The following is a 144,179-nucleotide window of genomic DNA, read 5'->3' as shown; positions in this document are numbered from 1 at the left end:
ACAGATGTCTGGAACTTTCTCTCACTCCCTACAGACTATATATATATGGGTAGTCACCTAGTAAATAGGATCAAAAGCTCCCCCTGGTGGCCTGGAGTGTGAATGTGTTGCATGCTTGTGGTACCTGGATGCAGTTATCCTTCCTTGCCTCTAAACGTAACATCACTCTCCCTGTGAGGAAAGCAACATTACTGTGACGACCAGGACCCTGGGGCGCCACAAAAACAAAGAGCAGAGCCGGAGGGCATTGAATTACATGGACTTTGCCCATATTTACCTGTGGCACAGCAGCACCTTGGAGTCACCATGAAAGACCCCAGTAGGCACGGCTCAAGCTGCCTGCCATACAGGTACTTGTCCCAGGACAGGAGAACGAATAAGGACCTTGTTTGAGACACTTAGTAGCAGCAGGGACCTCAGAGACAGTGAGCGCAGAGTGGAAGGCCCCTACCTGACCTACCCAAGGGACCCTGCTTGTCTCTGGACTGCCCGGACTCCTAACCAACCTGTTGCTGGTAGCCTGGACTGTGGCCTCTCACCCACAAGTAAACCAGGTAAAGACTTATCACTTGTCTCCTCCATTTATTCACCAGCTACACCATCTACACCACACACCATAGGACCCCTGGGGACCCCGCTTCACCTGTGGGAAGTGTAACATCTGGGCTGCCGCAACATCCCCCAGGGGACCCCTTTAATGCAGCGTCGGTCCCCTTATTGACCGAGCCCCACAGGTGGCGTCACGACAAACTTTGAACATTAACCCCTTTAACGTTGATGCGCAGGGTCACGGACCGGGTCGCAGCCACCATGACATCCCCCTCTTGCGACCGGAACAGGTACCGAGTACCCCACTGAACTGTGGGCGCGTCAGTGCCGTGCACATGTCAGATTATTGAAAACACACAAAAAAAGCACAGTAAAACCAAAAAATACTCTGCTGCAAAAAATATCAGTAAACAGCAAGTGCTAATAAAAGGATGGAAAAACACAGGGTATTTGGTGGATACGTATCAACCAAATACCCTGTGTTTTTCCATCCTTTTATTAGCGCTTGCTGTTTACTGATATTTTTTTGTTTTCCTGTGCTTTTTTGTGTGTTTTCAGTCTCTTGGTGATGTGAACATGTCCCTACAGGCTTGGTCACTGTGTGCACGGCTCATGTGTTTCTGTTTTATCACATGTCAGATTATTGTAGTGTTCCCCAGATTCATCCGATGATAGGATCCCACTCAGCCATGGATGTCTATGAGTCTGTGGAAACCATCAGACTGATCTCGGATGACTTCTGAGTGAAGTCCGATTTTCATGGTATGACACAATGGAGAAATTTTATTTTTTTACATCTTCTCATTAGAGAAAATTGGTTCCCACTGTTATCAAACTCTGATCAGAGGGTGATAAGCATAATTGGCCCGATTCCCTTGGAGGAGGTTTAGGCTGTAACCACACAGACTTCCGTGTGACCCTAAACTAATTATCAGAAGTTTTTATTATTGGTGAATTTATGATAAATTTAAGGGAACCTGTCAGGTTGGATAATGCTATAAACCTGCAGATATGGGGTAAATCTGCAGGTTAATATTGTGACGCTAAGTCACTTCTCATGGACACGGTGTGAGTCAGGGGAAGTCAAGGAGTCCGAGGTCAAGAGCCAGGGGGGTACGTTATAAAGAGTAGGAAGAGACAAAGGAGTAGTCAGGACATGGTCTGGGGTCAGAATACCAGGAAGACAGCAGATCAGACTAAAAGGGGCATTACAAACAGGTTGTCAATAGGAAAGTCTAGGGTCCGGCAACAAATTATCAGAAAGTCAGAATGCTGAGAATAAGGCAGAAAGGAACAAGCCACACACAGCTGAAAGCTACAAGTGGCAGCTATCTGGGCCAGACAGCTCAGATAAATAGCTATGGAAGCACTGGAACAGGGAACACCTGAAGGGAGCTCAGCACCTCCCTGACGCAGATTGGATGACACTCAAAATACCAACAGTTCATCACACCCCTGGCCCTGGTTGGATGACTAAGCTGTCAATGCATGAAAGGTACACTGAGTGGTGGAATCGTGACAGATTTAGTTATGAAGGTGCCCGGCCGCCGTACTTAAAGTGTGGCACCTGGCAGAAAATTAAGTTTATATCTCCTGAGAGCTGCTGGCTTTCAGTCATAGAGGTGTGCTGACACAGCTATGGTCACTGCTCACAGCACTGAGAGAGCGACACCTGTAACCATGCCCTGGCACTTTGACTGCAGTGCCTAAGTACAGGGCCGGCTGTCATTCAGTGCCGGGACATGTTTACAGCTGTCGCTCACAGTATAGAGAGTGATGTCTGTAGCTGCACCGACATACTTGTATGACTGAAAGCCGGTGGCTCCTGTGAGAAATAAAGTTCATTGTCTCTTGGGTGCTGCACTTTTATTACCACAGTTCAGCACCTTCATAATGATATCTATCAGATTAACAGTGGCACCGAACATGACAAATTCACTTTAGGCCAGGGTTACACTAATGTATAAAGTGCTATCTGATGGTTTATCAGACCAGTGTTATTCAATAGGTCAGAGCTGATGACTGATTTTTTTTACTGACAGAATCTGTCTGTGAAGAAAATCACAGCATGCTGAGAAGGTACTCACCCATTCAAGTATAAGAGTGCATGGAAAACACCAGACTGCACTCAGATGACATCTGAGTGAGGTCTGATTTACATAGACTCACACAATAGAGAATTGTGTTCTTCATCTTCCCCTTAAAGTGTGCTCTGATTCTCTCACACTAAGCTGATCAGAATGTGATTAGCCTAGTAGACCCAAATTCCCTTGGATTAAAGGAAATACAATGGTGTGACCCCGGCCTTAGAGGGATTTTCACGTAATGTAATTGTGGTTTTTCCATTCCTAGAATCTTCACATTTTCAGCCCCATGGACAGACTTTGGAGAGGTTGATGATCATTTTTTTTATGACTTTACATGAAAATCATTCACAGTTGTGAGCATTAATTACTCTACACCACGCGTCTCCATATTAGGCCCCTTCACCCCTCTGTGTTTCCAGTCCGTGCGGTATCCATTCTTTCAGGGATCACACACGTACCCAATATAACCTATGGTGCTGTTCACATGTCCGTGTTTTTACACTGACCAGAGACATGTCCGTTTTTTTACGGCAGCATGGATGAGAAGGGCCAATACAAGTCTATAGGTCTGTGAAAAAAACGAGTAGCGCACGGATGCCGTCTGTGCGTAATCCGTGTGCTGTCCATGTTTAACATTGCATAGTATAGGAGAAGATTTGTAATTAATTTCTTTCTTTATCCATACGGTAAAAACGCTGATGAGTTGACACATGGATGGAAAACACTGATGACACCGGTACCAGTTTTTGACGTACATATTTTATACTGACGTGTGAAGGAGGCCTTATACTGATTGTAATTCATAGCAGTCACCAGGAACTTCCACCAGATGGCAGCAGAGCACATTAGAACTTACATGATGGTCAACAACAAGAACTTTGTAAGCAAATTTTGGAGTACATCATGCTCCCGTGCAGAGCGAGTGTATTACACCCACCAGTGGGAGTACTCATGTTAATTTACTTGTCCAGAACATTCCTTATAAAAGTGCAGGCTGCAAAGTACTAGTGATTGATGTCATGTTAGATCTCGGGATGAATGGGCCACATTGTGCCGCCCAGAATATCAGTGGCAGATTATTCACAGAACGACACCGATGAAGAATTCAGATGGGTCGCCCTTAATAGTGGGACCAGATGCTGACAAGTTAAGATTAGAATAAAAAAAAATAATTTTGCAGCCTGGACCCTTTCCCAGACTGCACCCTTCTATACAGGACGAGGCCGGGGCGTCTGATAAAGGCGCCATTCATGATGAATTACAAAACAGGACATCAAATTAAGTTATAGACAATAGTTTATAAAAAAAACACATTATGTCTGCACTGTATGGACAGTTAGTAATCGCCAGTAGATGCATGTAAATAGATATATACCATACTGGGGAACAGAAAAGGGCCTTCACCAGACTGACCCCACAAAGCTGGAAGCCACAACTGTCCACAATGTCTTGTGCTGACGGATTAAGATTTCCCTTCACTGCAACCAAGGGGTCGAGACCGACACCTGATAACAGCCCATCGATTATCCTCCTCCACCATCTGTACAGCGGGCACAGTGCAGCAAGGAGGGTAACATCTTCCTCGCAGTCACCAAACCCAGACTCATCCATCAGATGCCAGATAAAAGTTTAAGTTCCAGTGGTGACGGCTTTACTCCACTCCATCCGATGCTCAGCATTGTGCTTGGTGATATAAGGCCTCATGCAGCTGCTCGGCCATGAAGCTCACTCGGTGACCCCACTCTATAACGTTACGGGGTCTCCACTTCGTGGCTGAATTGCTGCGGTTCCTTCCATTTCTCAGTAATATCACTCACAGATGATGGGGGAAGATTTGGGAAGGAAGAAATGTCATGAACAGACTTGTGATACCGGTGGCTCCTATTACAGGACCGCGCTGGTGTCAGTGAGCTCTGCACCACCGTCCGTTCTGTCACATGTTAGTAAAGGCAGATTTCATGGTGGGGGCTTGGGGTTATATACCGGGGACAGGGGGGCGGATGTTATACATCGATTGGCGAGGGTCTGGATGATAAACATTGAGGGCAGAGGGGAAAGATGTTATACACCAGGGTGTGAGGGGCCGAATATTATACGCCAGAGGGTGAGGGTCTGGATGTTATACCCCAAAAGGCTGGATGTTATACACTGGGGCATTGGGGTCAGATGCTATACCCCGGGGCGTGAGGGGCCCGGATGCTATACCCTGGAGGGCAAAGGACTGGATGTTATACCATGGGGTGAGGCATCTGATGTTATACACCGGAGTAAGGCCAGATGTTATACCCCGGAGGGCAAAGGGATGAATGTTATACCCCAGGGGGCAAGGCACCTGATGTTATACGCCGGAGGGTGAGGGGCCAGATATTATACCCCAAGGGGCAGGATGTAATATACCGGGTCTGGATGTTATACCCCAGTGATCCAGATGTTATACACCAGGGGTCTGGATGTTATACACAGAGTGAAAGAACCAGATGTTATACATCAGAGGTGTGGGAGCTGAATGTTACCCAATGGGGGCTGATGTTTTACACCAGGAAGTGACGGGCATAATGTTATACACCAGGGGTGACAGGCATAATGTTATACACCAGGGGTGATGGACATTTAGTTATACACCAGGAGTGACAGACATAATGTAATACACCAGGGGTGATGGACATATAGTTATACACCAGGGGTGACAGGCATAATGTTATACACCAGGGGTGACAGACATAATGTAATACACCAGGGGTGACAATATAATGCTATACACCAGGGGTGACAGGCATAATGTTATACACCAGGGGTGACAGGCATAATGTTATACACCAGGGGTGATGGACATATAGTTATACACCAGGGGTGACAGGCATAATGTTATACACCAGGGGTGATGGACATATAGTTATACACCAGGGGTGACAGGCATAATGTTATACACCAGGGGTGACAGACATAATGTAATACACCAGGGGTGACAATATAATGCTATACACCAGGGGTGACAGGCATAATGTTATACACCAGGGGTCACAGGCATAATGTTATTCACCAGGGATGACAGACATAATGTTATACACCAGGGGTGACAGGCATAATGTTATACACCAGGGGTGACAGGCATAATGTTATACACCACGGGTGACAGGCATAATGTTATACACCAGGGGTGATGGACATATAGTTATACACCAGGGGTGACAGAAATATTGTTATACACCAGGGGTGACAGGCATAATATTATACACCAGGGGTGACAGACATAATGTTATACACCATGGGTGACAGACATAATGTTATACACCATGGGTGACAGACATAATGTTATACACCAGGGGTGACAGGCATAATGTTATACACCAGGGGTGACAGGTATAATGTTATACACCAGGGGTGACAGACATAATGTTATACCCCATGAGTGATGGACATATAGTTATACACCAGGGGTGACAGACATAATGTTTTACCCCAGGGGTGATGGACATATAGTTATACACCAGGGGTGACAGACATAATGTTATACACCACGGGTGACAGACCTAATGTTATACACCAGGGGTGACAGACATAATGTTATACACCAGGGGTGACAGACATAATGTTATACACCAGGGGTGACAGGCATAATGTTATACACCAGGGGTGACAGACATAATGATATACACCAGGGGTGACAGGCATAATGTTATACACCAGGGGTGACAGGCATAATGTTATACATCAGGGGTGACAGACATAATGTTATACACCAGGGGTGACAGGCATAATGTTATACACCAGGGGTGACAGGCATACTGTTATACACCAGGGGTTACATACATAATGTTATACACCAGGGGTGACAACATAATGTTATACACCAGGGGTGACAGGCATACTGTTATACACCGAGGGTGAGGTTCCGTAAAAACCTAAATTCAATTATTAAGATGTGTGACCCAGTACTTCTGTCCCTGTAGTGTATCAGAAGCCGCTTCCTCCTTTGCCAGTAGATATGAGGACATTTTCCAGATGAACCATTTTGCATATTCCCAACTCCATAGAATACAAGGAAATAATTAATTGGCCTATAATATCCCTAAATTCACCGGAACGCCCTTCCCAATCGGAATACAGCTGGTTCACTGTCCACTTGCTAATGGCTGGTAGATCGCGATCTCAAATAGGAATTGGCAAAATCAGAGGAAAATATCTGTGCATCAATATTTGCCAGAGTTCTCTTTTTCTTTCAGTTTTTCGGTTGTGTGCCCCTTTTAAGGTCCTTTTTTGGATTTGCGGAGCAGCTGCATTACAAACTACATTACATTACATTTTTTGCAATACTATTCAAATCAGTCATGAGACGTCAGACATTATCTCGCTGATGCATTTCTAGTCCACTCCTGCAGGAATCTTCATCTGCCTGCATACATTCACATGGTTACAAACATTAAAACAGATTCATATTTCATGTTAGACGCGGCAGATTACACTACATATATCAGAGCTTGTCATAGGATTGTCACTGCTTACAGCTCTCAGAGCCATATTGTATCCGTGTGTGAATTATTAATGAGACGCTTCTACAATCCACAGAGATCTGTCACATCATCACCACATTGGATGGTGACGGCAGCTGATATATTGCTTGCTAATATGCGGAGTATTAGGATTACACAGCAGTTTATCTCCAGTTGCAGATGAAAAGTGTAATAATTAATCGTCCATGCTCTGCATGCATCATTGTACAAGACTGACAAAAGAGAAATTGTCCCCAGGGTCAATATATCTTGGCTGAAGATTTAATTCCAATACTAAAAGTTATCACCTATCTCAGGGACAGGTGAAAACTTGAGGATAAGGGAAGGTCCAACAGCTGGCACCCCTAGCGATCCCGAGAATGGGGCTCTCAAATGCAAATATTGTGCCTCTGTCCTGAATCCATGCACTTTTTCCCTCACTCCAGTCCACTAGACTCTGTTGTGCTCCACATCGGGATTTGCAGATGGCCCGGTGTGATCCCACGTGAGCATCTGCCTGGGCTTATATAAAGCTCACCCACACACACAAACACCTGTGTCTTGGTATTAAGACTTCAGTGCCCATAAGACTATGAGTTGCTCTAAGCCCCTTGACCTGCTCTACTGCCAGCATACAGTCTGCTGGAAGTCTCTGTCCTGCCTGCAGTTTCCAGCATACTGGCTGCCTGTTTGTGGTCTCCTGGATGTCTCCAGCATGCTTGAAGCTTCCAGCATCCCAGCTGCCTATCTGTGGTCTCCTGGACGTCCCCCTCCTGCCTACGACTTCCAGCTTCCCAGCTGCCTAACTGCAGTCTCCTGCATGCCTGCACTCTCCAGCATTCCAGCTGCCTGAATGTGGTCTCCTTGACTTCTCCCACCTGTTTGTGGCTTCCAGCTTCACAGCTGCCTGCCTGCAGTTTCCTGGACATCTCCAACCTGCTGGCGATTTCCTGTATCCCAGCTGTCCGTCTGTGGCCTCCTAGATGTTTCCCACATGCTTGCAGTTTCCAGCATCCTAGCTGCCTGTTCATGGTCTCCTGGATATTTCCTGCCTGGCCTGCCTGCAGTTTCCAGCATCCCTGTTGACTGTTTGTAGTCTCCTGAATGTGTCCTGTCTGCCTGTGGTTTCCAGCATCCCCACTGTCTGTCTGTGGTCTCCTGGATGTCTCCCGCCTGCGGTTTCCAGAAATCCAGCTATCTATGTCCTGCGTATCTCACCCATTTGTTGTACTGATGCCTGTGTGGACCTTGACTTTGGAGGATCCCATCACCTGGTGAGCCTAACAGCCACATTGGAGCGGAGCAATAATGAACATGCCTGGCGGAGCATTTCAGAACCTCATTCTCTGGATCAGCGGGGTGTTGTAAGCAGGTTGCAAGATGCAGTAACGGGTCGGAGGCAGAGCAAAGGTTAACGAGGGGTTTAATTTAACAGATATACTCCTTGCAGGGAGAAAATAGAAAAAACAGCATAAATGAGCAAGGAGTTTAGAACTCAGGGTAATCAGGTGTAGGGGATAGGATAGACAGTGCAAGAATGGCAAAACTTATCAGTCCTACGACTTTGAAACGCAGTTTCCAAGCTGTGAACGTTGGCGCCAAGGCCCTGGCGCATGAGGAGTCCGGTGTAGTCCTGGAGGAGATGGTGTCCTGGATCCTGGTGGAGGCGGTGAATCCTTGTGATCTGGTCCGGCGGGTCTAGGAGCGATGAGCAGGAAAGAACATGGTACTTTGTCTTGTCAGAGTCTAGAGACAGTAACTGGTTGTAAGCCGGTGTAACGGGAAACCACTCACGGCGGGTGTCCCGACTTCCTCGAAGATAAGTGCGCGAGTCAACGCCCTGACTAGAGGGCTTGTCACTCACGGTCAAAGCTGTCAGAGAGGACCGGATATGTCCTTGTCGGCAGTGTCTGGTCACGGCTCACAGACCTGTCTGACTGTGGTCTGCTTTGTCTGGAGTTCCAACAGTAGGAGCCCAGACACTGCCCTCCAGCGCGCTGTGTGTTCCCGCTCTGACTGATTTCCCTCACGCTGCAGCTTTCAACTTAGCAGCCCTCCCTACACCTGGGTGCAAACGTCGGTCCGGGGCCTTATGCTTTCCCCGTGCTACCTGGGTGACAGCCCCGACAGTTCTGGATCCGTTGCGGAGTAGATACGCCTGATCCGGGTGTTCTCCTTACAGTGTCAAGAACACATAAGTATATCCCTTATAAGGCCATGAAGAAAAACCATATGAAAACCAACAACAAACCTTCACACAAGGCCAAATTGTAATAATAACAATATCTTTATTGAAATACATATAACCATTAAAAACAAGGCAGTTACCACAAGTACAAGAGAAAAGAGGTGGGACACCCACGGAGAAAAGCCCCTTAAGACAAGGTATACCACAAAATGTAATAATATACAAAATATTAAAATATATATACAGTAATAATATATGCATATTATTACATTTTGTGGTATACTTTGTCTTAAGGGGCTTTTCATCCGTGGGTGTCCCACCTCTTCTCTCTTGTACTTGTGGTACCTGCCTTGTTTTTAATGGTTGTTTGTATTTCAATCATTCAAAATACCAAGGATTGTCTGTCTGCTGTCTCTAACATCATGTCCTCCCTCTATCTGAAACTAAATCTCTCCAAAACTGAACTTCTTGTGTTTCTCCCTTCTACTAACCTCACTCTACCTAACATCGAAATTACCCTGGAGGGTTCAACCATAACTCCCAAGCAGCATGCCCGCTGTCTTGGGGTCATATTCGACTCCGAACTTTCCTTTACTCCCTATATCCGATCACTCACTCGCTCTTGTCACCTGCATCTTAAAAACATCTCCAGAATCCGACCTTTTCTCACCTTTGAAACTGCTAAGACTCTTAAGGTACCTTCACACTAAACAACTTTCCAACGAGAACGACAACGATCCGTGACGTTGCAGCGTCCTGGATAGCGATCTCGTTGTGTTTGACACGCAGCAGCGATCAGGATCCCGCTGTGATATCGCTGGTCGGAGCTAGAAGTCTAGAACTTTATTTGGTCGTCAGATCGGCGTGTATCGTCGTGTTTGACAGCAAAAGCAACGATGTCAGCAATGTTAAACATGGAGCTAACGACCTGTGAGAACGATAAGTGAGTCACCGCTACGTCACAGGATCGCTCCTGCATCGTTGTGGAGCTGCTGTGTTTGACATCTCTACAGCGACCTAAACAGCGACGCTGCAGCGATCAGCTCGTTGTCTATATTGCTGCAGCGTCGCTGAGTGTGACGGTACCTTTACTGTCGCTCTTATTCATTGTCGTCTGGACTACTGCAACTCTCTTCTGATCAGTCTCCCTCTTACCAAACTTTCTCCATCTTGAATGCAGCAGCCAGGGTCATATTTCTGTCCAGCCTCTTCACCGATGCCTCCATCTTGTGCCAGTCATTACACTGGCTACCCATTCGCTACAGGGTCCAGTATAAACTCATCTCTCTCACCCACAAAGCTCTCCACAGTTCTGCACCGCCTTATATCTCCTCTCTCATCTCTGTCTATCGCCCTACACGTGCCCTCCGTTCTACAAATGACCTAAGACTAAAGGCCCCGTCACACATAGCGACGCTGCAGCGATACAGACAACGATGCCGATCGCTGCAGCGTCGCTGTTTAGTCGCTGTGTGGTCGCTGGAGAGCTGTCACACAGACCGCTCTCCAGCGACCAACGATGCCGAGGTCCCCGGGTAACCAGGGTAAACATCGGGTTGCTAAGCGCAGGGCCGCGCTTAGTAACCCGATGTTTACCCTGGTTACCAGCGTAAAATGTAAAAAAAACAAACAGTACATACTTACATTCGCGTCCCCCGGCGTCCACTTCCTGCACTGACTGAGCGCCGGCCCTAACAGCAGAGCGGTGACGTCACCGCTGTGCTGTACTTTCACTTTCCGGCCGGCAGTCAGTCAGTGCGGGAAGCGGACGGCGAGGGACCTGACGGACACCGGAATGTGAGTATGTACTGTTTTTTTTTTTTTACATTTACGATGGTAACCAGGGTAAACATCAGGTTACTAAGCGCGGCCCTGCGCTTAGTAACCCAATGTTTGCCCTGGTTACCAGCGAAGACATCGCTGAATCCGTGTCACACACACAGATTCAGCGATGTCAGCGGGACCTCAACGACCAAAAAAAGGTCCAGGCCATTCCGACACGACCAGCGATCTCACAGCAGGGGCCTGGTCGCTGGTACGTGTCACACATAGCGAGATCGCTACTGAGGTCGCTGTTGCGTCACAAAACTTGTGACTCAGCAGCGATCTCGCTAGCGATCTCGCTATGTGAGACGGGGCCTTAACATCCCCTGTAATCCGGACCTCACACCTCCGTCTCCAAGACTTCTCTCGTGCTGCACCAGCTCTCTGGAATGCACTTCCCCAGATGATCAGACTGATACCTAGCCCCGACCTATTCAAGCGCGCTCTAAAAACCCATCTCTTCAAACAAGCCTACCACATCAACTACTCAGTAAACTAACTTTGTCCTGTTCCCTCCTTCCAAATATTACTCTGAATCTGCCCCCTACTATTCATCTGTCTCCACACCCTCCATGCTCATGATAACTGCACTTGATACTTGACTATTGCACTTAAACACACGGGCTGATGACCGGTTCATGCAGCTTTATATGAAAATCCCTATTTATTATAATTGCCAGACCTGAAATAACGAGCACTTTTCACCTATGGTGTCCCCCCATTTCCTTGTAGATTGTAAGCTTGCGAGCAGGGACCTCACTCCTAATGTCACTGTTTAAATTGTCTTAACTTAAATTTAGTTTGTCTGTACATGTCCCCGCTTAATTGTAAAGTGCTGCGGAATATGTTGGCGCTATATAAATAAAGATTATTATTATTATTAATAAAGATATTGTTATTATTACAATTTGGCCTTGTGTGAAGGTTTGTTGTTGGTTTTCTTACAGTGTCAAGAGTCGAATCTCTCCTGATTCTCAAGTTACCAGCTATAATAAAGGAACTGCAGGAGTTTTGAAAAATAGGGGTAGTGTCTCTGACTACCTCTACATAGTGTGCATTTGGTCGTCTTGTTCTGAAGCTGGCTGGATTGCTGGAGCGCACTGTTAGCCCCTGATATGCGGTGCCTTAGTGCCACTGCTCTCCTATCATGCAGCGGAGCCAAAGCTCTGCACAGTTCACTCCAGCAGCTCAAGATGACATTGGTCTGAACTTTCAATCCAGCATGAGCAAACTGCCGCAGCGGCGGACGGATGTTATCAGTTGCAGAGTTGCACAGCATAGTGGCCACAGCAGGGTACAGCAGGCATATTCCTTTTCTTGAATAGGGGCGGATGTGCAGCAGATGTCCATGGCCACTATAGAGTTAATAGCTGTGCAGCGCAGCTCCACAGTTATTATTATTATTTATTATTATAACACCATTTATTCCATGGCGCTTTACATGTGAGGAGGGGTATACATAATAAAAACAAGTGCAGTAATCTACAAGGGATGGGTGAGGATACAGTAGGTGAGGGCAAAGCTGGTCGTGCAGCGGTTTGGTGGTTACTGCAGGTTATATGCTTGTCGGAAGAGGTAGGTCTTCAGGTTCCAGTTGATAATTAGTGGTGGGCAAGCTTTCTCGACACTGCTCAAGGCTCAATCGAGCATCCTGCTGCTCGAAATACTCGGCACTCGATCGAAAATCCGGTTCCCCGCCCCACGTTTGGCGCCTGATTTTCGGCCATTAACAGTAATGCCTGCCAATCACAGTAATGCTGTAGGAATGTTGGCTACTGGCATTACTATGACTGGCCGGCCGCATAGCGTCATCTGGTCTATATAGGACGCGGTGCCACCATTTTCCTTGCATTGGTTGTGGAAATAGCTTAGGGAGAGCTGCAGGAGAAGTGACAGTGTGCTGGACAGCATTTTCTACCTGATTATGCAATCTTAACACTGCAGTAAAGGTACCGTCACATTAAGCGACGCTGCAGCGATAGCGACAGCGATGCCGATCGCTGCAGCGTCGCTGTTTGGTCGCTGGAGAGCTGTCACACAGACCGCTCTCCAGCGACCAACGATGCCGAGGTCCCCGGGTAACCAGGGTAAGCATCGGGTTGCTAAGCGCAGGGCCGCGCTTAGTAACCCGATGTTTACCCTGGTTACCAGCGTAAAAGTTAAAAAAACAAACAGTACATACTCACCTGCGCGCCCCCAGCGTCCGCTTCCTGACACTGACTGAGCTCCGGCCCTAACAGCACAGCGGTGACGTCACCGCTGTTCTTTCACTTTCAGTTTAGGGCCGGCGCTCAGTAAGTGTCAGGAAGCAGACGCTGGGGGACGCGCTGGTGAGTATGTGCTGTTTGTTTTTTTAACTTTTACGCTGGTAACCAGGGTAAACATCGGGTTACTAAGCGCGGCCCTGCGCTTAGTAACCCGATGTTTACCCTGGTTACCAGTGTAAAATATCGCTGGTATCCTTGCTTTTGCTGTCAAACACGGCGATACACAGCGACCTAGCGACCAAATAAAGTGCAGACCTTCTAGCAGCGACCAGCAATTTCACAGCGGGATCCAGATCGCTGCTGCGTGTCAAATACAGCGATATCGCTATCCAGGTCGCTGCAACGTCACGGATCGCTGGCGATATCGCCTAGTGTGACGGTACCTTTAGCTGCATTTTAGGGAGGATTAGCTGCTGTAGTAAGAAGTGAGTATTTGTGGAACTTAGAGCAGGCTTGGTTGCATAATATCGGTTGCATGATTCCTCTGTGCCTTATAATTATTGGGTATCCAAGCTGGACACGTGGCATGAACTGGCTCTCTACACCTTGGAGGTCCTGGCCTGCCCTGCTGCTAGCATTTTGTCAGAGCGGGATTTTAGTGCTTCCAGGGGCATAATAACTGATAGGCGCATCCGCCTGTTAACTGAAAACGCTGACAGGCTGACTCACAATCAAAATAAGCAAGGCCTGGATTGGCCAAGACTTTACAACACCACCAGATGAGAGCAGCGGAACATAAAGTCAACTAGTATGTTCCTTTTTTAAGGGTGTATTCCCAGGCACCCTTTCCCACCCAAACAAAGATATACGTTTCTGGTTTGGTAATTTTTAGTGTCCATCTCCTCCACAATATCTATAGGGTCATTATCCGACACTTTTCCCTATGTCCAGGGAGATTCTTCATGGTTCCATGCTTGGCAAACTTCTTAAGGTACCTTCACACTAAGCGACGCTGCAGCGATACAGACAACGATGCCGATCGCTGCACCGTCGCTGTTTAGTCGCTGGAGAGCTGTCACACAGACGGCTCTCCAGCGACCAACGATGCCGAAGTCCCCTGGTAACCAGGGTAAACATCGGGTTACTAAGCGCGGCCCTGTGCTTAGTAACCTGATGTTTACCCTGGTTACCAGTGAAGACATCGCTGGATCGGTGTCACACACACCGATTCAGCGATGACAGTGGGTGATCAGCGACTAAATAAAGTTCTGGACTTTCTGCTCCGACCAACGATCTCACAGCAGGATCCTGATCGCTGCTGAGTGTCCAACACAACGATATCGCTAGCCAGGACGCTGCAACGTCACGGATCGCTATCGTTATCGTTGTAAAGTCGCTTAGTGTGAAGGTACCTTTACATTGCGCACTGTTCAAACTGGAATATCAAGATGTTTGGAGATGGCCTTATACCCTCTGGAAGTGTTGTGTTTGCTTATGATAGCTGTTCTGATGTCCTCAGACAGCTCATTTGTCTTCACCATTGTGAATAGACTAAATAATCCTAATTTTGCTAATCTCTCTGGGTATTGTAGTTCACCCATCCCCTTTATTAATTTTGTTGCCCTCATTTGTACTCGCTCTAGTTCCATTATATCCTTCCTGACCACTGGTGCCCAAAACTGTACACAGTACTCCATGTATAAACATCACAAAAACGCAGTTAAATGCTCCCATAAAATGTATAAGTTTATTTAGTAACCAATAAAACATATATCAAGACAGAGGACAGATTAATGGACAACAATGAGGGGAAGAGAAGCACTATGTGGCGGTACAAGTTGCCCAAGGACTGCAAGGCCCCATCACTGCGCAACCATACCAATGATTATAATAAATAAATAAATAAACGACCCATGGCCATATCAAATAGAAAGGATCAATATCCCTATATATGGAGGCATAATAGCAATACACAAATCATGGCCACATGCATCTAAATATGCAACAATAATAATACCTGGTATGTGTGGTGAATAAAAACAATACCAACTTGTTAATAAAAGAAACTTTGTACTTGCCACATGTGTTCACCACTCTAGTGCTAAACAGGATTCAGTCACAGAAAGGGCACAAAGGATATATTTTCGTTTAGCCCATTAGGATGTATGGTCTGCAAGGTCCAGATCCATCTGGTCTCTGCTTGGGCCAAACGTTTAGTGAGGTTGCCCCCCGATATTTATATTCAGTAAGTCAATACCACGGACTTTAAGTCCACTGGAGTCACATTGATGAAACTCTTTAAAATGCCGCGGTAATGTCTTGAGGGTGGTCATGTCCGTGCAAGTAGTCGCCGCCTGTATCCCCAATACATAGATGCATGTGGCCATGATTTGTGTATTGCTATTATGTATAAGGATGCAATTGTAAAAGAAACGTAGTGTCCCTGTCCACAAGCACTTGTCCACATGTCTTTCGTTAGGTGGACATTCACAGTAACTGCAAGGAGTTTGTATGTTCTCCCCGTGTTTGCGTGGGTTTCCTCTGGGTACTACGGTTTCCTCCCACATTCCAAGACATCCTGATAGGGAATTTAGATTGAGAGCCCCAATGGGGACACTGATTTTAATGTATGTAAAAAACGGTGGAATTAATGGTGCTATATAAGCAAAGCATAATAAATAAAATCTATATATATAATTGTCTAAGGGGTACTTCTGTCTTTCTGTCCGCAACTTCCGTCACGGAAATCCCGCGTCGCTGATTGGTCAGCTGCCAGCTGCCTGTCATGGCTGCCGCAACCAATCAGCGACGGGCACAGTCCGATTAGTCCCTCCCTACTCCCCTGCAGTCAGTGCCCGGCGCCCGCTCCATACTCCCCGCAGTCAGTGCCCGGCGCCCGCATACTCCCCTCCACTCACCGCTCACACAGGGTTAATGCCAGCGGTAACATACCGCGCTATGCCGCAGGTAACGTTACCGCTGCTATTAACCCTGTGTGTTCCCAACTAATCTAATGTTAAAAATTATAAAAAAACAAAAAACCTGCTATACTCACCCTCCGTAGTCCGACGATACGCTCGCGGCTGCCGCCATCTTCCGTTACCAGAGATGCTTTGCGAAATTACTCGCAAGACCGCTAAGTCATCTGGGTAATTTCGCAATGCATCCTGGGAACGGAAGATGGCGGCAGCTGCGCGCATAGGGACAGCTTCGCTGGATCCCAATGGGTGAGTATATAACTATTTTTTGTTTTAATTCTCTTTTTTTAACACGGATATGTGCCCACACTGCTATATACTACGTGGGCAGTGTTATATAGCGCGTGGGCTGCATTATATACAGCGTGGCTGCTATATACTACGTGGCCAGTGTTATATACTACATGGGCAGTGTTATATACCGCGTGGGCAGTGTTATATACCACGTGGGCAGTGTTATATACTGCGTGGGCTGCATTATATACCGCGTGGCTTGCTATATACTACGTTGGCAGTGTTATATACTATGTGGGCAGTGTTATATACCGCGTGGCTGCTATATACTACGAGGCCAGTGTTATATACTACGTGGGCAGTGTTATATACCGCGTGGGCTGCGTTATATACCGCGTGGCTGCTATATACTACGAGGCCAGTGTTATATACTACGTGGGCAGTATTATATACCGCGTGGGCAGTGTTATATACCGCATGGGCTGCGTTATATACCGCGTGGCTGCTATATACTATTTGGCCAGTGTTAGATACTATGTGGGCTGTGTTATGTACTGTGTGGCCTGTGCTATATATTACGTGGCCACTGTTATATACTGCATGGCCTGTGTTATATAGTACTTCGCCTGTGTTATATACTGCGTGGCTGCTATATACTGTGTGGGCTGTGTTATATACTATTTGGGCTGTGTTATATACTGCGTGGCCACTGTTATATATTGCGTGGCCTGTATTAATGCATCAGGTATTCTACAATATGTATGTATATAGCAGCCACATAGTATATAGCACAGGCCACGTAGTATTTGTCTGCTATATACTACATGGCTCCTATATACTACGTGGCCTGTGCTATATACTATGTGGCTGCTATATATGGATCGCCCCCACGTAAGGGCAATGGGGTACTCGGTACCGGGTCCTTTGGTTTGGTGGATGTCACGGTGGCCCTTTGAGGGGCGTCCAGTAAAGACAGGACGAGAGTTTATAGGATTAATGTTCGTGACGCCACCTGTGGTATTCGGTCACGGTGACCGACGCTGCTTAGGGGTCCGCTGGGGTGATGTTATGGCAGCTAGATGGTATACCCTCCCACAGGTGAAGTGTATTCCCAGGGCTTCCCAGAGGTGTAGATGGTGAATGATGTGAGGCGCAGTGAATAATGAGGACACAAGGTTGCAGTCTCTTTACCTTTTACTGAAGGCTTCAGTGTCCACAGTCCCGGGCACTGGATCACAGGGCAGGCAGAGTCCGGCCGGTCTGAAGGCAAATCCAGAGTCTCCTTATCCAGGTGGAATGCAATAGCCTTCCTATGCGCACAGTAACACAGTAGGTTCCCACTTGCATAAGCTCTAATGAGGTCCTCACTGTTATTACTCCTCTCACTGTTCCCCGTAGTCGGATAGAACAAAACCCGTATGACTGATGGCCTGAGGCTTGTTTATAGGGAAACTAGAGACGCCCCAACCCCCACAAGTTGCCACCGTGTCTTCTTAGGTATTAAGGTCGGGCAGCCAACTTGGAATTGACATTCCTGCCAGTCTCTGGAGCAAGGCTTGGAGACAGTTGCTCCCTCGGTATTCCGGCCACAGGATCACGCACCAGAAGGGTGCCGCTTCTCTTCGGTCACTATCCTCTCTGGTATCCACTTGTTGCTATGCCTTCGTTTCTCACTCACTGCAATACACTTCCTTTCAATATCTCTTTCTTTGGATGCTGCCGCACGTGGGGCAGGCGCAGCTCTGTGGACCCTCGTCCTCCTCAGACCGCAGTCTGGATCTGGCTGGAACCCACTCCAGCCAGCTTCTGCCAAACTCCGTCGAGCTCTGACTGTCTGGGTGAAGCCCAGTCAGCTTCTGTCTCACTTTCTAACCAACCCACCAGTTTTACCTATCTGTGAGGAGTGGCCTAGTGGATAGAACCTTTGCTCCCCCTGGTGGACTGGAATGTGAAGTGTGTTGTGTGTGGTTGTGATACCTGGACAGAAGATCTCCTTTATTGCCTTCAGATGTAATATCGCTCCCCCTGGTAGAAGAACAACATTACTGCAACGACCAGGACTCTGGGGCTCTGCATATACATACATACATACATATTCTAGAATACCCGATGCATTAGAATCGGGCCACCATCTAGTAAATAATAACTGTGTTGGTCAGGGCACGCGTATTGTTATGAGATATGTGTTGGTGTAACGCGCAGACTGAACACAGCAAAAAATGTTGTTGTATGGAGCCCGAGTACCAAGGGACGTATTAATTTTGACTAGGGAGCGTTTAAGTAGATGTGAGGGACAGCCAAGGCCATAGTCCTGGATGAGATTCGTGGCTCTTGCACACCCTGGCCTCCCATCACATGAACACAATGTTCCTTCTGCAGCCTACCTTCTGCTTCACCTTCCGCACCATCAGGGTACCGTCGGGCAGGCCAAAGTTTCGCTGCTTCCGTGGTTGTACAAAAAGAGACAGAGTCCTTTTCAAACTTAAAATGAAGAACTTTACTCTGCTTGTCGCAGCACATTCTTGTCAGTTACAACATCAGAATTAGTTTCCATACAGTCCACGTTCTCCGCTCTCCCTACACTTTCTCCTACGTCCTTAAGTACATTACGGGGTCGTATCGCCTCTTGCGATAACACAGCGTCCTCCCTGTGCAAGCTCACTACGCCTGAGAATTCCCTCGTCCGTTTTGGCCCGGAACGGAGAGCATCAGCCCATGCGATGATCTGCCACATGGCGAGCGACCTGTGTCCCTGTACTGGTAAAGGACCACTTCTCAAGCGCCTGCCCCAAGCTGCGGTAACAATGTTGCTTCAGCTGCACTTCTGTCCATCAGGACTCTGAATGGCTGGGTTCCTTGCTTAACGTTGCGGAGCTGTCCACCCAACATGGGCACTAGGCCCCTACTGACTACAAACAGGAAGACACTTTCCTCTTAACACAGCCAGCCCCTCCTACATAACTATGTATAATATTGTGCCCCACCCAGATTTGGGGTACTACACTTACCCTATCATTACTGACATATACATCCATTAACATGAAATATGTACATATCCAACAGGTAGCAGAATACTATATACAGTACATTGCAGCATGACTTACTATACAACCTTTAAGGGGGCAGAGGCATGGCACCCCCTTACATAGACACAGAAGCGGGATGTTTACGCTGAATATGGAGACATCACTGCTCACCATCTTGGATGATTCCCCACTGATATTCTATGACCATTCATCACATGTTATGTGCGGAGGCTGATCAAAATATCGCTGGGCGTGTTGGAGCTGGTATTCAACTATTGCCCACTGCTGCTCACAAAGCCTTGCCAAGTGCATACTTAATGTTTAATTCCAGGGCATGAGCAGGCCGCAAACCAGTCAGTGAGCGGCAGATGTAGCTGACTTGCGGGAATGGGCTGCCTTCTTCCTTTGGACACCCCACTGCCCCTGATGGTCCTCTAAAAATTGAGTGAGGGCCACATGATGGATGACGTATATGATGGAGGAGAAGGAGGACGAAGAAAAAAAAGACATGAACCGTCTACCATTTTTTAGGTGGGAAGGGGTGCATGAGAATAGGAATACAGCAGCAAAAAAAGAACACAAACACTGACAGGGGAAATTACCGCGTGTGGTTGCTCTGGGGAACAGTTTTCCATCTTCTCCCTTAATCAACCCCACTGCCTCTGATGGCCCTATAAAAGTGATTAACTATGGGAAGGATGACACCACAGCTACAGAAGCGACGGTCGGACAGCACGGCTCCACTACCCATCTCCACTGAAGAACCTTTCAGCTTTTTGAGAGTTGAGTGGAGGACATGATCTCTGAAAATAGGGTCCCACAGCTGCACCTCAACAGTTTGAGCAGTACTCCTAGAAGATTCAATACCCTGAAACCACAGGGGGCACGTAGTCACTCACTTTTGTCACTGTGGATTATTTCATTCCCCAGGGATTACTCCTTAGCGGTTCTTGTGGTGGGATTCAGGTCTGGACAGCCTTCATCATCCTATTACATAAATAAGAATTAATGTACGAGTGTATATGCTTTATTAAAGATGGTGTTATGCGCACAAGCGAATCTACTCGGTAGCGACTCACACCGGACCAGCAAATCACAGAGGCACTTAGCGCAAGTCACCACTGCTAGGCAAGTCCTTAAAGGGAACCTGTCACCCCCCCAGGCATTTGTAACTAAAAGAGCCACCTTGTGCAGCAGTAATGCTGCATTCTGACAAGGTGGCTCTTTTAGTTCGGGTCCCTGGCACTGCTGAAAGAATCGTTTTTGAAATTTGTCCCTCATACCGTGAAATCGGCACGGGGCAGGTCTTTCCCCCTAATCCAGATGCCTCACAGCCGTCACTCATAGCCTCTGCGCGCCGGGCGCCGCCTCTTCTTCATTCATTAGCGTCCCCGGTGCCTGCGCTGTAAGTTCGAAGGGCAGCGCAACTGCGCATGCCAGAAAAAAAGAATAACTGCGCAGGCGCCGGGGATGCTAATGAAGGAAGAGGAGGCAGCGCCCGGCACATAGAGGCCATGATTGACGGCTGTAAGGCATCTGAATTAGGGGGAAGGACATGCCCCCATGGCGATTTCAAGGTATGAGGGACAAATTTCAAAAACGATTCTTTCAGCAGTGCCAGGGACCCGAACTAAAAGAGCCACCTTGTCAGAATGCAGCATTACTGCTGCACAAGGTGGCTCTTTTAGTTACAAACGCCTGGGGGGTGACAGGTTCCCTTTAAGTGGCGGGATATTCTTCACAGTCTCCCCATAAGGAAGGGAGTTTTACACAGAGCCCTTCCCGGACTGCTGTCATAGGGTAGCTGGTGACTGGTGACGCAGATGATGTTAGAGTCAGGATACCAGAGTAAGGGCTTGTTTCCCCTTGCGAGAAACACGTCCGTGTCTCGCATGTGAAAACCAAGCTCTGGCGCCGGGACTTGGGAGCGGAGCGTGCAGCTCCATGTGTTGCTATGCGGCCGCACGCTCCCCTCTGGAGTGCCGGCGCCAGAGCTTGGTTTTCACATATGAGACACGGACGTGTTTCTCGCAAGTGGAAACAAGCCCTTAGTCCTAAGATAGCTGCACTAAACCAAAATGAAAAGCAAAAGGGAACCAAAAAACAAAATCTAAGGAAAAAGAAGTAGAAAAGACCATGAGCAACTGCCGAGAAGCAACCTGAACTTCACCATCAAGAACTAACCACACCACTATGCAAAGGAACTTAATAAACAGTACTGGACTGGAAAGGAGCAGGCTTTAAATAGCCACCCCAATGCTAAAGATAAAAATCAGGTGATGCATTCCTCCAAGTCATGTCCATGGAGCCACTCCCTGCTCACCTGAACAGCAAGGTGCACACATTCTCACCATGTCTCCCGGCCCGCGAAACTAGTGGGAAGTGCAGTGTCCCGTCTTCCCACATCACTCACTACTTCCACACACGAGAAACCACCATGTGTAGTCGCTAGATCCAAGTGTGAAATAGCTCCTCCCCCAGCATAGATAGACCACCAGGGAAGTCTAGGACAGATGGAGTTAATGTTTCACCTAAGGGGTGCAGGAGGTTTTTACTTCTCTTTTTTATTTTGGCTTATATACAAGTTATTATACAGAAAAGAGGGTTTCCTAACATTTTTTCCTGCAAAATCCATTTTATCTTCAATTGTGGATGTTTTATTGTCACTCCATAAATGTGTAATACTCTGACAACATTGTTCCCAGCAGCGACCTGGGAGTCAGATGTGTCCAGGCACCTTCCCCTTGGTGGTCCCATTTCATTTGAGCACTTTTTCCGTCCATTTCAGCAGTTCTAATGCCCCCCAGACCTCCTGGGAAGGTCCAGTGGAATATTCTCGAGTTTCCCACTGACTTCTATTATACATGTTGCTCGAGACGGGCATCGAAGCATTATGGAAAGCTCGTTAAGAGCAACTGAGCATTTTAGTGCTCACTCATTACCACGGATAACATCCAGTCACCGGCTGCAAAAAAAGCTGTTCGGCGTCGCACCCCCACCAATCTGTCCTAAGGATAGGTCATCAATATAAAAGTAATGTACAATGCCTTTCAATATTTTAAGAAACATGTTGATAGAAATCCTGAACTGAAGAAACGGAATGTTCTACTCCTTCGGCCTATTTTTGTATATGTGTCACAGCAGGAGATGGGACCTTGGCAGCAGTTAATTAGTTTGGATATTAAAAATTGTCTGAACAGCTTGGTGTGAGAGCTCATTGATGTCTATATCTTACATTTTAGATACTTCAATTTTGGTCACATGGATGCACAATTGAAAGTAGGTCACATGAGAGACTGTGACTGTTGTGGAGGGCCGAACCAAAAGGCTGAAACTAATTCTGCTCCGTATATAGAAAATGAGCCCCCACAAAGCCCCCTATAAACAGTATGAGCCCCCACATAGCACCCCCATATACAGTATGAACCCCCACACAGCACCCCTATATATAGTATGAGAGCCCACACAGCCCCCTATACACAGTATGAGCTTTCACATAGCCTCTTATATACAGTATGAGCCCCAACATAGCTCCTATATATAGTATGACCCCCACATAGCCTCCTATATACAGTATGAGCCCCAACATAGCTCCTATATATAGTATGATCCCCACATAACCTCCTATATACAGTATGAGCCCTGTTATGATCCTTAGTGGTTGAGGATCACAAATAACTCCAGCTAAGTAACAAACATAGGACAAGCTCTAGGGAGGTGGCAAACGGGACTGACCGCAAATCTGAACCTATCCAAACACACTAGAAGTAGCCGGTGAACGTGCCTAAAAATCCTAGACGTCTCGAGCCAGCCTGAGGAACTAACTACCCCTAGAGAGAAAGAAAGACCCCTCTTGCCTCCAGAGAAATAATCCCCAAAGATATAGAAGCCCCCAACAGATAATAACGGTGAGGTAAGAGGAAGGCACATACACAGGAGTGAAAGCAGATTCAGCAAATGAGGCCCACTAATACTAGATAGCAGAAAATAGTTAAGGGGTCTGTGCGGTCAGTAAAAAACCCTTACAAAATATCCACACTGAGATTTCAAGAACCCCCGCACCAACTAATGGTGCGGGGGGAGAAACTCAGTCCCCTAGAGCAACCAGCAAGCGAGGAAATCACATTTTAGCAAGCTGGACAAGAAACATGATGAATGCTGATGATCAAAAAATAAACAAACAAAAACTTAGCTTGTCTTGGAGAGACTGGGAGCAAGGTAGTCACAAGGAATCTGAAGAGCACTGAATACATTGATAGCAGGCAAGGAACTGAGTATCCAGGTGAGCTAAATAGGAAACCAACCAAGGATAACGAACCAGCTGATGCTGCCAACCTGCAGAAAGACAACACTACACAGTACCGCTTGTGACCACTAGAGGGAGCCCAAAAATAGAGTTCACAACAGTACCCCCCCTTGAGGAGGGGTCACCGAACCCTCATCAAGACCCTCAGGGCGATCAGGATAAGCCACGTGGAAGGCACGAACCAAATCGGCCGCATGAACATCAGAGGCGACAACCCAGGAATTATCCTCCTGACCATAGCCCTTCCACTTGACCAAATACTGAATCCTCCGTCTAGAGATACGAGAATCCAAAATCTTCTCCACCACGTACTCCAATTCGCCCTCGACCAGCACCGGAGCAGGAGGCTCAACAGAAGGAACCACAGGTACCACATACCTCCGCAACAAAGACCTATGGAACACATTATGAATGGCAAACGATGCTGGGAGATCCAAACGAAAAGACACCGGGTTAAGGATTTCCAAGATCTTATAAGGACCGATGAAGCGAGGCTTGAATTTAGGAGAGGAGACCTTCATAGGAACATACCGAGAAGACAGCCACACCAAATCCCCAACACGAAGTCGGGGGCCCACACCGCGGCGGCGGTTGGCAAAGCACTGAGCCTTCTCCTGTGACAACCTCAAATTGTCCACCACATGGTTCCAAATCTGCTGCAACCTATCCACCACAGAATCCACCCCAGGACAGTCAGAAGGCTCAACCTGACCCGAGGAAAAACGAGGATGGAAACCAGAATTGCAGAAAAAAGGTGAAACCAAAGTAGCAGAACTAGCCCGATTATTAAGGGCAAACTCGGCCAATGGCAAAAAAGTCACCCAATCATCCTGATCAGCAGAAACAAAACATCTCAAATAAGTTTCCAACGTCTGATTAGTTCGCTCGGTTTGGCCATTAGTCTGAGGATGGAAGGCCGACGAAAAAGACAAATCAATGCCCATCTTAGCACAAAAAGTCCGCCAAAACCTGGACACAAACTGGGATCCTCTGTCAGACACAATATTTTCAGGAATGCCGTGCAAGCGAACCACATTCTGAAAAAATAGAGGAACCAAATCGGAGGAAGAAGGCAACTTAGGCAAGGGCACCAAATGGACCATCTTGGAAAAACGATCACACACCACCCAGATGACAGACATTTTCTGAGATACAGAAAGATCCGAAATAAGATCCATGGAAATGTGCGTCCAAGGCCTTTTCGGAATAGGCAAAGGCAAAAGCAACCCGCTGGCACGAGAACAGCAAGGCTTAGCCCGGGCACAAATCCCACAAGACTGCACAAAGGAACGCACATCCCGCGACAAGGAAGGACACCAGAAGGACCTAGCCACCAAATCTCTGGAACCAAAAATCCCAGGATGACCCGCCAACACCGAAGAATGAACTTCGGAAATAACTCTGCTGGTCCATCTATCCGGGACAAACAGTCTCTCTGGTGGACAATGGTCAGGTCTATCCGCCTGAAACTTCTGCAGCACTCGTCGCAAATCTGGGGAAATGGCAGACAAAATCACTCCCTCTCTGATAATACCAGCCGGCTCAGAAACTCCCGGAGAGTCAGGCACAAAACTCCTAGAAAGTGCATCAGCTTTCACGTTCTTCGAACCAGGCAGGTATGAGACCACGAAGTTGAAACGGGAGAAAAACAACGACCAACGAGCCTGTCTAGGATTCAGGCGCTTGGCAGATTCAAGGTAAATCAGATTTTTGTGATCCGTCAAGACCACCACACGATGTTTAGCTCCTTCGAGCCAATGTCGCCACTCCTCAAATGCCCACTTCATAGCCAACAACTCCCGATTACCAACATCATAATTCCGCTCGGCAGGCGAAAACTTTCTTGAAAAGAAAGCACATGGCTTCATCACAGAGCCATCAGAGCTTCTCTGCGACAAAACAGCCCCTGCTCCAATCTCAGAAGCATCAACCTCGACCTGGAAGGGGAGAGAAACATCTGGCTGACATAAGACTGGAGCTGAAGAAAACCGGTGCTTCAGCTCCCGAAAGGCCTCCACGGCCGCAGGAGACCAATTAGTCACATCAGAACCCTTCTTGGTCAAATCCGTGAAAGGATTTACCACGCTAGAAAAATTAGCGATGAAACGACGGTAAAAATTAGCAAAACCCAAGAACTTCTGGAGACTCTTAACAGACGTGGGCTGAGTCCAGTCATGAATAGCCTGGACCTTGACTGGGTCCATCTCCACAGTAGAAGGAGAAAAAATAAAACCCAAAAAGGAGACCTTCTGTACTCCGAAGAGGCATTTTGAGCCCTTCACAAATAAAGCATTAGCACGCAGGACCTGAAACACCATCCTGACCTGCTTCACATGGGACTCCCAATCATCAGAAAAGACCAAAATGTCATCCAGATACACAATCATAAATTTATCCAGATATTCTCGGAAGATGTCATGCATGAAGGACTGAAACACAGAAGGGGCATTAGAGAGTCCAAAAGGCATCACTAAGTACTCAAAATGGCCTTCGGGCGTATTAAATGCTGTTTTCCATTCATCTCCCTGCTTAATGCGCACAAGGTTATACGCACCACGGAGATCTATCTTGGTGAACCAACTGGCACCCTTAATCCGAGCAAACAAATCAGACAATAGTGGCAAAGGATACTGAAATTTGACTGTGATTTTATTCAGAAGACGATAATCTATACAAGGTCTCAAAGAACCGTCCTTCTTGCCCACAAAAAAAAATCCTGCACCAATAGGGGAAGAGGATGGGCGAATATGTCCCTTCTCCAAAGACTCCTTTATATAACTCCGCATCGCGGCATGCTCTGGTATAGACACATTAAAAAGTCCTCCCTTAGGGAATTTACTACCAGGAATTAAATTTATAGCACAGTCACAATCCCTATGAGGGGGCAGGGCACTGGACCTGGGCTCATCAAATACATCCTGGTAGTCAGACAAAAACTCAGGGACTACAGGAGTGGAAGAAGCAATAGACACCAATGGAGTATCGCCATGAATCCCCTGACAACCCCAACTTGACACAGACATAGCTTTCCAATCTAAAACTGGATTATGAGCTTGCAGCCATGGCAGACCCAAAACGACAACATCATGTAAATTATGCAGAACAAGGAAGCAAATCACCTCCTGATGTACGGGAGTCATGCACATGGTCATTTGCGTCCAATACTGGGGCTTATTCTCAGCCAATGGCGTAGCATCAATTCCCCTCAGAGGAATAGGAAATTCCAAAGGCTCCAGGACAAAACCACAGCGCCTGGCAAACGACAAATCCATCAGATTCAGGGCGGCACCCGAATCCACAAGAGCCATAACCGGGTAGGATGACAAAGAACAAATCAAAGTAACAGACAAAATAAATTTAGGCTGTATAGTACCAATGGTGACAGGTTTAGCGATTTTTTTTAAGCGTTTAGAGCATGCTGAGATAACATGAGTAGAATCACCACAGTAAAAGCACAACCCATTTTGACGTCTATGACTTTGTCGCTCAATTCTGGTCAGAGTTCGATCACATTGCATAGACTCAGGTCCCTGTTCAGAAAATACCGCCAAAGGATGAGCAGATTTGCGCTCCCGCAAACGCCGATCAACCTAAATGGCTAAAGCCATAGAATCACTCAGACTTGTAGGGATGGGAAACCCCACCATAACATTCTTAACGGCCTCAGAAAGACCTTCTCTGAAATTTGCAGCCAGGGCACACTCATTCCATTGAGTAAGCACCGACCATTTCCGAAATTTTTGACAATACACCTCTGCTTCATCCTGACCTTGAGAGATAGCCAGCAACGCTTTTTCTGCCTGATTCTCAAGATTAGGCTCCTCATAAAGCAGTCCAAGAGCCAGAAAAAATGCATCCACATTAAGCAATGCAGGATCTCCTGGCGCCAGAGAGAAAGCCCAATCTTGAGGGTCGCCACGCAACAAGGAGATAACAATTTTAACTTGCTGAGCAGAATCACCAGAGGAACGAGGTCTCAGAGATAGAAATAACTTACAATTATTCTTAAAATTTAGAAACCTAGATCTATCTCCAGAAAACAACTCAGGAATGAGTATCTTTGGTTCTGACATAGGGCTATGAATAACAAAATCCTGAATACTTTGCACCCGTGCAGTAAGATGATCCACATTAGAAGTCAGAGTCTGAACATTCATGTCTGCAGCTGAGCTCAAAACCACCCAGAGTTCAAGGGGATGAAAGAAGCTAAACAGACTGCAGCAAAGGAAAAGCAGGAGGAGAAAAAAAAAAATGTACTCAGGTCTTCTTTTAATCCCACTTCTGCGATGCATTAAACACTTTTTGGCCTGCTATACTGTTATGATCCTTAGTGGTTGAGGATCACAAATAACTCCAGCTAAGTAACAAACATAGGACAAGCTCTAGAGAGGTGGCAAACTGGACTGATCGCAAATCTGAACCTATCCAAACACACTAGAAGTAGCCGGTGAATGTGCCTAAAAATCCTAGACGTCTCGAGCCAGCCTGAGGAACTAACTACCCCTAGAGAGAAAGAAAGACCTCTCTTGCCTCCAGAGAAATAATCCCCAAAGATATAGAAGCCCCCAACAGATAATAATGGTGAGGTAAGAGGAAGGCACATACACAGGAGTGAAAGCAGATTCAGCAAATGAGGCCCACTAATACTAGATAGCAGAAAATAGTTAAGGGGTCTGTGCGGTCAGTAAAAAACCCTTACAAAATATCCACACTGAGATTTCAAGAACCCCCGCACCAACTAATGGTGCGGGGGGAGAAACTCAGTCCCCTAGAGCAACCAGCAAGCGAGGAAATCACATTTTAGCAAGCTGGACAAGAAACATGATGAATGCTGATGATCAAAAAATAAACAAACAAAAACTTAGCTTGTCTTGGAGAGACTGGGAGCAAGGTAGTCACAAGGAATCTGAAGAGCACTGAATACATTGATAGCAGGCAAGGAACTGAGTATCCAGGTGAGCTAAATAGGAAACCAACCAAGGATAACGAACCAGCTGATGCTGCCAACCTGCAGAAAGACAACACTACACAGTACCGCTTGTGACCACTAGAGGGAGCCCAAAAATAGAGTTCACAACAGAGCCCCACATAGCCCCTTATATACAGTGTGAACCCCCATATAGCCTCTCTATATATAGTATGAGTCCTCACATAAACCCCTATTAAACCCCTATATACAGTGTAAGCCCCCATATAGCTTCCCTATATACAGTATGAGCACTCCACATAATCCCCTATATACAAAATAAAAGGCGAAAAAATGAGGAAGGAAAGTCAGCTCACCAGGTAGTAGAAATACAAATGACGAGTCCCGCATGGATTGCCTGGAGCAAGGCAAAATCTTCAATAGAAAAAGGATTGGAAATACAGTGAGTCATATGTGGTAAAATCCAGAAAAAAATGTATTAGCAAAAATAAATAACATTCAAGAACAGGGATGGAGTCACCAGCTGCACACTGACCAACATGTTTCGGCTAAGGGGGCACATTAATGGTAGTGAATAGTAAGGAGCCTTATTCAATGCCATGAACAAGGCTCCATAGCCGAAACGCATTGGTCAGTGTGCCGCTGGTGACTTCATCCCTGTTCTTGAATGTTATTTATTTTTTATAATAAAGTTTTTTCTGGATTTTACCACATATGCCTCACTGGATTTCCAATCCTTTTTCTATATACAATATGAGCCCCTACATAGCCTCTCTATATACAGTATGCGCCCTCACATAGCCCCCTATATACAAGCACACATATCATACACATATGAAAAAAAAACGCCAAAATATTTACCTCGCTTTCATTCCCCGGATGCTCTGCTCCATTCTGCAGTGCATTGAATCTCTACGCAGCAGACGCGATGTAGTACTAGTGATGTCATTACATCTGCTGTCTGAGTCACACACGCTGATTGGTGGAAGAAGGAGCCGGCATCTCTGTCCTCCACCAATATATTTACCGCTAGACAGGGGGCTGGCGAGAGCATGGTGGGACCTTTAGGCCACTGTTTTCAGTCCTTCGGCCAGACTGGAACAGTCAGAAAGCTGGATGTGGCCTGGCCCGCGGGCCGCACTTTGCCCAGATCTGTGCTAGAGAAATCACTTGATTTTTAGAAATGCGTCTTAGCACCTATGTTCGAAATTGGGTGATAATGAGCACTGTCATATAATAATAATTGCAATAAGTGGTATTGCCATATACAGGTGTGTGAAAACGTTTTTGCCTCCTTCCTGATTTCCTATTCTTTTGCATGCTTGTCACACTTAAATGTTTCAGATCACCAAACAAATTCAAATATTAGACAAAGATAACACAAGTAACACAAGATGCAGTTTATAAATGAAGGTCTTTATTATTAAGGGAAAAAGAAATCCAAACCTACAGGGCCCTGTGTGAAAAAGTGTTTGCCCCAAAAGAAGAAAATGTCCAGCTTCACCGAATCCGTGAAAAAAGTTTTCTTTATTCACAAACTTAAACATGGAGGATACAAACTTCAGCACAAACCATATGGGTAAGAATCTCAACGCGTTTCTGGAGACTAAGCTCCCTTAAACCTAATAACTGGTTGGGCCGCCCTTATCTGCATCAACTGCAATCAAGAGTTTGCGAGTTTGCAATAACTGGCAATAAATCTTTTATAACGCTCTCAAAGAATTATGGCCCACTCATCTCCGCAGAATTATTGTATTTTAGCCACATTGGACAGGTTTCCGAGCATAAACCGCCTTTTTAAGGTCATGGCACAGAATCTCAATCGAATTAATGCACGCGAATTAATGTCAGAACTTTGACTAGGCCACTCCAAAGTCTTAATTTTATTTTTCTTAAGCCATTCAGAGGTGGACTTGCTGGTGTGTTTTGGATCAATGTCCTGCTGCATAACCCAAGTGCGCTTCAGTTTGAGGTCACGAACAGATGGCCGGATATTCTCCTTCAGGATTTTTTGGTATACAGCAGAATGTATGGTTCCATTTACCACACCAAGTCCTCCAGGTGTTGAAGCAGCAAAACTGCCCCAGACTATCACACTATCAGCAACATATTTTACTCTCAGTATGATGTTCCTTTTCTGAAATGCTGTGTTACTTCTATGCCAAATGTAATGGGACATACACCTTCCAAAAATTTCAACTTTTGTCTCATCAGTCCACAGAATATTGTCCCAAAAGTCTTGGGGATCATCAAGACTGGGCAAGCCTTTATGTTCTTATTGCTCTGAAGTGGTTTTTGTCTTGGAACTCTGCCATGCAGTCCATTTTTGCCCAGTCTCTTTCTTATTATGTAGTCATGAACACTGACCTTAACTGAGACAAGTGAGGACTTCAGTTCTTTGGGTGTTGTTGTGGAGTCTTTTGTGACCTCTTGGATGAATCGTTGCTGTGCTCTTGGGGTAATTTTGGTCGGCCAGCCCTCCTGGGAAGGTCACCACTGTTCCACGTTTTCGCCATTTGTGGATAATGGCTCTCACTGTGGTTCGCTGGAGTCCCAAAGTTTTAAAAATGGCTTTATAACCTTTTCTAGACTGATAGATCTCAATTACTTTGTTTCTCATTTGTTCCAGAATTTCTTTGGATTGCGGCATAATGTCTAGCTTTTGAGTAATCTTTTGGACTACTTCACTTTGTCAGGCAGGTCCTATTTAAGTGATTTTTTGATTGAGAACAGGTGTGGCAGTAATCAGGTCTCGGTGTGGCTAGAGAAATTGAGCTCACAAAGATGTGATAAACCACAGTTAATTTATATTTTAAGGGGGGACAATCACTTTTTCACACAGGGCCCTATAGGTTTGTATTTTTTTCCCTTAATAGTAAAAACCTTAATTTAAAAACTGCGTTTTGTGTTTACTTGTGTTATCTTTGTTTAATATTTAAATTTGTTTGGTGATCTAAAACATTTAAGTGTGACAAACGTGCATATTTCACACAACTGTACACTGACGAGCAAAAGGGTAATAATGCTTTGAAATTTTAACTTTCAAGTTCAATATCTCACCATCCACTATTGCTTCGAACGTGAGGCTGCCATCATTTTGTAGACAATCATCTTGGCTATCTATTATTTAGCATATGATTCGTTATGCAGATTCTTATCATATCACTGTATTGTTACTGTTTTGCTATTTTTATTATTTTATCAGTATTTTGTAAATCCATCTTTGACTTTCTACACTGCCTGAATCCTTCTGAGCATGCTCTCGATCAGATTCAATCATGTCTCAAATGATAACTGAACCCAGGTCTCATCTACAAGTTCCCACAGTTGCTGCATACTGGTTGACTCACTTGGGCATGTATACAGCTTTTCCTTCAACTTCTTCAACTTTTCCCAACAAGTGTTCAATTGAGTTGAGGTCTGGGGACTGTGGGAGCCAATCCAGCAACTCTACTTCATTATCATTGAACCATTTCTTCGCCAATCTTGACATCTGCTTCGGGTCGTTGTCCTGCTGAAACACTATGTCATCCTTTTCAAACCCATAGTTCTCGAGTGTACAGAGTAACCCGTCTTGTAAGATACTCACATATAGCTCAGCATTGAGACCACCATCGATCCAGGTCAAGTATCCAACACCTTTGGCTGTCAAACAACCTCATATCATCAGGGTTCCTCCACCGAACCTGAAAGTTCCTTCAATTTCTCAATTCATTAGCCCTTTTTTCTCTTGTTTCTTCCCGACCCATTTGCACCCATAAGAGCCTAGTCTATTGACTTTCGTGTCATTGCTCCAAATCACCTGTTTCCAATCTTCTACTGTCCACGTTTCGTACTTTTTTGCAAACTCGAGCAAATAACGATATTAAAGTTGAGGCTTTTTCACCTTTTTTTAGCCCCCTTTCCAGACTTGTGTACTGTGTGTTGCACGGTGCTTGCATGGACGTCTGTGATCTCACTATTATGAAGCATACGAGCCACCACCACTGCCGGGTTTTTGATGACAGAACTGATAGACCTTGTGATGAGCCGATTTCTTGATATTTTGCTTGGACATCCACCTCTTGGCTTTTCAACAGATGGACGGACTTCATTTCGTATTCTCCCAACTGTCATGGCACATGAAGCAGTTTGGAAAATTTCTTGGCTGATAGACCACTATCGATGAGCTGGATGATGCTGTTTCTCTTCTTGGCTGCTCCTCGATTCGAACAAGAGACCTCTCACTTGGAAATCAACCTAATAACACACTGAGCTATTAGGGAAGGTGAGAACAGGTTGTAATTCATAGTACACAGAAATAATAAGATTTTTCCAGCAAAACAGTAACAATGCAGTGACATGGCAAGAATCTGCATAACTAATCATATGCTAAATAGTTGCAAGTCAAATTTATGTATGAAATAGCCAAGATGATTGTCTATAAAATGATGGTAGTCTCACATTTGAAGAAGTAGTGAATGGTGAGATGTGGAGCCTGAAAGTCAAAAGTTCCAAACAATGTTACCCGTTTGCTTGTAGATAGAGACGGCAACAAATAAAAGCATACAGCAGTATTCTGTATGTCCCAAGATGTAAAAATTAAACTGCATTACTGCTGTATACTTATAATATAAGGCACTTAGTACATAAATTGACCAGTTCATGAGAGCCCACCAGCCGTGACAAGGCGACCTTTCTTTGATGGGAGCCTAGACCTAATATTTATCAGACATGCCTCTTTTCAGCTGAAAGCCAACAAATGTAAAGGGCAGGTAGGATCAGCCATAGACTGATGGGGGGAGCGCAGCCAAATATGGAGGCACCTCCTAACAGAATAAAGCAAGTGTGAACAGGTGTAAGCTGCCATGACTGCATAATATACAACCCAGAGTGCAGCAGACACTTTATGAACTAAGATGTATCTTTTATTTGTATAATATGCAGTCACGGCAGCTTGCACCTCTTCACATTTGCTTCATTCTGTTTGGAGGTGCTGATCAGTCATTGATAGATAATAGATTAGATTGGTTACACATGTGGGATTTGTGTATATTTCAGTCCTCTTCCAGGCTGCGCCTCTCTCCCCTCTTGCTTTGTGTGGGTAGTGCCCCCCTATTGGCTCTTATCTTCCTTTTTACAATCTCCGCTCTTTGTTTCCATAGCGATCTGTGTAACTTGCTACAAAGCATCTTCTCCTGTAGAACTGTTTCTATTTGCAGAATACGTGGCCTTGGCGCCTGATGTCTGGCGGGCGCACTGTCATGTGTGGCACGTATGTAGCCGACTCCAGTGATTGTCCTTGGTACTGATTTGCTGCATTTACCCTCCTGATCTGTTATAATCCCACGTCAGGTCAGGTGAGACCAAAAATCAATAGGTTTTGGGATTAGCTGAGGATTTGGCAGTATAATAATGCTTCAATTTCTAAATCCGCATATGGCACAGTTTCTGGACCCTCGCCTTTTTCAATGCAGACGTTGGCACAGAATTACTAATCCTGCCCGGCACTCAATGCATTATTCTACTGAATGAAAAATTTACCACTCTCACATTGGTTTTCTTACTTTTACATCAATTTTTTTGCATCAAAATATTGACACGTTTGAAGCTACATCCCCATCAAAACAAAACCACAGCACCAAAATGTTGCAGTCTGCTAATTCTGGAAATGTTGATTTTTTTTTATTATTTTTTTACATTTTTAACATTTTGGAAATGCAAAATCAATAAACTTTAAGTAAAAAAAAAAATAGTTTTTTCATTTGCAAAAGTAGTAAAACATGAAAATCCCTATATAAACGTGGAATCACCGTGATTGTATTGACCTGAAGAATAACGTTTCCTTACCACTTTTATGCTGTGAATGACATATAAAAATAATATGGTGTTAGTACACTCTGCCACGCAAAAATAAAAAAGCACTAAAAAATGTCATGTAGTCCCAATAAAAACTTCAACTCCTTCAATAAAAAAGAAGCCTCCGCCCGCCAACCCCACCAAAACATATATGATTAGGCAGAAAAATTAAAAAGGTATTGCTCTCGAAATACGGTGATGCAAAAGCAAATACAATTTTGTGAAAAAAAACACAAAACTCTGTAAAACTATTTTGTAATTTGCTTCCATGCGGAATTACAGGGGGCCGCTGTTCGGCATTTTTCTGAACCGTAATGGGTTGTCAATAGGATAAAAAAAATTTTTTAAAAGTCCTTATACTCACCTCAAGGCTCACCTCCCCGGACCCTCCACTACTCACTGCCACCCTTCCGGTCCTTGCTGCACCTTCTGATCCCCGCTGCTCGCGATGGAATCTTCGCACCTCGCGCTGCACTGGACTTATGGACGTCATGGCAGATGGCGAGTTCTGCTCATGCCCATGGAAGGTCATGGCGCACATCATGACATCATTGACCTTCCACGCGCCTCTGGCAAGGGCCACACAGGTGTTGCCAAGTAGCCGAAAGAGCTGGAGAGGTGAGTGAATTTTATTTTTTACATAGTACCTTTATTAAGCTCTGGGTTCTGGAGAGATCACAGAGTGTAATAAGGGACATTACATTTGCAGAGAAGAATGTGAATTCAAATCTAATTAAGATTATACAGTTGGATTTTCAAAGTAAGTATACCAGCCTCATCAGGCACGAGAGACCTATTCGATTATGTATGCAGTTTGCATCGTGAAATCTGGTGACAGATGCGCTTGAAGGTGACCCCCTTGTTTTAGCAGCCTGCTTTAGTGGGGGGTCACTTTAAATTAATCTATTTTAGAGTCACACCTGCGCTCTGTATGACAGCAGAGCATGTGCGGAGCGGTGACGTGATGATTACGGGTGTGTCATCCCCCCGGCCGTGTTGTTGTGTTTTGCTTCGGCAGCACTGACACGTTTGGCTCTATTCCCTCATGTAGCGGAAAAGTCCTTCCTGACATCTGTTCACTATTTTTCTATTCAGGGAAGACAACAATTATGAGTGACATAAATCTTCCTGAATGCTGGATGATGAAGGCAAGAAATAGAGAAACCCAAGCCCCGAGAATATAAACCTTCACTGTCTGTAGTATGGACACAGCGTGTGAAAGGCTTCATGCAATAACGGTATATTCCCAGATTTGGATAGAAGTCATATCATCTACATGTACAATGGTTGAACTTGCTGGACCTAGGTCTTTTTTTCAACCAATGTAACTATGTAACTTTTGCACAGAATATTTATTATTCATTTGCTTTTCTAAATGCAAAGTTTACCAACTTCCCAAATAGTCTGCATTAAAAATGTCCTACCATTGTGTGACTGCAGAGAGTCTGCAAGTCCTACTATATATCTAGCTTAGTCCCGAGTAATCAACAAAAGTGTTACAAATCCATCAGAGCTTCTGCTCCTGGTTCCCACAAGTCTCTCTCCTCGCCCCTTTCCTTCTCTCAGAGTTTCAGATAGCAGCAGGGAGAGGGCTGTGCACAGATCTCCACAGTTCACAGAGGGGAGAACCATCTACTGTCTCGGTGTTACTTGTCCCACTTCCAGGGACAGGCTCTCAGTCCTCCTCCTGCTGATGACTCCTCGGTGACTCTATATTTCAGATCTCACTCCTTGGGGCATTTTAAGGACAGTTCAGGCAGCGAAAAGCTGCCTGAGTTTTCAGGTAGGTTACTACTTCCTTGCTGGGCTCAACCATCTGCCACAGAAGGGACCAATGACTTTCTCTGCTCTGCTACAACTGCTGGCCTCTACTACATTCATTAATGGAGTCTTCTCACAAATCAAGCCCTACTACAAACATTGGACTATGCAACATTCATTAACGCTCCTGACAAACCTAGCTCTGTTACCATCGCTGTACTCTGCTACATTCACCAAGTGAGCCTCCTGACATACCCAGCTCTGCCGTGCTGCTAAACTTTGCTATCTCCATCACATACAGATCTGTTGCTCCAGTGGGTTCGGGAAGGGCACCCTACTCTTCGTTATGTCTTTTGTGTGTAGCTTCACCTTCTCAGTCTACAAAGCTACTTATCTGTGCCTTTCGTCCAACTCGGGTTCATCTGTCTTCCCACACTGAGTCTCCAGCCTCTACAGCCTCCATTACTCCAGCTGCCGCCCTACCTCTGCAGTCACTGTTCCTCCAAATACCATCCAGCTTTAACAATCTTCACTGCTTTTACCAGTTTATCTTGCTGCATCATTGTCATCCGTTTGTGCTCTTCCCCATCACCTCTTCAGGACCAAAAGTTTTGAGCATCCACCTCACCAGCTGAGACATTAGACTAAGGGAGGGCAGACAGAACACGTAGTGAATGAGGAGGAAAACACATGAAGAGGAAACAAGTCTAGGGTAGACATTGTGCTGATATATGAGCTAAACAAGGCAGCAACACTCTGTATACACACAGAGATCCCATCCAGCCTATATTACTGGGAAATACACACAGAGATCACATCCAGCCTGTATTACTGGGAAATACACACAGAGATCACATCCAGCCTGTATTACTGGGAAATACACACAGAGCTCATATCCAGCCTATATTACTGGGAAATACACACAGAGCTCATATCCAGCCTATATTACTGGGAAATACACACAGACCTCACATCCAGCCTATATTACTGGGGAATACACACAGAGATCACATCCAGCCTATATTACTGGGAAATACTCACAGAGATCACATCCAGCCTATATTACTGGGAAATACTCCCAGACCTCATATCCAGCCTATATTACTGGGAAATACACACAGAGATCCCATCCAGCCTATATTACTGGGAAATGCTCCCAGACCTCATATCCAGCCTATATTACTGGGAGAGACACACAGAGATCCCATGCGCTAAGAACCTTCAATTTTATTCATTTTGTAAGTACATTTTTTTGAGTAGTAAAATCTGGATTCAATGTTTTTTTTAATGTTTTTCAGTGTTTTCACATGGCCTAAACTTATGCATAGTGCTGCGGTGTTTTTCTTTTTTCTATATAATGCAGTCTCGCAGCTTGCACATGTTCACACTTAGGAGGTGCTGGTCAGGGTTTTTTTTGTATAGATAGATAGATAGATAGATAGATAGATAGATAGATAGATAGATAGATAGATAGATAGATGATAGATAATAGATAGATAATAGATAGATAGATAATAGACAGATAGATTATATTTAATAGATAGATAATAGATAGATAATAGATAGATACATAGATAGATAATATATATATATACACTCACCGGCCACTTTATTAGGTACACCATGCTAGTAACGGGTTGGACCCCCTTTTGCCTTCAGAACTGCCTCAATTCTTCGTGGCATAGATTCAACAAGGTGCTGGAAGCATTCCTCAGAGATTTTGGTCCATATTGACATGATGGCATCACACAGTTGCCGCAGATTTGTCGGCTGCACATCCCAAAGATGCTCCATACAAGGCAGGATGGATCCATGCTTTCATGTTGTTTACGCCAAATTCTGACCCTACCATCCGAATGTCGCAGCAGAAATCGAGACTCATCAGACCAAGCAACGTTTTTCCAATCTTCTACTGTCCAATTTCGATGAGCTTGTACAAATTGTAGCCTCAGTTTCCTGTTCTTAGCTGAAAGGAGTGGTACCCGGTGTGGTCTTCTCCTGCTGTAGCCCATCTGCCTCAAAGTTCGACGCACTGTGCGTTCAGAGATGCTCTTAGGCCTACCTTGGTTGTAACGGGTGGCGATTTGAGTCACTGTTGCCTTTCTATCAGCTCGAACCAGTCTGCCCATTCTCCTCTGACCTCTGGCATCAACAAGGCATTTCCGCCCACAGAACTGCCGCTCACTGGATTTTTTTTTCTTTTTCGGACCATTCTCTGTAAACCCTAGAGATGGTTGTGCGTGAAAATCCCAGTAGATCAGCAGTTTCTGAAATACTCAGACCAGCCCTTCTGGCACCAACAACCATGCCACGTTCAAAGGCACTCAAATCACCTTTCTTCCCCATAGTGATGCTCGGTTTGAACTGCAGGAGATTGTCTTGACCATGTCTACATGCCTAAATGCACTGAGTTGCCGCCATGTGATTGGCTGATTAGAAATTAAGTGTTAACAAGAAGTTGGACAGGTGTACCTAATAAAGTGGCCAGTGAGTGTATATGATATAGATTGATAGATAGATAGATAGATAGATAGATAGATAGATATGATATAGATAGATAGTAGATAGATAATAAATAGACAGATAGATAATAGATAGATAGATAATAATAGATAGATAGATAATAGATAGATATGATATAGATAGATAGTAGATAGATAATAAATAGACAGATAGATAATAGATAGATAGATAGATAGATAGATAGATAGATAGATAGATAGATAGATATGATGTAGATAGATGGATAGATTGATATAGATATATAGATACTAGATAGATAGATAGATAGATAGATAGATAGATAATAAATAGATAGATAGATAATAGATAGATAGATAATAGATAGATATGATATAGATAGATAGATAATAGATAGATAGATACTAGATACATAATAGATAGATAAATAGATAGATATTATATATAAATATGATATAGATAGATTGAGATAGATAGACAGATAGATATGATATGATATAGATAGATACTAGATAGATAGGTAGATAGCATTAAATGTAGCAGGCACAGATCGCAGTCTAGACCATGTTGGAGTCAGTCACATTGATCTGTGTTGATATGCAGATGTAAGTCGCCTACAATTGTCAGCGCTGCATCTCATTTATCCCAGGTCAGCCAAGCTACAGAGCTCAGCCAAATCCGGCTGTGCCCCATAGTTTGATGCCATCAGCAGATTCACCCAGCACATTTCACAGCTGAAGTCCTATTCCAGCTCATCGGTCTCTAATCAGGCCAATGTTATATTGCTTGTCCATCTGCAAGTGGCGAACTGAGAATGATCAGACTCTCGGGTGGAATTAAACCTCATATGCCGTTTAAAAATTACTACAGCCGTGATCAATGAGTGGAACAGGCTGCCACGAGAAGTGGTGAGTTCTCCTTCAATGGAAGTCTTTGAACAGAGACTGGACAGACATCTCTGTGGGATGACTTAGTGAATCCTGATTTGAGCTGGGGGTTGGACCAGATGACCCAGGAGGTCCCTTCCAATTCTAACATTCTATGATTCTAAGATCTATTACGTTTGGGTGAATAACTTGCATTGAAAGTGGTATTTCCATCTTGTACGTACTATTATGATGTTTAATGTATATTGAGACATGCACCATTGGTGTTGGTGTTATGTTCTGCCCGACAGTAGAGATAATTTGGGACTACCCCAAAATGGGAGGGACTAAAGTGAAAGGACAGAGAGAATTTCCAGCCAGGACGTTAGCTAGGGCCCAGCGTGCCACAGAAGGAGACCTAACATCTGACTAGTCAACAGATTTGGGTGTCCATGATGTGAGTGGAGACAGGAGATAGCGAGATCTGATGTAAAGAAAGGAAAAGTGACAGAAGAACAGAAGTGATGTGCCGGACATGGGCCCCTGGACAGGGCACCTAGCAGTTCGGCCCCGTGTTTACAGCTCAGAGAGGTAACAGGCCAGAACAGAGTAAAAAACAGGGAACCTGAGATGAAGAGACTGCCCCAAGTGGAAGTTCCAAGGCTTCAGCAAGTAGAGAAGCTAAGTATCGGCCATATTGGCAAACTAGTTCCTCTTAGAGGGAAAGAGGATGCGGAACCGCAGGTTGAAAATACGACTCTCATTCACTGTTAGTTATACATATTTTTGTCTAGCGGCATTGGATCAATGTATGATTTTTTGCAGGTGTGATCCATGCTCTTTCTTTAGCGTATTACATGTTTCTGTTATACTTTTCCTCTGATTTTTCCACTCCTGGTTTTGGCTTACAAATGGTGATATAAAATACTGACCAAATGCTGAACATGTGAATGTGGCCTTAGAGTGAGACAATTCTCCACTTCTCACATCTATTCTCCTCCCCTAATAATAATACATGTTATTTCTATAGCGCCAACATATTCAGCAGCACTGAATATTTTGGCTTGATATTATTAATAAATATATTATAGTGTCAATGTCCTTCTTTTGTCCGATGATTTTTTTAAATACAGTTACAGTTCATGTAATGTGGTTTATATATTTTGATGATCTGTTTCATAATTTCATTCAATTGTATTAAGTTCTATGACCAATAAAATTTAATGATAATAAATATATTTGACCCATTATTGCATTATTCTTCAATCTTCATAAATAAACTACATACATATTCTAGAATACTACGCTATATACTACGTGGTCAGCCGCGAACAATTAGCGACAGGCAACAGGGATATGGTGCCCACACTACTAAATACTGCGTGGGCTGTGTGATCTACTGCAGGGGCTGTGCTATATACTACGTGGCCAGTGTTATATACTGCGTGGGCTGTGTGTCATACTGCGGGGGCTGTGCTATATACTACATGGGCAGTGTTATATACTACGTGGGCTGTGTTATATACTGCGGGGGCTGTGTGATATACTGCGGGGGCTGTGCTATACTACATGGGCAGTGTTATATACTACGTGGGCTGTGTTATATACTACGTGGGCTGTGTGACATACTGCGGGGGCTGTGCTATACTACATGGGCAGTGTTATATACTACGTGGGCTGTGTTATATACTACGTGGGCTGTGTGACATACTGCGGGGGCTGTGCTATATACTACATGGGCAGTGTTATATACTACGTGGGCTGTGGTATATACTACGTGGGCTGTGTGATATACTGCGGGGGCTGTGCTATACTACATGGGCAGTGTTATATACTACGTGAGGTGTGTGATATACTGCAGGGCTGTGCTATATACTACATGGGCAGTGTTATATACTACGTGAGGTGTGTGATATACTGCAGGGCTGTGCTATATACTACATGGGCAGTGTTATATACTACGTGAGGTGTGTGATATACTGCAGGGCTGTGCTATATACTACATGGGCAGTGTTATATACTACGTGGGCTGTGTTATATACTACGTGGGCTGTGTTATATACTACGTGGGCTGTGTGATATACTGCGGGGGCTGTGCTATACTACATGGGCAGTGTTATATACTACATGAGGTGTGTGATATACTGCAGGGCTGTGCTATATACTACATGGGCAGTGTTATATACTACGTGGGCTGTGTGATATACTGCGGGGGCTGTGCTATACTACATGGGCAGTGTTATATACTACGTGAGGTGTGTGATATACTGCAGGGCTGTGCTATATACTACATGGGCAGTGTTATATACTACGTGGGCTGTGTGATATACTGCGGGGGCTGTGCTATACTACATGGGCAGTGTTATATACTACGTGAGGTGTGTGATATACTGCAGGGCTGTGCTATATACTACATGGGCAGTGTTATATACTACGTGTGCTGTGTGATATACTGCGGGGGCTGTGCTATATACTACATGGGCAGTGTTATATACTTAGTATATTGGAGGCATGTAGTATATAGCAGACAAATAGTACGTGGCCTGTGCTATATACTATGTGGCTGCTATATACATACATACGGTACATATTGTAGAATACCAGATGCGTTAATACAGGCCACACACTATATATAACACAGCCCACTTACTATATAACACAGCCCACGTAGTATATAGCAGCCACGCAGTATATAACACAGGCCACGCAGTATATAACACAAGGCACATAGTATATAGCACAGCCCACGCAGTATATAACTGCGCCGCCCTCTGCCTGAACAGTCAGTGCGGAGAGACGGGACGCTGAGGAGCAGCGACGAGAGGTGAGTATGTGATATTTCATTTTTATTGCCTCAGCAGCAGCATTACATGTGGCACAATGCTGTATGGAGCGTCTATGGGGCCATAAAGAACTGCATGGAGCATTACATGGGGCATCTATGGGGCCATAACTGCATGGAGCATTATATGGGCCATCTATGGGGCCATAACTGCATGGAGCAATATATCGGGCATTATATGGGGCATCTATGGGGCCATAAAGAACTGCATGGAGCATTATATGGGGCATCTATGGGGCCATAACTGCATGGAGCATTATACTACGTGACTGGGCAAAATACTACGTGACTGGGCAATATACTACGTGGACATGCAATGTACTGCGTGGGCTGCGCAATGTACTGCGTGGGCTGCGCAATGTACTGCGTGGGCTGTGCAATGTACTACGTGGGCTGCGCAATGTACTACGTGGGCTGTGCAATATACTACGCATACATATTCTAGAATACCCGATGCGTTAGAATCGGGCAACCATCTAGTAGATAATAAACACCTTACAGAGTAACACTTTACTCAACAGATACCAGGAGGAGTGATTGTCCTGCTGCTCACAAGCTACAATCTATGTGGAAATAGGGGAGACACTAAAGGCAAAAGGTAAAAAGTGGTAAAAAGCCATCAATATAATAAATAGGGTATTCACATAACTCTGCATGAACCAGTCACCAACCAGTATGTGTAGACAGAGGGCTATTAAGTGCATGGAGGGTGTGTGAACAGATGCTACAATGCTCCTGATTTTGAGGAAAATTTTGTACGGACAAAACAGAGATAGCTAGATAAGTGACGTGAGGCGATAGGCCAGTCTAAAGAAATGAGTGTTTAGAGCACGCTTAAAACTGTGGGTATTGGGAATTTATTGTGAGTCGCCCCGCGGGCAAGGGGTACTCGTACCGGGTCCTGCTGTTTCACAGGGGGATGTCACGGTGGCTGTGACCCGGTCCGTGGCCCTGGGCGCCCATGTAAAAGGGAAAGGTCTTTAAAGGGATAAAGTTTATGTTCGTGACGCCACCTGTGGTATTCGGTCAGGGTGACCGACGCTGCTTTAAGGGGTCCGCAAGGGTGATGTTATGGCAGCTAGATGGTATACCTTCCCACAGGTGAAGTATGTCCCCAGGGCTTCCCAGTGTGTAGACGGTGGATGTTGAGAGGCGCAGAGAAGAACGAGGACACAGGGTTGCAGTCTCTTTACCTTTACTGAAGACTTCAGCATCCACAGTCCAGAGCACCAGGCCACAGGGTAGGCTGAGTCCGGCGGTTTGGAGGCAAGTCCAGAGTCCCCTTGTCCAGGTGGAAATCAGTAGCCTTCCTTTGCGCTGCGGTGGTGTAATCCCTTACTGCCTATGGCTTCACATAAGGGTCTCACATAAGGGTCTCTCTCTGTCCCCCATATAGGATAGGAGAAAACCCGTATGACTGGTGACTTGAGCCTGTTTATAGGGTCTCTTAGATAACCCGGCTCTGTGGGTGTCACCGTGCCTCCTGGGTGTAGGTGCGGACAGGTAACCTGCAATTAGCTGTCCTGCCGGTCTCTGAAATAAGGTGTAGAGATCCTTACTCCCTCGGTGTTCCGGCTACCTGGATTTTGCGCCTCAGGAGGTGCCTGGGCAAAACCCAGTCAGCTTCTCTCTAACTTCCTATCCAGCCCCCAGTTTTACCAGATTGTGAGGAGTGGCCTAATACATAGAACCCTTTGCTCCCCCTGGTGGCCAGAGTGTGAAGTGTAAAGTGTGACTGTGATACCTGGTCAGGTGAACTCCTTCCATCAGACATCAGACGTACCATCACTCCCCTTAGTGGCGGAGCAACAGTACTGCAATGACCAGGATTCTGGGGCGCTGCACTCCCCCCCGGTTAAATCCAGTACTCCAATACATGTTAGTAAAAGACATACAAAATTTTGAAATGCAATGAACAAGTAAATTTAACAGTGCTTCCCTTTATGAGAGGTGAGGACACTTGAACGTTACAAACAGAAACATATTTAAAGTTTTTAAATAACAATTATTAAATGACTGACTATAAATAACCATCTTTACCCAGCCGGGTATTCTATCTACTAAGTGCAAATTCTGGAACAATAATTTAACTTTTCCTTTAAGGGCGTATAGGCTGAACCCACTAAAGGCTTACTATAAAACTCGAAAATATAAATTAACTTGGTCTTTATTTTTCTTTTCTCTTTACTCTCTGATTTTGGAACATGCAGGACCGCCTGGCTACTCGTCCGGGCCTACTGCCTCTTTTCTTTTGCAAGCTTAATCTTTATTCACAGAATAAGATCAATCAACCATCTCTCTATGGTTTCCAGGAGGACTCACTAACCCCTACGGGTTCACTTTCATTGAAATTCGGTTTTCAATTCTTTCCTGTCCTCAATCTCTAATAACATCATTGAACATTTTCTATTTTAAATAACTACACACTATCTATTATCATTCAACATTCTCAAAGTAACATTATACTTAAGTGCAACATATGAACATTCCCTTTAAGAGGGACTCAAGTCTCTTTAAGGTAGTGCAGACTCTCTATCTACAAGTCCGTTTAAGGCAAGAACTTCTGCGCTGTATTCAAGAACAGTCTCTTCAAAAAGTTCTCCTTCTTGTAAAACCAGTAGGGGGCACCTTTAAGAAGGTGCGAACTATTTACAACACAGTTTGTGAACCATTTACCGTCCATGATTCGGCAGTCTTTAAAACAGTGATGAACAAAAGCAAAAACAAAAAAACAAAAACAATAGGGATCCCGGGTAAACAAAGGGACCCCTTTAAGAACTAACCCTGGTCGGGTTTAAAGCAGCAAAACATCAGGAAGACAAACCGTTAACTATTTACAGTTGCAGAGTATCGGAGCTTACTCTGGTTCTGGCGGCCTCCACCGGGGCTTTACCTGACAGGTGGCCCTCTGTGACCCAGGCAGGCTTGACTCCAAGGCTACTCCCGGTGCCAGGTACCCTCCATGAGTTTGGGCCTCCTGCATGACCAGGTCGTGCGCCGCGATGAGTGTCTGCGTGGGCCGGTGGATAATGCTGGCGGCAGCAGAGGCTGCTGCAGCTGCTTCAGCAGCAAGCTCCTCCCCCTCGGTTCTAGATACTGCCAGGACGGCTGTACAGCGCTGCATATTCCGGGCCCACCAGCTTCTTCCCTTTAGATGCCGGCGGTACGTCACCACATCTCCCGGCCTCAGGAGGGACTTGGCGCCGTCTCCACACAGGCAGGGTTCCACCTCGTCCCGGGTGATGCGGACTCTCAGGGCCGCTCCGATTTCCTGGACAAAGCCTTTCCCTTCCTGAGGCTGGTAAACAATCACAACGCCCCATTTCGGCAAGGAGCCGTCCAACAGCTCACCTCGCGCTTCCTGTTCCACTTCTCGCTGGAACTCTGCGATTAGGTGGTTCCGATATTCTCCCCAAGGGAAGGGCCCGAGGTCGTGCCCCCCCGGTAATTTGGGGACAGGCAGCGGGGCCACCGGGGCGCCAGTGGTCGCAGTGGTAACTGGGACAGGTGCGGAGGTGAGGCGTCCTCCCCGGGAGTCGCGGCACTGAGTACCTTCGCTTGAGGTAACTCCTCCGGCGCCACTCCACTCTCCTGAGGGAGGCGTACGGACTGGGGACCGTTCAGGCATGGGATGCCCCATCAGCAGCTCCCATGGGTCGAAATCCTCCAACGAGGGCATGTCGGAGTAATCCTCCGGTGACGGGGGTCGGTGCGGGGCCATTCTTTTCCACCGGCCTTCTCTGGTCTCCAGTCCCCCTCATCTGAGTCATAGTTTCGTTTCTTCGGTCTCCGCCCACCACAGAAGATCAGGAGGCGGGTCTCAGCTGCTGACGGACACGTCCTCAGGACACAGAAATATTTAGACAGGGTGGCCATCGTTCTTCGCGCTCTTCAGCTTGTTCACGCCCACAAATCTACGCCCTTCTTCTTCTCCTGCGCTCCTCTTAGCGCTGTAATGGTGGCGGTTTTGGCGGGAATCGGCAATACACAGTCTTTGCAATCAGTCACCATTCAAGCACAATTCAGACACAGTTCCAAGGCACACATGACCTGATTCTTCAGGCTTAAGTAGATCCTGTTCGTGACGCCAAGTTGGAGCGCCCCCAGACGCAGGGCCGCGGGGTACTCGGTACCGGGCCTCTCTGTCTCGGTCCTGGGGTTGTCACGGTGGCTAGGCCCGGTCCGTGACCCTGCTAAGGGGCGTCCAATGAAAAATGTGATGATGGTGCGTGGTGCAAGGTGCGATGAATAACGAGGACACAGGGTTGCAGTCTCTTTACCTCTTTACTGAAGGCTTCAGGATCCGCAATCCAGAGCACTGCTAACAGGGCTGGCTGAGACCGGCCGGTCCGAAGGCACATCCAGAGTTTCCTTTGCAGGTGGAAATCAGTGCCTACCTTCTAGCGCCTGTGGGTTGTAGTACCTCTCTGCTGAGCACCACGGGATAGTCCTCACAACTGTTGTGTCTGTTTCTGATGTTCTTCCTCACAACTATCGTTTCTCTTCTGATGTTCTTCTCCATCCCCCAGATGATTTGGCTAGGACGCACCCGTATGACGGGTAGGCCTGGAGTTCTTCCGGGACCCTAGAGTCACCCCTCTCCCACAATTGCCTCCTATGTCTGCTTAGGTGATTTAGGTGAGACAGCCAACCTAAAGTCAACTGCCCTGCCGCTGTTTGAAGTAATGCTTGGAGCCCAATACTTCCTCGGCGTTCCGGCCACCGGCTACGCGCCTCAGTAGGATGTTGCCTCAATCTTACGGCACGACTCCTACTGGCTTTATCTCCTTTTTGCTGCGATCTCGTTTCTCACTTCTCCACAATAAACCTCGCTTCTTATCCATTCTTAAGATACCGCTGCAACGTAGTGCAGGCGCGGTTCTGTAACGATCTGCCCTTTTCGCTAGGCCTCTGTCAGGATCCCACCCCTGACAGGGACCCCCCTGAATCTTCCCAAGCAACCCCTTCTCTCACTAGGTGTTGCCTGGGCAAAACCCAGTCAGCTTCTCTCTAACTTCCTATCCAGCCCCCAGTTTTACCAGATTGTGAGGAGTGGCCTAATACATAGAACCCTTTGCTCCCCCTGGTGGCCAGAGTGTGAAGTGTAATGTGTGACTGTGATACCTGGTCAGGTGAACTCCTTAAGTGCCATCAGACATACCATCACTCCCCTTAGCGGCGGAGCAACAGTACTGCAACGACCAGGACTCTGGGGCGCTGCACTTGTATACTGGCATATTTAAATGATGAAAAGATACCAGATGAGAGAGATTTAGTATGTTATTAAGGTGAGCAGTGACAGACGGGGAAAGGGAATGAAGGAAATGTGAGGAAATAGGATTACTGGTGCAGGTATTAGGGAGAGAAGATGCAAGGAGCCTGTTATCTTGAAAGCCAGGGAAAGGGACCAAAGGAGATGTGAAGGAATAGGGTCAGGGTGCAGGTGGTAGGGCAAGAAGATGCAAGGAGTCTGTTAACTTATTTTCCGTACCCGGATCAAAGACCGAATGTGAGCTAGATGAAGTGCAGGAGGGTAGAAAATGCATGATATTAGGGGATTTTTTATTTTAAATAAATTGCAAGATTGTCAGTGCTGAGTTCGGTGGTGAGGGCCTGAACTCTTGGACTTAGAAGAGAATGAAAAGTTTCTAAGAGTCGTTTAGGATTGTTGGATAGTGCGGTGATGTGGGTGTTGAAGTAGGTTTGTTTGGAGATGTGAAGGGCAGAGTTGTATGTCTTAAGCATAACCTTAGGGTACCGTCACACAGTGCCATTTTCATCGCTACGACGGCACGATTCGTGACGTTGCAGCGTCGTATGATTATCGCTCCAGCGTCGTAGACTGCGGTCACACGTTGCAATACACGGTGCTGGAGCGATAATTTCATGACGTATTTGCGATGTAGAAGCCGTTGGTTACTGTGCGCACATCGTATACAACCTGTGTCACACGATGCAATCATGCCGCCACAGCGGGACACTAGACGACGAAAGAAAGTTTCAAACGATCTGCTACGACGTACGATTCTCAGCGGGGATCCGGATCGCAGTAGCGTGTCAGACACAGCGATATCGTAACGATATCGCTAGAACGTCACGAATCGTGCCGTCGTAGCGATGAAAATGGCACTGTGTGACGGTACCCTTAGAATGGATGAAATCTTCGGCTAGATTGGATTTTCTCCATAGACCTTCGGCGCACCTGGAGAACCGCTAGAGAAACGTGTTTGCAGCAGGTGCCAGGGTTGTTGCTGTCTGTGCTAAGTTGTTCTGAATGTATGGAGTGCAGCTTCATCCAAGGCACTTTGCAATGTTTCATTATAATGTTTCAGTGCAGAGTCAGGACATGAAAGGGAGGAGATTGGGGCAAAAGATGACTGCAAATTTTTCATAAGTTTCTGGGTATTAATGGCAAGCATATTCCTATAAGTGTTGGGGACAAAGATGATAATATGTGCAAAACTGTAAAGTTTGGCGGAATATGTTAGCGCTGTATAAAAATAAAGATTATTATTTATTATTAAGTGTAGTAAGTGGGGGATGTCCTGAGCGGGGTGACAGTTCTTGACAGAGAATGAAAGAAGGTTGTGGTCAGAAAGTAGTTAGTGAAATCATTCACTGTACAGAGCCGGAAGAGGATCAAGTCCAGCATGTTTCCATCTTGGTGCGTAGGAGAGTTCATAAGCTGTGAAAGCGTGAGAGAGGAAGTTAGAGATAAAAAGGTGAGTAGCAGTGTCACACCTACTCTCCTCCCATTCTTTATTTTGGGGCCTGGATTCTTGAGACTAGAATTGCTGATTTCCAGAAGTTTTAAGCAGGGCTCATAAGTAAAGATGAGTGATTTTACCAAACTTCAAATTCAGCCAGGAAATGTGATTTTTGGTGAATACATTCAGTGGGGGTCGAATCACCAGGGAAGGCATTAAAAAATCCTTGGCATAATCCTCAGCAATCCTCCTTATACCTTATATAGGATGATTTCTGAATCATCCAGAAGATCTCCCACTTTTTCTGGAATCCTCTCAGACATTCCAGGAAAGTTGGCGAGTATGGCCTTGGGACGAGATATAGGTACGATTAAGGTCAATTTTGACTTTGTCATATAGACCCCTCTCTGCAATGTGGGACACTTTGTATTACAGTATGTAATTGTTATGAAGTTGCTCCTAACTCGATTCCCGAAGATCTTTTCCAACCGTGGAGATGACCTCTCTCTTTCACTGAATTGTCAGGACTTATTGCATCTTCTATGGCCTTGACTTTCATTTTTGCAGTCCTGGCTGCATTGTTCTATTTTCCTTTGCTGAAATCATTCAGGATGCCCTTGTACTGACCTTGGTCACCAAGAGATGCTGTTTGTTTCACTCACTAGGACGGATAACATCCGATCTTTAAAATCTGCCATCTAATTCCCTTGAGCACATGCTGGCCCACATTGATCTCTGACTTGTCACAATAAATACACGCAACACTAGCCATTTGCTTTTGGCTGTAAACGATTCAGAACCAGCGCTATGGTAGAAAACCTCAGATATGTAATCTGTTTTGTGATCAAAACCACCTGAAGCTGCAGCGCAACTATAGGAGGTGCACAGTTTGCAGTTGTACCCCAACCCTGGAGTCCGAGAGGGATCAAAAAGTCCTATAGGAAAAGACTAGAGATGAGCAAATCCATTTATAACAAATCAAATTCATTCTGAAAACTTTACATTCTAGAACATCAGAATATTTTGGGGATTCAATAGACCCGAATTCAGCAAATTATCTAACATTTGAAAGTGAAAAAACCCACAAAATCCTCACCTGTCCTAGGCCTCCACCTCAATCCTTCAGCTCCCTGGTCCTCTGTTCGGGTCTTTGGTTCTTCCAATTTTGAGGTCCATATGGTCACATGGGGGCATCATGTGTCACACCTGGACTGAGACAAGTGAGTATAATTTTTTTATTTTTTTTACCCTTTACCTCCTTATTATACTTAGGGGTCTGCACAATCGGGGGAATTTTAATTTGGAAGTTCAAGTCAATTCGAGTGAGTCTGCCCAAGATGACTTTTGGGAACATCGCTATACAAAACACCAGTACGACAGCTGAAGGCTAGTTGAGAGCTCTATTATAGGTTTTTCATTGGGGTCGATGAGGTTCATGTTACACCTCTGGTCTCAAAAGAACCAAAATCTGAATATCATGAATATTTCAGTACTTGTGCTAATCTGACTGATGAAAAAACAACAGACAGCAAGTGGGTAGAAAGCAATGAAAGGGAGGAGATAGCAGAATAGTATTCCGCGTTCGTACTGGAATAAGCAGATTCATAGGCATGGTGACAGGCACTGATATATAAAATAGACTGGCCTATAAGAAGAACGCATACCTTAAAGGGGTCCACTACGTACCTTACACATCTATCCTTGAACACCACAAACAGTCCACTGTGCTGATAAGCAAATAACCTGGCTTTGGGCCTCCGCCAATCAATCGATGGTGGCCTATCTATAGCCATTTGTGTTAAGTTGTCCAGTATCTGAAATCAAGGTTTTTTGGGGGTTTTTTTTTTCCTGAAATAGTGCCACATCTGTCCACAGACATTGTCTGATATATCCTTACGATAGTGTCCAAGCACTAGATGCCACCCCTTAGTTTGTACTTTGACAGTAGGGGTTCTCTAACATGCCTCCCAACTTCCAGGAACATATCACTCCAAATGTAAACACAGTATACTAATATCAAAATATTATTTTATTATTGAAATCAGAACATATCGAGATTCAATATTCATCAGTGTATACAAGTCCCAGTATCGGTACGGTCCCCTATGGGCTGTTATATTCCACATGGTTGGGTCATGCATGGAGGTCGATTAAGCAGAAGCGGATACAGACAAAAATGTGTCTAAAACAGTGGCATTTTGCAGTCTAATATCTCATCATAATGTACAATTCCACCTGCTTTGGAGCTTGATGTGGCCCCCTTACCTTTTGGGCCTCTAGGCAGCTGCACACGTTGCATCAAAGGTAAGTCCATATCTGAGATTAAGTCTATTTGTACACCATACAATGTTTCGGGTTTGTCCCCCTTTCCCTGGAAGCCAGAAGTAAACACTGTATGGAGTGCGTTTTTTTTTATTATTATAACAAATCGCCTGTGCCCAGAATTTTCGGAAAGAGGACCACACCTTTAATGGGTCTGGGTGGTCAGAAGATATTGATAACCTATCCGTAGAACAAGTCACTATCAAATCGGTGGAGGTGTGACAGCTAGTACCAGCTCTAGCATCTGCACAGCTCCATTCCACGTGTAGCAGCCGCTGCCCAGTCCTGCAGAACAGCTCCGCTGCGAAGCACCAGACTTCAGTACACAGCAGTGGCTGCTACACAGTAGAGCTGGGCAGTGTGTGCTTATATACATGTCATCAATAACATAGCTGTTTTCTACTGCACTTTTCCTGCAGGTGTCCACACCAATGTATGAAATTCCATTCTGTTTTTTGCTTTTTTATGCATTTTGCTTCTTTTTATGCATGTTTCGTGTGAAATTGATGCAACATTATTTTTTAATTAATTTTTTTAAATGCAGAAACACAGGTTACAGTGATTTTACATGGGTAACAAATGTCCCCAGAAGAATGCACAGATCCAGCAGCGTCTCTAAATGCACGTTAGGCATGAGATTTCATGATATCACATCCACTTTGCTTGAACTATTAAACGCGGCAGATTTTCCGGGACAATCCCTCTTCATAGTAGATAAAAACTGGGCTTTTATGTTGCGTGGGAACTAGGCTTAATATTGAAGAGTGTTGTGATTGGCTCACCAGTGCTCTTAAGCCTGCACTGTCCCTTTAAATAAAGAATGTTAAGGATTGCTGCGCTGCTGTGGACTGAGAGTTTTATTGCTGTCAAAATGTTTATGCCAAGTGTAAGGTGAGCCCCCCCGCTGTGCCCCCATCCCCATCACATAGTGAACAGCGCATAAGCCCAGCGGGTGTCAGGCATTGTTCATAACTTCATTCTGTGGGGGGTCAGAGTCATCTCTACATGTCCAATCGGCTGGTAAAAAACATTGGAAACTCATTCACCCCAGTATTTAGCTAAAGGGGTGTCCGTGTCTATTTAAAGCTTATGTTCTGCACCGTTCTAATATATTTTGTGTTTCAGTTACTCATAATTTTTCCAGAGCTTTGATTTTCTGCCAGGAAATGGGAACTTTTTAAACCTGCTTTTCTTAATCGGGTTGTAGAGATATGACAACAACGTCTGCAGTTAAGGTACCTTCACACGAAACGACTTTGTAACGATATCGCTAGCGATCCGTGACGTTGCAGCGTCCTGGCTAGCGATATCGTTTAGTTTGACACGCAGCAGCGATCAGGATCCTGCTGTGATGTCGCTGGTCGCTGAATAAAGTCCAGAACTTTATTTGGTCGTCCGATCGCCGTGTATCGTTGTGTTTGAAAGCAAAAGCAACGATACCAGCGATATTTTACACTGGTAACCAGGGTAAACATCGGGTTACCAAGCGCAGGGCCGCGCTTAGTAACCCGATGTTTACCCTGGTTACCAGCGTAAAAGTAAAAAAAACAAACAGTACATACTCACCTGCGCGTCCCCCAGCGTCTGCTTCCTGACACTTACTGAGCCCGGCCCTAAAGTGAAAGTGAAAGCACAGCGGTGACGTCACCGCTCTGCTGTTAGGGCCGGAGCTCAGTCAGTGTCAGGAAGCGGACGCTGGGGGACGCGCAGGTGAGCATGTACTGTTTGGTTTTTTTACTTTTACGCTGGTAACCAGGGTAAACATCGGGTTACTAAGCGCGGCCCTGCGCTTAGCAACCCGATGTTTACCCTGGTTACCCGGGGACCTCGGCATCGTTGGTCGCTGGAGAGCGGTCTGTGTGACAGCTCCCCAGCGATCAAATAGCGACGCTGCAGCGATCGGCATCGTTGTCGCTATCGCTGCAGCGTCGCTTCGTGTGAAGGTACCTTTACTCCGTTACGCCCCAAGGGTGGCGCATGTGGATTTGTGGACCCACTGTGCCCAGGGTCGGGCCTGCCTATGAAGGGACAAAGCTATGCTGCTCCCATGTGTTCACTGGAGCTCATGATGGTGGAGACAGCCGGGGCTGCAGGTACGCTGACACTGGTTTGGGCTATGGCAATGTTCAGACACACCAGTCTAGGATACTGGAATAGAGAATGGCCGCACACGGCCTGGTGGACAATGTTCAGGCACGAGCCGCATCGGGACCAGGGGACTTCGGATTCAGGACTCGCCACTCCAGAACCAGGAGACAACATTCAGGCACTGGTCGCACTGGGACCAGGGGAATTCAGGAACAGAACTGGCCGCACTGGGACCAGGGGACTTCAGGAACAGGACTGGTCATTTCAGGACCAGGAGACAACATTCAGGCACTGGTCCCACTAGGACCAGAAATTCGGGAACAGAACTGGCCGCACTTGGACCAGGGGAATTCAGGAACAGGACTGGCCATTTCAGGACCAGGAGACAACATTCAGGCACTGGTCCCACTAGGACCAGAAATTCGGGAACAGAACTGGCCGCACTTGGACCAGGGGAATTCAGGAACAGGACTGGCCATTTCAGGACCAGGGGACTTCGAATACCGGACTGGCCGCACCGGGACCAGGAGACTACGTGCCGGCACTGGTCACACCAGAACCGGAATTCGGGTTCAGGATACTGGCCGCACCGGGACCAGGGATTCGGTTCAGGACGCTGGATGCACAGGGACCAGGGGACTTCACAGCTCACTAGTAGCTCACTTTACTCACTAATGATTCAACTTGTTGCTTGGTGACTCCCTCAGGAAGAGGGAGACTTTTATACAAAATGTCTCCCAGTTATTGACTGGGAGTCATCTTGCAAGTGTACACATTATGCTAAATGTCTCTCAGCCATAGGCTGACGGCATTTAGCAAAATGGGCACGCTGACCCTTTAAGAGGAGGAGAGCACGTGCACACTATGCGCGCCACCAGGGGCGGCAGCGCGCACACAACCAGGAAGCACGCCGGGGACCGGGGCGGTGAGGAAGTCAGCGTCCCTACATGGCGAGAAGAGGACACCATGCAGGGGCGTCTGTAGTAGCGCTACACACTCTATGTGACTGCAGACTTGTGAGTCCTCATACCTCACACACTAAGCGTTGTCGGGATTCTTCAGTGCCAAGGGGACATATGAGAGACCATGACTGTTATGGAGGGCCAAACCAATAAGATAAAATTAATTCTGCTCAGTATTAATGTTAACATATTAATTATAATGATTTTATATTAATATTAATTGTATCAATTAATATTGAGCAGAATTAAGTATGCTGACATCTCCCTATATACGATATGAGCAGGGCCGGTGTTTGGGGCAGGCAGACCAGGCAGCTGCGCAGGGCCCACGCTCCTCCAGGGGCCACTAGCCAGTGGCGTGCCGCAAATAGCAGCACACCATGCGGCTGTTATGGGGCCCGTAAGAGGGACCCGGTGCCACCCCCCATTGGGCATTCAACTTATCGGCATCATAGACGTTTGTGAGGGGACTGCACTATACTTTGTGTGGGCTGTATTATACTGTGTTGTGGGGTCTGCACTGCATTATACTCTATGAGGAGGGCTACATTATACTGTGTCACTGTGTGGGGTGGCTGCAGCATACTGTGAGTGGGGGGCTGCATTATACTGTGTGGGGGGCCTGCATTATACTGTGTGTAGGGGGCTGCACTATACTGTGTGTGTCTGCATTATACTATGTGTGTGTGGGGGGGGGCTGCATTATACTCTGAGGGGGCTAGAGTATACTGTGTGTAAGGGGCTGCATTGTACTCTACGAGGGGCTACAGTATACTCTGAGGGGGCTGCATTATACTGTGTGTATGAGGCTGCATTATACTCTAAGAGGGGGCTGCATTATCCTCTTAGGGGGCTGCATTATATTGTGTGTATGAGGCTGCATCATACTCAAAGAGGGAGCTGCATTATACTCTATGAGGGGGCTGCAGTATACCCTGAGGGTGGTTGCTGTATACTCTATGGGCGGGGGGCTGCAGTATACTCTCAGGGAGGCTACATTATACTTTGAGGAGGCTGCATTGTACTCTATCAAGGACCATGGAGAGTGCAATATACTATATGTACTATATGGGACCTGCATTATGCTGTATCGAGGACCCATCATTCTTCCTCAGCCGGTGTAAAGAAACTCGGGAACAAGCGTCAAACGACTTCAATATTTGTATTTGCATTGTTTCCACGCTGTGGTTCTACATTCGACGCTGAGTCTGCGCTGGTCCTTTCTGCTCCCCATCTTGGATATGGAGATAGGAAAAAATCTCACAGCACCTTATCAGTCAGCTACACCTCCATTCGCCTCATGAGGAGACAGAACAAGGTAGATGTGAGGTTGCACCAGGACGGCTAATCAATAGAAGAGCAGCGGATGCAGCCGGGTGAGAGGCGGTTCTCACGGCTTCCCAGACATCCAGCCATGATATGCCATACTGCCACATGACTGCCGCGGTGGCGTCATCGGTCACGTGCCGCACTTCTGACATTATTATAGCTTGAACAGAAGGATAATAGACAGAGCTAAATATAATCATGATAAAAATAGGCACAAGTCAAAGTCAGAATATAAAAAGCCACTTAGCATGTTGAATACACAATAGCTAATCAAGTCAGGAATGGGAAATACAGCGGGGTCGCGATTCTCCCTGTGATTAGCTGATACATCGCTTCCTTGTTCTATTCCAATGTGCGCAGAGACCAGATGATTGGACTTTCATTTCCATAGCTCACAGTAAGATCACATTTTTTTATTTTCCTAATCCTCATTAGATTATTATCATCAGCTTTAAAGGGGTTGTCCGGCCTTAAGACCCCGTCTCACATAGCGTTTTACCAACGATCACGACCAATGATACGACCTGGCCGTGATCGTTGGCAAGTCGTTGTGTGGTCGCTGGGGAGCTGTCACACAGACAGCTCTCTCCAGCGACCAACGATCAGGGGAACGACTTCGGCATCATTGAAACTGTCTTCAACGATGCCGAAGTCCCCCTGCAGCACCCGGGTAACCAGGGTAAACATCGGGTTACTAAGTGCAGGGCCGCGCTTAGTAACCCGATGTTTACCCTGGTTACCAAAAAAAACAAACAGTACATACTCGCCTTTCGGTGTCCGTCAGGTCCCTTGTCGTCTGCTTCCTGCTCTGACTGAGATCCGGCCGTACAGTGAGAGCAGAGCGCAGCGGTGACATCACTGCTGTGCTGTGCTCTCGCTGTACGGCCGGATCTCAGTCAGAGAAGGAAGCAGACGGCAAGGGACCTGACGGACATCAGATGGTGAGTATGTACTGTTTGTTTTTTTTGGTAACCAGGGTAAACATCGGGTTACAAAGCGCGGCCCTGCGCTTAGTAACCCGATGTTTACCCTGGTTACCAGTGAAGACATCGCTGGATCGGTGTCACACACACTGATTCAGCGATGTCAGCGGGACCTCAACGACCAAAAAACAGTCCAGGCCATTCCGACACGACCAGCGATCTCACAGCAGGGGCCTGGTCGCTGGTACGTGTCACACATAGCGAGATCGCTACTGAGGTCGCTGTTGCGTCACAAAACTTGTGACTCAGCAGCGATCTCGCTAGCGATCTTGCTATGTGAGACGGGGCCTTTAGGGTACAAGTCTGCAGTCACTTTATGTGACTGCAGACTTGTGAATCCTCACATTGAGAAGAACCCAGCAAGAGTACAGTGGGTATATCCGGCCACCATTACTTGCAGTAAGTATAATAGGTTTGATCAAGGTAAGGAATTAAATGAAATATAACTTTTAATTAGTATCATAAAAGTAAGGCCAACATATATACATATAACAATTTAGACAAGACATAAAGTGCTAGTGCTCAAGGTAACCAGTTCTCGTACAGAAATATGGGTTGATCTCACCAATGTAGTTTTCTTCCCGTGCTGAATGCAGGAGACAGAAGCAGGAGGGAAACAATGATAACGGGGGAGATAATTTACTCTTTTTTTCCCTAAAACTCCATGTCATGCCCCTGCAATGCTCCCGTCCTTACAAGAGCAGTACTCAAGTAGCCTGTTCACAAGTTGCCCATGAAAGTTTGTGTAGCTTCCCGATGCGTTTCCCCCTCCATTCGGGGGGTTTATCGTGGGGGGGGGATTATTATGTGGGGATATAAACTGGACTCTTGCAGTGGCAAGTAATAACAAACATGAGTTTTACTAGTTGTGTCAGCGCCCCTACATGGGATTCAGTCCGCACTGAAAAGCAACATTGTCAAGATTATGCAGGTGCTTCTCACTAAATTAGGATATCATCTAAAAGTTAATTTATTTCAGTTCTTCAATACAAAAAGTGAAACTCCTATATTATATCGAGTCATTACACACAGAGTGATCTATTTCACGCGTTTATTTCTGTTAATGTTGATGATTATGGCTTACAGCCAATGAAAACCCAAAAGTCATTATCTCAGTAAAGTAGAATACGGTAATTAACAAAAACACTGTAAAGGCTTCCTAAGCATTTAAAAAGGTCCCTTAGTCTGTTCCAGTAGCTCCACAATCATGGGGAAGACTGCTGACTTTACTGATGTCCAGAAGGCAGTCAGTGACACACTCCACAAGGAGGGGAAGCCACAAAAGGTCATTGCTAAAGAAACTGGCTGCTCACAGAGTGCTGTATCCAAGCATATTAATGGAAAGGAGAGTAGAAGGTAAAAGTGTGATAGAAAAAAGTGCACAAGCAACCGGGATAACCGCAGCCTTGAAAGGATTAAGAAAAGGCCATTCAAAAAATTGGGAGAGATTCACAAGGAGTGGACTTCTGCTGGAGTCATTGCTTTAAGAGCCACCACACACAGACGTATCCAGGACATGGGCTACAAGTGTCACATTCCTTGTGTCAGGCCACTCATGACCAATAGACAACGCCAGAAGCGTCTTACCTGTGCCAAGGAGAAAAAGAACCGGACTGTTGCTCAGTGGTCCAAGGGGTTGTTTTCAGATGAAAGTAAATTTTGCATTTCATTTAGAAATCAAGGTCCCAGAGTCTGGAGGAAGAGTGGAGAGGCCACAATCCAAGCTACTTGAGGTCTAGTGTGAAGTTTCCACAACCAGTGATGGTTTGGGGAGCCATGTCATCTGCTGGTGTAGGTCCACTGTGTTTTATCAAGACCAAAGTCAGCGCAGCCGTCTACCAGGAAATTTTAGAGCACTTCATGCTTCCCTCTGCCAACAAGCTTTTTGTAGATGGAAATTTCATTCTCCAGCAGGACTTGGTATCTGTCCACACTGCCAAAAGTACCAATACCTGGTTTACAAACAACAGTATCATTGTGCTTGACTGGCAGCAAACTCGCCCGACCTTAACCCCATAGAGAATCTATAGGATATTGTCAAGAGGAAGATGAGACACCAGACCCAACAATGCAGATGAGCTGGAGGCCGCTATCAAAGCAAACTGGGCTTCCATAACCCCTGTGAAGTGACTCCGTCCTCCCATCTCCATAAGTGACAGCAGCTTCTGACCCCACAGCAGGACTGAAAATGAAAAGTAACGAAAGTTTATAAAGAAAAACCCATAAAAATAATTTGAAATAAAAGTAAATATATGTTTCTGCAACAAAACTACATCAAAATGTAAATTTGACCCATGCGGTTAATGGCATCAAGCGGAAAACAAGAAATCTGCCAGAACGGTTATTCCTTCAGGAAGCTGTGTCTCCCCCACAAATAATAAAAGAGATGAAAATGTACAAAATTTTAAGAGAAATAAATTGCGCCCTCGCACGGCTCCTTCAGGGGGGAAATAATAATGTTATTGCTCTTTTAAAATGGAGACAAAGAAATATATATATATATTTTTTACAAGTTTCTGAATCTTTTATTTAGTAAAATAAAAAAAACTCTGGAGCCCTGAACGGGGTGGTTCAAAACGGCAACTTGTCTGGCAAAAAATAAGCTCTTGTGTGGAGAAATGGATAAAAGTTCCCAGTCTTGGATGAATGACAGGAGAAAAAAAACCGCAAAGTGTGAACAATGTCTTGTGGCGTTTGTACCACTACAAGTCCCGAGCTGGGGGGCAGACTGATGTTTTCGGTGGTCTCCCCGCCTCCCGGTGACAGCACTGAGCGCCGCCGCTTCCTGCAGCAACCAATCTCCCTAGCAACCTGTGACGCAGACTTTACCGCGCCTCCTCTTTCGCGCCTGCGCAAACTAAGGCAACGCCTCTTATCGCACTGTTGAGAGGAGGAGGTGGTTTGTTACCATCACGGCGCATGCGTAGCTACCTCCGCTCATACCAGCGGCAGCAGCGGCAACGAGGAGGAGAAGAGGAGCGAGCGCTGCGCCTGAGCTGTGAGTAACCGAACGTGTGGGGATGTTTTATCGCGGCACCGTATCCCTCCGCCTTCTAATTATGTGTCCTTCCGCTCACCCGGTGCGTGTGCTAGGGAATAAAAGCGCCGGGAAGGGCGAGCGCATCTTCTTCCCAGTGCGGCTCCACCCGCCCACACACAGTGCTGGGAGGATGCTCCCGGCATCCTGAGGGTTAATCCTCAGCACCCTGCCATGTCCCTGAGGTGGGCACCCGTCCTATAGCCGGCCATTCCCCCCGGGATGCTCCCACTGTGGAATTTCCACACTCAGAAATCCACAGCATTAAAAAAAAAAAAGTGGAAATTCCACAAAATACATTTATTTTTATTTTTTGCCACAAGAATTTTTGCTGTGAATTTTTTTTTCACTAAGGAATTTCCACGGCAGGTCCGTCCTGTGGGAGCGAGCCCTGGGGTGGGAGCGAGCCCTGGGATGGGTTTACGTGCTGTTTATTTTATTTTATTTTTGCAAAAAAATTTCCGTATTATTGTATATAGCGCTGCGCCAGTCAGAACAGAAGATCAAAGGCAATATGTATTTTTATTTTATTTTTTTGTGCATTTTTAGGGCCATTTTGCATTTTGTTTGTCCTTCAAAGGCCGTGTTCTCACATAGCATAAATGCATTTTATTTATTTATTTATTTTTTTTTAGAAAATTTTCATTTACCAGTAAAATCATTAGTGTATGTGAATTAATGAGAGTCCCTGTCCGCTGCGGCCCTGGGGCCTGCGCACGCACTGATGTTTCAGGAAAGTGCGAGTGTATTTTTTTAAATTTTTAATTCCATATATTCCGCAGCTGCAGAAGCCGCCATATTGACCTCTCATCGCTTTTAGCCACTTTATGAATTCCAAAGCCTGAAGCGAATAAAAGACGGAACGTGCGCAGCAAGTCTTCTTCAGACATTCATTCTTTTTTTTTTTTTTAAATACTTTTTCAGACAGTTTCCAGGTGGAATCTTCTTGAAATCAGACCTTGTGTGCACATACTCTAAAGAAGCTGCCGATCTATGTGTTTTTGGTGCGGTTTTTCCCCCTGTAAGCTTCTGTGGGGGAGGCTGAAAAAAAAAAAAACGCACATAAAAATGCAGTAGCTTTAAGTGCAGAATCGAAGCATTTCTGTACTCACACAATAAAAAGCATCAAATAATGGGGAAAACGCAGCTAAATAACTGCAATAATCAGAGAGTGAAGATTTCTATTGCAAAGTTTAGTGTGGACAACTGGAGAAAACGTGCAGATGTACGCTGTGTGTGAACACGGCCGTGCTGTGGGTTTGATGGGTTTAATGGTTAAGAAAAATAGGTTGTCAGAATCAGATCTGTGGGAAATCGACTCTATTTCGGTTTCTTTCAGACCCACGTTTTTTCACCCATAAGTACCCATTATAGTATGTCTGGCCTTTCACTTTTGTCGTTTAAAAAAAAAAAAGTTTGTTTTATATTTTTTTGCAGACTGCGTTTCAACCAAAAATCTACAGGTCAGTGAAAAAAAGACCGCGTGCGCACACCAGCCGTGTGTCATCTTAGTGACGTCCATTTTTTTTTTTTATTTTTTTTTTTTAATACTGTTTAGAGACCAGGAAACGCTGACTCAAAGACAATTTTTTTTTTTTAACATTGGTGGTGAAAATGGTAAAAAAATAGATGAAAATCAGATCCAGTGCACAAAATGGGGGGGAAAAAATCCATCTGAATGAGGCCTTAAGGTTATGGCGGCGTTGTCTCCTTCGCTAGGAGTCACAGCCTAGGTGTATTTGCAGCGGTGCGGGTCCAGGACAGCGGTGTATATAGACGATTATACTATATATAGGACGTGTAAATCTAGTTTATTGATGGTGGGACGCACTGACCCCTTCCGATCCTGGGAGCAGTGACTAGCATCAAGGATTGAAGTACATTTCGTTTCTAAGTCCAAGCATTTATGGCTTTTTTACTTTAGACAGTTATGGACATCCCCTTTAAGAAAAACCGTTGCTGACCCCCTTTAGGGATAGTAAGGCGGCCTCTGTGGTAGGTGCCCGTGGTCGCTTCAGTGCCCCGATGTGTTGTCGTGCCCTCTCCCGAGCGGTCTGGGGTCTCTCCCGCCCCAGCTATTGTTTTAGTTCTAGCCTCGGGGCCTGTGTTTAATCCTAACATTAACACCAGGATCAGGCGGCCATCGCTGCTTCTTCTCATCAGCCTCATTCCAACGTTGGGGCTGAGAACTATTCACCTTGTACGTGTGGCTTTCACCCTTTTAGAAAATCCTTTTTCATTTTCCACAGATTTTTGCCTAATATTTATCTGCCTTTTAGACTCCCATCCAAACCTTTTTGCTTGGTATATAGAAATAGTTGCAGCTTCTGCCTTCCTTATACCCCCCATGTACCTTCCGAAATATTAACCTATCTGACCTCCCAAGGTCCCACTGCTTGCAACCTGCAGCGAGCCATTGGCTTGGGGGGAGCAGTCCGACCCCCTGCCATCAAATAAGGTATCTAATATGCGAGATGGAAAAACCCTTTAAATGCAAACCACCCTATGCGCTCTGTAAGGGGCAAGTGGACACCACAAAGGGGGTCTTCTGCAGAGAACTGTTCTGGAGGGCTGACGCTGTCCCGGTATTGCATGGCCGTTCATTTTGTTGGCTGCCATGTTATACGACATGACCCAGACTGTTTTCTCCAGCTCCGCTCGTGCCACCCATCAGCTGATCATCTCAGGGAGGGGGATGCATTCTGCAAAGGATTATTTCTGATGAAACAACCCCTTTTATAGAGGTCTTCTCATTTGTACAGGTCCTTGTTGTCAATAAGACGACTTCTCTAAAGGAGACCAACAGTGGTCCTCTCCCCCACCTATAAATGTGCTTGGCTCAGTGAGAAGAAAGAAATGCGGACCCCTCTAGTAGCAACTTATTTCCCTTATAATGGAAGGATCAGGCATGTTGACATCCAACATGTCCAATCCTTCTTTCATCCCCACATATGCAGTCAAAGGAAAGTCGGGACAGCCTGGGGTCACAATTGATGGTCTACTGGTCCTGCCAATATTCATAAGTTTGGCCAATATTTATCAAATGTGTATGGGCATTGGGCCCCCTATATTCTGGTGTATTTCCCCCATTGCCTGCAGTTTAGCGTTGCATGCCGGCTGTCCATTAATACACGGGCTCGGTGCGTCCGCTAGTTATGGCCTGGGGTTATAGTCGGAGGCCATATCTACACTGTGTGCAGAATTATTAGGCAAGTTGTATTTTACAGGATTATTTTTATTATTAATCATCAACTATGTTCTCAATCAACCCAAAAGCTTAATATTTTTGGAAGTTCGAGTGGTGTTTGTTTTTTTTTTGTTTTGTTTTTAAGACTTGGCTATCTTAGGAGGATATCTGTTTGTGCAGGTAACTATTACTGTGCAGAATTATTAGGCATCTTAAAAAAAAACAAATGTTCCCATCTCACTTGTTTATTTTCACCAGGTAAACCAATATATCTGCACAAAATTTAGAAATAAACATTTCTGACATGCAAAAACCAAACCCCCAAAAATGAGTGACCAATATAGCCCCCTTTCTTTATGATGACACTCAGCAGCCTTCCAGCCATAGATTGTCGGTTGCTTCATCTGTTTACGATGAACATTGCGTGCAGCAGCCACCACAGCCTCCCAGACACTGTTCCGAGAGGTGGACTGTTTTCCCTCCCTGTAGATCTCACATTTTATGAGGGACCACAGGTTCTCTATGGGGTTCAGATCAGGTGAACAAGGGGGCCATGTCATTATTTTTTCTTCTTTGAGACCTTTACTGGCCAGCCACGCTGTGGAGTAGTTGGAGGCATGTGATGGAGCATTGTCCTGCATGAAAATCATGTTTTTCTTGAATGATACCGACTTCTTCCTGTACCACTGCTTGAAGAAGTTGTCTTCCAGAAACTGGCAGGTGGTCTTGGAGTTGAGCTTCACTCCATCCTCAACCCGAAAAGGTCCCACAAGTTCATCTTTGATGATACCAGCCCATACCAGTCCCCCACCATCCATCTGGCCCATCAAGAGTCACTCTCATTTCATCAGTCTATAAAACCTTGGAAAAGTCAGTCTTAAGGTATTTCTTGGCCCAGTCTTGACATTTTATCTTGTTTCTTGTTCAAAGGTAGTCGTTTTTCAGCCTTCCTTACCTTGGCCATGTCCCTGAGTATCGCACACCTTGTGCTTTTTGTTACTCCTGTAAAGTTGCAGCTCTGAAATATGGCAAAACTGGTGGCAAATGGCATCTTGGCAGCTTCACGCTTGATTTTCCTCAATTCATGAGCAGTTATTTTGCGCCGTTTTTGCCCAACACGCTTCTTGCGACCCTGTTGGCTATTTGCCATGAAACGCTTGATTGTTCGGAGATCACGCTTCAAAAGTTTGACAATTTCAAGACTGCTGCATCCCTCTGCAAGACATCTCACAATTTTGGACTTTTCAGAGCCAATCAGATCTCTCTTCTGATACATTTTGCCAAAGGAAAGGAAGTTGCCTAATAATGAAGGGTTATATAGGGTTTTGATGTCATTAGACAACACCCCTCCTCATTACAGAGATGCACATCACCTGATTTACTTAATTGGTAGTTGGCTCTCAAGCCCGAACAGCTTGGAGTAGGACAACATGTATAAAAAGTATCATGTGATCAAAACACAACTTGCCTAATAATTCTGCACACAGTGTAGTTCTTTTCAGGAAAAGTTCCTAGAGATTCATCTATGGAGAAGCTCATTAGTCTCATCCCACAGATAAGTGGCAACGGGTGCAGAGAGAAAGTGCTGTTAGCCATGGCAACCGCTCAGATAACAAAATTCCAATTTTTCATGGACAGCTCCTCTGCTTTTCCTCAGCACCAGGTTTTCTAAATCTCCCATTAATTGGATGAAATTAGTGATTTTTGGGGTCATATAAAGTATCAAAATTATTCTGTTGGTTAAAGAGCTTGCACTCGTCTAATACTGTTTGTAATGTTTTTGGCACGTGGAAACTACCGCAGTCACTTACAGCATTCGCAACATTAATATTTATCCTCCTCATCCATTTTTAGAATAAGTAGTACAAGGAGACTGGAAATGTCCGGACAATCAATAGATACAAATTTACTTTGGAATGATTGTGCAAAGAGCACTCAGGTACAGGTAGTGCTGCCCCTTACTGCCCTGTGTACGGTGGGCTCCTGTCCTGGTACAGGTAGTGCTGACTCTTACTGCCCTGTGTATAGTGGGCTCCTGTCCTGGTACAGGTAGTGCTGACTCTTACTGCCCTGTGTATAGTGGGCTCCTGTCCTGGTGCAGGTAGTGCTGCCTCTTATTGTCCTGTGTACGGTGGGCTCCTGTCCTGGTACAGGTAGTGCTGCCTCTTACTGCCCTGTGTACGGTGGCTCCTGTCCTGGTACAGGTAGTGCTGACTCTTACTGCCCTGTGTATAGTGGGCTCCTGTCCTGGTGCAGGTAGTGCTGCCTCTTACTGCCCTGTGTACGGTGGCTCCTGTCCTGGTACAGGTAGTGCTGCCTCTTACTGTCCTGTGTACGGTGGCTCCTGTCCTGGTACAGGTAGTGCTGCCTCTTACTGTCCTGTGTACGGTGGCTCCTGTCCTCGTACAGGTAGTGCTGCCTCTTACTGTCCTGTGTACGGTGGCTCCTGTCCTGGTACAGGTAGTGCTGCCTCTTACTGTCCTGTGTATAGTGGGCTCCTGTCCTGGTACAGGTAGTGCTGCCTCTTACTGTCCTGTGTATAGTGGGCTCCTGTCCTGGTACAGGTAGTGCTGCCTCTTACTGCCCTGTGTACGGTGGCTCCTGTCCTGGTACAGGTAGTGCTGCCCCTTACTGCCCTGTGTATAGTGGGCTCCTGTCCTGGTGCAGGTAGTGCTGCCTCTTACTGCCCTGTGTACGGTGGCTCCTGTCCTGGTACAGGTAGTGCTGCCTCTTACTGTCCTGTGTATAGTGGGCTCCTGTCCTGGTACAGGTAGTGCTGCCTCTTACTGCCCTGTGTACGGTGGGCTCCTGTCCTCGTACAGGTAGTGCTGCCTCTTACTGTCCTGTGTACGGTGGCTCCTGTCCTGGTACAGGTAGTGCTGCCTCTTACTGTCCTGTGTATAGTGGGCTCCTGTCCTGGTACAGGTAGTGCTGCCTCTTACTGTCCTGTGTATAGTGGGCTCCTGTCCTGGTACAGGTAGTGCTGCCTCTTACTGTCCTGTGTACGGTGGCTCCTGTCCTGGTACAGGTAGTGCTGCCTCTTACTGTCCTGTGTACGGTGGCTCCTGTCCTTGTACAGGTAGTGCTGCCTCTTACTGTCCTGTGTACGGTGGCTCCTGTCCTGGTACAGGTAGTGCTGCCTCTTGCTGTCCTGTGTATAGTGGGCTCCTGTCCTGGTACAGGTAGTGCTGCCTCTTATTGTCCTGTGTACTGTGGGCTCCTGTCCTGGTACAGGTAGTGCTGCCCCTTACTGCCCTGTGTACGGTGGCTCCTGTCCTGGTACAGGTAGTGCTGCCTCTTACTGTCCTGTGTATAGTGGGCTCCTGTCCTGGTACAGGTAGTGCTGCCTCTTACTGCCCTGTGTACGGTGGGCTCCTGTCCTGATACAGGTAGTGCTGCCTCTTACTGTCCTGTGTACGGTGGGCTCCTGTCCTGGTACAGGTAGTGCTGCCTCTTACTGTCCTGTGTACGGTGGGCTCCTGTCCTGGTACAGGTAGTGCTGCCTCTTACTGCCCTGTGTACGGTGGGCTCCTGTCCTGGTACAGGTAGTGCTGCCTCTTACTGTCCTGTGTATAGTGGGGTCCTGTCTCCTGGTACAGGTAGTGCTGCCTCTTACTGCCCTGTGTACGGTGGCTCCTGTCCTGGTACAGGTAGTGCTGCCTCTTACTGCCCTGTGTACGGTGGCTCCTGTCCTCGTACAGGTAGTGCTGCCTCTTACTGCCCTGTGTACGGTGGGCTCCTGTCCTGGTACAGGTAGTGCTGCCCCCTACTGTCCTGTGTACTGTGGGCTCCTGTCCTGGTACAGGTAGTGCTGCCTCTTACTGCCCTGTGTACGGTGGCTTCTGTCCTGGTACAGGTAGTGCTGCCCCCTACTGTCCTGTGTACTGTGGGCTCCTGTCCTGGTACAGGTAGTGCTGCCTCTTACTGTCCTGTGTACGGTGGGCTCCTGTCCTGGTACAGGTAGTGCTGCCTCTTACTGCCCTGTGTACGGTGGCTCCTGTCCTGGTACAGGTAGTGCTGCCCCCTACTGTCCTGTGTACTGTGGGCTCCTGTCTTGGTACAGGTAGTGCTGCCTCTTACTGTCCTGTGTACGGTGGGCTCCTGTCCTGGTACAGGTAGTGCTGCCTCTTACTGCCCTGTGTACGGTGGCTCCTGTCCTGGTACAGGTAGTGCTGCCTCTTACTGTCTTGTGTACTGTGGGCTCCTGTCCTGGTACAGGTAGTGCTGCCTCTTACTGCCCTGTGTACGGTGGCTCCTGTCCTGGTACAGGTAGTGCTGCCTCTTACTGCCCTGTGTACGGTGGCTCCTGTCCTGGTACAGGTAGTGCTGCCTCTTACTGTCCTGTGTACGGTGGCTCCTGTCCTGGTACAGGTAGTGCTGCCTCTTACTGCCCTGTGTACGGTGGCTCCTGTCCTGGTACAGGTAGTGCTGCCTCTTATTGTCCTGTGTACGGTGGCTCCTGTCCTGGTACAGGTAGTGCTGCCTCTTACTGTCCTGTGTACGGTGGCTCCTGTCCTGGTTCAGGTAGTGCTGCCTCTTACTGCCCTGTGTACGGTGGGCTCCTGTCCTGGTTCAGGTAGTGCTGCCTCTTACTGCCCTGTGTACGGTGGCTCCTGTCCTGGTACAGGTAGTGCTGCCTCTTATTGTCCTGTGTACGGTGGGATCCTGTCCTGGTACAGGTAGTGCTGCCTCTTACTGTCCTGTGTATGGTGGGCTCCTGTCCTCGTACAGGTAGTGCTGCCTCTTACTGTCCTGTGTACTGTGGGCTCCTGTCCTTGTACAGGTAGTGCTTCCTCTGACTGCCCTGAGTGCAGCCCGTCCTGGTACAGGTAGTGCTGCCCCTTACTGTCCTGTGTACTGTGGGCTCCTGTCCTTGTACAGGTAGTGCTTCCTCTGACTGCCCTGAGTGCAGTCCGTCCTGGTACAGGTAGTGCTGCCTCTCCTTCCCTGTGTGCAGCCTGCGCCCGTCCTGTTACAGGTAGTGCTGCCTCTTCCCTGTGTGCAGCCTGCGCCCGTCCTGTTACAGGTAGTGCTGCCTCTTCCCTGTGTGCAGCCTGCGCCCGTCCTGGTACAGGTAGTGCTGCCTCTTCCCTGTGTGCAGCCTGCGCCCGTCCTGGTACAGGTAGTGCTGCCCTCTTCCCTGTGTGCAGCCTGCGCCCGTCCTGGTACAGGTAGTGCTGCCCTCTTCCCTGTGTGCAGCCTGCGCCCGTCCTGGTACAGGTAGTGCTGCCTCTTCCCTGTGTGCAGCCTGCGCCCGTCCTGGTACAGGTAGTGCTGCCTCTCCTTCCCTGTGTGCAGCCTGCGCCCGTCCTGTTACAGGTAGTGCTGCCTCTTCCCTGTGTGCAGCCTGCGCCCGTCCTGTTACAGGTAGTGCTGCCTCTTCCCTGTGTGCAGCCTGCGCCCGTCCTGTTACAGGTAGTGCTGCCTCTTCCCTGTGTGCAGCCTGCGCCCGTCCTGGTACAGGTAGTGCTGCCTCTTGCTGCTCTGTGTGCCGGGTTCTCGCTTTTGTCACATATTTGCTCTGCAGGACGGGATAATGGCCGCTGTGGTGACAGCAGATGGTGGGAGGCTGGAAAGCTCTTCGCTCTTTCAGTCTTTTGCATTTTGAATTGGTGAAGCTTCCATTGTGTCCAGGGTCACACGCGGGGCATCCTCTATTATCTGTGGATTAGTCTGCATGTAGGAATACACTGGGACTTGTAGTGCATCTGCTTTGTGTCTGCGGAGTGCGGAGACTTGTGATTGCGTTATGGGACCTTTGCATGTGATTTGTGCTGATAATGACACGGGTAGAAGCATCTTTAATGTAATTTTTCTTTTGTGTAACACTTATTATATTCGAGCAGTCACTTGCGATCCATCGAGCGGTGCCCCGCGCTGCGACGCTGACCTCCAGCAGATCTCCAGGGAGCACATTTACATGTTTGATTTTTACTTTTTTTTTTTTTTTTTTTTGCAATTTGGGAAAATTGCATCACGAACTGAAAAGTGTGAATTGACCCTAAGAGCTGTCGGCATCCCATGAATCCCCACACTAACGCACAGTGGGGGCATCGGCCAAAACTTCTTTCTCTGCATAAATTCTGATTAATGATTTTTGGGGCGAGTTCTGATTATACGTGAATGTTCCGATCCAACCCCCTCCTGGAATAGTTGTCCATCTGTCAGCGCAGGAAAACATGATGTCAATTGTCTGGGGCTGTGGATCACGTCTCCTCTACTGAATAATCAATTCGCTCTGGACGAGGCCGACCGAGGAATTTCATGCCCTTTTTTTTGTGTTGCAGACTTGAAAAATTTTAGTTTACAGTTTCTTTTTGCCCAGAGAATTTGGTCCTCCTACAAGACTGCCCCTCTCTCTGTTATTTGGGGTCATCCTGGTGGACTCTGACAATATATAGTAAATTGGGTACAGTAGTACAATGCAGGATGTTCTGTAACTGCTTTCATAAGAACTTGGTAAAGTTATGTAATGTCCTATAAATGTCTGTTCTGTTCCTGATCTAAGGATCTGGGTTTTTAGTTGAGATGAATCTGTGCTGCACTTTATGTACATGCTCAGTAGTGAGGCAGGGCTGTGGAGTCATAGATGAGATGAATCTGTGCTGCACTTTTTGAACATGCTCAGTAGTGAGTATGTTCTTAAGAGCTAAGTTTTATCCTACTTACCATTAGTGCTAGAGAACATCCGGGTTTGGACTTTTGTAGCCATCATCAGATTCCTAGACCTGTGATCCTCCTGTAGTCAGTAGTACTAGAGGTTGGGACTCCCACCCAGTGTTTCCCATGTTTACGCTGGAATACCTCCCAATAGCGTCTCTGGCCCGGTGACTTACAGCCTCCGCCACGTTTTGCCCATCTGAGTGTACAGACCGGTCCACCTGTCGTGCCTTGCGCTCTTCTGCTTTCAGGTCTTGCTGGCGGCTCCGCAGGTTGATGCTTCCCAGACTTATAGTCAGTACATCATGTTATTGTACATGGCGAGCTTTGGTCGGCTTTATGTTGCGGCCCCTTTCGGTGGGTGTCCAGGTCTTCAGACCTAGCGCTGCTCGCGCAAAAGAAAGGGCAGAAGGGCTCAACATCTCCACCATCCTCCTCGGTCAAATAAAGGGTCAGCCGAGCCCGACTTATCCAGAAGAGGTGAGCCTGTAGGTCTGTACGTCGCTGTGCTCGTCGTCTGCCCCTTTCTTTGATCGATCAGTAGGTGTGTCAAAACCAGGACCCTCCTCCAACCAAAACTAGTAAATAGTGGCTACGTTTTTCTTCTCCATTAACAAATATTGCAAAATTTCTTAAAGGGAACCTGTTGCCAGGTTAGTCCCATATGAGATAAGACCACCACCTTTCAGCCCTCATATACAGCATTTTAATATGCTGTATATATGCCCCCAATGTGGCCTGCAACAAAAGAAAAACACCTTGTATTCTAGTCACCTGCGGGGCAGTCGGGTCCGATGTCTTGGTCTAGTGCCTCCTGCTTTCTAGTGATGCTGTCCTCCTCCTGTACTTCGTGTGGATGACGTATCCTACATCATCCACACAGAATCCGGCATCGCTCTCCTGCGCAGGCGTCCTTCCCCATCCTGACGAGGGCAGCGTAAAGTACTGCAGTGCACTTGTTCTGCTTCTTCGGCCGTTTTTGGCCCAGGTGCACTGCACTGCAGCCCTCGAAAGGTCAGAGACGTGCGCCTGTGCAGGAGCACAATGCAGGGAGACTGGGTGACGTAGGTGACCCGCAGGTGAGTATAATAGGTGTTTTTCTTGTCTTTCAGGCATGTACACAGCATATTAAAATGCTGTATATCAGCGCTGATAGGTGGTGGCCTTATCTCACATGGGACAAACCTGGTGACAGGTTCACTTTGAGGGAATAAAAAAAAAAGTCAGACGCTGATGGATTTTCCCCATTTCATGTAAATATAACTTTTACATTTCCTGAAGCTGCTGGGAGTTGTAGTACAGTAACCCTAGAAAGTTCGCTGACGACCTTGCCCCTTTTTTATTATTTTGGGCTGTTTGTGGCTCGCAGATTGAGTTTCACACAGGATATTGGTTACTTTGCCTTTGAAGACACATGGCCTAAAGGTAACAGTGTGTCCTGACAGAGGAAAGGTCACGTAATGGTGAGAGTTCCCCGTCTTCTGTCATCGTGCCTTTTGTCCGGGACTTTCATCCACCAGGTGTACGAGTGGCAGTCCTATGCGAATTTCATCATCCCCCCCCCATCCCTATCTAAGACACCGATAACTCTGAAAGCTCGGGGGAATATTACTTAGTTCTGCGGAGATCCAACTCCAAGTTTATTAGTTCCCCAGATCGTAAACAGCAGTGCAAAGTATTTCAGCAAGTAGGAAGAGGCGCATTTACTCAGCCCGAGATTCTGTGCGTTTCCAATGCTAAACTGGGTCAAAATGGATGAAATAATGGAAAAACAACGAAGTGTTAACATGAATGGAAGAATGGAGACTGTATCCTATGACTATGGGAGCTCCCAACTTCGCCTCCTATCTTTCTATTCTTCTTTTGATTAACCAAAAATATTCTCGTCCAAACTCAAACTTTAGTTGCCCGTAAACTTAATGGTAAAGTCGCAGGAAACTTTGGGAACGAAAGAGTATTGGAATAAGAAGTTAGAACGTTCATGATCTAAAAACTGCCATTGGGATGTCATTCACGTGGTGTCATTGACCTTGGATGCTCAGGTAGATGTCGGCTGAACTTTTTTTTTTTTTCTTGTTTTCACCCTCTTTTCATAACAATCTTCTAATTCATCCTATTTTTGGTCCGCTCCTCTTTAGAGTGCAGACGATTTCTGCCCAGGATCGGAGCATATTGGATTTTACCTTTCCAATCCATTGTTTCCATTGGACAGGGCATATTATGTTGTGATTTGGCCGCCATATACCTGATTATAGCTAAAATCCCCTCCCCATTTATAAACCCCTTCACGCAACAAGAATCCTGCCATAAAATGTCGTAGTAGAAATCCTATTTCAAATTTAGTGTCGGACGTACATTAAGAGCCTTTTATCGCAGGTCATGACCTCTGTACCCCAAATAGTAGACCACGATGTCCTGAGTATGAGCGGACTTCCCTTCTTTTTGTGATCATTATCATTTAGGAGCGGTTTTCTACCTTCGTTCTGGTATATGTTAATGATTTTTGTGATCATGGTGATGCATCGGTGATACGACGCTGTACGTCCGCAGGGCAGCTTGCATGTCATGTACATGGAGATCTTGTGAGCAGGTAATAGGATCTGTCCAACCTTTGGAGATCCACTTATTTATTTGTCCAAAAATAGTTTTTAGTCTCTCCCCATCCACCTTAGACTAAAGTAGACCTAATATCGGCAGTCTCTGCCAACAGTCTAATGTGTAAGCGGACGTCCAAATGATAATGTCGGGGGAGATGGAGATCTGGCATATCCAATTTCGGACTACTGGGCCTCTGTTCTCGGAGAAAGGAGTCTGGCGGTGACTCTCTAGTAGAGAAGACTCTTGATTAGCCGTCATTGTTACGGCATGGCCTACATATGACAGTGCACCAAGATGTGGATGCCAGGTGGTAGGAGATGGTTTTTGGCAGGGCTGTGGAGTCGGAGCCCATTTTGGTGGAGTTGGTGTCATGGAAATTGTGGAGTCGGAGGTTTGGCTTACTGACTCCACAGCCCTTGGTTTTTGGGGATCCTGTCCAGTAGACACAAATTACTGATGTACCCCATGGACCGGATTTGACTCATCCACAATCTCTAGAACACGTATATTAAACCGCTACATCCTGTTTGTTTATAATATATATTTTGCTGCTTAGTACGAGATCGCGGTTGTACGTGCCTATACGACAGCCCTGTCTACGGGCTCGGGATGTACAGTCTTGTGCTTGAGGTTTCATGAGCTCTGTATTAGAGCTATTCTGTCCTAAAACCAATACCCCTGAAGAGAGTGCGTGCCACCACAACAAGGTGCGGTACACAGACGCCATATGCAGGAATACTCGTGTGCCGATAAGCAGACTCCTGCTTGTAACGCCTCCAAAAGAACCGTCTCAGTTGACACGAGCCTGTGAGAAAATACCAGAATGACGCGGTGACTATAGGTGTATGTGAAAACCTGCTCTGCGGGTGTTGTGACCACTGAGGATATGCGTCTTTATTTTCTTTTGTTTTTGGCATGGTAGCACCTAGAATATATCCGGGTGTAGTCACACCTCTGATTTCTGGTAGATTCGTTCCATACTGTGAATCGTTCTGTAGCAAGTGCATGGATCCTGGATGAGAAATTCTACATCATTCTGCCATGTGTTGTTATGCCGTCCTAACCGCGACGTAGTTTTACTGTCCTGCCAATACATCGGTTTACAAGGCATCAAGGCTCTGAAGACAGAATGCTCCCACACAACCACGGCTGCTGTAAAGTGGGTGGATAAGGTCATCCAAAGAGGATTTATCATCATATCTCACAATGTAAACTGCATACATTTAAATAGATCTTGGACCTGATGAGGCCGGGGCAGTTCCCTGAATAATTCATGTCAGATTGGAAAGTTTATCTTGATGTCCACCCACCTAGCCTGGTTGACAGCTCCTCAGTGTCTCTCCTCCCTGGTGAGACCTCACACTGCTCAGTACAAGCAGCAGTCGACAGTCAGGCTGGGTCAGTGGAGACTGAATACACTTTTACTCCTGAGATTTTTGTTACAAATTTTTAATATCAAGGTTATACAGAATACTTGGATTTTCACAGTAAATACACCAGCCTCTATGATCTATTTAATAATAAATGCAGCTTGTATTGTGATATCGGGCGACCGGTCCACTTTAAGCTCTACCACTGTTTTGCATCATTAGGAAATTGAAAATGAACATTTTTAGCCGATTTTCATTAAACTATATTATCTTTTTATATTATATCCCTACATTTCCAGATATTGAGGAGAGAACAGTCTGTCCCTTCTTTCTAGTGCATATTAAACATTAAAGGGGTTGTCCTGGACTTTGCCTATGGATAGATCATCAATATCTTTCAATGTAAGATCGGTGAGAGACTGATACCTGGACTCTCGCCGATCAGCTGTCCCCAGTGCCATGCTGCACATCCACACGCTATTGATTAGGATAGCCAGCACCAGGGACAGCTGATCGGTGGAGCTGCCGGGCGCAGCTTCCCCAGCGATCAGATATTGATCACCTATTCTAGGGGCGCACTCAAAAGGCCTCGTAAATCGGACCCAGATCGGAATACCGTGCACGGACTGGCCAGCGGCTCTACCGACCCAAGTGTGGTGGCTGTATAGAAATATGTCAAGCTGTCGGGCTTGGGTCGGTAGAACCGCCGGCCAGTCCTTTCACTCGTTCCAATCTGGGTCCGATTTTATATGGAGTTTTGACTGCTCCCTAAAGATGGGCCATCAATGTAAAAGTCCTAGACAATCTATTTAAAGCTGAAATCGGACATCCTTGATTCGCTGTCCATATACGGACCCCCAAAGGCCGGGCCGACACTAGGTCTACTGACCAAACTGACAGTCTCATAGGCATGCAGTGGCATGTAAAAGTTTGGGCACCTCTGGTCAAAATTACTACTGTTGTGAACAGTTAAGCAAGTTTAGGATGAAATGATCTCTAACAGGCCTGAAGTTAAAGAGGGCCTATTTCTTCTGTGTTTTTAGGCAAAAAAAAAGTATATTGTCTTTTTTTTTTTTTTTTTACATTTTAACCCCTTAATCCCATCTGACGTACTATACCGTCGAGGTGGGGTGGGCCTTAATTCCCACCGACGGTATAGTACGTCATAGCGATCGGCCGCGCTCACGGGGGGAGCGCGGCCGATCGCGGCCGGGTGTCAGCTGCCTATCGCAGCTGACATCCGGCACTATGTGCCAGGAGCGGTCACGGACCGCCCCCGGCACATTAACCCCCGGCACACCGCGATCAAACATGATCGCGATGTGCCGGCGGTGCAGGGAAGCATCGCGCAGGGAGGGGGCTCCCTGCGGGCTTCCCTGAGCCCCCCGCAGCAACGCGATGTGATCGCGTTGCTGCGAGGGTCTTACCTCCCTCCCTGCCTGCTCCAGACCCGGATCCAAGATGGCCGCGGATCCGGGTCCTGCAGGGAGGGAGGTGGCTTCACAGAAGCCTGCTCAGAGCAGGCACTGTGAAGCAGCCTGCACTTCTCGCAGATCGGTGATCTGTCAGAGTGCTATGCAAACTGACAGATCACCGATCTGTATTGTCCCCCCCTGGGGCAAAGTAAAAAAGTAAAAAAAAAATTTTCCAAATGTGTAAAAAAAAATAAAAAAAAAATTCCAAAATAATGAAAAAAAAATATATATTATTCCCATAAATACATTTCTTTATCTAAATAAAATAAAAAAAACAATAAAAGTACACATATTTAGTATCGCCGCGTCCGTATCGACCCGACCTATAAAACTGGCCCACTAGTTAACCCCTTCAGTAAACACCGTAAGAAAAAAAAAAAAAAAACGAGGCAAAAAACAACGCTTTATTATCATACCGCCGAACAAAAAGTGGAATAACACGCGATCAAAAAGACTGATATAAATAACCATGGTACCGCTGAAAACGTCATCTTGTCCCGCAAAAAACGAACCGCCATACAGCATGATCAGCAAAAAAATAAAAAAGTTATAGTCCTGAGAATAAAGCAATACCAAAATAATTATTTTTTCTATAAAATAGTTTTTATCGTATAAAAGCGCCAAAACATAAAAAAAATGATATAAATGAGATATCGCTGTAATCGTACTGACCCGACGAATAAAACTGCTTTATCAATTTTACCAAACGCGGAACGGTATAAACGCACCCCCAAAAAGAAATTCATGAATAGCTGGTTTTTGATCACTCTGCCTCACAAAAATCGGAATAAAAAGCGATCAAAAAATGTCACGTGTCCGAAAATGTTACCAATAAAAACGTCAACGCATCCCGCAAAAAACAAGATCTCACATGACTCTGTGGACTCAAATATGGAAAAATTACAGCTCTCAAAATGTGGTAACGCAAAAAATATTTTTTGCAATGAAAAGCGTCTTTCAGTGTGTGACGGCTGCCAATCATAAAAATCCGCTAAAAAACCCGCTATAAAAGTAAATCAAACCCCCCTTCATCACCCCCTTAGTTAGGGAAAAATAAAAAAATTAAAAAATGTATTTATTTCCATTTTCCCATTAGGGTTAGGGTTAGGGCTAGAGTTAGGAATAGAGTTAGGGCTAGGGTTGGGGCTAGGGTTGGGGCTACAGTTAGGGTTGGGGCTAAAGATAGGGTTAGGGTTTGGATTACATTTACGGTTGGGAATAGGGTTGGGTGTGTCTGGGTTAGAGGAGTGGTTAGGGTTACTGTTGGGATTAGGGTAAGGGGTGTTTTTGGATTAGGGTTTCAGTTATAATTGGGGGGTTTCCACTGTTCGGGCACATCAGGGGCTTTCCAAACGGGATATGGCATCCGATCTGAATTCCAGCCAATTCTGCGTTGAAAAAGGAAAACAGTGCTCCTTCCCTTCCGAGCTCTCCCGTGTGCCCAAACAGGGGTTTACCCCAACATATGGGGTATCAGCGTACTCAGGACAAATTGGACATCATCTTTTGGGGTCCAATTTCTCCTGCTACCCTTGTGAAAATACAAAACTGGGGGCCAAAAAATAAGTTTTGTGGGAAAAAAAAGATTTTTTATTTTCACGGCTCTGCGTTATAAACTGTAGTGAAACACTTGGGGGTTCAAAGCTCTCAAAACACATCTAGATAAGTTCCTTAGGGGGTCTACTTTCCAAAATGGTGTCACTTGTGGGGGTTTTTAATGTTTAGGCACATCAGGGGCTCTGCAAACGCAACATGGCATCCCATCTTAATTCCAGTCAATTTTGCATTGAAAAGTAAAATAGCGCTCCTTCCCTTCCGAGCCCTGCTATGCGCCCAAACAATGGTTTACACCCACATATGGGGTATCAGCGTACTCAGGACAAATTGCACAACAATTTTTGCGGTCCAATTTCTTCTCTTACCCTTGGGAAAATAAAAAATTGGGGGCGAAAAGATCATTTTTGTGAAAAAATATGATTTTTTATTTTTACCGCTCTGCATTATAAACTTCTGTGAAGCACTTGTTGGGTCAAAGTGCTCACCACACATCTAGATAAGTTCCTTAGGGGGTCTACTTTCCAAAATGGTGTCACTTGTGGGGGGTTTCAATGTTTAGGCACATCAGGGGCTCTCCAAATGCAACATGGCGTCCCATCTCAATTCCAGTCAATTTTGCATTGAAAAGTCAAATGGCGCTCCTTCCCTTCCGAGCTCTGCCCTGCGCCCAAACAATGGTTTACACCCACATATGGGGTATCAGCGTACTCAGGACAAATTGTACAACAAATTTTGGGGTCTATTTTCTCCTGTTACCCTTGGTAAAATAAAACAAATTGGATCTGAAATAAATTTTGTGTGAAAAAAAGTTAAATGTTCATTTTTATTTAAACATTCCAAAAATTCCTGTGAAACACCTGAAGGGTTAATAAACTTCTTGAAAGTGGTTTTGAGTACCTTGAGGGGTGCAGTTTTTAGAATGGTGTCACACTTGGGTATTTTCTATCATATAGACCCCTCAAAATGACTTCAAATGAGATGTGGTCCCTAAAAAAAAATGGTGTTGTAAAAATGAGAAATTGCTGGTCAACTTTTAACCCTTATAACTCCGTCACAAAAAAAAATTTTGGTTCCAAAATTGTGCTGATGTAAAGTAGACATGTGGGAAATGTTACTTATTAAGTATTTTGCGTGACATATGTCTGTGATTTAAGGGCATAAAAATTAAAAGTTGGAAAATTGCGAAATTTTCAAAATTTTCGCCAAATATTCGTTTTTTTCACAAATAAACGCAACTTATATCGAAGAAATTTTACCACTATCATGAAGTACAATATGTCACGAGAAAACAATGTCAGAATCGCCAAGATCCGTTGAAGCGTTCCAGAGTTATAACCTCATAAAGGGACAGTGGTCAGAATTGTAAAAATTGGCCCGGTCATTAACGTGCAAACCACCCTCGGGGCTTAAGGGGTTAAAACTTCCCACAGCCAGTATTAGGCAGCACTTTGGACTCAGCGCATGTCCGCTTCATCCAAAGCGCTGCCGGCTTTTGAAAGTAGGTGATTCCGCATGTGTTCACTGAACCCTATACATTGGACTGAGCGTCTGCGCAAGATAAATTGACATGCTGCGGTCTGGAAAGACGTACTGCGTGTTCGTCTCCGCAGGTAAGCCAGAGGCGTCCATGCATCCATGCATGCATGCATGCATGCATGCATGCATGCATGCATAGAAGACAAGGGTATTTCTTGAAATCCCCTCCACTATGTTGTAACATCTGGACGCTGCGGGTTGGACGCTGCGGATGTATGTGTGTGTGTTTTGTTTTTTTTTTTGTTTTTTTTTTTCATCCTCCCTCCTAAAATTTTAAAGGAAATGTGTCATCTTTAACTTTGTCCCTTTTAGAGATCATTTCATCTTCAACTTGCTTAACTGTTCACAATATCAATAATTTTGACCAGGGGTGCCCAAACTTTTGCATGCTACTGTAGATGCGGCTTTTGGTTCTGGTCAGGAGACCTGCAGTCGGCTCGGGCTTTGCAATCCATATATGAATAGTATAATAGGCTCTTGTGCATGTAGCCTAAAGGCGAGTACTTGGCCAAGAGTTGCCTAAGCCGTACGGTCACCTTGACTTTACTTGTCCGTGTGCACCACCATGGATAGTGGCACTTGGAGACCTGTACTTAGAAACCCATAGATTCTCCTTGAACTGTTCCTTGAAGCACCATATTTCTCAAGAAAGACAAAGCTTTTTTTCTACCTTTTTCACATGTCAGTAAAACATGGACCGTGCTCGAATCAGAAGACTGCCCTGACCGCTTCTGGGTCTACTGACCATGGCTGAGTTATACATGCAAGTGAGGGAGATCCGGAGGTCATGTAATGGAGCAAGAGGAAAGGCATGTAGGCCCTGATTCATAATTTATTATTTTTATTTTTTTTATAAAGCTTCATAATGTCGCATGTTAGTCTTCGACTGCACAAAAATTTACAAATTTTGTATTTCTCTAGGGCACTGAAGTTCACTTGCAAAAAATGTTGTATTTCAAGAAAACCAAAAAGCTATAAACAATCCAGCACAAGAATTACAAACTGCCTTAAAAAAACAAAGAACCTTTACTCCCAGAATAAAGACACACAAAAAGAACGCTGAACAGGAGCTATAAGTTAACGGCATCTTCCCAGTACTATGGGTGCCATATTGTGCACCCTTACAACACTGGTCTCGAATACAGTCGTGTGCAGGGGCCAAGAGAAGGAGCCATATTTTTAGTAGAATATCTCGCTTGTCTAGGATTAGTGCCCCTTTATTCGCAGTCACGTACATGTGTTCAACGTTTGTTATTTGCTATGCAAACATTGTATACACGTTTCCTAGTAATGTATTTTGTTTGTTAATGACTACCTCTTTCCCATTTTCACATTAGACTGCTTGCCCGTTATTTACAGTGTCAATATTCATCTGGATAGTGCAGAGCCCATACACGAAGATGAGTACCCAGACAAGCTCACAGGGAGCGTGCCTTCTCCGTGTAGATGTTACCTGTTAAGATTTTGGCCTGATATGGTCACTTTAAATACCAAACCATACCCTCCAATTTGCTATATTTTAATTTTATTTATTTTATTTATTTTTTTTAGAACAGCCCTATAAAGAGGGCTACTCTGGACACTGGAGAACTCAGAAAAGCCATATATATGTGTGTGTCTGATTAAACGTCTTAGAGGACCTGTCACCAAATCAAAAGTGACCAGTTTTTTCTCCTATGTGTTATTTCCGCCGCTTCCCTGATTAATCCGCTTTTTTCTATTTTCAATTCCTCCATACGGTTCTAGAGATATTTGCCTTTTGATTTAGTGCTCGTTGTTATGGCCTTTACAAAAAAAAGGCGTGTCTCACAGGGTGAATATGCAGATTACCTTAATGACATGCCCTCCCCAGAGACTCTGAGACACGCCCATTTTGCTAAACCATAAAAATGAGGAGAAAATAATAAAATGACCATATCTCTGGAACTGTATGGCGGATTTAAAAAAAAAAAAAAAAGAAAAAGGCGAAATACTCAATGAAGAATAAAATAGGAGCACAAATTGGACACTTTTCACCTGGTGCCAGGCCCCTTTTTAAAACCACAATAAAGAGGAGGGTTTTTTTTAACCATTTTAATTCTCTACTTGCCCTTTAACTTGTGATTTTTCGCTCTGACAATAAGGATATCTGATAATTTCCTGTGTACAAGTCTCTATGTATCTGCTTACAGAGACAATAGAATAGCTCTGCAGGAATGCCTCGGAGCAGATCGTTTATCATGGAGCCGGCTCCTGTGCGCCGGACCCCGGTATACGGTTACCAAGTCGCCCTGCAGCGGTCGGCTTACTGCCAGGGATTCATTTACCTGGCACATTCTTCGTTTCATTCTAATGAATGGCGTTTATGGTGGTAATATGGCGTGTAATGCGGAGCTTGGCAAAATAATGTCTAGGTTGGGATTAAAGGGGACCTGTCAGGATGCTAAATAAACTAGTGGTCCGGCTGTACGTGTCCTAACACAGAAAGTAAAAATGTAGTAATCTCTTGTGATAGTGCAGAGAAATGGAGCCTCAAAGCCACATGCAAATTAGGTTGGAAGTGCATTGGGGGCGTGCTGATGCAGAAAACATTGACGCCCCCAATGCACTTCTAGACCGAAGACCAAAAGGAAAGCTTCCCTACCAGACCGATGCCGCTCCTGTGGGCGAGACATGCAGCCGCGGGGACTCAAACATATTTTTCAAGTACACGGATGACACTCGGTTAGCACACGAGCATGCTGAGATAACACCTTATCAGAGAACGCTCGCCCATCACTACTCGGCAGTCTAGCAGCGGTGGCCGGCCTCTTAAGCAAGGAGTGTGGCACTTTCCAGTAGAGTTTGTGAGCGCTGCTCTGAAGCTGGCCAGATCCGGCTTCCGTATTCCCACGCTCCTCCAATGCTACACAGGCACTACGCTGGCACCATTGGACAGTGTGCAGTGGCTGAGCTGTCAGTCTTCAGGAGCGCACCGTGCCCCTGGGAGGTCGAGGAAAATTGCTAGTGCAAACCTTTTTAAAGGGATTTCTCACTATGTGAACGGCCAGTGTCATTGCCGTGTGTTTTGGAGATGGAGCGTGACATAAGCTGTCACCCGTGTCCCACATGTCTGGCATCGGAGAAGTCATGTCTTCCTAGCTGGCCCTGTGTTCTGCCAGTGACTGACATAATAACATGGCGCTGACTTGTTCTAGAACAGGAGGATTGCCGGACGTCGCGGTCCTGCCGTGTAATAGCGGAACATATGTCACAGTTGTTATTCCCGGAGCTCCTGGTCTGACTTTCCCGTGGCCCAGTGTTGGCAGGACTTCAATCACAAACTCTGCAGCCATCGATAATGAGAAAATAGAAGAATCTTTGTGTGATAGCTTATCAGCGAAATATGAAATATACTTCCTCCACTCATGAGCCATCTCTTCTCCTTGGTTTTTTCTGCCTCCTGAAAACCACATTCACTGTGGAAAAACAGCTAGAATATATTAGTGGGATTATCAGATGACTGCTCCCTGTTTATGGAAAGAGGAGCAGCAGACAGATTGTGTTGCTGCTTTCTAGTCAGTTTCTCACCCCACAGTTGGATTCCCAGCTACACTGCTCAGTACTGCTGTACAATGACCTCCATGCTGCTGGTTACATCTCAGGGGTCCCGGAGAAGCTGGAACTCTGCCTGCCGACATCTCCGCTTATATGTAGATTACAGCACAAGAGACTGACAAAGGGGAGGAGTCACCTGCCGAGGTGGTGGCGGATACTGATGTCTGGAGATGTTCAGATACACAATCTCAGAAACCAATACCATAGTAGACCTTGGGAACACCCCTTAAAGCTACTCATAAACTATAAACGTGATGCTTCCACATAACTCATTAGAACACAGCTTTGAAGCACATGACCACACTGAGTAATGATAAAATCAATACCTTTATTGTAATTCATTTAAAAATATACAAGAACAGTGCCAAGTCACACGTTGACTAACAATAATTTATAACATAACCAGAGTACAAAAAATGAGGAGAAATGGGTGCACCCACTAAAATGTGCTGCACCTGGAAACAGCATGGGCATCTAAATGGGAAGTATCAAGGAGCCATAGGTAAAACTGCTAAAGTGCTAAGTGCATAAAGTGCCAATGAGAATAAGGCTACCTTAATGCAAGGTGAATATGCCAATGTCCCATCAAAAAAACTGTGTACCCATCAAAGATCCTTACCCATACTTGAATCCACGTGCACGCACCCGCGCCCCAACGCGCGTTTCGCCCACGGCTTCCTCGGGGGGCGACGCGATCAAACTGTCCCATTACCCGGTTTTTATAGGTCCTCATACCGCCAATAACAGATGCGGCGCATGCGCACAACACTCCAGGTGCCGCTACTACGTCACATCCGGCGTCGGCACAGGAGCGGGGGTAAGGGGAAATCCCCAGTGACGTCAAATACCCACAATCCTTGCCAGAAGACGCCGAATACGACGCGCGGTGAGACCTGGGTCGCGATCATGCGCACTAGGCGGTAAAGAATATAGCGGCCACGCATCTGTTATTGGCGGTATGAGGACCTATAAAAACCGGGTAATGGGACAGTTTGATCGCGTCGCCCCCCGAGGAAGCCGTGGGCGAAACGCGCGTTGGGGCGCGGGTGCGTGCACGTGGATTCAAGTATGGGTAAGGATCTTTGATGGGTACACAGTTTTTTTGATGGGACATTGGTATATTCACCTTGCATTAAGGTAGCCTTATTCTCATTGGCACTTTATGCACTTAGCACTTTAGCAGTTTTACCTATGGCTCCTTGATACTTCCCATTTAGATGCCCATGCTGTTTCCAGGTGCAGCACATTTTAGTGGGTGCACCCATTTCTCCTCATTTTTTGTACTCTGGTTATGTTATAAATTATTGTTAGTCAACGTGTGACTTGGCACTGTTCTTGTATATTTTTAAATGAATTACAATAAAGGTATTGATTTTATCATTACTCAGTGTGGTAATGTGCTTCAAAGCTGTGTTCTAATGTCTGGAGATGTTGTAGGGTCTGTCACTTACATCCTGAGGTCATTGCAGACCCCCACTTAGTCTGTGTGTTACCTGCTTAATGCCAGACAATGTCCAAGTCAGCAGCTCAAGCTGCGTCTCCCTCCATGCTTTACACTGCAGCTCTGCTTCATATATACTGAACACACTCACTTTGAGCAGGTTTTTTATGGTTGTTTCAATGCAGGCTGCTGGGAGTTGTAGTTCTGCAAATCACTGGGAAAGGGACGGGTTGCTGACATGAGCCATAGATCTGCCGATTTGTTGCATTAACCAAATTATTACCTTTTTGGCACTGTTAACACAGTCGGCCCCTACTAAGTGTAATAGATGGGGGAAGATCTGTCTTTAACCATTTATTATCCAAAACTATAGGGAACCTATTGATTTGAGCCGGGGCGCTGCAGAGGAACGGGCATTTCTATCAAGACCTGTCATAGATGGCGAAAAACAATCATTTAAAGGGGATGTCCGATTGATCCCAGAGCCAGCACTGGCAGGTAATCCATGAAGAGACTAAGGAGAAGCGCTCCTCTGTTTTCCTCTGCAGCGCTCGTGTCCCCCTGTACGGGCGATGCTTAGCCTGCGGCCGGCGCTGCTGATAACGGCGCACGGATTCACATTTGATAAAAGGATGTCCCCGGCCGTGTGCGAGCCGTCATGCCCATATATGGTCGCTGCCGTAGGCACACACGTTCTATTGGGACCATTTCATTGTCACTGGGGGGGCTTCCTACTGATTCCCCTGCCAGGGACGCTTCTTTCCCTCCTCCTACTCCTGGCTTTTTTTTTTTTTTTTGAAGGACGTAAGGGTACCGTCACACAGTACCATTTTAATCGCTACGACGGCACGATCCGTGACGTCGCAGCGATCATATGATTATCGCTCCAGCGTCGTAGACTGCGGTCACACGTTGCAATCACGGCGCTGGAGCGATGCCGAAGTCCCCGGTAACCAGGGTAAACATCAGGTAACTAAGCGCAGGGCCGCGCTTAGTAACCCGATGTTTACCCTGGTTACCAGCGTAAACGTAAAAAAAACAAACCGTACATACTTACATTCCGGTGTCTGTCCCCGGCGTTCTGCTTCTCTCCACTGTGTAAGCGCCATAGCCGGAAAGCACAGCGGTGACGTCAGACGTCACCGCTGTGCTCGCTTTCCGGCCGGCGCTCACAGTGCAGAGAAGCTGAGACGCCGGAGGACAGACACCGGAATGTAAGTATGTACTGTTTGGTTTTTTTACGTTTACGCTGGTAACCAGGGTAAACATCGGGTTACTAAGCGCGGCCCTGCGCTTAGTTACCCGATGTTTACCCTGGTTACAAGCGAACACATCGCTGGATCGGTGTCACACACAACGATCCAGCGATGTCAGCGGGTGATCAAGCGACGAAAGAAAGTTCCATACGATCTGCTACGACGTACGATTCTCAGCAGGGTCCCTGATCGCTGCTGCGTGTCAGACACTGCGAGATTGTAACGATATCGCTAGAACGTCACGAATCGTACCGATCAAAATGGTACTGTGTGACGGTACCCTAAAAGAGAATTGGCATCCAGCATGTGAACAAGTGTCCGCATTCTATACGGGGGGATATGCATGACAATCCGCTCATTGAAGGTACCGTCTGCTGGGGACGGACGTGCCGATAGAGGGGCTCTACTCATGCTCCTGGATTAACCCTTTTTTTCTCCAGCTTATTGATTTTTGGATTATGCAATTTATTTTATTACCGGAAGATGTTAGCTCCAGAATATTTGTATAATGTATATTTCATTCAGGCAGCTACAACCTGTAACACAAATCTTTATTTATTTATTTTTTCTTACAGGTTTGGGGAACTCATGTTAAGAGGGGAAATCATTTGAAGAGGTTGTTCGGAAACTTGGTGGAAAAGGTAAATGAATTTTCAGTGATTTTTGTGATCCGTATATTTAATTATAAAACCCCTGCTGGAGTCATCGAGAGTAAGGTGGGCTAGAAAATGGCTGCTCTGCGTCCTAAGGAGCTGTCCAACCCCAACGTCCAGGGTGTGTATAATATTATTAATAATAAATAATAATATATATACAGGGGTTGGACAAAATAATGGAAACACCTGGAAACATCAACAAAAGTTAGTTTAATATGGTATAGGTCCACCTTTTGCGGCGATTACAGCCTCAATTCTCCGAGGTATGGATTCATACAAGATGTGAATTGTTTCCAAAGGAATTTTAGCCCATTCTGCAGTTAAAACACCCTCCAGTTCTTTGAGCGACGATGGCGGCGGAAATCGACGTCTAACTTGAATCTCTAAAACCGACCATAAATGCTCAATAATGTTGAGGTCTGGGGATTGTGGGGGCCAGATGAGATGCTCAACTTCATTAGAATGTTCCTCGTGCCATACTTTAATGATTCTAGCTGTATGAATTGGTGCATTATCATCCTGAAAGATGGCGCTCCCCTCCGGGAACAGTGCTTGAACCATTGGATGCACTTGGTCGCCCAAAATGCCTAAATAATCTCGGCTGTTAATTCTTCCATGAAGGGATATCATTGGCCCGGCGGATCTCCACGATATAGCACCCCAGATCATCACAGAACCTCCACCATGATTTACGGTTGGGAGAAGGCAGTCTGGATGGAATGCTTCTTTCGGCTGTCTCCAAACGTACACTCGGCCGGAGGTCGGAAATAGGGTAAACGATGATTCGTCTGAGAATATCACATGTTTCCACTGCTCGAGGGACCAATTCTGGAGGTTTCTACATCACTCTAAATGCTTGGAAACATTTGTCATTGAGAGCAGCGGTTTTCTAATTGCAGCTCTTCAGTGGAATCCAGATTTGTGCGGCTCCTGACGAACAGTTTTCGTGGTAACTGGGTTCTGTAGGTGTTCATTGAGCTCAGCAGTGATTTTCGGAGCCGTGGTCTTGCGATCCTCTCTCACAATAAGCTTTAGAGTCCGACGATCTCTCTCAGTCAACTTCGACTTTCGGCCGGACCTGTGCTTTGCTTCGGACGTTTTTCCTTCTCTTTCAAACACAGTCATTACTTTGGAGACAGTACCTCTTGACACGCCAAGCATTCGGGCACTTTCTGTTACACTAGCACCTGCCATACGAGCACCAACAATTTGGCCTCTTTGAAAATCTGAGAGGTCTGCCATTGGTATCAGGTTCTCATCAATGTTCTTACAATTATGCAAAACAAACAGTTAATTCACATACGCATATCACATAACACAAATAATCAACTACAAAACATTACCATATGTCACAGTTTGCATGTTTATCACATGTTCGAAGATTATGATACCAAAACGTTAGGTGTTTCCATTATTTTGTCCAACCCCTGTATATTATATTATATTAATTTATATTATTATTATGTTTTTTTTTTTTATTTTAACTAGTTCAACCCTTTCACCCCAAAGCCTATTTTCACCTTAATGACCCGGCCAATTTTTACAGATCTGACCGCTGTCACTTTATGAGGATATAGCTCTGTAACGCTTCAACGGATCCCGGTGATTCTGACAGTGTTTTCTTGTGACATATTGTACTTTATGTTAGTGGCAACATTTCTTTGATATGACTTGCGCTTATTTGTGGGGAAAAAAAATGGAAATTTGGCGAAAATTTTGCGATTTTCAAACTTTTTAATTTTTATGCCCTTAAATCAGAGAGTCATATCGCACAAAATAGTTAATACATAACATTTCCCACATGTCTACTTTACATCAGCGCAATTTTGGAAACATATTTTTTTTTATTAGGCAGTTATAAGGGTTAAAAGTTGACCAGCAATTTCTCATTTTTACAGCAAAATAATTTTTTTTTTTTTTTTTTTGGGACCACCTCACATTTGAAGTGACTTTGAGGGGCCTACATGACAGAAAATGCCCAAAAGTGACACTATTCTAAAAACTACACCTCTCAATGTGCTCAAAACCACATTCAATGGGTTTATTAACCCTTAAGTTGCTTCACAGGAATTTTTGGAATGTGGAATAAAAAAAATAAACATTTACTTTTCTTTCACAAAGATTTTCCTTTAGGCCTTTTTTTTTTTTTTTTTTTTTACTTTTGCAAAGGTAACAGGAGAAAGTGGACCATATATTTTGTTGTACAATTTCTCCTGAGCATGCAGATGCCCCGTGTGTGTGTGGGGGGGGGGGGAAACCACTGTTTGGGTGCACAGCAGGGCTCGGAAGGGAAGGGGCGCCATCTCACTTTTTGAATGTAAAATTTGCTGGAATAGTTAGCGGATGCCATGTCGCGTTTGGAGAGCCCCTGATGTGCCTAAAGAGTGGAAACCCCCACAAGTGACCCCATTTTGGAAACTAGAGCCCTTAGAGAACTTATCTAGATGTGTATTGAGCACCTTGAACCCACAGAAGTTTATAACGTTGAGCCGTGAAAATAAAAAAAATCACATTTTTTTCCCACAAAAATCTATTTTACCTACATTTTGTATTTTCACAAAGACAAAACGAGAAAATGGACCCCAGAGTGCGTTGTGCAATTTCTCCTGAGTTCACCTATACCCCATATGTGGTCAAAAACTACTTTTGAGGCACAGTGCAAAGCTCAGAAGGGAAGTAGCGCCATATTACAGCGCAGATTTTGCTGCACTTGTTTGAGGGTTGAACACAAAATTGCCTCCCTTTAACAACTATTTGGACCGAGAACTCGGCTGTAATCCAAAATATTTATTTTAAGTTTAAATACGTCACACAAAATATTTATTATACAATGTATAATAATTGTTTCCCTGATTGATTAAAAAATCAAGCAGGGAAACAAATGCTAATGGTCTCTATTCATTGTTTTATCACTGACGGTTGAAATCGCCCCCAACGCACGTTTCGTGGTTACTTCATCAGGAGGGGATTTTTTTTTAAAGATGCGTTTGCACCACTGAAACCTCACTAAGGCAAATTCAGGTTATTTTTGCACTACTAATGTGATTTTTAGAAGGAAACTATACAGAAATATGCATTTTTGCACAATGACTGTGCACTGAATTTTGCACTTTATTTATTCATCCGGCCTGTGCGTTCCTTTTACTGCAGCTGGGCAGCCTCTGTATTACATTGTATAATATTTTGTGTGATTTATTTAAACTTAAAATAAATATTTTGAATTGTACTCCAGGTCTCACTTGTTTGAGGGTGCCATGTTACAGCAGAACGCCCCCATAAGTGACCCTATTTTACAAACTACACCTCTCAATGAATTCATCTAGGGGTGCAGTGATTATGTTGACGCCACAGGTGTGTCAGACTTTTATACCATTGGGCAGTGAAGAAAACATAATTTACATTTTTACCACCAAGAATTGTGTATTAGCCCAAGTTTTACATTTTCACACTGGGAAATGGGTAAAAATGGCACCAAAATTTGTCCCACAATTTCTGCTGAGTGTAGAAATGCCCCATATGTGGCCGTATGGTACTACTTCTCCATACAGCGGGATGGAGCGCCATTTGCCTCTTAGCACAGATTTTCCTAGAATAGTTTGTGGATTCCATATAAAGAGCCCCTAAGTGCTAGAAAGAGGTTAACGGCAGCGTTAATGGACTGCCATAACGCAGTATGAACCCAGCTAAGGCTCGGCGCACATTTATCCTGTGCTCTATGCTGAGCGCTTACACCGGCCTTCTGTGTAAATCTCTGAAACACGTGATTCAGATGGAACCCCCAGTGGAAAATTCCCTATAATGAGGCAGATTGAGCCAGTGTGGTAACTTGAGCGAGGATTCTGCTTTTCGGGCACATCGCCAACGCATGCCATAATGGGCATGCGCTAGCGATGTGCCGTCATTCTGTGACGGACCCTTGGACGCGGGCTGCAGCGTGTCCGGGTCCGTGTCCGCTAGCGCAGATAGAGCATCGGCTAGCTCTATCTGCGCTAGCGTGATCACATTTTGGCACTTGCGTTAACGCAGTCCATTTAACGCATGCGTTGAACTGGCTGCTTTATGCAGTATGAACCTAGCCTTACTGCGATCTTTGGGAGGCAGAATGGAAAAATCAACAGCATGTGTAAAGAATTGTTTTTATTTGTTTTTTACGCAGTTTTCTCGTGTGGTGTAAGCGATTAGACTTTATTCTTCGGGTTGGTGCGATTATAGCGATACCAGATTTATAGCGGGTTTTTATGTTTGGCTGCTGTCACACTAAAAGATGCTTTTTATTGCGAAAACTAGGTTTTGCATCACCATATTTTGAGAGCTATAATTTTTTTCAGATTTCGGGTGACAGTCATGTGATGGCTTGCTTTTTGCGGGTCGAGCTGGCTTTTTTTATTGGTATCATTTTTAGGCACATAACCTTTTTTGATCACTTTCTATTCTGATATTTGGGAGACGGAATGAACAAAAATCAGCAATTCAGGAATTGCTTTTTTTACCGTTCCGCATGTGGTAAAATTGGCAAGACGTCTTTATTCCTCGGGTCAGTACGATGATAGAGAGAACTCATTTTTTTAGTTTTGGCCCTTTTACAAAATAAAAACCATTTTATAGAAAAATTATTTTTGCATCGCTTTATTCTGAAAGCGGTGCCATTTTTATTTACATCCGTCTTTTTAGTCACGTTTTATTGCAATTTTTGTTCAGCTGTATGATCAAGCATTTGTTTGTATGATTGCATCGCCTTGTCCTGATGAAAGCGCCCAGTGGGCCCCCTCCCTGCACGATTCCCTTCTGTCGCTGTCACTACTGACAGCGGCATGAGAGGGGTTAAATGCCCGCGATCAGTGCTAGCACCGATCATGGGTGTTGCCTGTGGGCTGTCAGCTGTCACATACAGCTGACACCCGCACTCGATCTCTGTGGCGCTCAGCGTGAGGCCGCGCGATCAGTGCGCCGCACTAGTACTGCTATTTGCGGGGATGCAATTCCCATGTTGGGAAGGGGTTAACTTATTATTTTTTATTATTACTTTGGAATTATTCTTACTTTCATTATCTTTACTGTTTTAAGGCTTCATTAATTTTACTTTTTTTGCTAGTTTAATTTATTTTTACTACTTTAACCAAAATTAAAAATAGTAAAAATAATAGTAAAATTAATAGTAAAAATATTATTTTTACTATTTTTTTAGTTTTTATTCAAATGGTAAAATAGAAAAAATATTAGTATAAATAATAAATCCTTAATAATAATTTTTACTATCATTTCTGTATTCACAAGGACAATAGGTTGAGGACTGCACAGCCACTATACGTTCTGTAGCAAGATCTTCAACAATCAGTCCTCGCCATGTGCAGTGAGCTGGTCACAAAGCGGTTAATCAATCCTAATCTGGTGCTTTGGTCAGTTAGGTATATTGGTATTATTTACTCTTCAGATTTTTAAAAAAAATTTTTTCGTGAATGTTATTAGCCAAAATCCATGAATTTTATAATCTGAGAGTTTACTGAATATTTATAAGCGGTAGGTCAAAAGTGTGAAATGTCTCTGACTTTTGTTAGATTTTACAGGTATTTTTTCTCTACCAGTTCTCTAAATGCCAATGTATAGACAATTTATCCCTAAATCTGCCACCACTAGAGGGCGCTTAAGAGCTCGACTACATAGTGTGTGCAGTCGGCTCCTAGGCTCCCTCTAGTGGTGGTGGAATATTGGCATTTAACTCTTGACTCAACAGATTTACAGTTCTGTAGAAGAAAATGGAGCTTTCAAAACAAGGAAATGAAATGCAATTTAAGCATAAAGTTATCCCTAGTGTTAGAAACCAGCAGTGCGTTTCTGGATGGGTTGGTTTTTGGGATTATCCAATCCTTGTCATTCAGTCCATCAGCATGGTTTCTGGAGCTGCCACACACGCAGGTTACTTATCATGGAGAGCAGCGTAATTGGGCCCCACGCCTGACCCTTAATGTGAGCTGGGGAGTAAGGGGGTACAAGTTCACTTTTTAACCCTAAACCGAGATTATCCAAAAAGTTAAAGTTCCTATTGTGGCAGAACTTCAAAGGGGCAATCCAGAACATCAGTGCTGCAGCCAGTGATTGTCTGCAGCTGTCATGTATCCGCACGACCAGAGCAGAAACTGAGGCCGAGTGCAGGATCAGACTCCATAGGATTTGCTTGTATTCTCAAGTTTGCATAGCAGCTGTGTACAGAAAGTGGTGGGGATTGATGGTTTTGTCACTGAGATGACCAATTTCCAGCTTAGGTGTGACATTTTTTTTGTACTGATGTCAGCAGCAGCTCTACTGTAGGGGGTTTATTGTATGACCACCCGTAGGATTGCTTATTATTGTGTCTCGTATCGGTGATCGGCTGAACGGAGTTTGAGAAAGTTTGGTGACATCATTTCAAATGCCTGAATCAAGGTTAAATGTGGGCGGAAGGTTCACCAAGACCGATCTGGGCATTAGTTGTCACCAGTATCCTCTGCCTCCCCGCGTCCGTTCCCTCTGCCGCCCCCGCGTCCGTGCCCTCTGCCTCTCCCGCGTCCGTGCCCTCTGCCTCCCCGCATCTGTACCCTCTGCCTCCCCGCGTCCTCTGCCTTTATGTACAGACCAGTGAAGAATCGCACCAGCACTTAATCTTCATCTGGCTGCAACGTATCAAACTTCTGCGAAAACCCATAAATGTCGCTGTCGTTGCTGGGACGGGTCCGAAGCGACTACTAATTCCAGTGATGTGATGTCTGGAGCTGAGGGGATACTCCCTGCTGTACCGGACTGACAGTATGTGGGCGACTGACCTCTGTCCATGTCATTATGCTGTAACAGGATTTAAAGGGGAACTTTAATCATTCCTCCAGTCCTGAGTATTTCTGTAGCTTCCGTGTTATTAGCTGCTCCTAATAAAACAATAGGCAATAGGTGACCCCCCTCTAAAGGATCTCTTGCTCCTCTACAGTCGCCCACTAGATCTTTAATTTCCACTGCAGATTAAAGCTGCTCGCTGTGGTTCCTGGCAGTAGCTAACGTGTACTGCGCTATGGAATATGTGGTGCTATCGAAGGAATGGTGGGGGAGCAATGCTTGTAGAAGATCACATACCAGACTTGTAAGTCCAGGAACTGTCCTAATCCTCTTGCGCTATTGCTTGTGATCCACTCTCCTGTTTATCAGCAACCTGCCAGCACTATAGGTGCTGGAATTTCCTTTATTTCATATCTTAGCATTTTAGATCCCACCACTGTCCAGTTCCTTGTTGCCTTCAATTGAAAGCCCCTCGCTCGTTATATCTTCTTGCAGTGTGACACATTAGCTAAGCCGATCAAACATGCCACCAGTATTGGCTGTTCATCTAAAGTGTTCATGATTCCCTCAACAGCCACTGCCTACCTTCTTGTGGCCAGGTGGGGTCTGCCTTCTTTCCCCCTCCTTAAGGCCGGTCTCTGCTTTTCTTTTGCTGCAGATGGATTACACTTGACAGTAAGTCACACAGAAGGAAGGTACCTAGTGGCCACACCTAGCAATGCCATGCAGACTGTCTGGGTTTATGATACACTGCTCAAAAAAATAAAGGGAACGTGTAAACAGAACACGTAAACAGAATCTAACTCCAAATAGATCAAACTTCTGTGAAATCAAACTGTCCACCTAGGAACCGACACTGATTGAAAATCTATTTCACATGCTGTTGTGCAAAAGGAATAGACAACAGATGGAAATTATTAGCAATTATCAAGACACCCTCAATAAAGGAGTGGTTCTGCAGGTGGGGACCACTGACCGCATCTCAGTACCAATGCTTTCTGGCTGATATTTTGGTCACTTTTTAATGTTGGTTGTGCTTTCACACTCGTGGTAGCATGAGATGGACTCTACAACCCACACAAGTGGCTCAGGTAGTGCAGCTCATCCAGGATGGCACATCAATGCGAACTGTGGCAAGAAGGTTTGCTGTGTCTGTCAGCGTAGTGTCCAGAGGCTGGAGGCGTTACCAGGAGACAGGCCACTACACCAGGAGACGTGGAGGGGGCCGTAGGAGGGCAACAACCCAGCAGTAGGACCACTACCTCAGCCTTTGTGCAAGGAGGAACAGGAGGAGCACTGCCAGAGCCCTGCAAAATGACCTCCAGCAGGCCACAAATGTGCATGTCTGCACAAACAGTTAGAAACCGACTCCATGAGGATGGTCTGAGTGCCCGGCGTCCACAGATGGGGGTAGTTCTCACGGCCCAACACCGTGCAGGACGCTTGGCATTTACCACAGAACACCAGGATTAGCAAATTCGGCACTGGCGCCCTGTGCTCTTCACAGATGAAAGCAGGTTCACACTGACCACATGTGACAGACGTGGCAGAGTCTGGAGACACCGTGGAGAGCGATCTGCTGCCTGCAACATCCTTCAGCATGACCGGTTTGGCAGTGGGTCAGTAATGGTGTGGGGTGGCATTTCTTTGGAGGGTCGCACAGCCCTCCATGTGCTCGCCAGAGGTAGCCTGACTGCCATTAGGTACCGAGATGAGATCCTCAGACCCCTTGTGAGACCATATGCTGGTGCGGTTGGCCCTGGGTTCTTCCTAATGCAGGACAATGCCAGACCTCATGGGGCTGTAGTGTGTCAGCAGTTCCTGCAAGATAAAGGCATTGAAGCTATGGACTGGCCCGCCCATTCCCCGGACTGAATTCGATTGAGCACATCTGGGACATCATGTCTCCCTCCATCCACCAACGTTACGTTGCACCACAGACTGTCCAGGAGTTGGCGGATGCTTTAGTTCAGGTCTGGGAGGAGATCCCTCAGGAGACCATCCGCCGCCTCATCAGGAGCATGCCCAGGCGTTGTAGGGAGATCATACAGACACGTGGGGGCCATACACACTACTGAGCATCATTTTCTTGTCTTGAGGCATTTCCACTGAAGTTGGATCAGCCTGTAACTTCATTTTTCCACTTTGATTTTGAGCATCATTCCTACTCCAGACCTCCGTGGGATATTAGTTGTGATTTACGTTGATCATTTTTAGGTTTTATTGTTCTCAACACATTCCACTGTGTAATGAATAAAGATTTACAACTGGAATATTTCATTCAGTGATATCTAGGATGTGGGATTTTAGTGTTCCCTTTATTTTTTTGAGCAGTGTATATTAGTCCTCACTATGACGCTCTTGAAAATCAGATTTTCTCACCATCTTCTATCATGCTGTGGAACGGGCTAGGAGGCCAGCCCTCTTCACCCCTGCGGGGGGGCGCTTATTGGGCTCCTCATCCTAGATGTCTGGGTTCATGAACAGAATGCCAGAGCCACAGTGAAGACTGACAATGACACAAGCAAAAACCGGAGACACATATTGCATCTTCTGCTAAAATATTTATATTTTTCATGCATTTTGTTTTGTAATTCCTCCTCTAACCCCGGCGGTGACGTATCACTGTGCTGCATACATTACTGTGCCACAAGGCCCCATTGTGTGGCTGTGAGCGGCCCACTATGTGCTGGAACAATCGGACCTCCCTCCTCAGAGCTGCGGGCAGAGTGTGGCCGGCCCTGGGATTTCCCCGCACTGAATGCCAGAACTTTAGAACAATCACTTCCACTTTTTCTTATTTTTTCCTCTGGATGTAAACACTCCAGCGAAGTGTAAGCTGTGACGTTCCTGCCCCGGGGCAGAGGGCTGTGTCTGCGGTGCACATGCAGGAGGTCCACAGATCCACTCCTCCGGGCAGGAAACCCCGCAGCTGCTCTGCCTGTGACGTCGTCTTGTCAAGTGCCACAGATGGGAAATAATAACCTTACTATTTTATGGGCCCAATTCTAAGGGGCAGACCATCTAAAGGCCGTCTCCACTGCATGCATCATGTCGTCCCTCGTTCTCCAGCGAACAGGTCTCACAAGGTTTTCTGCTCCTGGATTTCCTCATCCTGGTCTGTATTTGTTTTTTCTCTCTAGGATGCACTTAGGGATTTATAAAAATTGCACCTTTTTATTGTAGTCAACACTGCCATCGCTTATCAGAAACTGAAGTTTAATTAGATATGCTAATTGGGCTCTTCAGTGCACCCTGGGCCTGGCCAAGGGGTTTGGGTGCAACCTGGGGCCCGGCCATGGGGTTTGGGTGCACCCTGGGGCCCGGCCATGGGGTTTGGGTGCACCCTGGGGCCCGGCCATGGGGTTTGGGTGCACCCTGGGGCCCGGCCATGGGGTTTGGGTGCACCCTGGGGCCCGGCCATGGGGTTTGGGTGCACCCTGGGGCCCGGCCATGGGGTTTGGGTGCACCCTGGGGCCCGGCCATGGAGCTTGTGTGCACCCTGGGGCCCGGCCATGGGGTTTGGGTGCACCCTGGGGCCTGGTCAAGGGGTTTGGGTGCACCCTGGGGCCTGGCCATGGGGTTTGGGTGCACCCTGGGGCCTGGCCATGGGGTTTGGGTGCACCCTGGGGCTTGGCCAAGGGGTTTGGGTGCACCCTTCTACCCACTGATTTTACATGCCCCGCCTCTCACTGGTGATTGACAGCACTGACTTGCCTAAGCATCTTCTACAGGCACTGATCATTGACTGCACTGGCTTTCTATCAATCGACAGTGGGTGAGACGGGGACATGCAATGCCAGTGGGTAGTACAGTGCACTGAGCCTCTTGGCCACACTCGAGGTGCTCCATTGCCATAATTTGCCTTTTTCATTTAAAATTTCAGTTTCTGGGCAGCAATTAAAACAACGAAGATGCAAATGTTACAAGGGGTTATATCCCCTATATCCGGCTTTGGGCTCAGTTTATACTGTCAGTTTGGAGTCAAGGAGGAAGCTAACACTTGCTGCTGGGTTAGATTGGACCCTTGTAGAGCGTCAATCATAGCGATCTGTAGTAACACACAGCAGTAAGTGTTTCATTTCTCTGCAGCGCCACCACTGGGGAAAATAGGTATTGCACATTATCAATGAGTGATCCTTCAGTGGAAGAGCCGCTTTGCATCAGATCTGGATAAAAGATGAGTCCTAAACCAGAGGACCCCCTCCTTCTATTACACCGCATTGATGGTGCCCCCGATATTCACCGTCTACTGTGGGAATGTAACTGTACATGGCGTCTGTTCACACACGTGCCGTTTGTTAGCACCTCTGCTCTCTGGCCCTTTGAAATGTTCTGCTCCAATACTGCATATGGGTAGGGTTTGATTCTGAGGGTCAATTAAGAAAAAAAATATACCGTATCCTCCCATTTTCCTGGTAGCGCACAGATGGGCTGAGGGGGGTAGTAGTCCATTCATTACTACCCTGCAGAAAAACCTCATTAAATGTATATTGATCCTACTCTGGATTCAGAGTTGACCTTTTTTATTGTGGCTGTAAAATGGATTTGCGCCCAGCAGGGCACGCCTGCCCCGAGGAAGGCGTAAAGTGGACGGGGCATAATAGCAGGGGGACATCACATGGAGCTCCTAAATTATCAATGGTCTTTACGATTTCATATCCTCCATGTAGAAGTTTTCTTAGCTTGGGTTCAGACCCGGGTACCCCAGTTCTGGGAGAAGAGCGTGCCAACCAGCGAGACACATTGCTGCCCCATGTGCCCGGCTGCCAGGGGCGGCTACAGGAAGATGCTGGAGCCTTATTCTGATTTTTAGGCAGTTTGCTCCACCTGGTGGACACATTGTGGAATGGCATGTGAAGTAGATTGCACACAATGGCCTGCCCGCTTCTGATGGCTTCTCTCCAAACACGATACATGGATGCACTGATGGAGAGGGGTCTCCATGAGGAGTGCCCCCTTATATTAGCTGGGGGTCCAACCTCTGTGATCTCTGCTGTAATTTTACAATGGGGAGTGATGAGCAACAAGTGGAAATGTGCTAAGCAATTTAGTGGAAATCCTCCCCCTTAAGAGCGTTTTATTCACAGTCCTCAGGGTGTGAGGGAAAGGGTGTTTAAAAAAAAAAAAAAAACTCTTTACTTTTCCCGCAGACCAGCATTGATACCTTGCTTTTGTCCCTGTGTGTCTCGACTGGCAACACGTGATGGCGTTTGTGGAAGTGCAGCAGCGGTCACAGTCATGTATAGGATTCATAGAACTCATCTATGCTGTTTTCCTTTATAAAAAAAAAAGGACTTAACTCACCCTCCCTGGGTCCAGCACTGCTCCTGATGTGTGTAATTGGCTGCAGCGCTGATGTCACATCAACGCTGCAGCCAATTGGTGAGCTCGAGTTGACGGTATGAGCCACTGAGCTCGCTGATTGGTTGCCACACTGTTGAAGGGGGAAGTGTTGGTGCTGGACCGAGGTAGGATGAGAAAAGCACAGTATGTAGTTTTTTTTTGTTTGTTTTTTGATATATTAATTGCAGCTTAGGGGACAGGGTTTTTAAAAAAATTATAAAAACACAAAGAAAACACCTTTAACTATATGCAGCCTCCTGGGGCCATTGATGAGAGGTTGTCCTGCAGTGGAGAATCCTTTTAGGGTATGTGCACACGTATGGAATGCATGCAGAATTTTCCTGAGATAAACCTGAGGTTTTCCGCAGGAATTCTGCATGCTTTTTTTTGCGCGGATTTGATGCTTTTTTTTTATGCGGATTTTTTTGCGTTTTTTTTTCCTGACACACCAAAACAATGGGAAATCCGCAAAAATAATGAACATGATGCTTCTTTTCCCGCAATGTGTTTTTTTTTTTTGCGGATAAAAACGCATTATGTGCACAAAAAATGCGGAATGCATCCTAAATGATAGGATGCATATCTATGCGGTTTTTATCGCGAAAAAACGTGCAAAAAACGTGAAAATTCCTGAACTTGTGCACATACCCTTAAGGTTCAGCGTGGCGTTTTGATGTTCTAGAATAGAATACGAAGAAGCGCTTGGTCATTCTTTTGTTCATCCATGCACCAGTATTGCAGTGTTCGCCAGTGATGGCAGGCACAGATTTGCACCGTCCTTTATGGTAACTTTCTGTCCTTGGCAGATCCGGCCCCTGCTGCAAAATTGCCATCCTGTTGACTTGAAAAGTGTCGCAGAAAGCAAAAAAACCTCCAAGAAGTTGCACATTTTTTTTCCGCTAATTATGCACCACTTCCTCTATCAAACAGCAGGGGGCAGTGGATGACTGCAGACGACGCTCATGCCCTTCTGTAAACGTCTCCTTCTCAGGAAATCCAGCGAGGAGCATTGCCGGGTTGTCATAACAGCTGCACAATGTCCGCCTATGTGTGCGCTTGGCTTTGCCGCTTTTCCGGGACAATACCTCACTTCATACAATAACTCGCTTTGTACTTGGCTTCTCTCTATTGTTCATTATGGAGTATTTCAGATTTGCTTCTTTCTAAACGTAATACCTTTATTTACCTCCTTTTTTTGGCTTATAGGATGTAACCCTTTTAACCTTATCGTTACCATTTTTGGTTGTGGCTTATGGAATTGCACTATGAGCAGTTTAATTACAGCGAATCTGTCATTAGATGTCCTCCTTTGCTATCTAATCAGCGTCTTGACAATCTGTCGCTTATACCCCATGTGCTTCCAAAAATGACTTTCCTTGCTATATGCTAATGAGCAGCTAGAGGTCCTTTGGGCGTGTACAGAGCACCTCGGCGCCTTTTGTGAGCCTGATGACCCAGCCCCTGCTTTCTGATTTGTATGAATGGTGTCTCATGTGTACATCATCACGCTTAAGCAGAGAGGGGCTAGGATGTCAAGTTTTTGGTATGGTCACCATATAGGTCCAGTTTTTTGTTTTGAACATCTTGATAAAATAATGCATAACAAAATTCACGTTTGTGGTTAAGTCTGACTCAAGCAGAACCTCAGGTGGGACCTCTCCAAGCAATAAACTTTCAAGATGAACAGACTTCATCAACATCAAAAATAACTGAAGAAACCAAGATCGTTGGTTTAGCAAAAAGATTCTGTATGTGCTGTGCCCAGGGGAATCTAAGGCTGCGATTACGAAGAGGTGGGGGTGATAACATGGAGAAAAGCTCCTGTACCAGTCTGACCTGTGTTTGTCTATGGCAGAGGAGGGGGTAATGGCATGAAGAAAAGCTTCTGTACCATCCTGACCTGTGTGTCTCCATGGCAGAGGAGGGGGTGATGACATGAAGAAAAGCTCCTGTACCATCCTGACCTGTGTGTCTCCATGGCAGAGGAGGGGGTAATGGCATGAAGAAAAGCTTCTGTACCATCCTGACCTGTGTCTCCCAGGCAGAGGAGGGGGTGATGACATGAAGAAAAGCTCCTGTACCATCCTGACCTGTGTCTCTCCATGGCAGAGGAGGGGGTAATGGCATGAAGAAAAGCTTCTGTACCATCCTGACCTGTGTCTCCCAGGCAGAGGAGGGGGTGATGACATGAAGAAAAGCTCCTGTACCATCCTGACCTGTGTGTCTCCATGGCAGAGGAGGGGGTAATGGCATGAAGAAAAGCTTCTGTACCATCCTGACCTGTGTCTCTCCCAGGCAGAGGAGGGGGTGATAACATGAAGAAAAGCTCCTGTACCAGTCTGACCTGTGTCTCTCCCAGGCAGAGGAGGGGGTGATGACATGAAGAAAAGCTCCTGTACCATCCTGACCTCTGTGTCTCCATAGCAGAGGAGGGGGTGATGACATGAAGAAAAGCTCCTGTACCATTCTGACCTGTGTCTCTCCCAGGCAGAGGAGGGGGTGATGACATGAAGAAAAGCTCCTGTACCATCCTGACCTGTGTCTCCCAGGCAGAGGAGGGGGTGATAACATGAAGAAAAGCTCCTGTACCAGTCTGACCTGTGTTTGTCTATGGCAGGAGGGGGTGATGACATGAAGAAAAGCTCCTGTACCAGTCTGACCTGTGTCTCTCCCAGGCAGAGGAGGGGGTGATGACATGAAGAAAAGCTCCTGTACCATCCTGACCTCTGTGTCTCCATAGCAGAGGAGGGGGTGATGACATGAAGAAAAGCTCCTGTACCATTCTGACCTCTGTCTCACTGGCAGTTAAAGAGCATTTTTAATACTAATTTTAATGATGCGTTTTAGACCAATAGATAAAAGGCAAATGAGATCTGTTTCGTTCATTAGGTGACTGGATGGTTTAAGGCTGCTTTCAGACTAGCGTCGGTACGGGGCCGTCGCACCGACGCATGCTGTGGAAAAAAATGCCCGACGGCAGCGGAAGCAGTCTTAAGGCTCTTCCGCCGCTTCATTGTAAGGTCCGGGGAGGAGGGGGAGGAGTTTTGGCCGCGCATGCGCGGTCGAAAATGGCGGAATAGACGCACAAAAAAAGTTACATGTAGCTTGTTTTGTGGCGGCGGTGCGCCAAAACATGACGCAACCGTCGCACGACTGTTGCGATGTGTGGCAATACGTCGCAATGCGTCGGTAATGTAAGTCTATGGGGAAAAAACGCATCCTGCAGACAACTTTGCAGGATGCGTTTTTTTCTCCTAAACGACGCATTGTGACGTGCAGCCAAAAACGCTAGTGTGAAAGTAGCCCTTTAAGGTGGTTAAAAATAAAAATTCTCGGCAGCACATAGCTGCCCATTATTGACACGTTATGTGCTGCTGATAGCATGATATTGTTCGACAGCAAATATAGACCAGCCAGTAAATAAGCTGTGAACGTGTGTCGCTAATACTTTTTTTTTTTTTCTTTTTTTAGTAGTATGTATGTATGCTAACCTTCTGCTTGTACTCTTGTGGGAACACGCTCAGCCCTAAAAGCCCGTGAGTAGTGAAGGATGTTCGGTTTCGTCTGGCTTGGCCTAACATTTAAAACATACAGAAAAAATGTTCGGTTTGGGTGCCAGAGTGGTGCTCAATCCTGAACCCCATTTAAATGAATTGGGGGCCCAAACATCCTGTCTTTTCCATACTGTCATCTGTGTAACAATTCGAGAAGCGCCAGCTCTGATCGGTGGTAAAAGTTCTTTAAAAAGCTTACCGCCGACAGACGTCGGCTGATGAGCAGGCGTACCCTGATGAGAGTATTCACCAGCCAGCGCATGTGCAATAAATAAAACAAAAAAAATGGCATGGGGATGTTTTCTGTTTTTGCTAACCAGCGCAGTTAAAGCTGAAAGCTGCAGGCTGCAGCCCCCCCGCTGTCAGCCTTATGTTGGCTGGCTATCAAAAATAGAGCGGTCCTATGCTGTATTTTTGAATTATTTAACTGAATAATTAAAATATATACGGCGCTGAGCCCCCTCCAATTTTCGACAACCAGCCAACATAAGGCTGACCGCTTGGAGCTGGTATTCTCAGACTGGGAAGGTGGCTTGGATATTAAACTGTGTTCCTCACTTGTCCGATGACAATCTGTGTGTCCCACGAAGATCCCAACTCTTCTACATCTGGATGGCATGGCTGAGCGCTGGCATGGTGCCACTGCTCAGCCGGGAGTTGCTGGGCTGACCATGAGGGCGCAGCTTCAGTGCTAAGCACTGACTTCAAAAGGTGCTCTTAAAGGGGTGGTCTGGTGACAACTTACTGATTGGCAGAAAGGGGAAATTTTTGCTTCGTTGGGTCACTTTCCTCCCTGTTGACGCTCTACCATCACTTCATTCTCTATGGAGCTGGCAGAAAAAGCTCTCCAGCCCAACAGAGAATGAATGGAGCGACGATCACATATAGGTCTATTCTAAATAAAATACGTGCCCTGTTTTTCTGATCATTGTGGATTCTAGCAGTCAGACCTCACCGATTGTCAAATTATCACCTTCCCTTTGGATATGGAGATAGGACAACCTCTTTAAATGGTGGGGGTCCCAGCGATAAGAACCCCACAAATTTGTGCATTGTATTGCCTATTTTGTGGGTACGCGATAATCGCTCATTGTGAGAGGACTCCTTTTAAATACTACACCAGCTGAGCCAGCAGAATACTGGGACATTTCTGAACTGCAGAATTATGAATGCAGCTCTGGAGTACAACATAACACAGCTTGGTGCATGATAAGTAATCCAATATATTTTTAAAATGGTCTTAACAGAGGGACGTTCCCCATTAACTGTAATTCTACTCCTGCCCTTTAATACTAGATATGTAGTGTAACCCGGGCAGGCATATAGTCGTGTACGCTGCGGTCAGCGCCGTCCTGCTTTTTGTATAGTTGGTCACTGATGGGAAAGAAGAAGAAATGCCTGAGGATTAGATCTTCCTGACTCCCGGTCACTGCCCGGCCTCATACCCACGGGCACATTATCCTCCATGAAGTGTGACGCTTTCCCCGGAGCCGCGTAGAAAAAGCTTATTGTCGGGGAGCGGGTGCCCCTGGTTAAGCCTGGAAGCCACAGTCTCCAGCTCCTGTCTGCACAGTAATGTGGCGGCCATTATTACATTTACAGCAGCCCGGCGTTTACTAAACAAACTCACGCCCTTAATTCACATGGCTGGGGCTTAATCACATCAGCAGCGAGCCCCCCGGGGGGATCCTGCGCTTGGGAGTAAGTAAACAAATCCTCCGCACCACCTTCCCCATTCAGATAAGGTTACACATTGCGGGCCTTTATGCACCGAAAATAAAAACAAGCTTTCCTGCCGCAGACAAGCGACGGCCCTTTTTCTTTTCATGGTGGCACAAGCTGGGGACATTCACCGGACCGCAGCATTTGTCGAAAACAAACAGAACCTCGCATTACACTCGGAAGCTTTCTCATCACTGGAAGTTTTGGTGGATTTTTATTCGAGAAGGCTGGAAGTATCCGAGTTACCGTAAAATTTTGTTTTCTCCTGATTTGTACAGGCGCCATTTATTAAAAGAATAAGTGGTTGACCGAATTAGAGGATTGTCATATGTCCTATTTTTCATATACTTTAATATATACATTGTCACGGGTCCCTTCTCCGTGGTGTAATTAATTCGTCACGTGCCCGCCTTCAGCACTTGACTTGCGTTGTGCCTGCAAGGGTTAATCTATCTCCCCTCTCTCAGTCCAGCATTCAACCTCTGTCCTATGCTGTAATGGGAGCATAAATCACACACTGACCCAGGCCACACACCGCTCGTACACGCTGCCACCACTCACCGAATACACGGGTGATGAGTCCCGGACTATTAATACTAATAATATCTACCACTCATAAGGCTCACACACCTTAGGCTATGGATTCTCTTAGAACATTCAAGGTTCAACTTGTTAAAGTTTTCTACTTTCATACAAAAAAAGTTTTACAGTAAGAAAGTTATAAAAATATGATAACATGCAACTTATGCAAAACAGTATCAAAATAAATAGGAGAAACTTACAGAAATCATCTAACTTGGTAGTCTGCTTTCTGCTCCCTGGGGGTAGGATGAATGTAGATTGGATCACACCAGCTCGGCCGCCCCCATTATGCGAAAACGTTTCTCTGTATACAGGTCCAATTTATAGCTTTGGTCTGGAGGTCAGGTTTCTAGACCAGCCCCTAAGGTTAATATCAAAACTGCTTGGTTTGTTGATTGGACCACGGCCGCGCCCCCAATGAATATATTATTTTCTCTTGAGATCCTTTGTGTAAAAGCTCCCATAGAGATATATCAGGCCGTAATTAGCTAGGAGGTGTCAAATGTTACCTTTCTTCTAGGCTTCCGGCAGGACCCCCTGGTGAGATTGGAGACAGAATTCTACTTGTCCCAGGAAAATACATATTAACACCTGGGTGCGAACCTGCAGGCTTCAGGACAGATGTTCCTAGTCACACAATACCTATACATGAGGTCATTGTGTACACACACACACACACACACACACACACACACACACACACACACACACACACACACACACACATACATACATACATACATACATACATACATACATACATACATACATACATACATACATATATATACACTCTGTCACATACATATTTTATCTTTTTTTGCAAAAGTTCCTTTTCATGGGAGAGTCTGCTGCTACCACTGAAAATGACAACTGGCTGCAGCAGGAGCCTCCCCCTTCTGCCCTATTTGTAGTAGGACGAAGTATCGCTCCATTAAAGGGTTATCTGCATGATCAAAAGTTATCCCCTTTTTCTTAGAGGATGGGGCTCTAGAACACGGGAATTCTGACCTCTGCTTTATTCATTGCCTCTCCGTTGTGAGTGGCGGCTGTAGCCACGCCCTAGCAGTGCACTTTATTTTCTTCCGTTAGCTGCTGCGCTTTCAGTGAGGCAGCAGGGCAGGATTGACATGCTATTAACCTGTAGATTGAGCTTATTTCTGAAGCATAATCAAGAGGAAAAAGATCCAGCACTCCTTGTAGTGTGGAAGAAAACTATCTTTAATGGTGCAATCCAGAAAAATAAAGTTTGTCTCCATTGGACCTTTATCGGAGGGATTACCATATAGAAGGTCAAGAGCGTGCAGATGAAGCGCTGTGTGAGACGGCCATTTCTCAGATGCCCCAGGGAGCAGCGCTGTCATTACAGGTTAATGATATTTGGGGACAGGACTGGGGCCTTTTTATTTGCTGTTCCCACCACATTTATCAGACATTTATGGCATATATGGATATATGGAGTTGGAAATACCCTCGTGAAAGGCTAGGCACTCTTTAAACGTGGGTAAAATTATATTTACGTGGTAGGTGGTACTGCCTCTATTTTGCTTTTTACGTACTGTATGCTAGTGGTTACGTTTACTTTATAAGATTGCTGTAAGTTTCAGTCTGCAGCCTGATCTAAACTTCTGCTTGTTTTTTTTTTTTTTTCTCGTGGGAGTGTTTCTTCCTGTAATATAGGCTGGATGTGAGTTTTATTTGTATCCAGGGTGCTGTCTTCATTGGCTCATGTATCAGCACAGCTTCTATCCTGCACTACATTTCCTCTTCATGTGCTCTCATAATTATTTACAGCCTGTTTTCTCTGCCACCTCTGAGACTGTATATGCTTTCTCCTCTATCGAATGAAAATCTATGTACTATCCTCCCCACTATCTCTCAAACGTTCAGAGAATGGAGTCGAAGACGTGTCATGAGATCTGTCAGATTTGTATCATTTTTGCTGATAACTCGGTAGGGGTTGTTCAGGTTTAGGACTCAAGTGTGACATCGCTGTATGTGACAGCAGATTTGTGAACCCTCAAAGCACACGCAATGCGTGTTGTCAGGACTCTCCAGGAGAAGGAGGGCACGTGACCACGAGTATGCGATTTGTATGCATGTTGTCACATGCCGACTAGACGTGAGCGGCATCACTCAACACAAGTGAACAGAGCAAGGCTGGAGACGTCTAGTCAGAATGTGTCAGGAAGTATGCAAACCGCAGTCTTGCGGTCACACGCCGGCTCCAGAGATTTTTTTAACAGCATGCACTGTGTGCGCTGTGAAGATTCACAAGTCTGCAGACTGCAGGCTTAAGCCCCAAGGCTGAACAACCCCTTTAATGGTGTAAAAAAAAAAAATTGTTAATGAAGCTTTATAAGGGTTCTTAACTTTCCATTTATGAAAAAAAGAATAAAAAAAATTGTGTGAAGGTTCACATGGCCTATAAAAGTACTGTGTTAATGTCTGATATTTCGGCACCCGTAGGATCACATGAATGCTGGATTACAGAATTGCTGTATTTAAATTTTAACCTAAAATGATTGTATTTCTCTTTTGTTGTGTGGTGGACAGAAGGTGCAGCCGCGCAAGGCACAGTACTGAATGATTTCTAAGATCAGTACAAGCAGATGAAGGAAGCACAAAGCACAGACTTTAAAGAAAGTACTCCTTCTCCTCCCATCAAAGTTTTTATCCTTTTAATGTATTGCAATCATCATGTTATATAGCACTGTGTACTTACAATTGCTCATTTTGCCTTTCTACCCAGCTAATTCTTCTCTTTCCCACTAGGTCTGACATCACGTGATTAAAAACTGACGAGCTGAATCCTTCTAAACTCTATGTAGAAACTGGAGGTCAATTTTCTCTGAATGAGTCACCATCAGTCACTGCAAAGTCATAGAAGGGACCTCCAGGGTCATCGTACCCAACCCCCTGCTCAATGCAGGATTCACTAAACCATCTCAGATAGATGTCTGTCCAGCTTCTGTTTGAGGACTTCCATTGAAGGAGAACCCACCACCTCTCATGGCAGCCTGTTCCACTCATTGATCATCCTCACTGCCAAAAAGTTTTTCCTAATATCTAATCTATCTTCTCCCTTTCAGTTTACTTCCATTGCTTCTCGTGTTTCCATGTGCAAATGAGAATAAGGATGATCCCTCTACACTGTGACATCTCTTCAGATATTTGTAGACAGCTATTAAGTCTCCTCGTAGCCTTCTTTTTTGCAAGCTAAACATTCCCAGAACCTTTAGCCAGTCCTTGTAGGACATAGTTTGTAGACCAGTCACCATTCTGGTAGTTAATCTCTGAATTTGCTCCAGTTTCTTCAATGTCTTTTTTTAGAATGTGGTGCCCAGAACTGGACACAGTATTCCAGATGAAGCCTGACCAAGGAGGGAGTACAGGGGAATAATGACTTCACATGATCTAAACTCTGTGCGTCTCTTAATACATCCTAGAACTGTTTGCCTTTTTTGCTGCTGCTGCATCACACTGTTAACTCATGTGCAGTCTGTGATCTATTAGTATACCCAAGTCTTTTTCACACGTGCTGTTGCTTAGTTCTAATCTTCCCATTCTGTAAATGTAATTTTTGTTTTTCTTGCCAAGATGTAGAATCTTACATTTCTCCCTGGTAATTGCCATTCTATTAGTTGCTGCCCATTGTTCAAGCTTACCTAGATCCCTCTGAATCCTTTCTCTGCCTTCTCTATTGTTAGCTATCCCTCCTAGCTTTGCATTGTCTGCATGTTGGATCAGTTTACCTTAAGTTCCCTTATCTAGGTCCTTTATAAAAATGTTGAACAACACTGGGGCCAGGGCTGAGCCTTGTGGTACCCCACTTAAAACACTCTTCCAATTGGATGTGCATCCATTTACTACCACTTTTTGAGTATGATCACTGATAGGTCGGGAGGACCTGTGGGAGGAAGGAGCGGAGCAGCTGGGTCAGGAGGTGAAGAAGGGAATGATAAATGCAGGGAAAAAAGAGACTTCCTTTATCTACATAGAGCAGAGAGAAGAGAACAATTAGCTGGGTAAAAGGCAAAAGGAGCAATTGTAAGTACACAGCGCTATATAATATGATGACTGCAATATATTAAGAGGATAAAATCTTTTATAGGAGTAGGACTTTTTATGGTTTAAGGGGAACTACTGAATTCCACAAAGTGGGAACCTTCGTTAAAGGGTTGTCTCCTCAAAGATCTGGAAGGCTTATCCCTAGGATGCTCCACCAGTGTCCAGTCAATCTCTTGAAAGAAGTGAGTGTCATACCCTCTAGTCTCCTTTTGGCGTGGCCCCGCTTTCTTCCTGCCGGTGGCCCCCTGTTCGGTACTTCTATGTAATGGTCGTCCATGTGGTTGAGGAGATCACATGGTTCCCAGCCTCTCTGCCTCTTCATTCTATTGCACAGAGGTGGCAGACTGCTCAGACCCGTGGCGTAGCCTAGGGATAGGCCTCAAATATCTTCTCGGAAGACTACCCCTTTAACTTGACATATTTTGTTTATTTTTTTTTTAAAGGGCACATATTTCGTCTGCTGATTGCCATTAACCCCTGCATTGATGATTGTGTACTGTTCTGTATTATATCCACCAGGTTTGCTGGGATGGGTAATCTTCTTAAAGTGCTAACAAGGGAAATAGAAAATTATCCACATTTTTTCCTGGATTTTGAAAGTAAGTTTTCTACTAAAATGTCTGTGTCGCGAGGCAATCGGTGACCACCCTCTCCTCTTCTTTAGCTGATGAGCCTGAACCCACCACTTCTGCACCGGAGACGCCGTCTGCTCGCATGTTTCTTTATATCTCACACACTTAGCACCTCTTTCCTTTTTTTCTCTCTCTTTTTTTCCTTTTTCCAGGAGCCAAATGGGAAATCTTTTAAAAGTTCTTACATGCACAGAGCTTGATCAGGGGCCAAACTTTTTCCTTGACTTTGAAAGTGAGCACTCCTCTAGCTTTTGGCGGTGATGATTTCTCTACTAACGCTGTTGCATGCTTTCTGAAGATTTGCAAACAATCTAGATCTCACACATGGGAATATCCGTAAAAACAAAAACTCTCTATATAGAGTGCGTTATTACCATCTGACGGGTCCGAGAATCTGGCCGCCTTCACCCCATTTTTCCTCTTTTTAAAGGGAATGTGTACGTTTCTGTGAGTCGATCTACTTCTGCAACTTTAAGGAGTTATTCCAATCTTCCTATATGAACTATTGTTGGATAGCGCTTGTAAAACCCAGCACTATTGCAATTTACTGCTTATAAAAATGTGCAGCCGTTCGTGAAATATTAACACTTTTTTTTCTAGGAGACCGACCGCCGCTGCTGTTCAGCTTGTAAGCGCTGCAGTTGTTTGGGATTAGTAAGTAAGCGCTATCCTGGCCAGCTTCAAAACAGCGCTTACAAGCTCAATTTAAGCGCTGCATATTTTGCTGTCTAGCAGCGGTGGTCGGTCTCCAAGGCGATGAGCTGTAAACAAGTGGTAACATCTCAAGAACGGCTGAAAATTTTAATAAGCAGAAAATTGTTGTGTTGGATATCCAAAAATTGGCAAACAAGCATGGCTATGCCACAAGGGTCGTAGATGGGATTAACGCCATGATAAAGTGCACCAGACCCTTTGGGACGACTTGGGATTTGGTACATGTCCTTTAGAGACGACACATTCCTGGAGGGTCCCCTCTTAAGACGTTGCAGTCTTTGTACGGTGGTGAAAGTCATTGGAAACCATTTTTTGAGGACCAGATTGACCATGGGGAAGGCATAGCCCTGGTGGTTCACCCCATGGCCAGGTTTTGCAGGATTGTTATGGCCTGGAGTATGTGCACCGGGGTAGACTTTTGGTTATCCTCTCGTTATTGGGATGATTTCCCGTGATGCATAGCCGGTGCCCAAATTTCTAAGTTGTTGCAAATCTTTGTTTTGTTTTTTTTTTTGCATGTGGATCTTTTCTTGTGTTGGTCTAATAACCATTTTCTTGTTTTCTCAAGTTTCTGGAGGTATGAGTATAGTCTGACAGCAGGTTTTGGGCTGTGTACTGCTGCAGGGTGCTCGATCGGTCAGTTCAGGCTCTGTTCACATCTCGGGAGCATACACCGACGGATGCCACTGTATAGTTGCATGCAGCGGCCATTTTTTTTGGTCAGTAAGTGGCCTACGCCTTTGATCAGTGTGTGCTTCGGGAGCACGTCCACCGCCAGCGCAGATCATGTTCATGTGCTGAGATGTAACCAGCGTCTGAAGAAGACCCCATTGGGTATCCTGACATATCTTAGTACATACCTGCATTTCCTATGAGGCAGAAATTCTGCGAGGGCTTTCTCGGAACTCTGTTGCGGAGTTCCTCTGTTATACCGCCTGAAAACATTTGAATTGATTGACAGCAGGGTGTCACCAATCCAAGCCACATAGAGACTTTAGGGACACACGTTGTCCAGAGGAATGGGAGCGTCCGGCTGTCAGTATACAGACGGGTGCAGAGGAGTGGCACATGTGTAGTGAAAAAATAACCGACCGGGTTAAAAGTCAGAATTGCTACTCATCTGAACAAAAACTTTTTGGACTGGACTAAGTGAATTTTTGTGTTTTGCCAGTGACTGTCCTCCTGCATGTCGTCCTCACTAACCTGCCTGTCTAACTCGCTTGCATGGCATGTGTATGGAATTGATGATACCTTTCTTTCTGCCTTTATCATTTACCCTGTTCACCAAATCTGAGATCTGCTTTTCCATAAATGTATGATCCGTTTGTTCCCTTTTGAAATGTGCATTTTTTTGTTATGAAATGTTATTCTCTGTCCATTTTTTTTTTTTTTTAACTCTAAAGGATATGGGCTCATTTAGGGATATTTTTTATTATATATCTAATGAATAAATATATATAACTTTTTTTTTCTTTACTAAAATGAAAATGTTAGAAATTGTCTTCTACAGCCTCTATGCATCAGAGTACATAGCTGTCTGCAGAATCAGATATCTGTCAGTGAGCTCGCTCCCATGCCAGTGTAATTAATCTTTTCTCTCTCTCCTCCTGAATCACCTGTTTTTAAAACCTATCACTGACTGATTCACTGATAACTCATTCTGCAGTATCCTATGTATGGTGATTCATAGAGGCTGCAGGAACCAAACTGTACAACGCTTTGGCGCAAACACTATTAGAAATTTGTTTTAGCTAAAAATATATGTGTTTAAAGGGAATCTGTCACTAGGTTTTTGCTACTTCATGAGAGAAACCTAATGTAGAGATGGATACCTTGATACAATCAGTGTTTTCTCTGCAGTAGATGTAGCAGAGGCGTTTGGCAGCTTTCTGTGTGCTTTCTATATTGACAGTAAGTCACAAATTAGTGGTGGGGACATGGTTGGACCAGGAGGAGCATGTTCAGCTAGTCCGGGCACTGATAGTCTCCTGCTGATAAAACACTCATTGTAATTAAACAGCACACAGCCTAGTAAGTGACACTTTGCTGAAATGAGTCTCTGCCCCTGCATCTTACTGCCCTCAGATTACATAATCAACAGCTGCCGATAGATTCCCTTTAATAAAAGTGTCCATATCCTTTTTAAATGGTATTTTAGGCAGACTTTGCGCACACATTTACAAGCAGATGTATTCCATCATCTGTTCAGCACCATGGACGCAATGATTTCGTTAGTTACCCTAGGGCAACTTGCAAATAATTAGATTATTGGGGGGGGTCCTAAAGTCCTTCACACCAACCCCATAGGGGCACATTGCCTTTTCAACAGTCCCACAGTTTTATCACCACTTGAGCCCTTCTTGACTAGTGGCCCTGCCTGGTACTGCGGCTTAGTCTGAGAAGAGTGGCATTGTTTCTTGCAGGAAGTGAGGGGAATAAGAAGCTTCTTTCTAATCTCAGCCCCCCAACAGAATGCCCCCATGTAGTACATAGACGTTGGATGTGTTCCTGCTTTTAGCTGTGATTTGGGGTAATTTTGCACCATGAATGGAGGCACAGAGCAGCGCTGTATCGGAGGGGTCATTAGACACGTACTGTGTGACCAGGGCTTTACCGGCAGCCGTGATGGATTGTGCTGGGAGCCGGCCGTCCCGGGGTACATTACAGCTCCTGGCAGTGAGACTGCCGGACAATGTTACCTGAGAGGCGTCCTCGTCAGAAAGCTGGAATTGTTCCCAGCGTGTCGGAGCCAGCCAAATATTCCCAGAAAATACAAATACCGTGTTTCACTCCTGGGCCCAGACTGTGTCCTAGCAGGCACCGCCGAGCCCCCGGAGGGGATTACATCAGACTGTGGCCGCACACGTACTGTATAGCTGGCCTGCAGTCACCGCTCTGCACACCCCCGGCCAAACCTGCACATCTGGGAAGATCATTGTGGATTTTATGCTCTGGATTCACACTGCGCAGCTTTAGAGGTTTCCAGGAGCTAGGTCATCAATATCTGATCAATGGCGGTCCGACACCCAGCACCCCCACTGTGCTCATAGTCAGAGATCCTTATAGTGGTATAGTGGCTGAGCTCCAGGACAGCAGCTTCTCTTGAAAACCCCCTTGTACCTGTGCAGACGATCCCTCGAGAATAAGGTGGAAAACTACTCACTTACATGGGGCTGCGAAATCTGCACCTAAAATCTACAAGTGCCCTGCTCACTTATGTCCCACAGTCTGTACGGTGTGTGGTGCTTACTACTGATGCCGATCACATGGCAGCAGCATCTTTACCTGCCCCTGTCCCATGCTGGTGTCAGATTGGTGGCTAGGTCTAGGCTCTTAGATCCTGTGCTGATTCTGCAGCACTGAGCAAATGGCTGCACACTGATCACACGGATGGTGGCTGCTTATCCCAGCTCAGCCGAATGCTCGTTCACGCTCCATTTTCTGTCCACCAAAGCTACTCCTCCCGTCAAACCCCACCTGCCTCCAGAGCGCTCCTCCCTGTCGATTCCCCCTTCTTCCAGGATCCCCCTTCTTCCAGGATCGTCCTCCCTCCTATTATGTCCATGCCCCATCTTCAAACTCCACTGTCAGTCCATCCTCCTCCTCTGTTGGTCCTTTCCCCTACTCAAGTTTCCTTGTCATTCCTTCCTCCCCTGTTGATGCATCCCCCTCCTCCTGGCTCCCCTGTCAGTCCATCCTCCATCTTTAAGCTCCCCTGTCAGTACATCCACCTCCCCTGTTCCATCCTCCCCGTCAGTCCATCCCCCTCCTCCAGGCTCCCGTCAGTCCATCCTCCCCCCTGTCCGTACATCCTCCTCCCATGTCGGTACATCCCCCTCCTCCAGGCTCCCGTCAGTCCATCCTCCCCCCTGTCCATACATCCTCCTCCCATGTCGGTACATCCCCCTCCTCCAGGCTCCCCTGTCGGTACATCCCCCTCCTCCAGGCTCCCGTTATTCCATCCCCCATCTTTAAGCTCCCCTGTCAGTACATGCACCTCCCTGTCGTTCCATTCCCCCACCTTCAGGCTTCCATGTTGGTCCTTTACCTTCCTCCTACCAGACTCTGGCCACCCGCCTCTCCTCTAGGCTCCTCTTCCTTCAGACCCCTGTGCATATTTGATGGTGAACCGGTCCTACCAGTTTTCACCTAATGTATAGGGGCTCCATATAATTTCTGTGGTACTTTTGTGTAGCACACTCGCTCTTGGCGGTTTCCGTATCTCCACCTCCAGTGGTCGTAGCCAGGTGAGCGGCTGAGATGAGGATCTGTCAGCAGGTTTTTGCTATTTAATCTGAGAGCGGCATAATGAAGGGACAGAAACCCTGATTCCAGGTATGTGTCACTTATTGGGCTGCTTGTTGTAGTTTCAATCAGTGTTTTATCAGTGGGAGATTATCACTAGAGGACTAGGTCTCGGGTGCGGACAGTACATCGATTCTGTGTAACCCCGCCCCCACCACTGATTGGCAGTGTGCTGACCATGTACCCAGGAAGCTGCCAATCGTGTGGGCGGGGCTACACACAGCTCAGCATTCTGAGCTCTGCTACATCCACAGCAGACAAAACTGGTTGTGTCACAGCTGCATCAAGCAGCCTAGTAAGGGACACATTGCTGGAATCAGGGTTGCTGTCCCTTTGTTATTCTGCTCTCCGATTACATAACAAAAACCTGCTGATAGATTCCCTTTAAAAGGACAACCATTCTAAAAAAAAAAAAAATACAACAGGTTAAATGATTGTTGTCACTCTATATAATATTGTATTCATTGTGTAATTATAAAGAAATGACAGTAGTTGCCAGTTTAAAAAAAAAATAAAAAATGAATAGAATTGACATTTACTTGTAGTATGGCGCCACCTGGAGTTCAGCGTGTACCACAGTGTGCAGTCCCCCTGATGAGCGGTGATGGGCGCACACTCTTCCCTCAGCCAGGTCTCTTACTGTCCTCTGCAGAGCAGCCAATCGGAACAGCTTTCTTCCCTGCTTAGTTTTCCTATTGGCTGACAGGGAACCACTGTCAAGGAACCTGACCTAGTGGAAAGTGACTGAGCATGTGCATCACACACTGAACCGCTAGGTGGCGCCATACTACGTCAGTCTCACAGCTGGATTGAGACAGATAGTGATACAAGCCATCCAGTTTTTTGAGGAGGAAACATCACAAATATCACTCACCTCACAATGTCAAGACTAATTTTTTTACCATCGTAATTTTCAGATCGGTGGGGCTCCGTCCAATGTGACATCCATCCATTCATTCTCTATGGGACTGCTGGAAAAAACCCTGCAGTGTTGTTGGCAGTCTGTCCCTTCGTCAATGAATGTAGCAGTGGTGAACATGCGCCGTTTCGACAACACATAACCAAGCCGTGCTCTCCTAATTGGTGCATGTTCCAGCTGTTAGACCCCCATCGATCTTTTGAGTAGGTCACACTGTTTAAACGGGTGCTCACATCCTTTAAAAGTTAACTAAACCATTTTTGCTACCTAAAGTGAGATCAGCATGATGTAGAGACAGAGCCCCTGATTGCAGCGATGTGTCACTTACTGGGCTACTTGCTGTAGTTTTTATAAAATCCATGTTTTATCAGCAGGAGATTATCACTAGAGGACTAGTAAACCTGCATCCAGGTAGTCCACACTCCCAACACAAGGCTGCCAATGAACAGTGTATATACAGAAAGCAGCCAATCGGTGAAGTGGGCGGGGTTATACAGAGCTCCGCATTCGGAGAACTGCTAAATCTACAGAAAATAAAACTGGGATTTTATAAAAACTGCAGCAAGGAGCCTAAAAAGTGAGACCTCGCTGGAATCGGGGTCTCTGTCCCTACATTATACTGCTCTCAGATGGGGTAACAAAAACCTGCTGACAGATTCCTTTTAAAACGGACCATCCACATACACCCATGCCCAATGTGAACACGCACATTTTTGTATTTGCCGGAGTGTGTACGTCTGTGTCATGTACCAGTGATATCATACATGGCGCGGAAATGCTAACCTTCTTGTATCCGTGTTGTAGATGCTCAGCCTACGGACTGCGAGCGGGAAGTGTGGAACCAAGTGAACGCCGTGCTGCAGGAGTCCGAGAGCATCCTGTCAGATCTGCAGGCGTACAAGGGCGCCGGACAAGAGATACGAGATGTATGGGCCTCACCTTGCCTTAGCCGAAAACCGAAAAATAATAAAAATATATGTATATAGTCAATATTACAATTACAAATATATTACAATTTCAAGTTTTACATAATTTATGGACAATTAAAATGCCTTTACAAAATTTGGGCCAAGAGCAAAATCTACTTTTTGAACACATCAGTAAAAAAGTTGTAGTAATCCCTAAATAATAATAATAATAATAATAAAAAAATAATAATAATCATAAAAAAAATACTACAATCGTGAAAGGGTTAAAGTTCCAGGAATTGTCCGTCTAGATCGAACGTGTCTTCACATGGAGATTCCCGTGTATTTCAGGCTATCCAAAATCCTAACGACATCCATCTTCAAGAAAAAGCCTGGAACTCGGTCTGCCCCCTCGTCGTGCGACTCAAACGGTTTTACGAATTTTCCCTGAGACTTGGTAAGTTGTGTGTTCAGTCCTCCATGCATCGACGGAGAAATGTCGCCATGTACTATAAGTAGAGGTTGTGTTTCCTGACCCGTAAAGTCTCATTACATTCATATATCACATTCAGCTTTTAGAAGATTTGCCCTTTTTTTTTTTTTTGCGCCAATTTTAACACTTTTCACAAAGTACTACAATAGCGGAAGGAGATGCAGCCGTCCTGCTATGAACTTCCCATCTTAGGCCTCCCCCTGTATAGGGCTAGGTGGCCATATTTGTGATGATGGCCACGTATTGTACCTCTGTGCCCCTAAACCAAGGGGTCCGGGGTTACTGGCCACATTATTTGCCAAGACTTTGGCGGCACATCCTACTACAGAGCTCTAGAAACCCATTTTCACCAGAGAGGGGGGCGTCTAGGGGGTAATATAGGGGCAATTTATAAGCCCCAACTGCCTTGGCATCCATGCGCATTGAACTACTGTGTGGATCAGCCTTTTTTATGTTGATACTGAAAATTTTCTGATTTTTACCAAGTCACAGCTTTAACAGGTTCGAGACCAGGCACAGCTTTGATTTTTTTTTTTTTTTTTTTTTTTTCAGATATGCCACAAAGCGCAATGAAATAAATAAAAAAAAAGTTTACTGTTCAAATACTCAAATAATTTTTCCTTTTTTTTGTTTTTTTTGTTTTGTTTTTCATTTTGCAAGAAATAGTTTTATATAGCCAACACTTTTTTTTTCTCTGAGTCAGGTCTAGTAACAGCAACTTGGACTGATGGTGGTGTTTGTTTTTTTTTTTTTTTTTAAATTATTTTATTTATTTTACACATTGTGCCGCCCATTAGGTCATAGAAGGCCTTTGAAGGATCACTTATTTCCCCTGTAACCGGGGCTGGTATATTTATCCCCAGTTACAGGGGCATTGCAGAGTTGTCTAGGGCTCCTCTGCTTCCTCCTATACACAGCGAAGACATCATTATTACTAGTGGATGTAGAAACATTTAGTTTATATGTTGCATTTTCTGCAATTTTCTCTTTTTTTGTTTATTTCCTTCAGAAAAAGCTTTGCAAAGTTTACTGGAGTCCTTGACCTGCCCCCCGTACACCCCCACACAGCACCTGGAGCGGGAGCAGGCCCTGGCGAAAGAGTTTGCTGAAATTCTGCACTTTACCCTTCGCTTTGATGAACTGAAGGTAATTGCAGCGCAACTAGGCAGTGTGTGCGTGAGGGTGCGTGTGTGTGTGTGCGCATGTGTGTGTCTGTTTGTGTGTGTGTGCGGGCAGTTTTGCAGACGGGAAAAATAAAATGTCCCATTATAAATATCGAATAATGGAATATAGTGTCTTTTTTTTTTTTTTTTTTTTTTTCAGATGAGGAATCCAGCAATCCAAAATGACTTCAGTTACTACAGGCGGACGATAAGTCGTAACAGGATAAACAACATGCATGTGAGTAAATGCCAGAGATGATACTCTGGTAAATCTATGGTTGTCTTCTGGCCGGGTTCACACCAATGTGGGAAAAAAAAATCATCCTGAAAACTCAGATTTATTTTATTTTTGCCTTCGCTTGTCATCTGTATGACATCAGTTTTTATTCCTCTGCAGTAGTGATGAGCGAGCGTGCTGTGATAAGGTGTTATCTGAGCATGCTCGGGTGCTGAGTGTCGAACACACACAACACATGCGTGGATTACCTGTTTGTTAGAGAATCCCTGTATGTGTTGTGGCTGTCGAACTCACGCGAGACCTGCAGCCGCGGGGACTTGAACATATTATTTGAGCACGCCAAAATCATGAGTGCATGCTCAGATAACACTTTTTTAAATTGATCCTTGCCCAATATATCCATTGTAAGCACCGGTTAACTAGCATTGCTCGCCACAGATGTCGGGCGCTCCAGTTAGTGATACGATACGATCTGTGCATTTTTTAAGACCTTTCTTACCAAGCGAACATTAAAGATTGTGTGGGAATGTTGTCGTCAGCACATCCCCTCTTTTCATGGGAAGTTGTGATGGATGATGGTGTCTGCTCTCCTTCATTATTAAAAACCTATTGGTAATTCAAAAAGTGGAAAGTAATAAAAATAAATAAAAAATGGCTAAATGTTTGATTCACTTCCTCTTCCTCATAAAAAAAAAATATATAAATTTGTCGCATCCTTAAAAGTCCAGTTTATAAAAATATTAAATTATTTAGACCGTATGATATACATGATAAAGAATTATTTATTACTGGTTGCCGCTCTTCCTCTCATTTATACGGTATGTAGAAGCTGTGCCCACATGGGACATTGGTTTGGGTTTTTCTTTGGTTTGCCCAGTAAAAGATCCGCAGTGCCCCCGACGGTTCATTATAAGATATTGTAATGTGTGAAATCTCCTTAGAAAAGTGTTTTATGGCGATTAGACCTGTGTCCGTCCGTCATTGTGATTCATCTGATTACAGTTAGATATCGAAAATGAAGTCAACAATGAGATGGCGAACAGGATGTCCTTGTTCTACGCTGAAGCCACGCCAATGCTGAAGACGCTCAGCAACGCCACCACCAGCTTCGTGTCTGAGGCGAGTCCTCGGGGCGGGCAGCGGAATATTTCTGGATTACGTCTCTAATGGATTATTTCAATGATTTTCTTTTTCTTTCCCCCTCATAGAACAAAACGTTACCCATTGAAAACACAACGGATTGCTTGAGTACCATGGCCAGCGTGTGCAAAGTTATGCTTGAAACGCCGTAAGTTTATCACGAAAAGTGCTCATCCAATAGGGTGCCAGCTTTGTTTACACCCAACCTTGTTTCGCCACCAAAGCAAACTTTTTCAAGGGGTTTTGTGATTTTGGAAAACGCGGGTCCCCGGACTGCTGAGAGAATCTAAGCGATTTTTCTCAGGTGTTATCCTAGTTTCATCTTTTTTTTTTTTTTTTTTTGTTACCGCTTATTTTCATAGAAGCTGCAATTAGAGCCAATTTTAAGAAGATTATATATATACATACACATATGTATATATACATATATATACACATATGTGTGTGTGTATATATATATAAATATATATATATATATATATATCTCTATCTCTACAGCATGTCAATTCTTTCAGTTTTTTTGCTGCAGATTTCAACTATAACGAGTAGGGAAAAATTTGCACCAAAAAAAAAAAAAAAAAAGCTGCACTTTTCCTGGCAAGAGATGCTGAATTTCTGCACCAAATGCTTAGCCTTAGGATGCTTTTTTTGCTGCAGCCAAAAAAAACCAAAAAAAAAAAAAACTGCAGCCAGTATGCTGTTTTTGCTGCTACTTTTATGGATCCCATAATTCAGGGGATAACATTATTATTTTTTTTTTTAATGCCTGAGATAATAGTGACTGTTCAGAACAAAAAAAATTATGGGTTTATGTATGAAACACCGTTAACTAAGGTTACATTAGTAACACACTTTCAAATGTAAAAACAGCAGGAGGGTTGAATTAGTCTGGCATGGTTTATCTAAGGCCTCTTTCACACTTGGGTCGGTACAGGTCCGTCGCTATGTGTTAGGCCGACGTACCGACGCACGTTGTGAAATTTGTGCACGACGTGGGCAGCGGATGCAGTTTTTCAACGCATCTGCTGCCCATTCTGAAGTCCGGGGAGGAGGGGGCGGAGTTTCGGCCACGCATGTGCGGTAGAAAATGGCGGACGCAACGGACAAAAAAAGTTCACTTTAACGTTTTTTTCGTACCGACAGTCCGCCAAAACACGACGGATCCATTGCACGACGGACGCGACATGTGGCCATTCATCGTGATCCGTCGCTAATACAAGTCTATGGGCAAAAAACGCATCTTGCGGGCACCTTTGTAGGATCCGTTTTTTGCCCAAAATGATGGATTGCGACAGATTAAAAAAAACGCTAGTGTGATAGTAGCCTAACACACTGGTAGGGCATTGTTTACCTAACACATAGGTAAACATTGCCCTACCATCTCAATGCCCTACCAGTGTCTTAGGTTACTGTGCCCTACCATCTCAATGCCCGACCAATGTGTTAGGTAAACATTGCCCTACCATCTCAATGCCTGACCAATGTGTTAGGTAAACAATGCCTTACCATCTCAATGCCCTACCAGTGTCTTAGGTTACTGTGCCCTACCATCTCAATGCCCGACCAATGTGTTAGGTAAACATTGCCCTACCATCTCAATGCCCGGCCAATGTGTTAGGTAAACATTGCCCTACCATCTCAATGCCTGACCAATGTGTTAGGTAAACCATGCCTTACCATCTCAATGCCCTACCAGTGTCTTAGGTTACTGTGCCCTACCATCTCAATGCCCGACCAATGTGTTAGGTAAACATTGCCCTACCATCTCAATGCCCGGCCAATGTGTTAGGTAAACATTGCCCTACCATGTCAATGCCCGACCAATGTGTTAGGTAAACATTGCCCTACCATCTCAATGCCTGACCAATGTGTTAGGTAAACATTGCCCTACCATCTCAATGCCCGGCCAATTTGTTAGGTAAACATTGCCCTACCATCTCAATGCCCGACCAATGTGTTAGGTAAACAGTGCCCTACCATCTTAATGCCTGACCAATGTGTTAGGTGAACGGTGCCTTACCAACTGAACAGCCTACCAATGTGTTGGGTTACTGTGCCCTACCAAACATGTTGGTAAGGACATTGAGTTGGTTGGGCATTGTTTACTTTAACATATAACACTAATTTTATTAAGCTATACTAATACTAACATCCATGCCATGACATTATGGTTTAAACTTGGAAAAATCACAAATCAGTGTGCTTCACATCCTGCTGTACCTGTGGGTTTTTTCACTAAAAACTGCAAATATTGATTGCAGCGTTTTGCTGCTTTTTTTTGCACTTATTGCTTTTAATGGGTGAAAAAAAAACTCTGAAAAAAGTGAAATGCTGCAGTTTTCAAAAACACAGCAGTTTTTTTAATTCGGTTAGGAAAAACAAGCGTCTACATGAGATTTCTGTAATCTCGTAGTTTTTGCTGGTACTGTAAAAAGCAGGTTTTAATTTGCATAAAAATTAGTCAGGGGTGGGAATCTCACAATCCGGGTATGTAGTTATTTGGTAGTTTTTATATTTATTTCCTTTTTCCCTTCTTTCTATGCCTGCAGAGAATACAGCAGTCGGTTCACCAGTGAAGACACGCTCATGTTCTGTATGAGAGTAATGGTCGGCGTTATCATTCTTTATGACCATGTACATCCAGTTGGAGCATTCTGCAAGACGTCAAAGATTGATGTAAGCTGCCAGATGTGATTGTGTTCCTTGTGCCACTGGTCTTTCACTATTGTGTGCTGCCGGACGGGGTGGGGTTACCTCAGTCCCATGTGCTGCCAGACTGTGCAGCGTTACCTCGGTCTCGTGTGGTGCCGGACGAGGCGGCATTACCTCTGTCCTGTGTGCCGCCAGACGAGGCTGTGTTACCTCTGCCCGTGTGCCGCCAGACGAGGCTGTGTTACCTCTGCCCGTGTGCCGCCAGACGAGGCTGTGTTACCTCTGCCCGTGTGCCGCCAGACGAGGCTGTGTTACTTCTGCCCGTGTGCCGCCAGACGAGGCTGTGTTACCTCTGCCCGTGTGCCGCCAGACGAGGCTGTGTTACCTCTGCCCGTGTGCCGCCAGACGAGGCTGTGTTACTTCTGCCCGTGTGCCGCCAGACGAGGCTGTGTTACCTCTGCCCGTGTGCCGCCAGACGAGGCTGTGTTACCTCTGCCCGTGTGCCGCCAGACGAGGCTGTGTTACTTCTGCCCGTGTGCCGCCAGACGAGGCTGTGTTACCTCTGCCCATGTGCCGCCAGACCGTGCGGCGTTACTTCTGTCCGTGTGCCGCCAGACCATGCGGCGTGACCTCGGTCCCGTGTGCCGCCAGACGGTGCGGCGTTACTTCGGTCCCGTGTGCCACCAGACGGGGCTGACAGGCTGACCCTTGTCAGTCAAGTAGCTGTGTATCAGTAGTTGAGCATATACATTGCCAATACAGTCACTTGGGGGACTTTCTGGTACTCTCTTGTGGGAACAATGCCGGTCCCGGCAGACGGACCCCCACTGCACAAACATTTAGGATCTATTCTGTGAATACAGCTGCTTTACATTCTCCCCTGCAGGGAAAGCAATGGCCGTTCAGGCCTGATAACGGGAGCCTCTTGGGTATCTGAGTTTAATGATTGTGACCGTATTGTCCCTTCCCTTTCTGTACTGACAGTGCAGCAGAGGTGAGGGGGTTTATTCTATGTAGTGAACGGGGAATAATTTAATTTTTACATTGTATTATGGATGTTTCCAAGGGTGTGATTCAGTTTGCCTTTTTTCAGTTTTTCGTGTTGTTCCAGTACACGGAAAGGAAATAAATGTGTATAACAAAACGTGTAACTGCAATAATTCTCTGGGAGAAATACTTCATTATGTGGAACAATTTTAATTGTGCCAACACTTTTGACTGTATATTCTCAATATCGGAATGTGATGATTTTTGTCGTCTTGTTGATCTGTTTTTCCTCCGCAGATGAAGGGCTGTATAAAGGTGTTGAAGGAGCAGCCGGCGGATTCTGTGGAGGGCCTACTAAATGCACTCAGGTACAGTACAGCACAGCTTGTCTGATCCTGGAAAAGATTTCGTTTTTGGGTATAAGGTGAACATTTGGGATTTATAAGCCGGTCCATCATCTTTTTTAGCGCCTGGTCATATAATCGATATATAAGGAAGGACATTGATCTTAGATCTGTGGGTGTCTTGTGTGAGGCGCGGCGGTCCCGCTGCATCTGCGGCGGCCATATGTACAGAGCCGAGGGGAGTCGGTACTGCTCCATGTGGCCGTTCTTGGTTACTGCATCTCTGCTAAGAGCGAATGTGATTTTGATGGCTGCGTATCAGGCAATGACCCCCACCTATCTGACATTGATGACCTAAGCCGTGGAGTACCCCTTAAATTTAATTCTTTCTCTCACCGCAGGTTTACTACAAAGCACCTGAACGACGAGACCACTTCGAAACAGATCCGGACGATGCTTCAGTAAAATCCTGCGCGTGAAGGGGATTCTGTTACTGACCTCAGAAGATGTATATGTTTACATAATTTAATACAGATTGATGTTCATACTTATGTGTATTTACACAGCCATTACCTTTTTCGTCACTGAAACTTAGACTTATATACTTGTCTTGAGCTCTTCAGGGGACGGCCGGCTTCTCGGCTCGCAGGCAGGGAGGTCGTGTCCGACCGCCGCCTGAAGGGTGATTGATCTGACTGATTTAGCACAACCTTACATTCACATACACTATAATTATTATTATTATTATTTGGACTTGCAAATTGAACAAATGTATGTGTTTTTTGAGGGGTTTTTTTTTTTTTGTTTTACCAAAGTGCTTAAACCATACTTTAATACTGTGTGAATTGGTTGGTTGTATCTGCTGTTGTGTTTTTACGTGTCGGTTTGTCCTATGATGAAGTTTAGGCACTGTTTTATTATAATTGTTTCATCTCCGATGTCAGGTCTGCGGCCTTAAAGTGCATTGAACACCACTACATTCCCCCCACCCCCAAAAAAATCACCAATAATTATAAGTAGTCACCCCCAACAGCTGAATAGGGTTGTAGGATGGTGACAAATATGGCTGCTATTGCCGCGTCCACAGTCTGTGCCACCCAGCTTTAATAAACTCCTGAATAGCTAGGGCTGATTAATTAAGCAGTGAGGCACGTCCTTTCCCCTTCATACATATAGGATTGTTGTATGTGGGGGACAGGGATGTACCGAGTGCTGGTGGGCGGCTCACTATAAAGCTTTAGGTGCTATATTCGCTGTCGTATGCTGCAGAAGTTGGCCAAAAATAAATTGCACAAATTTGGTCCAGCGGCCACAGTGTCTATGTGGGCACTGTATTACTTCTGCATACATCTGAGGTCGTACCGGGCAAGAATAGGGTCATCTGCCCCTTCCAGGGTGACTTTCACTTTAATGCCGAGTGTCGACCCCTGTGTTCGCGGTAATAATAGCCAGATGGGTTGCTGCTCAGCTTTCCCCGGATTAGACCTCCAGTTGAATGTCATTTTACCATCGGACAAAGAAGGATAATTCAAGGTTTAGTCTTTGGTGATTTTTATTCTCACAAGTGATGAAGAACGTATGCACTGGGGACATTGGACGTCGGCGGCCGCCCGCCCGCCCTCCGTTGTAGAATACCGCAGCTTTTTATGCTCTCCGGTTTTATTCTTCTTATTCTTTCGTGGCCAGTTTTGACGTAAAGGTTGGCTGATTGTGGATCAGTGCTGCTAACAGATGTCTGCTTGTATTGTACTCCTCCTCCGTTACAGAGCATGAGCTAACACTCCCCGTACAGTATAAAGAGTCCAGATCTTATATATTAATGCTCTATCTATGAAGTCCCTTTTATAGAAGTCCTGATTGCTACTCCACTGCAGTACCAAATAAACTGAATTGTAATAGACGTCCCTGATTTTTTTTTTTTTTCATTAGTTATCTCTTGTAATTTTACCTTCTCGTTGCTGCTAAAATCGGGTATTGTCTTGAAATCTCGTGCTGAGCGCTCTGTTCCCTCTGTGTTCTCCTGTAGAAGTTTTCTTTGGCTTCTGAACTCCCTGAAAACTTTAAAAGGCAAGTTCACCTTTTACATCCAAATGTTTGTTGTTTCGGTGCATCTAAAATAAAACAAAAAAAATTAGGAAAGCGCCGTAAAAAAAACTTTTAGTTAAACTTTTGGCGACCGGTGATGTGTTTTGGAAGTTTAAAAATGTTTATTAAAAAATAAAACAAAACTTAAAGGGGTTATCCAGGATTATATTAATCTTTTTACTGTGTGCCTGAGAGCAGGCAGCTAGTTGCTAACTACCTGCTTCTTATGCCTGGCACTGATGTCTGCCAGCATACAGCGGACCCAGACTGCCCCTGCCGGCAATTCTGCAGCTTCCAATGACCTTGGTGGTGCAACGGCGTCTCTTCTGCTCTGTTGATGGGGCGTCACTGCTGAAGTCATACTGATTGACCACTTGCTCCCCACTGCCTACCTGCAGGGAGACAGCAGTCAATCAGCATGACGTCAGCAGTCATGCTCCATCAACAGAGCAGCCGGGAAGAAATAGAAAATGTTGACGTGGAGTAGCTGAGTTGCTGGCAGGAGCAGTCTGACCGCTCTGAGACAGCACTTAATAGAGCAGATAGGTAGTTTCTAACCACTCAACTAGTTTTTTTGGCTCATAGTAAAAAAAAAAAAAAAAAAATAGTCTTCGACAACCCCTTTAAATCTACCTTTACCCTATCTGAAAATAAAGTTGTTTTTTTATTTCCTATCCTATTTAATTTCTCTGCATTCGTATGAGTACAATCTGTCAAAATATAAAATTGACCGTAACCATAAAATAAAAAAAAACAACCTCCAGAATTGATGAATTTTTGTGACTTAACATCCCCCCCAATAAATGAATGAAAAAGCTACATCTCGATAAAAAGAAAACATGTTCCAGGTCTCAAATGTGACACCGACAAATGTTTTGCTTTTCTCCAAAGTTCTGGATTTTATTAAACCACTAAAATAAAAATACCTATACAAGTTTGGTATCTCCGTAGTTGTGCTGAGCTGAAGAATTTTCCCTGAGCAGTGACTGTAAAGAGAAAAAAAAAAAGCATACATCTTACATTGTTTTTTTCTTTTTAATCTCCTTTACCGAACTTGCATATTTTTTTTTTCCTTGCTCTTTAGTACATTTATATGGAGATGTGAATGGTGTCATTCAAAACTACAACCTGTCCCCGAAAAGATCTAATTTCCCACAACTATATAGACAGAAAAATAGTCAAGACTCCTTGAAGAAGGGGGAGAATAGAAGCACAAAAACAAAAAAGAGGCTACTTATTTAAGTAACTAAAGAAACAAACTCTCAATGCAAAAAGATTTCTCTGTGGTAATTGCTCCGTGTGGAATAAAAGGACGCCACAGCTGGGAGAATTTGGTAAGCTGCTCTTGATGGAGCTGAGGTGGAATGAGGTAGGATCATGGCTATAACGTCTAACAGCGCTTTAATAACATTTTGTCAGAGCAGTTAAGACCAACGTTCACTTTTAAAGAATGATTCTGGTAAATGGTTATGAAATATTGGGCGTACAAACTGGACAAATCTGATATTTTATTAGGAAGATTCCATGGCAATATATGGATCACTGGGTGTATCTTACGGACATCTCTCCATTACTAACCCCTGGACTTGATGTCAGCAGACATTACAAAATCTGACATCAACCCCAAAACCAATGCCTCAATTTCCAACACACTAGGGCAGTTAGGAAGAGCAGAGGCTTAGCGACAGAAATGTTGCATCTAATGGATACGCCATTTGTCAAGCGGTTGAAGGCTGGTGTTATTAGTCCGGGAAGGGGCCAATATCCATGATCCCATCCTATTAAAAATAGCTCTCAGTTGTCTGATTAGACTTTGCTTGTTATTAAAAATAGGGGGGATACCACGTCAATTTCTGTGGTGAGATGTCCCACTTTAATAACAAGTAAAGGCTAAGCAGAAAGCTTATCTGTTAGCTGATCTTAATAGGCTGGGAAGATCCATGGATATTGGCCCCTTCCCAGAATAATAACACCAGCTCACAGCTGTTTGCTTTTCCTCAGCTGGCTATTAATAATGATGACTCTAAACCATATTTTTTTCATTAATTTATTAGCTTAATTCAAGTACAGAAAACTACACATGCAAAGCACTGATTATATACAAGTGCTTTTCACTAAATTAGAATATCATCAAAAAGTTAATTTATTTCAGTTCTTCAATACAAAAACTGAAACTCCACATTATATAGTCATTAAAAGCAGTGATCTATTTCAAGTGTTTATTTCTGTTAATGTTGATGATTATGGCTTACAGCCAATAAAAACCCAAAAGTCTTTATCTCAGTAAATTAGAATAATTTATAACACCAGCTTGAAAAATGATTTAAAAATCCGAAATGTTGGCTTACTCAAATGTATGTTCAGTAAATGAACTAAATACTTGGTCGGGGCTCCTTTTGCATCAATTACTGCATCAATGCGCGCCCTTGCTGCATCTAGTTCCAGTGCCAGCAGCTCTCCTGGCTGAGCGATCATGTGGCCCCGCTCATTAAGGGAATGAATATTCACTCCATGCCTATGGGAGTGGCTGAGGCGTGAATATTCCTTCCCTTAATGAGTGGGGCCACGTGATCGCTCGGCCGGGAGAGCTGCTGGCGCCAGAACGAATGATATGCAGCGAAGGTGCGCAGGGAAGGTAAGTAGGATGTGTGCTGGAAGCCGGCGGCTGTAACTGAGCGCTCTATAAGAGAAATGAATATTCACTGCCAGCACAGTGAATATTCAGCTCTCTAGTCGCAGCCACCGCCTCCTGCCTCGGTGACCCACTGCTTTGACGCTCCCCCTCCCCCGCTGTCTTTCTGGGACAATGATTTGTGTATAAGCCGAGGGGGGCTTTTTCAGCACAAAAAAATGTGCTGAAAAACGCGGCTTATAAATGAGTATATACAGTACTTCCGTATTCTAACCTAATTGGTTTAAAATGAGTGATATTGACCCCTCCACTTCTTTACATCTCCAAAACATTAATTAGTAGGAAATACCTTTTTCCTATTTTCTACTTTCAAGACCTGGAGTGCATCTTTATAGTATCATAGCTATTAATGCGCAGTGTCAATGCAGTTAGCAGTGCTAATGAAGCCGGACTAGTCTCACTTGGATTGTGTTAATTACGCCTCCCTAGCCCTTGATTGACAGGCATCATACACTGACTGTTACTGTAGACCATTGTGTCCGTCGAGCCCAGGGACGCGCGATTAGAAGTTCAAAGGCAGGACTAGACCAGGATAAGAGTCGCCCCCCTGGACTAGTCCTGCTTCATTAGTATATGCGACTGCAGGATGAAAGTTCATTTTGCGAACACTGCAGCATTAGTAAGTCACATGAAACACCTTATTAGAATAAAGAAATCCACACCTAGATCGCCACTTTAGCGGAATCAGGGGATCTGACAGATTACCTTTTAAAGGGGATGTGTCAGCACAGAATGACTGATCAAACCAAGTCCAGGCGCTGGGTGCACCCTTGGTGTGGCCAAACATTTAAGTGCTCCTTCCCACCTGCTTGTTTTCCCTCTATTTCCACCTTCCTCTTCTTTTATTGACAGCTCAGGCTTTGTAGAGAAATAGTAGGGTGGGGGATACAGGGGAAACAAGGAGGTGGAATGGTATACTAAAATAATTTATTAAAAAAAGAAAATCTTAGATGCATTACGAATATTTCCCAATTTTTAGAACATACCATTCCAAAAAGTCAAATTTTGCTCGGGATATCTATGTTCAAGTCATGAAAGGGTTAAAAAATAACCCAAATCCATCCTTAGGCTATGACGCTTGATTCTTTATTAAAGCGGGTCTGTCACCAAATTTCAGAATACTGCTAGCTGCATGCATTATTAAATGGATCTCTTAGACTTGATGTACTTACTTTAATAATGCATGTCAGAATGGCTGTATAATGTAAGTACTAAAATTAGCATTTTGTCTGTAAAGCTAAAGAGGGAGAGATCTCATGAGTCCAACTGTATTTGGTTTCTGGCAAACCAGCCTGGCTGACAGCTACAACTTGTACTGATCAGTGTGAGATCTCAGCAGGGAGGAGGGACACTGAGGAGCTGTTAGCAGCATTGAGGAAGAAAAGTGGAGAGCTTGAAAATCAGTCTAGATGAGCAGAGATTTCCACATGTGTTAATTCATAGTTTTGATGCCTTCAGTGTGAATTTACAATTTTTATAGTCATGAAAATACAGAAAAATCTTTAAATGAGAATGTGTCCAAACTTTTGGTCTGTACTGTATATACAAGAAGACTAGAGGTCCACAAACCTGAATGGTGAGACCGCAACATCCAGACATGGCACTCTCAACTCACTTCTAAGAAGATGGCTGAAAACCACCCGTCCAGTCCCTGCCTGGATGACGTGAGTGCCTCACCAATCATGTTGGAGGACTTATGTTCTCCATATGTGTGTGTGGCACCTGAATCTGCTTGACAGTTATAGCAAAATTCTGAGATGAAAGTGTGGTGGACTGTACTATTATTATGTTCCTGCTCTTGAAGACACCAGTTGCGCAGTGCTGTATCTTATAATGTGAATAGTGTCATGCGGTTTTAGATTTATTTTGCCATGTATCGTGTGGAACAGGTATAGGTTAAGGTTCAGGACATAAGATAACGTATGCAACTTCTATGCATAATGTTTGTAAAAGTATATTTCGCAGTTACAGACATGGTTAAAATTTTGGACCAACCCATAGTGGGAGGGGAAAGCCCTAGTAAAAAGGGACTGCTTTCTTTTAGATGATGAGATAGGAAAGTAAAGTAACCAAGGTCAAGTTCAAATTGTAGTGGGCAATCCTCTATCGTTCGGCGTAGTGGGAAGCCTGGAATTCCTTGCACACCTTCGTTCAACGTCTGAAGCTGAAAGTTCGGTCCAGATATTATGAAGAGTGCCTTACCCTCTGGTGGCTGCACTCAACTGTACTAAAGCAAGGAAATGTGCGATACATGAAATGTGTATAGCTTAATGGCTTGTGAAATCTATGAAAAAACACATGAGATGCTTAGCACAAGTTTTGGCCAAAAAATGTGAGCCCATCCACCAAACGTCAAGGTAATCTCAAATCGGATGGGTACATGACCTGTCTGCCTAGTGTGAACACTTACCTATGGCTAATAACATGGTAAAGCCTGCATTTATAGGAAGGTCAGAACCAACTGTGTTTGGATGTAATTAAAATCACAACATGGTGAAGGGCGGGGTGTTCAAGTCAGAAAAAAACAGTACATAGTAAATATAGGAAAACTGACTGAACAGCAATCTAGTCTGAACTGGTGTATGAAATGATCAATTACCCTCTGGTGTACATGAGACTACGGACGTGGAGCCACGATAAGGGAAGGTAACGGATCACGGGTGCACTGTGGAACCGGATAGGAAATCCCTGGGGCTGAAAGAAACAGTAAATATAGGGATAGTCCAGGGGGACCAGATAGTAATGCTGAAGATGCACTGTATTAAGGAAACGAAAACTAAGACGTTTCATGCCCAATACTGCGTGTTATGATAAGATGAGCTTGAACCGTCCAATAAACTTTTGCTTGTTGAAACGAACTGCGTGTCCCCTGAGTTATGTGCGGTGGCTCCTGGAGATACTGGGGGCCTGCGGCCTACAGGTGAGTGTGACGCACCCTACACTAGGTAGCACATAGGGCCTGGGAGTCAATTTTCCTGTAAAGTGCCAGGGTGTGATTAAGCAGCAACTCGTCCACAGCTACCACCCTCTGTCACTTTACATAGATGTGAATAACTTTAATGTATTGTACTTTTTTTTTCTCATGGTTTTTTTTATACTTCTATTATTTTATCTGTTGTGTGATGGATGAGTCTAGGTTTGGTGAAAACAAGGAGAGTGTTGCCTGCATTGGGACAGCTGTAAAATTTGAGTAATGGACTTTTTTTTCATGGGATAGCCTACTAGACATTTTGGAGAATATTGGCTTCCGCCTTTGTAGGAATACTTTGGGGAAGGCCCTTTTCTGTTCCCCATGACTGTGCCCAGTGTCCAAGGTCCAAAAAAAATTGGTTGCAGGAGTTTGGTTTGAAGAACATGACTGGGTGCGCAGAACCTGGACCTCAACCCCGCCATCCAACACATTTTGAGCCTGGCCTCTCCAACCGCATCAGTGTCTGACCTCCACAAATGCTCTTCTGGATGAAGGGGCAAAATCTTCCATAGATACCTCCAGAATCTTGTAGAAAGTCTTCTCAGAAAAGCAGAAAATGTTCTAGATGCAAAGGGACCATTAGAAAAGCTCCTGTAGAGGGAATATGGAGGTGTCCTAGTATATAGTATATTCATGTCAGGCATGTCCCTCTCCACAAGGAGAGATGTTACCCCTTTGGCCCAGCCAGACACCTCTCATACAGCCAAATCCGATGTCTTGCTTTGCACTGATGAGGGGCAGCATCCCGAAATGCGTGTCTGCAAAATGAAAATCTGGTTTGGCTTTTATCCTAGGTCATTGGGCAAGGATAGTGACTTTTAGGATTGCTACTTACAGTAGATGGCACTAGAGTTGTAGCCCTCTTCCTCTCTGTAGAGGCAGTTTGCCAGTATAAACAATACACGCTTTATAGCCTGCTGATCTATGGCAGAAAACCTAGAGAGAATTGTCCTATGTCACTGATGTGACCTATTGTAACAGGTAAGAGCACAATGAAGAGAAATTAGGTGAGATCAGATTGTGGTTTCTGATGTAGCTGTTTGAACCTGTAAATAAAAAAATCAAGTGAAGGTATGTGCCATATTGCACACCGTTTAACAATTTAGTCTGAAATTGTCCACAGCCGGCACATAATGCTTTGTAATAAATGTACATTGGAACAATATGTCCTTTTACAATTTTTACCTACTGGAGATTTTTAAAATGTGCAAATCTGCTTTTCCTTCCCGTGAAAGGGGCACCGGGCTGAGCCCCCGTGTGTTGCTTTTAGATTAAAGGATAAAAACATAGGCTTTACAAAATAATGAAGAGCGTTCAGCTCGCAGACATTCCTTCTGTATAATAGATTGCATTTCCTAGCGCAAATGTATAGAACGAGGGTAACCTTGTGCTCCATGTACAGGAGCAGATTTTATAAGGTAGGCTACCTGTGATAAGGCCTGTAATGCTTCCCAAATGTTCTCCGCTGGACCGCTGCCAGGTTGGCTGGATTGGGTTTTTATGTTATTTTTTTTTTTCTTATATACTTATTTCTCAAAAAATACTTGACATAATGTTACAGGAATGTTGTCCCCTGGTAAAGCTATATCCAGTTATTGGTAGATTTAGTTATCTTTAAGGGAATCTGACGACTTTTTTTTTTCACCTAAATGCAGCATGTATTTTGGACTTAAAATAGTTTTTGCATCACATGGTTTTTATTAAAAGTTTTGCATCATGTGCCTGTTATAGACTGTTTGGACCCAATTCATCATGATTGTTTCTCCAGATTTCTGGAATAATTTGCACTTTATTAGTGCAGACTAGACTTCTCGGCATGTATCGATTCACTTGCATTGAGGCGAGCACGTCTAGTTGGTATGTGACCAGAAACATATTTGTGCTCACATGATAGTTCGCTTTCGTAGAATCCTGACTGCGTGATTATTCAGAAGTATACCGTCAAGCAAAGTGACTGCACACTTTTTTCAGACTGGACAACCCTTTTTTTATTACTTTTTTTTAATCTAAGTAGGTGCACAATTCTATGGGGAGTAAAATTCTCATTTCTCCTTTTAGTAGTTATATCATTCTTTTTTGATGCAAAGTTCCAAAGCCCTTATGTTGGCTAAAATTTGAGACCTAACATGCTTGCTTCTTGCAGCCACCACTAGAGGTAGCAGATTCGAGTCTAAGGCCGGGGTCACACTTCCCAGTGCAATGCGAGAAACTCGCACGAGTCTCTTGCCTCAATACCCGGCACTGCCACCGGCACTCGGGACCAGAAGTGTTCAGCTGCATAGAAATACATGCAGCTGAACGCTCTGGTCCCAAGTGCTGGTGGCAGGGCCGGGTATTGAGGCGAGAGACTCACGCTAGTTTCTCGCTTTGCACTCGTACGTGTGACCCCGGCCTAACAGTCTACAGTGAGCTCCCTCTCGTGGTGACTGCAAGTAATTTGGCGCTTGGGTTAAAAAAAACAAAACAAAAGAACACATCCTTTATACACATATATTGAGAAACTGATCAAAACAGGTTTTCAGACCTTAATATGTAAAATTATAAAAGATGGAGATTTACTTTAAGGTTAAAATTCTAGTCCTTAAAGGGTAAAACATGGGTAGAAAAGGAATCCAAAGTTTGGCATTTTACTCTTAGCAGGGCTGGAGAACCACTGGTTATCGAAGCCTTTTTCATGTAATAAATAAAATTAAAATCCTTCTTTTACAACCAGTTTAGTGCTGATTACTTAGGAATGTGGCTATTCCTTTTGCACAAACAGTTTGTGATAAAATTTACTAGTTCCTATAAACTCACTGGCCTGGTACCTTTCATGGATTTGTTATAGAGAGTCTGAAATATTTACGAATTGTGAACTTGCCATGTGACAGCGAGAAAGGAAATGGTCATCTTATAAATGTCTCCACCCGCCTGCTTTCAATTCTTTGCCTTTGACGTTAACTCACAACATATGGGATCGTGGAAGTCAATACCGGTGTGGCCATAAAAATGCACCCTGTGCTTCTACTTTATATCCCATTGAGACAATCCATTACTGCCGACACTGGCTAGATCATCACAAAAAGCAAAAAGAACACCCCATATTAATAAGCACAGAGAGGTGGAAAAAAACCAACCCAAAAAACAATATTTGCCTCCTGGATCGGTGCTGCTTCGCCATACTTCTGGTATCACCATCCATAGGGAGCATCACATAAATACTGAGGGAAAACAGCGGCAGTGTTCATATTATGTTACCGGGAAACTAAAGGAAGAAGCAGTACTGAGGGGCACAGTTGGGTCGGGCCAGGAGATGACTTTTTTTTTTTTTCACCTGCCTGGTCCCATTAATTAGTGGGGTTGACCAATAATGTAATTGGGTTCAAGGAGTGGCAGATACCTTACAGTGACAAAGGGACCTCTGCCCAATAAGAAAACACTACTGTTATACAGTGGCTTGCAAAAGTATTCACCCCCTGGCTTTTACCTATTTTGTTTCATGACAACCTGTGTGTAAATATTTTTGTAATCCAATTTGTGTGTGCAGCAACAGCACTAAATAGTCTAAGTTGGTGAAATGAGAAAAATATAGGAATAAATAAAATTTATGGAATGAAATGACTAAAAATATGTATTCACGCCTTTTGCTATGAAGCCCCTGAAAATTTCTGTTGCAAGCAATTCCCTTCATAAGTCACATGTTTGGTGACTTGTCACATGGCTGTCAGTATATACACATATTTTCTGAAAGACCGCACAGGCTGCAACACCATTAAGCAAAAGTCGCCACTAACCAAATCCCATGAAGACCAAGGAGATCTCCAAACAAGTCCGGGACAAAGTTGTTGAGAAGTACAAGTCAGGGTTGGGTTATAAAAGAAATAAATCCCAATCTCTGATGATCCCTGGAGCACCATTAAAGCCATTATCATCAAATGGAAAGACCATGGTACCAACAACAAACCTGCCAAGAGAGGGATGTCCATCAAAACTCTGAGCCTGGAGGGTATTAACCAGAGAGGCAGCTCAGACCGAAAGGTAACCTTGAAGGAGCTGCAGAGTTCCCAAGCCGAGATTGGAGTATCTGTCCATACGACCACTTCACTAACTTAGACTATTTAGAGCTGATGCCTCACACAAGTCGGATTACAAAATATTTAAACACAGGTTGTAGTGTAACAAAGTAGGTAAAAAGCAAAGAGGGTGAATACTTTCACAATCCACTGTAAATATAGCACTTGCACCATCATCAGTAAATAGATCACTAGAACTACCATCAGTGGATAAATGCATCATCAGAACCACCATCAGTACATGAATACATCACCTAGACAACCATCAGTACATTAATGAGTCACCAGAACCTCAATCAGTACATAAATATATCAGGAGAACCACCATCAGTAAACAAATACAACACCAGTACCATCATCAGTACATGTATATGTCACGAGGATGAGGAAAGGGAACTTGGATGATCTCAGACAGCATTTCGTTATATATTTATCAGTTTTGTTTGTAAAATAAGACCATAAAGGAACAAAGAAAAGAAGTCCTAGTTTCACTTTTTGTACATTTTCTGTATTCCTTTAAACTGGCCTTAAACATAATAATTTACATTTGTATAAAACAGCGATCTTATCAAGAATTCAGAAAAAAATATATATATTTTTTTCATGTTATCCAGATCAACAAATATTAGATTCAGACAATAAAAAAACCCTTTGACTTTGTAGGCATGATATTGAGGAGAATTTTTAAGAATTCTGCTAATTTACTGTTTTGTCTTTTAGAACTAAGGAAGACCCCAGGAATTTCCTCCCTTATCTCCCTCACTGCTAATGGACTCTGAATTGGAAATGATGAAAGAAATTAGCTGATCCACCCTGATTACAGGGCAGTGATTTAATTATATTACCAACAGCTGGCACAAATCAGCTCGTCTGGTAGAATTAGCTCCTACAACCAGTGATATTCCCAATGCAGTTCTTCTAAGCATCTAGGTAAAGAAATGATTTTCTGTGATCAAAGAATGGTCTGTCTACGCCAGACAAGGTATTCAGTGAGTGGTCCGACCAGACAGGACTTCACATCAAAGTTTAGGAAGACCCCTCCACTTACCTCCGAAATGCATTAACTCAAATTACTATTCCAGTGTAAACGTTTTACAGACCGTAAATGGGGAGGTGGTTCTAATATCCCTTTAAGGATTCCCAATACCCCCTATAAAGCCGGGTTCTCATACAGCGATGCTGATATCATGGGAGAATTTATTTTTTACAATTGCTGACATTAGTATATATAGATATGAGAGATACATAGATAGATATTGGATAGATAGATATTAGCTGGGTAGATAGATAATAGATTGATATGAGATGTAAGATAAATAGATAATATATTGATGATAGATAACAGATAGATATGAGAGATAGATAATAGATATTAGATGGATAGATAATAGATAGATATGGGATAAATAATTAGATGATAGATGTGAGATAGATGACAGATATGAGATAAATAGATAAACAAGAAAATGGAACAGCACAATACCAATACGTGGGTGCACACTTTCTCAACAAAGCATCCAATACTTTCCTCAATCCAGACAGAGGAAAAAGGCAGCACTCCATTTTTTTTCTTCGTTTGCACAATCCAGGAAGCCGGGTTCCCTCTGCAGCTTATTCGGCAAGCACTTTAGCTTGCCGAATAAGAGGGATCCCAAGCAAATTCACTCATCTCTAATTAGGAAACCGTAGTTGTACTTTTGCACTCATAAAGGCTCTCCATATAGTGCAGAGCAAAAAAAAAATATAAGGAGAGTCATTCATACACCCTTGAAGGCAACAACTGGTGGGCCTCATTCAAATTTTGAAGATTAAAAACACTTTGTGCGCTGGTGTCTTTTGGTGGTGTGGAAAGGTTGGGGCTAATGCACACTTTGTTCATTTTTATCGGAGTAAGCCTGTCAGCATCTTCTGTTGACATTAAAAGTGCCTGTCTGTTATGAACCCCCTGTCGGCACTAAAAACCAAATCAGACAAAACGTTAGCGGAAGGGCGGCACAACACCTCCAAGGCATAGAGGAACGGCTCATGCCAGCTGTGTAGCTTTGAGACCCGATAGTTGATGATCGCAAAGGAATTAGGGAGTATCTTGGTTTTGTTGACCAGGTATTGCTTGATCATCTCTAACAGCTTTCCCCTCCTTGTTCAAAATACCAGGCCATCAGGGCCTGGACGCTGAGAGGGTGTGACAAAATTGGCGCAGGTCTTTGACAGTGTACCCCTGCCTCTTCTGTACTTGGTGTGTCTCCCTTGCCTCTCTTCCTTGGTTAGGAAAGGAAGCTTGCCACTTGCCGCTAGCATTGTCTGATGGGAATTTTTTCAACATATTTTCCACAAAGGCCTTTTTTTATAGCACCATTTTAGTAGGTCTCTCTGCCTCAGGAAGGAGAGATGCAAGGTTCTCCTTGTAGCGTGGGTCTAGCAGGGTGAACAACCAGTACTTTTTTTTGGTGAAGATGAATATAACGTGAGGGTCACGGGAAAGGTGGCCGTACATACAATTGGCCATATGTGCCATGCTCCCTACAGCCAACACTTCTCTGTCTCCACCATAATGACGACTGTCCATCTCCTCTCTCCTCATTATCCTCAGCACATTCACATAGAAGAGATGGGCAAAAGGTTGTGTTGGTACTAGCCTCTGTTGCGCTAGCAAACAGCTCCTGTTTCTCCTCACCTTCCACCTCCTCATTGTTTCCCAATCGGTGCTGAACAGATGAGATGAGACTGGGTAGTATTTCCCTGTCTCATGTCTTCCTCCATCTCCACCTGGTCTGCATGCAAAGATTCAAGTTTCATTGTGAGCAGCGGCTGTTTAAGTAGGCACAGAAGCGGGATTGTTGCTCTGATTATGGCGTCATCACCGCTTACCATTTTTGTGGCATCCTTAAAGTATTGGAGAATAACACAAATGTAACACGTCCATGCCCACTCTTCAGATGGTGTGTACGGAGGCTGACCAGAATGCCGACAGGGGAGTTGGAGCTAGTATTCAACAACTGGTCTCTGCTGCTCACAAAGCCTGGCCAGCACGTGCAGTGTGGAGTTCCAGTGCGTGGTCACGTTGCACACCAGTCGGTGAGCTGGCACTAGAATGCGCTGCTGTAGCAGTGCCAGAGCTGCGGCAGCTTTAGCTGACTTGCAGAAATGGCATGCATGCTGGAAGCATTATCTGCTATACAACCAACCACCTGTTCGCACTTCTCTGGCTTCAGAAGTGGTGTCCCGTGCCTCCTTGCAAAGAGGGATATGAACACTTGCCCCTCCCTTACGGCACGCCTTACGCATTTTTTAATTGCTAGGTCTCTGGAAACAAAGTTTCCTTGATTAATTGAAACAAAAAAATTTTTGATGAAAAAAAAGGTGGTCATCTGTAGCAGGCCAAGTGGTTTTTAAAAATTTCACACCACCGTAATTTCACACAAAGAACGTTAAAGGATATGGATCACAATAGTAAATTTTTGGAACAAAAAAATGTGATCACCTGTAGCAGGCCAAGTGTTTTTTTAAATTTTTAAACCACTGTAATTTCACACAAAGCAGGTTAAATGGTTTGGATTGACAATAGTCATTTTTTGGAACAAAAAATGTGGTCACCTGTACCAGGATAAGTGTTTTTTTTTTATTTCAAACCACTGTAATTTCACACAAAGCACATTAAACTGTATGAATGACAACATAGCCAATTTTTTCACCCCCGTAAAAAAAATTTGGTCACCTGCAGCAGCTATATACAGTTATATGAAAAAGTTTGGGCACCCCTATTAATCTTAAGCTTAATGTTTTATAAAAATTGTTTTTTTTGCAACAGCTATTTCAGTTTCATATATCTAATAACTGTTGGACACAGTAATGTTTCTGCCTTGAAATGAGGTTTATTGTACTAACAGAAAATGCAATCTGCATTCAAACAAAATTTGACAGGTGCATAAGTATGGGCACCCTTATCATTTTCTTGTTTTAAATACTCCTACCTACTTTTTACTGACTTACCAAAGCACTTTTTTTTTCATTGAGCTTTGAACTTCATAGCCAGGTGTATGCAATCATGAGAAAAGCTACTTAAAGTGGCCACTTGCAAGTTGTTCTCCTGTTTGAATCTCCTCTGAAGAGTGGCATCATGGGCTCCTCAAAACAACTGTCAAATGATCTGAAAACAAAGGTTATTCAACATAGTTGTTCAGGGGAAGGATACAAAAAGCTGTCTCAGAGATTTAACCTGTCAATTTCCACTGTGAGGAACATAGTAAGGAAATGGAAGAACACAGGTACAGTTCTTGTTAAGGCCAGAAGTGGCAGGCCAAGAAAAACATCAGAAAGGCAGAGAAGAAGAATGGTGAGATCAGTCAAGGACAATCCTCAGACCACCTCCAGAGAGCTGCAGCATCAACTTGCTGCAGATGGTGTCATTGTGCATCGGTCAACTATACAACGCACTTTGCACAAGGAGAAGCTGTATGGGAGAGTGATGCGAAAGCAGCCGTTTCTTCAAGCACGCCACAAACAGAGTCGGCTGAGGTATGCAAAAGCACATTTGGAGAAACCAATTTCCTTTTGGAAGAAGGTCCTGTGGACTGATAAAACCAAGATTGAGTTGTTTGCTCATACAAAAAGGAGTTATGCATGGCGGCAAAAAAAACACAGCATTCCAAGAAAAACACTTGCTACCCACAGTAAAATTTGGTGGAGGTTCCATCATGCTTTGGGGCTGTGTGGCCAATGCCGGCACCGGGAATCTTGTTTAAGTTGAGGGATGCATGGATTCCTCTCAGTATCAGCAGATTCTTGACAATAATGTTCATGAATCAGTGACAAAGTTGAAGTTACGCAGGGGATGGATCTTTCAGCAAGACAATGATCCAAAACACTGCTCCAAATCTACTCAGGCATTCATGCAGAGGAACAGTTACACTGTTCTGGAATGGCCATCCCAGTCCCCAGACCTGAATATCATTGAACATCTGTGGGATCATTTGAAGAGGGCTGTCCATGCTCGGCGACCATCAAACTTATCTGAACTGGAATTGTTTTGTAAAGAGGAATTGTCAAAAATACCTTCATCCAGGATCCAGGAACTCATTAAAAGCTACAGGAAGCGACTAGAGGCTGTTATTTTTGCAAAAGGAGGATCTACTAAATATTAATGTCACTTTTCTGGTGAGGTGCCCATACTTATGCACCTGTCAAATTTTGTTTGAATGCAGATTGCACATTTTCTGTTAGTACAATAAACCTCATTTCAAGGCAGAAACATTACTGTGTCCAACAGTTATTAGATATATGAAACTGAAATAGCTGTTGCAAAAAAAACAATTTTTATAAAACATTAAGCTTAAGATTAATAGGGGTGCCCAAACTTTTTCATATAACTATTTGCAGTGAGGGAAATAAGTATTTGATCCCTTGCTGATTTTGTACGTTTGCCCACTGACACAGACATGAACAGTCTATAATTTTAATGGTAGGTTAATTTTAACATTGAGAGATAGAATATCAAAAATAAAAATCCAGAAAATCACATTGCATAAATTATATAAATTTATTTGCATATTGCAGAGAAAAATAATTATTTGATCCACTACCAACCATTAAGAGTTCTGGCTCCTACAGGCCAGTTAGACACTCCTAATCAACTCGTTACCTGCATTAAAGACAGCTGTCTTGCATTGCCACCTTTATAAAATACTCCTGTCCACAGACTCAAAGGCTGCAGTCACACTAGCAGTATTTGGTCATTATTTTACATCAGTATTTGTAAGCCAAAACCAGGAGTGGGTGAGAAATACAGAAGTGGTGCATATGTTTCTATTATACTTTTCCTCTAATTGTTCCAGTCCTGGTTTTGGCTTACAAATACTGATGTAAAATACTGACCAAATACTGCTAGTGTGATGGCAGCCAAATCAGTCAGACTCTAACCTCTACAACATGGGTAAGACTAAAGAGCTTTCTAAGGATGTCAGGGACAAAATCCAGAAAATAACATTGCATAAATTATATAAATTTATTTGCATATTGCAGAGAAAAATAATTATTTGATCCCCTATCAACCATTAAGAGTTCTGGCTCCTACAGGCCAGTTAGACACTCCTAATCAACTCGTTACCTGCATTAAAGACAGCTGTCTTACATTGCCACCTTTATAAAATACTCCTGTCCACAGACTCAAAGGCTGCAGTCACACTAGCAGTATTTGGTCATTATTTTACATCAGTATTTGTAAGCCAAAACCAGGAGTGGGTGAGAAATACAGAAGTGGTGCATATGTTTCTATTATACTTTTCCTCTAATTGTTCCAGTCCTGGTTTTGGCTTACAAATACTGATGTAAAATACTGACCAAATACTGCTAGTGTTATGGCAGCCAATCAGTCAGACTCTAACCTCTACAACATGGGCAAGACTAAAGAGCTTTCTAAGGATGTCAGGGACAAGATCATAGACCTGCACAAAGCTGGAATGGGCTACAAAACCGTAAGTAAGACACTGGGTGAGGAGGAGACAACTGTTGGTGCAACAGTAAGAAAATGGAAGAATACAAAATGACTGTAAATCGACATCGATTTGGGGCACCATGAAAAATCTCACCTCGTGGGGTATCCTTGATCATGAGGAAGGTGAGAGTTCAGCCTAAAACTACACAGGGGGAACTTGTTAATGATCTCAAGGCAGCTGGGACCACAGTCACCCAGAAAACCATTGGTAACACATTGTACTGTAAAGGTTTAAAATCCTACAATGCCCGCAAGGTCCCCCTGCTCAAGAAGGCACATGTGCAGGCCCATCTGAAGTTTGTCAATGAACACCTGGATGATTCTGTGAATGATTGGGAGAAGTGTTATGATGACCTGGTGGTTAGGAGCACTCGGAATGACCTGATGAGCAAACTAGTAATACAGGACAAGCTCTGGGAAGTGGGAGCTTTGCTGACCGCAACCCCTAAACCTATCACAACAACTAGAAATAGCCGTGGAGCGTACCTGACTCTGCCTAGACGCCTCTTCACAGCCTAAGAGCTAACTACCCCTAAAGATAGAAAATAAGGCCTAACTTGCCTCAGAGAAATTCCCCAAAGAAATAGGCAGCCCCCCACACGTATTGACTGTGAGTTAAGATGGAAGTCACAAACACAGGAATGAAATAGGTTTCAGCAAAGGAGGCCAGACTTAACTAAACAGATTTGAGGATAGAAAAAGTATCTTTGCGGTCAGCATAAAAACTACCAAAAAACCACGCAGAGTGTGCAAAAGAGACCCCACACCGACTCACGGCGTGGAGGTGCCACTCTGCATCCCAGAGCTTCCAGCTAGCCAGGCAGAATCATGATAGCAAGCTGGACAAAAAACAATGGTAACAAATAAGCTAGCAGGGACTTAGCTTTTGCTGGAGTAGACAGGTCATCTGAAAGATCCAAGAGCAAACTGAACCAGTACTAGGACATTGACAGCTGGCATCAGGTAACGATCTAAGTGGAGTTAAATAGAGCAGCCAGCCAAGGACTAAACGAGGTCAGCTGAGGACAGAACCTCAGAACCAGCAGCTCCACTCACAGCCACCAGAGGGAGTCCATGGACAGAACTCGCCGAAGTACCATTCATAACCACCGGAGGGAGTTCGAGAACAGAATTCACAACAGTACCCCCCCCCTTGAGGAGGGGTCACCGAACCCTCACCAGAGCCCCCAGGCCGATCAAGACGAGCCAAATGAAAGGCACGAACAAGATCGGCAGCATGGACATCAGAGGCAACCACCCAAGAATTATCCTCCTGACCATAACCTTTCCACTTGACCAGGTACTGAAGTTTCCGTCTTGAAATACGAGAATCCAAAATCTTCTCCACCACATACTCCAACTCCCCCTCAACCAACACCGGGGCAGGAGGGTCGACGGAGGGAACCATAGGAGCCACATATCTCCGCAATAATGACCTATGGAACTCATTATGGATGGCGAAAGAAGCTGGAAGGTCCAAACGAAACGACACAGGATTAAGAATTTCAGAAATCTTATAAGGACCAATGAAACGAGGCTTAAACTTAGGAGACGAAACCTTCATAGGAACATAACGAGACGATAACCAAACCAAATCCCCAACACGAAGTCGGGGACCAACACAGCGACGGCGGTTAGCGAAACGTTGAGCCTTCTCCTGGGACAATGTCAAATTATCCACCACGTGAGTCCAAATCTGCTGCAACCTGTCCACCACAGAATCCACACCAGGGCAGTCCGAAGACTCAACCTGTCCTGAAGAAAAACGAGGGTGGAAACCAGAATTACAGAAAAAAGGCGAAACCAAAGTGGCCGAGCTGGCCCGATTATTAAGGGCGAACTCAGCCAAAGGCAAGAAGGACACCCAATCATCCTGATCAGCAGAAACAAAGCATCTCAGATATGTCTCCAAAGTCTGATTGGTTCGTTCGGTTTGGCCATTTGTCTGAGGATGGAAAGCCGAAGAAAAAGACAAATCAATGCCCATCTTAGCACAAAAGGACCGCCAAAACCTCGAAACAAACTGGGAACCTCTGTCCAACACGATGTTCTCCGGAATGCCATGTAAACGAACCACGTGCTGGAAAAACAACGGAACCAAATCAGAGGAGGAAGGCAACTTAGGCAAAGGCACCAAATGGACCATCTTAAAGAAGCGATCACAAACCACCCAGATAACCGACATCCTTTGAGAGACAGGGAGATCTGAAATAAAATCCATGGAAATATGTGTCCAGGGCCTTTTCGGGACCGGCAAGGGCAAAAGCAACCCACTGGCACGAGAACAGCAGGGCTTAGCCCGAGCACAAGTCCCACAGGACTGCACAAAAGAACGCGCATCCCGTGACAAGGAAGGCCACCAAAAGGATCTAGCCACCAAATCCCTGGTACCAAAGATTCCAGGATGACCAGCCAACACCGAACAATGAACCTCAGAAATAACTCTACTAGTCCATCTATCAGGGACAAACAGTTTCTCCGCTGGGCAACGGTCAGGTCTATCAGCCTGAAACTCCTGCAGCACCCGCCGCAAATCAGGGGAGATGGCAGACAAAATTACCCCCTCTTTGAGAATACCAGCCGTCTCAGGAACTCCCGGAGAATCAGGCACAAAACTCCTTGAAAGGGCATCAGCCTTCACATTTTTAGAACCCGGAAGGTACGAAACCACAAAATCGAAGCAGGAGAAAAACAGCGACCATCGAGCCTGTCTAGGATTCAACCACTTGGCAGACTCGAGATAAGTCAGATTCTTGTGATCCGTCAAGACCACCACGCGATACTTGGCTCCTTCAAGCCAATGTCGCCACTCCTCGAATGCCCACTTCATAGCCAACAACTCTCGATTGCCCACATCATAATTGCGCTCAGCAGGCGAAAACTTTCTAGAAAAGAAAGCACATGGTTTCATCACCGAGCCATCAGAACTTCTTTGAGATAGAACAGCCCCTGCTCCAATCTCAGAAGCATCCACCTCGACCTGAAACGGGAGCGAAACATCTGGCTGACACAACACAGGGGCAGAAGAAAAACGATGCTTCAACTCCTGAAAAGCTTCAACAGCCGCAGAGGACCAATTGACCACATCCGCACCTTTCTTGGTCAAATCAGTCAATGGTTTAACAACACTAGAAAAATTAGCGATGAAGCGACGGTAAAAATTAGCAAAGCCCAGGAATTTCTGAAGGCTCTTCACAGAAGTAGGCTGTAAATGTAAATGTAAATCATAAATGGCCTGAACTTTAACAGGGTCCATCTCGATAGTAGAAGGGGAAAAAATGAAACCCAAAAATGAAACCTTCTGAACTCCAAAGAGACATTTAGACCCCTTCACAAACAAGGAAGTAGCACGAAGGACCTGGAACACCATTCTGACCTGCTTCACATGAGACTCCCAATCGTCCGAAAAGACCAAAATATCATCCAAATATACAATCATGAATCTATCCAGGTACTTTCGGAAGATGTCATGCATAAAGGACTGAAACACAGATGGAGCATTAGAAAGCCCGAATGGCATCACCAGGTACTCAAAATGGCCCTCGGGCGTATTAAATGCTGTTTTCCATTCGTCGCCCTGTTTAATACGCACAAAATTATACGCCCCCTCGAAGATCTATCTTGGTAAACCAGCTAGCCCCCTTAATCCGAGCAAACAAATCAGACAGTAGCGGCAAAGGGTACTGAAATTTAATGGTGATTTTATTGAGAAGGCGGTAATCTATACAAGGTCTCAGAGAACCATCCTTCTTGGCCACAAAAAAGAACCCTGCTCCCAACGGTGACGACGATGGGCGAATATGCCCTTTCTCCAAGGACTCCTTTACATAACTCCGCATAGCGGCGTGTTCTGGCACAGATAAATTGAACAGTCGGCCCTTCGGAAACTTACTACCAGGAATCAAATTAATAGCACAATCACAATCCCTATGAGGAGGTAGGGCACTGGATTTGGGCTCATCAAATACATCCCG

At 45.1% G+C, this 144,179-nt stretch overlaps 1 protein-coding gene across 7 annotated transcripts; it reads left to right on the top strand.

Annotated features, from left to right (window-relative positions):
• The first annotated feature begins 59,730 nt into the window (after nt 1-59,730).
• CYRIA (CYFIP related Rac1 interactor A) lies at nt 59,731-123,815 on the top strand. 7 transcript variants are annotated; one of them, XM_077291458.1, is made up of 13 exons: nt 59,857-59,993; nt 85,264-85,329; nt 107,940-108,019; nt 108,205-108,284; nt 114,795-114,916; nt 115,250-115,355; nt 116,401-116,537; nt 116,715-116,792; nt 117,795-117,911; nt 118,001-118,080; nt 120,482-120,608; nt 121,869-121,939; nt 122,317-123,815. In XM_077291458.1, exons 4-13 carry the CDS (start codon nt 108,212-108,214, stop codon nt 122,378-122,380), a joined length of 975 nt encoding a protein of 324 aa, XP_077147573.1. In that variant the 5' UTR covers nt 59,857-59,993; nt 85,264-85,329; nt 107,940-108,019; nt 108,205-108,211; the 3' UTR covers nt 122,381-123,815. The 7 variants fall into 7 exon arrangements, with proteins under 7 accessions (XP_077147574.1, XP_077147573.1, XP_077147570.1 ...); XM_077291460.1 differs by lacking the exon at nt 108,205-108,284 and adding an exon at nt 61,470-61,495 and having other exon boundaries at nt 59,886-59,993; XM_077291456.1 differs by lacking the exon at nt 107,940-108,019 and adding an exon at nt 61,470-61,495 and having other exon boundaries at nt 59,941-59,993.
• The last annotated feature ends 20,364 nt before the right edge of the window (nt 123,816-144,179 follow it).

The sequence above is a fragment of the Ranitomeya variabilis genome, chromosome 2, assembly GCF_051348905.1.
Source record: "Ranitomeya variabilis isolate aRanVar5 chromosome 2, aRanVar5.hap1, whole genome shotgun sequence".
NCBI lineage: Eukaryota > Metazoa > Chordata > Amphibia > Anura > Dendrobatidae > Ranitomeya > Ranitomeya variabilis.
This window is presented reverse-complemented; position numbering and strand designations above follow the sequence as displayed.

What these genes read in the sequence shown, in the direction of transcription:
- CYRIA (XM_077291455.1), top strand. Translation starts at nt 108,212, where the DNA reads ATGGGAAATCTTTTAAAAGTTCTTACATGCACAGAGCTTGATCAGGGG. An exon ending in CCGGACAAGAGATACGAGAT is followed by an intron (nt 114,917 to 115,249) that starts GTATGGGCCTCA and finishes CGTGTATTTCAG; the next exon opens with GCTATCCAAAATCCTAACGA. An exon ending in ACAGGATAAACAACATGCAT is followed by an intron (nt 116,793 to 117,794) that starts GTGAGTAAATGC and finishes ATCTGATTACAG; the next exon opens with TTAGATATCGAAAATGAAGT.